At 50.4% G+C, this 126878-nt stretch overlaps 2 protein-coding genes and 1 long non-coding RNA gene across 10 annotated transcripts; 2 read left to right on the top strand and 1 right to left on the bottom strand.

Moving 5' to 3' along the window:
- Nucleotides 1-11367: 11367 nt before the first annotated feature.
- Nucleotides 11368-54495, top strand: ASB2 (ankyrin repeat and SOCS box containing 2). 2 transcript variants are annotated; one of them, XM_025391655.1, is made up of 10 exons: nt 11368-11725; nt 24054-24332; nt 31823-31927; nt 34204-34370; nt 35195-35350; nt 37452-37697; nt 41175-41346; nt 48928-49492; nt 50721-50874; nt 53855-54495. In XM_025391655.1, exons 2-10 carry the CDS (start codon nt 24127-24129, stop codon nt 53989-53991), a joined length of 1908 nt encoding a protein of 635 aa, XP_025247440.1. In that variant the 5' UTR covers nt 11368-11725; nt 24054-24126; the 3' UTR covers nt 53992-54495. The 2 variants fall into 2 exon arrangements, with proteins under 2 accessions (XP_025247440.1, XP_025247441.1); XM_025391656.1 differs by lacking the exons at nt 11368-11725; nt 24054-24332 and having other exon boundaries at nt 31261-31927.
- A 4497-nt stretch (nt 54496-58992) lies between these two features.
- FAM181A (family with sequence similarity 181 member A) lies at nt 58993-70058 on the bottom strand. 7 transcript variants are annotated; one of them, XM_025392393.1, is made up of 3 exons: nt 69958-70058; nt 63269-63590; nt 58993-60385 (listed from the first exon to the last, which is right to left on the bottom strand). In XM_025392393.1, the coding sequence occupies exons 2-3, from the start codon at nt 63329-63331 to the stop codon at nt 59420-59422; spliced, it is 1029 nt and encodes a 342-aa protein (XP_025248178.1). In that variant the 5' UTR covers nt 63332-63590; nt 69958-70058; the 3' UTR covers nt 58993-59419. The 7 variants fall into 7 exon arrangements, with proteins under 7 accessions (XP_025248178.1, XP_025248180.1, XP_025248179.1 ...); XM_025392395.1 differs by lacking the exon at nt 63269-63590; XM_025392394.1 differs by lacking the exons at nt 63269-63590; nt 69958-70058 and adding an exon at nt 61148-61349.
- A 10990-nt stretch (nt 70059-81048) lies between these two features.
- LOC112629447 lies at nt 81049-85521 on the top strand. The gene is made up of 3 exons (XR_003120598.1): nt 81049-81286; nt 82100-82241; nt 84861-85521. It is a non-coding gene; the product is annotated as an uncharacterized LOC112629447 (long non-coding RNA).
- The last annotated feature ends 41357 nt before the right edge of the window (nt 85522-126878 follow it).

Raw genomic sequence — 126878 nt, 5'->3', positions numbered from 1 at the left:
TTTTTTTTTTTTTTTTTTTTTTTTTTTTTTTTTTTGAGACAGGGTCTCGCTCTGTCTCCCAGGCTGGAGTGCAGTGGTGCAATTTCAGCTCACTGCAACTTCCACCTCCTGGGTTCAAGTGATCCTCCCACCTCAGCCTCCTGAGTAGCTGGGACTACAGGTACACGCCACCATGCCTAGCTAATTTTTGTATTTTTTGTAGAGATGGAGTTTCACCAGGTTGCTCAGGCTGGTCTCAAACTCTGTCTGCCTCGGCCTCCCAAAGTGCTGGGATTATAGATGTGAGCCACCAGGCCCAGAGGCTGAATTTTATCCAACAACCAATTATTTTGAAATGATGTGGGACAGGAAGTTGCATCCCAGGATTCACAAACTGTTCCAAAATAATTATCCCATTTTTTATTTCTGTTTTTGAAAATATTTAGGTACACTTGATTTAAATTACAACTGACTTATGATTAGAATTTTTGTTCTCAGAGAAAAAAGACTGGTAGATGCAGCAACTTCCAGTTGCTCATCTGGTGTCAGAGGCACTCAGAGGGTGGAAGGGCCTGTATTCCTACAAGCTCCACAGTGCACTCCCTTCCTCCATTTCTCAGGGATCTGCAGAGGGGAAAGGTTTGCATAGGGTCAGAACTTTCCAGAAGGGTGAAGAGCAGCACACTGGTGGTTAGGCTCAAGTTCTTTCCAATGTGTGAGGTGCCTCACATGCCTGCAGAGTTGTTAGTTTACACGTCTCACATGTGCTCATACGTGCGCACACTGGGGCATCCACACACGCACCTGCACACATATGCACCAAGAAAGAGATGGAGTGCTGTATTTGTAGAAAACAGGAGACTTCAACAGGTACTTAACATTTTTATAAGACTAGTTTGGCTGGGTGCGGTGGCTCACGTCTGTAATCTCAGCACTTTGGGAGGCTAAGGCGGGCAGATCACCTGAGGTCCGGTGTTTGAGACCACCCTGGCCAAGATGGTGAAATCCTGTCTCTACTAAAAATACAAAATTTAGCTGGGTGTGGTGGCAGATGTCTGTAATCCCAGATACTCAGGAGGCTGAGGCAGGAGAATCGCTTGAACCTGGGAGGCAGAGGTTGCACTAAGCCAAGATCGCACCACTGCACTTCAGCCTGGGCAACAGAGCAAGACTGTGTCTCAAAAAAAGACTACTTCATTTGTCCACTGTTGTACTAACTCTTCACTTAAATAGTGTAAACTATGTGTGTGTGGTGTGCTGTCAGCTAAGCACCATCTGTGTGTGTGTATGTGTGTGTGTATGTGTGTGTGTGTGTGTGTGTGTCTGAATGCACCAGCTACAAGCAGGGCTGAGACTTGCCTAGGACTCCCCTTTCCTGCTTGAAGGAGGACCCCAACCTGCACGTGGTCACTATGGCTGTTCTTTCTGTGCTGCTCAAACCACAGCCACATGTTCCCCTGCTGGTGGCCTTCAGAGCTGGTTTACGAGCCCCATTCAGTGAATCATCCCATTATATAACAGTCACAAGGCACTGGAAATCCGCTCAGTTCTCCTGGTGGCAGCTATTCCCGAAATCCAAAGCTACCTCTTTGTCAGCTTGGCCCAGGCCCCGTTCCACTCCCTAAGAGCCACTTCCCACTGCCCCTGCTCTTCAGCCAGGCTTCCTCTCCATGGCACTGTGGATATTTGGGCCCTAATTCTATGGGGTAGGGGGGCAGGCATGGGTTCTGCCTGGTGCATTGCAGGATGTTTAGCAGCATCCCTGACCTCTGCCCACTAGATGCCAAGAGCATCCTCCCCTTTCCCCCAAGTTGTGGCAACCCAAAATGTCTTCAGGAATTGTCCCCAGTTAAGAACCACTGTCTCCAGCTGACCACCATCCCCTCTGTCTCTGTCAGCAAGTTTAAGCTAATAACAACCTCTAACATTTATAAGTCTTTATTCTAAGGGATATATACATATACGAATATGAACATACATATATGGATATATACATATATGAATACTATATATAAATTATATGTAACTTGTATTGTATACTATGCATATATTATATTAATATATACACATATTGTATATATATGAGTGTATACATATACAATACGCATAAACACATATATACACAGAATGTTTGGGGGTATTATGTCATAAAATCTTTGCAAACTTCCTGTGAGCCATGGATATTATTCTCCTCCTCCCTGCAATGTGTATCAGGAAACCAAGGCAGAGAAGTTAAGTAGGCTCTCTAAGGTCACACAGCTAGCAAGCGGTTGCGCTGGCAGATGACTCCAGAGTCTAGGCTCTCAGCCACTGGGTTCTGAAGAGGGATCTGGGGCAGTCACATTACCAGCGAGTCTGTGCTGGGAGTGGCCCTCAGTCTGATCTCCTGTGGCTGGGAACAATGAGGCACAATGACATTGACACCCGAGTTGCCTGGGCTTGAAGCCCCTGGCTGCTTCCTGAGGTTTGTGATCCATTGCAGACCACAGCCTCCTCACCCCTAGGCATTGCTGGGAGTCTCCAGGAGGTAGCAGGCATCTTGAATGTGCCCATGAGGAAGTCCAGGCTGCCATCTGGGCTCAATCTTCTCCAGTGTGGTGAGGTTCCTGCCAATGTGCCCCACAACCTGAATTGAAGGTCTATGGCCTGATGAGATTATCATGGGAGGAAGCTATGGAAAAGCACTCCATGGGTTTCTGGAAGTCATGGCTCCTACAAAGACTTGACAAGCCCCTCTTGTTCTCCAGACTTGCTTCCCCTTTCCTCAGGAAAACGATGTTGGAACGTGAACTGCAAGGAGCTTCCAGATCTGACATTCCTGGCTGTTCTGATCTTTCAGTCCTCTGCAGGATGGAGGCTGCGTGGCTGGAGATCCCACCGTCACTGAGTTCAGGCAAGTCCCACGAGGGCCTCAGCTCCTCATCTGTAACATCAGGATGATAAAGCCTCCCTCACAGGATGGCTGTGCAAGTGCCCAGATCCCAGGAGAGGGCTGGTAAATGGGTGCTCCTTGCCCCATCCCTTCCTACCTGCAGGGAAAAGGAGAAGTGGCCCAGCTGCAGGTCATCAGGACCCTTGAGCCAACCCTGCATCCCAGCCCTGCCTCACACCCAGAATGCTGGCCTTCCTCACCAAGGGTCTGGCTGACACCTCTGCGATGCTCGCCACTGGTCGCTTGGGATTCCCCGGTGATATGGTTTGGCTGTGTCCCCACCCAACTCTCATCTTGAATTGTAGTTCCCATAATCCCCAGGTGTCTTGGGAGGGACAGGGTGGAGATAATTGACTCATGGAGCAGTTTCCTCTGTCCTGTTCTCGTGATAGTGAGTTAGTTCTCACGAGATTTGATTGTTTTATAAAGGGCTTCTTTCTTCACTGGGCACTCATTCTCTCTCCTGCCATCATGTGAAGAGGGTCTTTGCTTCTCCTTCACCTTCCATCATGATTGTAAGATTCCTGAGGTCTCCCCAGCCATGCAGAACTGTGAGTCAATTAAACCTCTTTCCTTTATAAATTACCCAGCCGGGTATTCCTTCACAGAAGCGTGAGAATACACTAGTACACCTGGGGAGCAAGTCCAAGGGTGAAAGGCGAAGCTGAGAGCAGTTACCTTCCAGCTGGAGGCACCCCCCACCCCCCACACAGGTGCCAAATGGGTAACAGCTGCCTGTCTGGAGCAGGTGAATCATTTTGCTCCCTGCGAGCTCAGGCTCCAGAATGGCTGAGCCAGGGACTATGTCCATGAGGCACCCTCCTTCCCATCTGCCAATCACAGTTAGTGCTGGAGGAGACTGGTCTGACCTCAGCTCTGCCCACATGGCCCGGAGCTGTTGCATCCAGCAGGATGTGTAGGGTCCGACCCAGCCACAGAGCATCCCAGGAGGCTAGGCTGCTGCACTCTAGCCTCCTGTGGGAGAGGCCTTTCCCCCCAGCCAAAGGGCAGCAGAGAGCTCCAGCTCATGGAAAACCTGTTCTCAGCAGCTAACTTGGGCCTGTGGGCCACTCAGGGTTTAATTTTGTCCCTGAGTTCCCAAGGGTGATTCAGACAGGATGAGATTGAGCCCTGGAGGGGACCAAGTGACTTGGCTAGACAATAAAGCCAGTGGCCTCCAGGAAAGTGCAACTCAAGTCCTGAAGACGGCAGGTGGGGAGGAAGAGGTATGATTAGTGGGTATCTACTGCTGAGTCCTGGGATCACATTTAATCCCCTAACAACCATGGGAGAGAGTCATCACTCCCCCAGTTTCAGAGGAGGAAGCTGAATCCAGAGAGTTGCAGGGCTGCAGCTGGGGACACACAGCATTCAAGGAACGGACTGGGATCATCTGACTCCAGTGCCCGGGCTGGAAACTGGATGGGGTGGTGCTGACTCGGATCGCACATGGGTGGCGTCTTCAATAAGGAAGACACCATCTGCACGGGGTTCGCCAAGCACACCCCAAGCGGGAAGCCCAGGACCAGGTAGGCACTCCCACCAGGGGCAAGATATTCATGAGAGACAGTCCTGGGCTTCGCAGGCCAGGGCTTCTGCTGTGGAGCGGTCCTTACCAAGGGCTGAAATGGGCAGGGATAGTGACTAAATCAGACAACTTACCAGTCGAGGCTGGCTGGAGATTTGTACGAGCGGCTGGGGTTTACAGCAGAGGCTTGCAAGGAAGGCTGAGGTCATAGCTCTGCCCATTCTTTCTGTCCCACTCTTCTGCCTTGGCTACTCTCGTCTGAAGGAAACCCCCAGCCAGCTGCAAACAGCCCAATGTCCTGCAATGGACTTTGCTCCTCAGATCTGCTGACTTGGGTGACACCCTTATGAAATCCTGCTGGTGCCCCCCTCTACATGCATGTGGGTGTTGGAGAGAAGAGGGCCAGGGTTAGGCCTGGTGGGGCCCGGGCACAGCAGGAGACACAGGAGGGGGAGGCCTCCAATGCCACCCTGAGCCAACTGCAGGCAGCCCTTTGCCGGTCCCTAGGGGACATTGCTGGATAATGGAGCCTCACCCTAGTGGGTGTCTCCCTACATGTAGAGTGCCATAGGCTGGGAGGCTGCCCTGCCCCTTCTCTCCCATCAGAGGCATATGTGTTCTTCCCTTGCTCTGCTCTCGATAAATGGGGAACACTGTCTTCTCTCCCTGGGGCCTGGCTTGGCCCTCTGAACTGGGAGGTAAGCTGGGGGCTGGTTCCTGATTGCTCCAGAGCAAAGGCCCATTTTGAAGAAGAAATAGAGGATGTCTCACTCTTTCCCTGGATCCTCTCCTCCCCTTCCATGGACACTCCTTTCTCCCTCCTAGGACTTGGGGCCTTTGTCTGGCTTTCCCCATGCCTTGCTGTCTGCCTCTGCCCATCCCCCTTCAGAACACTGCCCAGGGTGAGGATCAGACTCTTGTCTGTCCATCTTCATCTTGGTTATTTGAAACCCAAATAAACCAATAGCAAGAGGCAGCCAGGGCTGGGAGCCAGGACGCCAGGACCGCAGGGGTGCTTATTTTAGCGGATGATGTTCCATTGCTGGGTTGGAGTCCGCCCAGGACTTGGCACTGACTCACAGCTCAGCTCCCAGGGGCTCTTGGCTGGCTCTTCCTCCACCACTGTCTCCTTCCCTCCTTCTGGAAGAGGTGTCACTGTCATAGAAACATGTGCTGGTCTTGGTTCCCCCTAGACCCGACTGGGTATGGGGCCCTGCAAATGGCCCCTCCAATACATACACGCACCCCTTTATTCCTGGGCATTCAGGCTGAAATAAACAGAGAGGGATGTCTGGAAGGGAGAGACATAAAGTGTGTGTGTGTGTCTTTGTAGCCACCAGCCAGGCTCGGGCTGGCAGGCAGAACCAAGGCCCTTCCCAATTCTGCCCCAGGGGCCATGGGCTTGAGTGTGAGCACACATGTCCAACAGTTAAGGGAATGAGCATCTCTTATGTGCCAGGCACTGCTATAGGCACCGACACACAGCAGTGAACAGAAGGACCAAGTATTCTAGATGGGACAAACAGGCAACACACATATGGGAGATAAACATAGGATAGGTCAGCAGGGAGGATAATGCCGGGTGAGGGTGTAGAGTAAGGGAGGGCAGGTTCTATTTAGGCTTGGGAGAGTGAAACCCACATTGGTGCCAGGTGTGAGTCCTGGGGCTTTCCTGTGGTGGCCACATTCTTCTTCCCACTCCCTTGCAGGTTGATCAGTTGCATAGTTTCTGCCTCTGCATTTTTATTCCTCTTCTATTCCCTTTTTCCCCCCACAAAAACCCTCCCTGGAGGGCTGTTCCCAGGGTGGCCTGTGAGGCTTGTGCAAAGTTAGGGACCCCAAAAAGGCTCCAGAGATCACTGAGGTCAGGGCTGCTTGAATGCTCACTGTAATTTGTCATCAGGGGCATGCAGATTAAAAATGCAACAAGATGCCACGGATGCCCATCAAAATAGATAATATGAAAAAAGATGGAGGTTGGGTGTGGTGGCTCATGCCTGTAATCCCAGCACTTTGGGAGGCTGAGGTGTGCAGATCACCTGAGGTCAGGAGTTCAAGACCAGCCTGGCCAACATGGTGAAACCCTGTCTCTAATAAAAATACAAAAAAATTAGCCAGATGTGGTGGTGGGCACCTGTAATCCTAGCTACTTGGGAGGCCGAGGCAAGAGAATCGCTTGAACCCGGAAGGCAGAGGTTGCAATGAGCCAAGATCTCACCACTGCACTTCAGCCTGGGCCACAGAGCAGGACTCCATCTAAAAAATCAAAAAAAAGGAATCTACCAATTGTTGGTAAGGATATGGAGTGACCAGAACTCTTATGCATGGCTGATGGGAGTGCAAATTGACACAACTTTGGAAAGCCATGTGACAGTTTCACTCAAGTTGAACGAAGGCCTAAACTCTGACCCAGTGATCCCCATCCTAAGTGTATACCCAAGAGAAAGGAGTATGAATATTTACCAAAAGACATGTACTAGAATATTCATAGCTACACTCTTCATCATCGCCCAAAGCTGGGAACCACACAGATGTCCATCAACGGTAGAATGAATAAACTGTGATATACTCAGCATGGAATACTACATAGCAATTAAAATAACAATCTACAATTCCATGAAACAATATGGGCAGGTCTCGCAATGTGTTGTTAAATGAAAGGAGACACAGTGATTTCATTCACATGAAGTTCAAAGGAACCTGTCCTGCTAGCAGTCAGGAGAGTGGTCACCCCTGGCAGGAGGTGGTGGGTGGTGGGGTAGAGGCTGGGGCTTGTGGGGAAGGGGAGCTCTTGGGGTGCTTGTAATATTCTACTTTTGATTCCGATGTTGGGTGTGTCCAGTCTGTGAAAATGTACTGGGCTGTACATTTGTGAAAGTTGTACTTTTTTGTGGGTATATTGAACTTTAATAAAAAGTTTTTAAAAATTAGTCCTGTTTGGGCCTCGACACAGATGATTTAAATCAGAATCTCAGGCATAGGTAAGTGTAATATGATTCTAATGAGCAGCTAGGGCCAGATCCCAGCACAGTTCCCTTTCCGCTGGGTCACACTGCCTGCCCTCCACAGGCTCCAGTCAGAAGCTTGAACGCTGTCCCCACCTTTGCCAGGAGAGGGTCTCTGCTTTAGCACATCAGCGTCTGATCCCATGGGGCATGGCTCCCGCTGGCGTGGTTTTCAATGTGTGAATTATTCTGCTCCCAAATTGCTGGGTGATGTCAGAGGAGTCACAGAACCTCTTGGGGCCTGAACTAGTAAACGAGGGCTCTGAACATCAGGATAGCCAAGAGTCCCTCCAGTTAGAGGGATCACCATACCCTCGTAAGACAGAATTTCAGCCAAAAGAAGCTTCTGGTCTGATAAACCCAAGAACTGGGAAATGACTTGGGAATATATTCTTTTGTAAAGAGTGAGGTTAAAAAAAAAAAAAAAAAAAAATCAGTTTGAATCTGTTTTTCTTTTTGTAAATGGAAACAAAGACAAGTGGAAAGTCAGAAAAAAAGCTCATGGATAGCACACAAGAGCTGAGGAGCATGCAGCTGAGACCACAGTGAATATTTGGCGACTGTCTGGGTTGACTATTACTACGCATCAAACTACCTCAATCCCCAGTGGCACGAAACAACCGTTTTATCATCGCTTGTGGTTTGTGGGTCAGGAAGTTGTGGGTGGTTTGTCTCCGCCCCACGTGGCATTAGCTGTGGCAGCTTCAGGTGGAGGATCCACCTCCAAGAGGGCATCTTCACCCCTCTGTCTGGTGCCGGATGCTCCAGGGGCCCTGGGTGTTGCTTGCTTGGGCTTCCTCACAACATGGCAGCTACAAAGCATCTCATGACCTAGCCTTGGAAGTCTCAGGACATCATTTCCACTGCATTCTATTGTTAAATCAATCACTAGACCACCCAATATTCAAGGGGAAGGAAGAAATACACTCACCTCTTGGGTGGAGTTTGGTGTGTACGTGTGTGTGTGTGTGTGCATGTGTGTATGCCCATGCACAGGCACGCATGCATGCATACATGTGAAGGGAAGGAATGGATGGCAGCCACCTTGGAGATAAGCTATTATGTTGGTGCACCAACCCAATACCAATGTAAGCTGATGAATATCTTTCTTTCCCCTGGTCTTCAACTCATCCCGGTCTCAGGAAGCTTGCTGCTGCCAGTAAGCGTCCACAAAACTCAAGACAAAGACAGGATTGGCCTGTCTATTGACAGTCACAGAGGGAATTATGAAATAGACTCTAGGAGGACACCCTAGTGAACGATGGTCCATCTTGGTAAGAGCTGGGCCCTACTGCCCAACCAGAAACTCAAATCCAATCAATTACCTAAATAATATTGCCATTTTTTTCCACACTGTAATTGCTGAAAATTTTGAAAACACAGAGGCGACTTATTAACATGAAGCATTTCCTTCTAGATATTTTTCTATGCACACTTGCACAAAAGAGGGAAGCTTTGTCTTTTCCACTTAACATATTGTGACTGTTTCCCTGTATATTTCATTTTAATTTGATAAACACTCTGCTGTTGCCCCACGGATTTTGTTCCAACTTCATCACTTTGGGAAAGCCACATGTACTTTTGGATACAGTTCAGATTTACCAGGGACTTGGAGGGGCAGTAAATGTGGGAAAAGGCTTGGTTGTGGTTGAGTAAGACAATAAACCCTATTCTGCCATTTAAGAGTGGGCATTGGGGTCCTTGATTGTGGTCACTTTTCTGATACCTCGCAGTGGCCTGTGGTTTGGCCCCTTCTGTGGAAAGGCTCAGATGGGAATGTGGCCCAGTGAAGGAGGCGGGGCCTTGGCTCATCCCCTGTGGCATACTTGGTCTCCTTATCTGGACACTGGGGATAACACACCCAGCCTGTCCACCTGACAGCTGCCCTACGTCTCAGATGAGGAAAAGAATGTGAATGGGCTGGGCGAGGTTTTCATCCCTACGTGATGCACCCCGGCAAAGGTCCTTCATGCTTGAATTGACAGCCCTGGCTGAAACCCCACTGCTGAATTATGAGCATGGGAGGAGCCCAGAGGAGAAGAGGACAGAGTGATGCTGGATTCCTTGGTATGGGGACAGGGGAGCAGAAGTCCTCATCCCGAGGACATGTTGTCTGCTGGTCTACAGGATAGTATGTATCCAGGGCACTCTTCTAGCAGCTTCTTCCCAAAGGAACCACTATCAGCAACCTAGACTTTGGGGAATTTTTCCATCCTCCTTGCGGGGTTCCTTGTTCTGCCCCAACATTTGGATCGTAGGAGATACAGCTATGGCTAAAAGCAGTGGTCTTTGTGTCAGACATAACTGGGGCAGATAAACTAAGCCATCACTTACAAATTGTGGCACCATAGACAAACCATCCAACCTCTCTGAGCCTCAGTTTCCTCATCTGTCATATGCAGTGATGCTTGGAAGGTTGTTGTGAGTGCGGCAAGATAATGCCTTCATGTTGCAATCAAACTGTGTCCGGCAAGCCCCCATCGTCTGCTGTCCACCCCCACCCCCAAGTGCATTTTCTGTGCTCTGTGACTCTTATCCACAACTTGGGTCTTGATTTTCTAAAGCTGAGTCCAAGTATAAGACTCGGGATCTGGAGTCTGAGTTTCTCTAGCTCTGTTGACCACAAGAGCTTTGTCTGGACTGAGCGGGTAAGGCAGAGGGCGACCTAGGAAGGGCCTTGTGTGATTATGGCCCACCTTCCAGGGCGGACTGGGGAGGGGCAGGCGGTGGGCAGGAAGCAGAGGAACCTGTGTTTTGCCTCCAGCAAGGAGCCCAGGAAAGCAGCCCGGCCTCGGGGAGCTGTCTCACAGAGGCCACTGGAACGTTCTACCGGGGAGGAAACACCCCCAAAAGTAAAAAAAATCTGACAGCCCCTTCTCTGCCCTTCTCCTGCACTCCCTCCATAGCACATGGGTCTGGAAGGGACTGAACCTGAGCTAACTTTGAGGGGCCACCCAGCCACAGTGGCCTGGGAAGACTGTCCCAGCTGGGGTGATGAGCAACTTGGCAGGTACCAGGGAAGCTGGGGGACTGCCTGGGGACCACTAGTGTCCCTCCTGTCTTTAGCACCAGTCATACCTCCAGAACCTTGACCCAACCCCATGGCACCTTGTATACTGAGATGTATTTCCTTGTGGAATATTCGAAGTGCATGTAAAGGCATCCTGAGGTTTCCTGAGTTTTAATTGGTGAGAAATCATGCTGTGGCTGTCATAAATCCCACATCCTCCAAGGGGAATGGGCCACTGAAATGAAAATGATTCTCCACATAGAGGAACAGACCAAGTCATGTTTCTGGACCCCCAACCCTGAGGCGTGAGATGTGAATACACAGGTGGGAGCGTAGGTGCCTGGCTGAGTCCCATCACATCCCAGATGCTCAGTGCGTATGGCTGTGTGTGTGTTGTCTTTGACATTCGACCTATTCCAGAAATGGGACATTCTTCCCTAGACCAGGAGGAAGGCCTCCCTTCTGCTGTGTATCTCTGCCCAGGGCTTGCCCGCATGCCTCTCTGTTTGTTGGCTCATTTATACCTTGGCCCTTTGTATCCCCAGCCCCACCCCACAGTATCCAGCAGCCAGACACCTGGTATCCCCAAATGCTGCCACAAGTTCAGCACCGAACCTTGATTTCTCCAAAGCCCTTTTACATCAACTCCTTCATCTCCTCTCTCCCCCACTTCCCTCCTCTTTCACTCCATCCTCTTCCTTCCTGCCGTCTTGCCTTCCCTCCTTTGTTGCCTTTTCTTCTCCTCTTCCCCTTTCTTCCTCCTCCCCTGCTCCTCACTCTTTGTCTCCCAACTCTGAGTCTCCTCATCCTCTTTCCCTGCCTCTGTCTCTGACCCACTGCATCTCTCTCCTGTTTGGCTCCCTCCTGGGTAGTTCCAGAAACATACCCATATATGGCCTCCATGTCAAGGATCACAAATGATGACATCACGTGAGGGCCAAAGCTCCAGGATCCTCTCTGAAGTGAGAGTCTGTATTCGATGCACCCAGAGGAACGGAAGGCAGGATCGCAGCTTCCTCGGTGCAACCTCCAAACAGGAAATCTGAGATGCATAACATCTTATAGTTTGGCTTGTCAACGTTGGTCATGCGGTGGCCCCAAAATAAACTCCCTGCTTCAAAGGAGAGCGTTTCAGAACTGCCTGGCAGAGCAGCCAGAAGCTTGGGGCCAGGGCAGAAGGAAAACTCGGGGAGCATGTTCTGAATTCAGACACTCTCAAGAAAATCCTTTGTATTACCCCTGAATTGTACCCTTGTTTCAGAGCCTAACAGGTAATGCATGCTTTCAACTTTCTTATATAGATCTTGCAAAAGATTGTTTGGCTGGCTGGGATTTTCAGCTGCAGTACTTACTGGAAACCTCTTGTAGTCAAACTGCGATGTTGCTTTTCCCTCTCTCTCGTATTTTCTTGAGTTATACAGCATGCTGGTGACTTTCATTTTGGATGCAATGAACAGAGGCTCAGCAATTTGCACGTACTTACCCATTCTTCTGGAGGACTCTCGCTCAGAATATCACTCTGCTGTGCACTTCTAAAAATGGAAATGCAAGAGGAGTTATCAATGATGCTATTGTTGGGTCCGTAGGTCTTGGGCAATATCTGTCAGACGAATGACTTTCAGAAATGCTTTCAGGTCAGGCGCACAGATAGAGGTTTTCATGAGTGGGAGTTAATTTAATGTAAATTAACTCTGTTGCAGAGTGCCTAGGCATGCACGGTATTGTGGGAGACCATAGCAACCAAGGTGCCATGGGCTCTGCTTTCAACTGTTTGGGGTTAGGAGAGGAAATAGAGGAATGTTATTTATGTGAGATCTAACAAAGCTTTGGAATGCAGGGATGCAAGAATACCATGCGTGCGTCTGCATTTAAGGAGGCCATGGCCTTTGAAAGGATAGGTGGGATGCCTCAGGGTGGAACCAGAGACCTCTAGTTGGAGGAGCAGCTTGGGCAAAGGCAGGGATGTCAAGGGACCTGGGGCGATGGTAGAAAGTGAAATGTGGCTCTGGCAAAGGGTCCTGCATGTGAAAAATGGGGGTGAGGCTGGAAGGGGAGGCCAGAGGGAGAGGCAGATGCTTCCAGGCCAAGCAAGAAGTTGGAACACTTCCTGAGAGCTTTTGAGCAGACACATAGCCACACGCATTGAGCATCCGGGATATGACGGGACACAGCCAGGCACCTACACTGCCACCCATGTGTTCACATCTCAGGCCCCAGAATTGGAGGCCCAGAAACATTACTTGGTTTCTGGTGCCTCTAGGCGGAGAATCATTTTCATTTCAGTGGCCCATTTCCCTTGGAGGATGTGAGATTTGACTTCGGTGGCTCTTCGGGAAGCCAGGGGTATGAACTGGACTGAGGAGGCAAGGAGGCTGGTGACTCCGAGGGAGGGCAGGTAAATGAGGAGGGCCTGAAGCAGGGCAGAAGCTGAGCCCCTGCACAGGACGGGAGTGCTCTTCTAAACATAAGCTTGTTTCGTGAGGTGAGGGCTTGAGGGGGCTCCGAGGGGCACAGACAGATCCAGCTGGGGCCAGCACCCCTGCCACAGCCCTGAACTCTGCCTGGGCAGAAGCACCAGGAGGCAGCCAGTGGCAGATGCTGGAGGCACTTCCAAAACAGTTGGACGGGTCCTGACAGCTGATGGCAGGCCCATGTGCTGCACAGTGTCCCCAGAAGAAGCTGGCAGCGGCTCCACTGGGCGCCATGGTAGTTTGCATCATCTGTTCTTGCACAGACAGGCCGGGTCATGAGTGCCTTGTGGTGGTAGGGGTGGGGGACGCTGTATAATCCACCCACCATGACCTTACAGTGACCACACAGGCCATACCAGCAAGCATTCGTTGAACACTAACCCAAGCATGTGTGCAGGTTTCTCTCATTGACCTCTGTCAAGGCTGCCATGAGTTACAGGTGATTGATACTCCCATTTTCAGGTCTGGAAACAGGTTATGAGAGCTTAAATGTCTTGGGTAAAGCTGGGCGGCCGTTAAGTGTTGGAGTCAGGAATCTGACCTCTTGGTCTGCAAGGTCCACATTCAAAGCCACAGTGTCCTGTGGCCTCTCGAGGTGCTGTGGCAGTGGTAAACAGGACCATCGTGCACCCAGGGGAAATGTCTCTGGCACAGTCAAGGCATCATAAGGTGCCCGTATATTGTGGACAGGCTAGATCCAAAGAGTCTTCCCAAAGGAGGCACAAAAATATCTCTGGGTCCGCCCAGTGTCCTTCCATTTCTGCGCTGCAGAGAGTCAGTCTGCCCACAGGAGGCGGCTGTCGCAGGAGTGGCTTGTGTCTGTGGTTCTCTTTCCTTAGCACCATCTTTTGGAATAATTAATGCCCAGGAATATGAATGAAGTTATTAAGAGCTTTGTGGTTGAGAGGAATGTTTTGGGGAGGTGGTGCTGAAATAAAAGTAAATTGATTCCTAAACTGCCTGTTTTAAAGAATGGGACATAGAGGAGTAAAAAAGGAGAGAGGAAAGCAGAGACAAGAGAAGAGAAAGATTTAAATAAAGGCGGAGTCAGGGGAACTCAGAGGAGAGAGGATAAAAAAAGGAAAAAGCACCTCGCCGATTTGGGTGAGATCTAGCTTAAAAGATTTCCAGCCAGCCCTGCAGGTGAAGGAGGGCTATGGAGGATTCCCCTGTCCTGCCCGAGCCTTCCCGCTCTGCTGCCTGGAGTTAGAGCCACAGAACCCCCATGTGTTGTGCCACTAAGGAACCAAGGTGAGGGTTCACCGTCTTTGGGTGCCCAAGGGACAGAACAGGGCTAGGTGGGCTGCACTAGGACTGGGGTGCTGGGGAGGCTCAGAGGTGGACTGACCAGCCCCATCCACCACTGTCACCCCCACCTCCAGTCACTGGCACAGATGACAGAGCCTGGCATTTGTAGAGCCCAGGCAGAATATGGGTCAGGGACCTGGAGTCCTGTGTCCTGAGCTGTGAGTGTCTGAGCCACACAGATGCGGGGAGGGGCCAGCCTCTGGCAGGGCCAGGAGGCAGCAGAAGGGCCCTTCACTCAGGAGGTAGAGAAGAAGGTGACCCGTGGGCCTAGAGACTCAATAGCTCAGGGACCCAAAGAAGTAAACTGGAAGCTTGGCCTTTGTGGGTGCTTTTCTTAGCTGGTGGTGTTGGCACTGCCGCAGGTAGTGGGCATCTGGGCCTGTGCAGAATGGATGCTCATCGTTGCAACAGGGCACTTTCCACATAAAAATGGGAGGTTTCTCCTGAGTTCTTCCTTCTTCCCTCTCTTCTTCTCACCATCATTCTTGCTTTCTTTATGTAGTGGCATCGTCAATGTACATCAATAAGTAAATAAACTACCAAGACTTTTCGTTAGGGTCTTAGACTATTCGGGAGAGATTCACCCAGATTTCGGTCAGCAAGAGGCGCTCCATTTCAGAGGGAGCCTCAGTCTCCTCCTCTATACAATGGGCACAGAGTGTCTGCTGGCGTGGGAGCAGAGCTAGCTTTGGACAGGTTCAAATCCCTGGTTGTCACCTCCTACGGGGTGATGTAGGGGCAGTCAAACCCCCACTCCATGCAGAGGGGAGAAGAGCCCTGTCTTGCGGAGTCAGCTGGGCCTGCAGCCCTGAGCGCACCTCTTGAGTTCCCTCCAGCAGCCCCAGCCCAGCCTTGGAAGCCACAAGGCCCTGACTCGAGAGCCGGGAGCTTGAAATCAGCATCAAAAGGTCTGAGATGACAGAGCCAGTGGTGGTGGTGGCCAGGGGTAAACTGGAAGCTTGGCCTTTGTGGGTGCTTTCCTTAGCTGATGGTGTAGGTCTGAGCAAAGGCTCAAACTCCTAGCAGCTGTGAGGCCCTAGACACCAGGCGCCAGGGCAGCCAGAGGCTTGAGAGCACTGCCCCCACAGCCAAAGGCCCACCCTGGCTATGACTTGGCCACTCATGGGGGTCAAGGGCAAGGTGGCTGGGATTCCATTCCCTCTTCCTTACCAAGGTTAGACCATGTCTTAGCCAGAGCAGAGAGGAAACCTCCACAGGGATGAGGTTTAGGGTCACAGAGGAACTGACTCCTTGCCATGGCCCTTAATATTGTGTCAGAGGGCCTGATGAAGACGGGGCAGGCTGGCGTGGTCTCAACCTCTGTACCACATACATTCCAGGCCTTAGTCTCCTCCTCTGCACCGTGGGAAGACCACTCTTCTCCCTGGTACTGAAAAAGTAAAATGAGGCAGCCTGTGAAAGTGGCTTGGATGGAAGCAGGACAAGGACCCACAGGCACCAGCTCAATTTTTATTGATTAGGTTTTAAAACAACAGGACCCGGGAAGGGGAGAGAACAATGTCCTACACCCCCGAGGCCCCCAGCTGGAAGCATTTCCTTGGGTTTCCTAGGACCACTCTGGATCCTGGGGGGAAAGGCAGATCAGAGAGATCAGTTTCGGCAGAAGGAGAGAACATTGCAAGGAAGGAGGTCGAGTGCCCTGGGTGCCAAGTAACAGCCCGGTTAATTCCCCACTCCTCATGTGTCCCCAGGCTAGCCCAAGCAGCCGAGTTTTAGGATTGCCTCAGGTAAGGGTCATGTGATACTTGGGAGACCCTGAAGCTTTTGGAGTACATTTATAGAGAGTGTGTATATTATATGTATTTTATTATATAATATATGATTATATTAATCATATATTATATGATTATATATTAATAATATATATAATTATATATAAATTATATCACATATATTATAATATATTATATGATTATATGAAATATATATTATATGATTATATATTAATATTATATATACTTATATATTATTAATATTATATATAATTATATGTTATATATTAATATAATTCTATATTATATATTATATTAATATATAATAAATTATTATGTGTATATTATAATATATATAATACATGTAGCGTGTATGTAGTCTTTTTGAATATGAATACACACACACACACATACACACACACAGTCTTCAGTTTGATTCTGGACTTCACTCAAATCTTGAAAAACATCCAGAGGTTGCTATTCATTGTGTGGGATGAAAATTTGGTGTAAAATCAGATGTAGCCTCTAGTCTCTTCCTTGTCACTTTCTCCCTCAGCGTGCCTCAGTTTCCTCGTCTATAGAATAGGAACAAGAATACCCTTGTCATAGATTTATTATGTGGTTCAAACTAAAAACAAAGCTGAGAGAGAAATTCACTGCAAGGGAAGGCGTTGTGGTTCGGATTCTCCCCATGCCTGCTGCAGTTGGATGTAGTGACCTGAGGTTGACACGTGGATCTGAACTGCAGGCTTTGCATAAGAGCTAAACCTAAAAGGTACAAGTGAACCCTAACCAAAATACTCACGCAGCACTTGCTCTGTGCCCAGCACTGTTAAATGAATTAAGTGCTCATGAAATGGCCACTCTTGTCATTTGTCGGCAGTCACCTCGTGCAGAAATTCAAGCTTCCAAAGTCTAGGGCAGCAGACGATGTGAGCAGAGAGGGCAGGGGGACAGGAGGGTTCCTGGAGAGTGGGGAATTTGAAAGGAGTGGGCAGAATCCATCCACCACCCAGGCTGGCTTCGGGGCAGGGCATGGAGCTCCCCTTCCTCCCCAAGCTCCAGCCCCATGATTGACCCTTGGGGCCACTCAGCAGGCTCTGCGCACAGCCTGGGGAGCTGACAGTCACAGTGGCAGCTTTTGACCACAGCTGTCACGTGAAGGCTGGGCTCGGGACTCATTTTCACTTTCACTCTCAGTCTTGTTAAATGGAAGAGAGCTTGTGGGAATCCCAATCCCTTGGATGGAGCCTCCTAGAGAACCGCCAGCTGGGCACGAGTTTCAGGTAGCATTCTCCCAGCAGGAACAGGTTTAGGCTGTCTCACTCACTTTCTGGGGTCATGGCAGAGAATCGCAGCCTCTTGGGACCTGTGGAATAACATGAGCAGATTTCTAGGGGCCACCGGCTGTGTGCCTGCCAGGTGCTCCACATTTATCCTCGTCACCTCAATTCTCCTGACAACACCTCCATAGGCCGGATGCCATTATCATCTTCCTTTTATAGATGAGTAAAGTGAGGCACCGAGTTACCTGCTCCCCATCACACGGCCAGGAGGTGGCAGAGCTAGGGCTGAGTATAGACAGTGGGGCACTGGGGCCGTGCCACCGTCTACCACTGTGCAGTAAACTTCTCCATGACAGCTGTGCTTCCAAGGGTTTGAAACACTGTCATGATCCTATGGTTCATTCACCTGTCTGTCTAGCATTTATTCAATACCTATTGTGTACCTGGCTTTGGGTTAGTTCCTGGGGTTACAACATGAGTGCAACATAGTCCTGCTCCTCAGAAGTTTCTGGACTTTCTAGAGAGACAGGCCCATAGCAGGCAGTCCAAGCAGTAGAATGTGAAGGGGGCCCTTGGAGGCAGCAGAGGACTCTCAGCCATCAGGGAGGCTTCCTGGTAGAGGAGATGCTGGAGGTGTTTCTGGAAGGGCACCTTCAGGGCAGGGTAGGCTGATGAGTAGTTCCATCCACAAACACAGCCAAGGATGCCAAGTGGCTTGTGCAGCCTCACACGCCTGACCCATGCCCCTGGCATGACTCAAGCCTCTGGTGGAGCTTGGTGTGGTGGAGGATGGCTGCCAGCCTCCTTCTTGGCCCTGCCCTCCCAGCTGTGCCTCCTCTAGCCCCAGTTTTCTGCTAAGACATCTGGAGAGTGACCACCTTCCACCCCAGCCCCTCAAACAACCGCATAGACCCACCCCATCCACTGCCAGTTCCTGGGCAGACCCTGGCTGCCTGCAAACCTGGGTTGGTGAAGAGGGGAAGGTACTAGGAAGAAAAGGACCACTTTTCAAATGTGATTTTGATCCTCACTATAGCTCTGCCAGCGTCCGTGCCTCTTTTCCCATTTCACAGATGTGGAGACTAAGGCCCAACTTAGAAGAGCACCGGCTCTGAATGAAGCAGGCACTGCTCTGAGTGGATTTACCCAAGTAATTTACATGGATTAACCTAAGTAACCCTGTCACAGCCACTTTACAGTTGTCACCTGGGGAAAGGTGGGGCTCCTCAAGATCCAATGTTTGAGGTGCTGCAAAGAGGGCAGAAGAGGCACTCTTGAAGGCCCTGGGGGGCCAGGCCTCCCCTGCTCCGCACTGGCCTTGGACTAGCCCCTCCCTCTGCAGGCCCCTGGCTTGGCTGGGCAAGGCCTATTAGACTCCTGCTTTCCTTGGGAAAGGGCTATTTTTGATTCCAGTCGGCCTCCCAGAGTGTCCCTTGAGGCTGCTGGCCTCCCTCCAAGACTTAGGCCCAGAAGGCCGCCCAACCCCCAGGCAGAGGCCTCAGAAATCAAGCTGGGCAGCATCTTCATGACAAGGGGAAACTGAGGTCCAAAGAGAGGCAAGGCATCACCCAAATCATTGCCCTCTCCCAAGAAATAGGTGCTCTGACTATGTCCATTTTACAGATGGAGAAACTACTATTCCGGGGGCTCTCCCGGCTAACAACCAGCAAAGCTGGGTTGTGAACTGAGTCAAGCTGGCTCCACCCACTGCTTCATAACCTCTCCTTCACGCTAGGGCTAAGCAGCACCACCTGTCCCCCAGCAGATGCCGCCATAGCATCCCTGACAGTTGTCACCAGCCTACGATTGCATCACTTCAGGGACGGGGAGTTTCCTGTCCTGAAGCAGCCTGTGCATTGCACACTTACTAACAGCCAGACCCATTGCACACTTACAGCCAGACACACAGCTGAGCCTGTACACATGTGAGCCCTTTTGACTCTACCACCAACCCCATAATAACACTTGCTAATATCTCCACTTTATGCATGAGGCAACTAAAGATGGGTAACTTACCCAAGAACCCTTGAAGGCTGGGGACCTCCGTGGGAAAAGCAAGAGATATATGTGGGTCCACAGTGGGGTGGGAAATTTGCCTCCTCAAAGGCAGAGGCCCTCTCTCTCAAGTAAACTCCATAACAGCTGTGCTTCCAAGGGTTTGAGCACTGTTGTGGTCCTGTCATTCATTCACCTGTCCATCTAGCATTTATTAAATATCTATTGTGTTCCCAGCCTTGAGTTAGGTCCTGGGGTTACAAGTAGGACATAGTCCTGCTCCTCAGAAGTTTCTGGAGTTTCTAGGGAGACAGGCCCATAGCAGGTAGTCCAAGCAGTAGACCTTCTCAAGGTCCTGTCAAGGTTAAGCCCTTCTCCTCCTTCTGCATGTACCTTCCATGCAGCAGGCAAAGAGGCTGGTGTGGTGCCCAGGGCACAGATATAGGCCAGGGGGTGCTGGGCAGCTGGGAGGATAGCTGGCTGCAGCTGGATGAGGGAGGGTCTACTCCAAACCCATGTGTGTAACAGTTGCTTGGGTCAGTGTTCCTAGAATTGCCAGAAGGAGCATTGGATTTGAGGTTGGAAGATCAGGCTTTGAATCCCAGCTTTCTAACTGTCTGTCCTCCTATAAACCCCTCACCTCCCCCTCTAAACTTTACCTGCCTCATCTGTAAAATGGGACAAATAATGTAGGACCATCAAGGTCCTTTTGGAAGGAGAGGGGCTGTAGAGGAATTAGTTCAGTGAAAAAGCTTCCTACTTTCCAGGACTGTGTGAGGGTAATGACATGGATAATTGGCCAATGTAAAGTCTCTGAGTGGTGTCAACCCATGGGAGAGGCTTGGGAAGGGCCTGGTGAGTCTGGAATGAGCTGCGAGATTGGTGATTCTGGGTGACCATTACCTGGCTGCCTTCGCCTCCAGGAAGCCACGTGGTCAGGGCAGGGCCTTCCCTGATGTGGTCAGGGAAGGGCCACTGCAGCTGTGTGCTGTCTATGAGTCTCTGGCCCACACCAGGCTGCAGGGCCAGCAGCTGCCTGGAGATGATGAGGGGTCCTCATAAAAAATCATGTTACCCCTTACAAGCCGCCTACACATCTTAGCTCACATATGCTTCTATAGCATAGCGAAGAAGCTTGTCTCGTTCCCATTTTTATTGATAAAGGAACTGAGGCCCAGAAAAGGGGAAGTGACTTGCCTCAGGTCATACAGCTAGTAAGTTGCAGAACTGAAAGTAGACTTAGGGATCCTGACCTCCAGACTCGAGATCCCTCCACTCTCCCTGGTTTTCTGTTCCCCCTTGGCCAATGCTAAGGTGTTTTCATCGACATGGCCATAGGGGATCCCCAGGGACAGAGAGTTTAAGGTTTAATAGCACAGAGCCAAACCAAACATCTCACTGAGTTGCCGACTCTTCAGAACCGAAAAATCTGCGGAAACCTTCCAGCGCCAAATCCTCCTTTTGCAATGAGAAAACTGAGGCCCAGAGTGGGACAGGGACTTAGCCAAGGTCACAAAGCACTTTGGCATTAGCATGGCAATTATAGCTCAGCCTATGACTCTTAGTGCAGTGCTCTTCCCCCTTGTGCCCTGGCTTTGAGCAGACACCTTTAGATGGTGGCACCAGGATGCCAGGCCAGGTCCTGGGCACCAGCACTTCCTGCTAGTTTAGCACCATGTGCACTGAGCCCCTCCCTTGCACCAGGCGGTGGGGTATGTCAAGCCAAACCAGCTCTAGAGAAGAGGAGTGTGTCATACCTCAGTGGGCAAAGCCCATTCCCCACCCCTCTGAAGGCAGACCTAGGCCAACTCAGACCGGGCAGGGACCCCAGCCACACAGATGCAGCGAAGGGGTGGGAAGACAGACCTGGGTCAGCTGGAGATGGGGCTCCACCCAGCTGCACAGGTACCTCCTGCCAGTACCAGAGTGCCAGAGGACAGGCTCTACTCTACCCTGCCATTTAACAGATGGAAAAAATGAGGGCGCAAGAGAGGAAGAGAGGTGCTCACGGCTGACTTGGGACAGAAACCCAAGTCCCTCAGTTCCCTGTCCTGGGATCCTTTGACAATAAGTAAAACTGCTGCTGCTGTAAATAACAGTACTCCAAGTATCAGGCATAAAATGATTATGAGGTCATGACCCTTTCCCTCCCTTAGTGTGGACCACAGAGTGGCCACCTGACATATTAATCTCATTGAGCAGTGTGGTTCTCAACCCTGGCCACACACTAATATCACCAGAGAAGCCTCTAGCATTGTAGTGCCTAGGTCCCAGCCCTGAGGCTTTGAGTTCATTGATACAGGGCTGAACCAGGGCCTTGATATGTTTTCAAGACTCTCAGCCAGGCCTGAGAGCCATCTGTTAAGACGATTTTAACTGTCTATAAGAGAAAACCCAACTAACATTGGCTAAACCACAAGGATCTTCAGTACCTAACAAGGAGGCTAGGGTGGGCAGAACCCGCATTGGTTCAGCAGTTTTGCAACGTAATGAGGGATCCAGAAAAACTATTACTCATTATGCCAAACTCATTGTATCAACCTGTCATTCACTGTCCCCCTCATGGTCACGAGATGGCTGCTGCCACTCCAGGCATCAAGTCCTCCAAGCACAAAGCAGAGGTTGGGGCAAGGAGTCATTTTGTTCACTACTCTCTCTTTTATTAGAAAGGAAAGTCTTCTGTAGCAGCACCCCAGCAGACTTTCTGTTATAACTCTTCGGATAAAACTAGGCTATATTCCCACCCCTGGACTAATCACTGGCTGAGGTGGAGAGATTGTCCCACCTGGCTTGAAGCAGTCATAACTCATCCATGGGACAGGGCACCCTGTTGCCTAGACAAAGTCAGGTTCTGCTATCAGGGAAGATGGGGGAAATGGCCGCTGGGGAGGACCATCTGCAGGATCTGCCACACCCTATGAAAAGGGAGCTGTTTGGCCAGCCATGCAGTGAACTTTGACCTCCTCACATAAGGTGCTGGCCTTGGAAAGAGGATGCAGGGTCAAGTCCACCCATGAACTACTGACCACAGCTCAGGAGAGGTTCCTCTTCCCAGAAGGATCTGGGTAGGCTTCCCAGAAGAGGGCGCTTTCCCTGGGCCTTGAAGAAGGAGAAGGCACCTCTGAGGACGTTGGGCTCAGGTGCCCAGGTGGGTTCTCTCTGGGGCCGAGGCTGAAGGGCAGCAAGCTCCAGTGGGAAGCTCTTCTCTTTGTGATGGCAGAGGAGCAAGAGCAAACCCCAGTGCACACACTTGTCATGTGTCTCCTTGACGTGTGTCCATCAGCACTCATAGGCCAGGGCAAATCATGCAGACTTGAGGTCCATATCAATAGGGAAGGGTGGGGAAAGATCTGCCTTTAGGGAAAGGGAGTGAATATTTGCTGAACAAATCAAAGTAATGCACTGGTATTCAGGGTATTTTGTAGAGGGCCATGTGATTCAACGTTCAGCCAGGACCAAGAACCGTTGACCCACACAGTGTGAGTCAGCCAGCCAGAACAAAAATCAAGCTTAGTTGATTCCACTTCATTTTCTTAGAGCAGTTGGCACCCGACTGGAGTCCATTACTCTTTGAGGCATTTTTAAGAAAAGAGTCACTGGAATTAACATGGAACATTATTTTAATGACTGATTTTAACTAGATCGTGTGATTTCAAGTAATGGGTCTGTGTCTGATTCATCTCTGGTATTCTCAGGCTGGCCACAGTGAAAAGAAATGGAGAAATGCCAGGATCTATGCTCTTGGTAACTGGTATGCAATCCTGTGTAAGCTCCATGAGGGCAAGGATTTTTGTCTGTTGGAATCATCATTGTATCCTCAGTGCTTAGAAGAGTGCCTGACACAGAGTGGGTGCTCGACGAGTGACCTTTTAGTTAATGTATACATAAATACATGGATAAATAGGTTATCTGGAATGGAAAAATAAACAATGGATGAGTGGATGATTGGCTAGATGAATGTATGGTGGGTGGATGTGATGATGCATGAATAAATGGATGGCTGGGTGGATAAACAGGATAATGGAGGGATGGGAGGACAGTTGGATGGATGGTTGGATGGATAGAAAGATGAATGGATGGATGAATGATGAGTAGTGATGATGAGAGAATGACAGATAAATGGTCAGATGAGTAGAGAGATGGACGGATAGGAGGATAGATGGAGGGCAGTTGAATGGGTGGTTGGATAGTTGAATATATGGATAGAGGGGTGGATGGATGGGAAGGTAGATAATATATAGGTCGGTGGGTAGATGGATGTGTGGGAGGATGAATAAATGGATGGATGGTGAGATGGGCTGGTGGGTAAATGAAGAGATGAGTGGATGGATGGATATATAGATGGATAAGTGGTTGGGTGGGTCATGTGACCAAATGAATGCTTTTTTTTTTTTTTTTTTTTGAGACGGAGTCTTGCTCTGTCCCCAGGCTGGAGTGCAGTGGCCGGATCTCAGCTCACTGCAAGCTCCGCCTCCCGGGTTTATACCATTCTCCTGCCTCAGCCTCCCGAGTAGCTGGGACTACAGGCGCCCGCCACCTCGCCCGGCTAGTTTTTTTGTATTTTTTAGTAGAGATGGGGTTTCACCGTGTTCGCCAGGATGGTCTCGATCTCCTGACCTCGTGATCTGCCTGTCTCGGCCTCCCAAAGTGCTGGGATTACAGGCTTGAGCCACCGCGCCCAGCCCCAAATGAATGAATTTTAAAATGAATGTGTTATTGTCAGTGAAATGCACACCCTTCCCTGTGGGTAAACACAGCTATCCTGCAAAACTGTTCATGACCAGGATGGTTTTGGTTTCCTCACAGGGTTGTCTGATTTGCTGTTCCCTCCTCCCCACTGGGTGTCTGTTCTGGAGGCCAGGGTGAGAGGTGGAGGAGGATGGCCACGCAGATCAGCACTCGGGGCAGCCAGTGTACCATTGGGCAGGAGGAGTACAGCCTGTACAGCAGCCTGAGCGAGGAGGAACTGGTGCAGATGGCCATCGAGCAGAGCCTAGCGGACAAGACAAGGGGTCCAACCGCTGCTGAGGCCACCGTGTCTGCATGTGCCAACCGCCAACCTGCCCATTTCTACCCGTGGACCAGGTGAGCAAGGCGAGGCTGATGAGGGGAGTGGGGCCATCCAGGACATCCACTGACTGCAGATCCCGAATGCTGTTCATCCAAAACCAAGGTATCCTGGTCTCTAGGTTGCCTTTTGCACCTTTCTGATTTACATTTGTTATCTGAACTTACTGAGCTGTGGCTGTGCCAGGTACTGCAGTGGGTGCTATACACACTCTGCCTCCTTTCATCCACTTAAGGACCCTCTCAGCGGGCTCTGGGTTATAGACCCGTTTAGAAGAGGAAACTGAAGCTCAGGGCTGAAAAACAGGCCCAAGATCACACAGCCAGTAGATAATGCTGCAGAGATCGGAGCTGCCTGGCTCCCTATCTTGCAACGCAGCCTCCCTTGAAAAACATGTCTGGTGAGCAAGGGATGTCTGCCCACAGGGCCATCCTGTCTCCTTCTTCTGGCTCCCCCTTCTCAGCACCACCTCATCCTCTCAGTCACAGGACTTTCTAAAGCAGCGCCATCCAAATATGACACCAGCCACAACTGCAATGCACGGATGCCATTTTAAAGGTTCCAATAGTCACAGTTAAAAAGTAAAGAGAAACAGGTGAAATTAATTTTCATTGGTATTTCACATCTGAAATATCACCATTTCCACCAATATATTTGTATTTCCATCAATATAAAATTATGAATGAGATTGTTACCATTTCTTTTTGTCCAACAAGTCTTTGAAATCCAGTGTGTATTTTACACTCACAGCGCATCTTGATTCAGACCCACCACATTTCAAGCCCTCCCCAGCCACATATGGCCAGTGACTACCTTATTAGACGGTGCAGATCTAGAAGACACCTTCTTTGTAGGAGGTGGGAGCTAGAGAGATGATGAAGCAGAGTGGTAACTGACCTTAAAATGCATTTGGAAAAGACCTATATAAGCCATAAAATTGCTTTTGCTCCCCACCACCCCTAGCCAAGGTCAAATGTGTTTGGGCATGAATGGCAGGGCATGGGAATTGCTGTGACAATTGTGTTGATGGGCCACAAATCTCATTGTGTACAGCAGCCAGCTAGCTCCCTGCGTGACCTCAGGCAAGTCACTTAACCTCTCAAAACCTCAGCTTCCTTCTCAAATAACAACAACAATAAACAGACTTTTTCCGATGCGCAGTCACAGTTGACAGGGGATGAAGGTGGGTGATGGTGCATCTCAGCCCTGTCCCCTAAGTGACTTTGCCCTTACCAAGGCTGGACCATCTCTGTCAGGCTGGCTGGGCAGAGGCCCAGAGCTGAGGAGCACCTTTTAAAAGGGAAGGCGGGCAGCTGGAATGAGTACGAAGACTCCAGGTTACTAAGCTCCCCCGAGGGCGTTCCATTCTGAAACCCAATCTGAAAAACAGAAACCTGAAGCCAAGGACTGGGTTCATCTCGGCTGGTGCTCAAAGTGGCCCTGGTTCCTGTTCTGGCTGGTTCAGCCAAAGACAGACCACAAGTTCCTCTTTCTCAGGAGGGGGTCAGATAAAGATAGGGCATCCTCCCTCTGAAGACAGCCTGCTGCATGAAGCCAGCACGTCCCCCCAGGTGTCTGCAGCCTTCTCCCCAGCATAGGAGCCCCCTCAGGAGTCCCAGGGATGCTTGGAAACATTAGAACAAAGTGGGCCCTCGGCCTCCAGACCCTGACTCTGCCTTCATCCGGTGGGTAAGGAAATGGAGGCCCACACTGGGCCATGAACATTTATTTAACTTCCTGCGGAAAAAGCTCTCCTGGAGAACTGAGACCATTTCTCCCAGGTCAAGCAGCCCTCATCTGAGGTCCAGCCCCACAAGCAATATAGCAGAGGAGGGTCAACCTGCATTTTCTTACTCTAGGAGTGACCTGAAACCTCCTAGGTTCGGTTCTGCACCTTCGCTTCTGGAAGGAGGCTGGGCTTGGGTCCTGCTGGGAAGAAAAAGCCCTTAGATAGAATGTTTAATGCAATTCTCCTCCCCCCAAATGCACATTGAGCACCTCCCATGTGCCTGCCACACATTCATTCAGTTAATGTTTACAAAAGCCACCCAAAGTGGATGCTTCTGTGTTCATTTTACAGACGACAAAACATGCCCACAGCAGGGCCAGGCATGGAACCAAAATCTGTCCCGCTCTGAAGTTCAGACACTTCGCCAGGCTCTGCTGATGCTGTGAAGGCCTCTGTTTCCTTCCCCTACCCCATCTTGAGGTGAGGTTTTGACCTCATTACGTCCGTCTCCTACTCACAGAGGCCCAGGGTCCCCAAATTCACACAGCACACACGCACGTGTGCTGTCACACCCAGACACGCAATACAGTGGGTGCAGGACCCGAGACAGTCCTTGTTCACTTTTATCTGTCCAAATAAATCCACAGCAAGTTTAGCAACAGGATGTCATCCTTGTCCCCAGGCAATCCACATGGCAGCTTCTTCTCATCTTTGGGTCTGAGATTAAGCATCACCTCAGCCAGTCCTGCCCTGACCACTGTCCCAGGCCAACTGGTTTTTCACCTCTTACTTGCTCTCACGGTTGTTTCCTTGTGGCCTTGACCTTGACTTACAATTCTTATTTATTTGTCTGCTTCTGCCATTAACCTATGCTTCCAGTGAAGTGCTGTGTCTGACCTGTGGCAGGCACCACATGGCTATCTGTGAACGAGTGAATGGGTGAGTAAAGGAATAGATGAAAAGGCAGCAGAGTGGGAAGAGAAGTAGGTCTAGAGATTCAAATTCTTCCTCTATCACTGGCTGTGCAACCTTAGGTGAGTTGCTAGCCCTATCTGAGCCCCAATGGCCTCATCTCTACAATAGCAACAGCGAAAATGTGCTGTGCTCCCCTTGCAGTATTCCTGCGAAAAGCAAATATGATGAGGCGGGTGTTGGAGCTTCCCACATCTTGCAGCTGGTGTGGACCTCCCTGGCCCTGTCGGAGTGCTCCAGCACCAACCTCATGACGGCCTCTGCTTCACAGACAAGCTTCTCGGGTCTTCCTGGGACGCCCTCCTGAGAGTGTTCCCAACTAGACTGTGACCTCCTTGGGGACAGAGAGCTGAGCTGATATTGTTTATTTATTTGTTTGTTTTTTAATCTCCAGAGCCCAGCTTAGAGCCTGGATCATTGTAGCTACCTAATAAACGTTTTTAAACAAATAAATACCTTTGAAACCAATAAAATGCTCTGGCAATGTAATTGGTCATTATTATATTGTGACCAAAATGGAGTCCACTGAGTCTTTGGGATCTTAGAAATGAAAGTCAGATCAGTACCCCGAAGAAAACAGAAATCTGTTGAAAACCATTTCCCAATTTGCTGCTGTCCCACCTCAATGTAAGGGACAGAATGTGATGAGAATCAAATGAGGATCATTTGCCAAGCTTTGGTCCCCTGAGGGAGCCCAAAGAGACAGACCTAGCTTCCTGTTCCACGGAGAAGTGCGGTCCTCGAACCCATGAAGTGCAGAGCCCAAGGTTCCCATGAATGGACCAGTCAGAATGAGTCCAGGAAGCTGGGTCTTCATAATCTTTAAACTTCCGCATTTTATTTAAGATACATTTCTGAGAAGACAAATGAGGAAAACATGAAGCAGGAACTGGCTGAGGCTGATGTGTGCACAGCTTCAAACAATTCAAATCAAGCCACCCACACTTACTGTGCACTTATGATATGCCAAGTTGTGAATCAGGGCTGGGCCCTGCTCTTCCTAAGATCACAGTCTACTGAGGGTGAAGGCCCAGAACTACCTGATGACACAGCAGGGAGAGCACAGCTTGCTGAGTTACAAAGGGACACTACAAAAGGTCAATTCACTTAGTCAAGGAAGTAGGCTTTGCAGGATGAATAGGAGTTCGTCAAGCAGACTAGAGGAAGCAGGCCTCTTTGAGCCTCAGTTCCCTCATTTGCAAAGGAAGCCAATTACATCTCCTTCACCAAGTGACTGGGGAATTAAATGAGATGCTTGGCGCAATGTGCCTGTTATAACAAGTGCTCAATGAATTGCAGCTATGGATAGGAAGGCAGAGTCACAGCAGCTTGGAATTCATGTTCTCCTCCACATGTGATTCTTCTCTGGTCAGCCCAGAAAGCATGGACTGGCTGGTGGGTGAGGGAGAAACAGAAACCTCATGGGTGGGAGGCCGATTCCAGAGACCGTGCAGGAACCAGGGTGGGGGTTAGTTACAGGCTATGAGCTCTTCTCTCTACCTAAGAGGGCAGGGGACTGGCTCTCCAGGAGTATGAGATCTTGGTCCACAAACACACAATACAATATGGGGTTTTAATCCTTCAAAGACTTTTGTTTGTTTTGTTTTATTTACTTAAATGTATCAAGTGCCTGTGTGCTACTACTCTTGACATCTGGGCTTGATGTGGGTTGCCGTGAGGCTCTGGTGAGAGAACAGAGGGCCTGGCACAGTGGCAGGCATGGGGTGGACTCTCATGGCACAGTGGCGGGCGTGGGGTGGAATCTCGATTTTGTTAGCTTCCTCCTCTATTAAGGTGCTGACTTGCCCCTGCATTCAGCCAGGCCCAGCCCAATCGCTGCCTCCCTGGGGCTGACCTGGGCTTCTTACTAACTCAGACAGAGCAGCCATCCGTTGACTCACCGAGCGACTAGGAGCACTGTCCTCCCAGTCCATTCTCTGCTCTCACTGAGCCTGACTGTGCCTGAATTCATGATAAGCTGGACTCCAGGGTCAGGTGATGGTGACACACTCTCCCCAGAACCTGCCCAGTGACACGCAAAGGACAGAGGCCCTACCTGGGGCTCTTCCAGGGCATGACCTGTACCCACATCCTGCCGAGGCCAGGCTCCTCTTGCCTCTGATGACTCAGCCCAGGAGTTTTGCTCTGTTGGTAATTCCCCTGCTTGGGGCCTGAGGCGAAATGGGGCCTCCAGCCTTGATTGGCAAGCGCACGAAACCCAGCCAGGGGCCCTGGCTCCCCAACCAGCCCTGAGACTCACGGCTCAGTAACTCTGAGCAGTCGCCTTGCCCAGTCGCCAGCTCCAAAGCCAGTGGACGCACCCCAATCTCAGTGCTCCCAGAATGAGCCCTTCTGCCTTGATCTCACCCTGTCCTCCGTGACTCTATGGCTGTGTGTGGCCTTGTCTCCCTCCCTGCTGGCTTCCAAACATCCTCAGGATCCACAGAAAGATACATCTTAAGGAGCTGCATCGCTACACAGAGCTGGGCTCTGGGACCGAGCCAGAGCTGGGAAATCTTTGTTGAAGGCAACTCAGTTTGTCTGTTTCCTCATCTGCAAAATGGGAACAGCACATCCACTGCTTCCATCAATGGTGGCAGGAGGATGGAAATGAGGAGAGGCTCAGCATGCCTTTGTGAACATTTGCCCTGCACAGTTGTCAGAAATTGTCATCATCACCGTCTCCCTCCACGTCCATCAGCCTCAACATCCCGGCCACCACTGCTGCTGCTATTACTATGCAGAGACAGGTCCTCATTTAGGACGGTGCAGTGGGCTTTTCCCCAGTGCTTTATTATCCTGCTAAAAACATTCTAACAATGGCAGGTAATCAGAGGCCGCGCATGCACTAAGCATGAGGGTGGCCGCGACCCAAGGATCCTGGGAGGTGGAAGCCCAGGGCCTCATCAAGACAACAGGGCTGGAGACAACCGAGGTAAGCCTGGCCCCAGGCTGCCTCCACCTGCCTGGCTCTCTCTCCTTCTCAGGACCAGGCACTAATGCAGAGGACACTGAACCCAGCAGCTGTTAGGGCTAAGGAGGGGCCCTGGCTCTGGGATCTGTTGGACACTGAGTCTCTCCACAGCTACAGAAGCAGTGAGGACATCCCCAGTCTGGTCCTGGTCCCACTTCTCCATTTTGCAAATAAGGAAACTGAGGCACAGAGAGGGGATGGGGCTTGTTCAAAGTCGCAGGGCCAGTCAGTGTGGAGGTCGGAGAGCTAGAGAAAGGATGAAAAGGCAGGAAGAGGCCAGGCCTTCAGAGGACAGGGTGTCATCAGGAGCTGGGCAGACAGTGGCAGTCTGAACCTCTGCTCCACTTGCTGCCCCACTGCAGGTGACCCTGCGCAGTTACGTCCCCTCTCACAGCCTCCATGTCTTCATCTGTAAAAGGCACCCCCATCTACGGTCGATGGATGCGGATAAATGAGGGCATGTGCCCCAATGTGGGTCAGTAGAAGGCCAGGAGCAGGGGATGGGAGAAGGAAGGCGGGAGAGAGTGACGGCGGCGAGGATGAGGAAGGCAGCCAGGCCTGCAGCCAGCCCTGAGAGGGTGAAGCAGAGGAGTGAGCGGGTTCCCCTCCTCCCACTACCCTTGCTCCTCTCCACCAGACCCTGGCCTTGCCGGGGCACCCACAGAATCTGTAGGCTCTGGCCCGACCAGAAAGAGTGTGGGTGCTTCTCAGGGTCATAATTACCCCATGCCCTGCAGGCTGTGAGTCACTAGTAGCGGAGTCCCCCCCAGTCCCCCCAGAAGAGTGTGGTGAAAGGCCAGGGCCACTAGGGTGTCGAGAGCGCCAGGCCTGACCTACTGGGGTGGGGTCAGTAGGGGCCACATACCCTGTTTTCACGACAACCTCAGGCCAACTCAGATTTGTGGAGTGGCCATCCCACCTCCTTCCGGCTCTTCCACTCTCACAAGAGCCTGGTGGGGTGGGAAAACTGAGGCCATAGAGGCAAAAGCATGATAAAATGAATAGTTAGCACGTGTGGAACGCCCTCTGTGCCTTACACTCCACTAAGCTCCTCACACAATTCGCTTACTCAGGCCTCACTGGCCATTGAGCACAGGCTCTTTTCATGCTACCTTGCAGATGGGGGGACTAAGGCACAGAGAAGGTCAACCTGTCCCATGTCACACGGCCAAGGAGTGCCAGAGCCTGGATGTGAACCTGTGTCTGCCTGGCTGCAGCCCTGGTTCTGACACCCTTCCTCGTGCATCCTATAGTAACACTACAGAGGTTACTATAGTGTCTGCTCCCACCCCTGGGACAAGATCCCCTAATGAGGGGCCGGCAGGTGGGCGTGGGGGCCACAGGCACAGCTTGGTTTCTCAGCTTTGCTCCCCTATCCTCTGCTTCCCCATGAATCTCTCATCCAGCCCTGCAGGGATCTGCCTGGCCAGCGGTGAGCCTGAGCCCCTTTCATCCGGGGACCTGCCGACCTGCTGTCCGTGGCTCACATCCTCCTGGGTGAAGAATGTCACCTTGCTTCCTATCTGCCTCTCTCGTGGTTGGCTGGGGAGGGGGACAAGGGGGTGGGGCGAGGTTAACCTCATTGTTGTCTTATATGGTCATTTAAATCTCCCAGGGCTTCCTCCAAGGGCCAAAAATAATCCGGAGACACAGCAGCTGTGTCCAGCACACAGAGAGGACCCAGCCATCTGCTTTGGTTCACAGCCCTGTGTCTGTCTGTCAGTCAGTCTCTCCCCAGCTCTCCCTCCATCCTCATTCCTGCCTGAAGCCATGACCCGCTTCTCCTATGCAGAGTACTTTTCCCTCTTTCACTCCTGCTCTGCACCCTCCAGGTCCACTGCACCTCCTGAGAGCTCGCCGGCCCGGGCCCCGATGGGCTTGTTCCAAGGGGTCATGCAGAAATACAGCAGCAGCTTGTTCCAGACCTCCCAGCTGGCGTAAGTGACTCCTGTATGGCCCCAGGACCATCCAAGTTCACTCCCCTAATTGGGATGGCAGGGAGGGTGGGAAGCAGGCCCCCAGCCCCCAGGAGGGCAGAGGGCACTATGGAGGCACCTGCCGTGCAAGCCCCTTCTAGGGGCATTCCCTTGGGGCCCCGCTGCCCCTGCTGAGCTGGGCTTGGTGGCCACAGACTTTGGTCCTCAAGGAACTGCCAGCCAGGCATGCTGGCGATCCTCCCTCAGATGCCCCCAGCACGGGACCTGAGTGCTGGAGGAGCCCCATGGGGCTCTGAAACTGGGGACCCAGGACGAGGGAAATTGGGGAGATGGCCTTAGCACCTCTGAGGCCCAGAAGAGCTTGGAGTTGAACTTGATGAGTTGGCTGCACCCTTCTGTTTGTCCCAGTCTCACTTTCCTCCATGCCATCACTCTGGGTCCATCCAAAATGCCCACACCCACAGCCTTTGTTTTGTTTTGTTGTCCTTGTTTGTGAAGTGCCAGGTGCTAAAATCCAGAACTAATCTAAGCTGCAGGGGTTCTGTTTGCCTGGCACCAAGGGGCAGGGCTAATGGGTTCCTTAGAAAATAATTCTGCCTCCCTCCCCTCTCTGTACCGCTGGAATAGTGACCCCGGAAGCAGCCAAAAGCAAAAGAGGGGCCCATCACTGGAACCGCATTTCCTCACTCAGTTACGTTGTAGAGAAGGGAGGAGGCAATTGGTCAGTATTTTCTTTCTCCTTCCCAGCCTTTTTCAAATCCTGCCGCCCTCCACTTCCTTGGTGTGGTGGGTGTGTGGAGTGGTTGACAATCTGGAAAAGGGAAAGCCAGTGCTGGTCTCAGCTACTGCCACCTCCCACGTGACTGCCTGAGAGTCGCTGGCTCCTCTGAGTCTCCCTTCTCTGTAGGACACGGCAACATGACCTCTACGGTCCCATCCAGCTTATTTCTGATGGCCTGACACCCCCAGCACCCTCCCTGACCCACAGGGCAGAGACTGTGTCTGAGGTCACAGAGAAGCTGTGAATGTGTGGGCTAAGAGCTCCAGGGTCCTTGCATCACAGCTGGAGAGACCTAAGCTGGGCGGCAGGTCCTGAAAGTGTTCTCATGACACTGCACCGCGTCCTGCTCACCAAGGCCACGAGAAAAGCCAGCCCTCCTCCCTTCCACTTCAGCTGGGGTCCCATTGGAGACCCTCCAGGAAAAGGGGGGCACATACCCCCACTGGGCTTTTCCTGATGCTGGCAGGGGCTGCTCTGGCTGCTCCTAAGTGGAACTCGTGAAGGTGGCAGTGACGGTGTTGATGGGGACTTCAGGACTTATCTGGTCAGTTTCCCATCGTCCTTGCTGGGTCTGTTGCTTCACTGGCATCTGTGCTCTGATGCTATTAATAACCAGAGAGCCTGAGAGCAGGAAGAAGTGCTGCTCACGCTGGAGGAAGTGGCTGGGAGGGTGCAGGGGCTGGTGGCAGAGACCCCCAGAGCCCATCCTAGCCCAACATGGCGTGGGGGTCCTGGGAATGAGGCTTGCCTCCAGCCTCACCTTCTCCACCTGGGAAATGGGACTATTGATACAGAACCCTCCCCAAAAGTGGATCAGAGAGCCACAGCCATCGTGGTTCTCATGGACTCTCCAAGGATGGGGCAGGGAGCTCAGTGAATGAATGAAGGAAGGAAGGAAGGAAGCAATGAATGAACAAAGGGACTTTAACAAGCCAAGCAAGGAATGGCTTCACTTTAGCCCTGAAGTCTTTTTGACATTCAAAAGTTTTAAATTGTGAAAGCTTCAAATTTATTAATCCTTCCAGTAATTTTTTTTTCTGCAGCTGGATGTACTGGGAGTGGGAATAAGTGACGGGGCAAGGAGAGGAGTTGGAAGACCCCAGAGAGAGGCTCAGGGTTAAGAGGGGCCCTCGAGGTGGGCATGCCTGGTAAACGTTAGAGCGCTATACTCAGGGAAAGCATTTAATTCTCACAAGTGCCTGGCATGTGGGTGGGTGGGTGATTAGCCACCCCTTAGGAGGCTGGCACTGTGTGCCTGAATCCTCTTGGTAAAAATGGTCTTGGTATGACATTTACTGCAGCCATAGAAAGCCACAGGGATTAAGGGGTCCCCCAATCCTCTTGCAGCCACCGGGCTGCAGGGGGCTGAGTGCTCATCCTAGAACCAGCGGGGATGAGGGCCGAGTGACCCCACTGCCAGCACTCCCTGGGAGAGAGGACCCCTGGTCTGGCCTTGGCCTGACCTTGAGGACTGACCCACTCCTTGCTCTCGCAGGCCTGTGGATCCCTTGATAAAGGCCATCAAGAATGGCGATGAAGAGGCCTTGAAGACCATGATCAAGGAAGGGAAGAATCTCGCAGAGCCCAACAAGGAGGGCTGGCTACCGCTGCACGAGGCCGCGTACTATGGCCAGCTAGGCTGCCTGAAGGTCCTGCAGCGAGGTGAGGGTTGGGCTCTGGATGTGGCAAGAGGTGGGAAAGGGACTGGGGGAAGGACTGCTGCTCCTGGGGCTTCATGTTCTTTGCCCACAACCACCTTGGTGAGAAGGACAGGCAAGGCTGTCACCTTCGTTTGTCAGTTAGTCACAGAGTTAGGAGAGGGGAGATGAGTTGTCTCCACCCCCTGACAGACACCCCCTGCTGCCACCTCTCCAGGCCTCTGAGGACAGGAGAGCCTAATTCCTAGAAAAGGAATGAGGGAGGGCTGACTTTTAGGAGAGCTGCTGCCAACTTGTTCCAGAATGTCCCAGGGGCTGATTTGGTATGAAAAATACTGCAGCTGTGCCTGTACCCGGCCAAGGCTATCCCCCACCTGCTGTGGGGCCCTGGGCCAGCCATGCCTCCTCTCTGAGCCCTGTCTTTGTGCTGAGCCAGGCTTAGAAGGACAACTCCTGCAGGCAGGTGTCACCTCTGCCCTGAAGCAGCACAGACCCCAAACGGTCCCCCACACTCCAAGAAACCACAGCATGTAACAGCGGGTTTCCAGCAATGGCTGGTGTGAGTTCGAGGGAAGGACAGGAGTATTAGAAGAGGGAGGGGCTCAATTAGGGAAGGCTTCTCAGAGGACGTGGCATCTGAGCATGGACTTGTACAACCAGGAAGCTAAAATGGCCCTGTGAAAGGGCCAGATGAATACAGTCTGTAGTTGGTAAATTTCAGAGGATGTCATAGATTGTTCCTGAAATTGGGAGGCAATCTGGAAAGCCTCTGTGTTGCGGGATCGAGTATCTTCTTCCTACATGAATTTCCCGGTGGGCCCTCCCTAGCGTACCCAGGGACCATCGACCAGCGCACCCTGCAGGAGGAAACAGCCGTTTACTTGGCAACGTGCAGGGGCCACCTGGACTGTCTCCTGTCACTTCTCCAGGCAGGAGCAGAGCCGGACATCTCTAACAAATCCCGAGAGACACCGCTCTACAAAGGTGAGGTCCCCACCCCGGAGTGGGCTTTCCTGAGGAAGAATCCAGAAGGTGGGTGGGCAACAGGGAATGTTGCTCCCATAAGTGCATAACCCCCAATGTGGCCCTGCTCAAATTCACAATTTATGTAACTGAATCATTCATTCCTGCATGCATTTTACCAACATTTTCCAACTGCCTCCCATGGGCCAGGATGCTGAGGGACACTGAGGGCTCGGAGCTGAAAAACTATAGTCCAACCTGTGCACCCTCCCAGCCCTGTAGGCACCCACACACAGACAGCAGTGAAGTGCTTGGCAGGGAGTATTGTGGGAGCATGGGGGAGGGGCACCCAGAGGAAGGGTGCCTGAGCTGAACCGCAGAGGAGGAATTACCCGCTGGCCAAGCAGGGAGAACCGCACAGGCAAAGGCATGAAGGAGTGCGAGAGCATGTACCTCTGGGACATTTGTTTAAGAAAAGCAAGGCCTCCTGGCTTACTCAGTACATCATCCATGGACATTTGTTGGCTGCCCTAGCAGTACCAGAGTCAAAATCTAAATAATCACAATAGCATTGATCGAGTGTTTAGTATATGCCAGGCACTGTTCTCTTACGGAACCCTCATGTCCATCTACACATGAGGTAGGCACTGCCAGTGTCCCCTTTCACAGATGAGGACCTAAGGCACCGAGACATGAAATGGGTTGCCCAGGATCACACAGCTAGCAAGGGGTACCCCAGTGGTTTAAACTCAGGGAGGTGGATGTCACACGGCACTCAATCACTTCATTCTAAACATCCTGTCCATGCCTACATGCTGAAGCAATCAGCTGGGGTCTTGCAAAAATGACCAGGCCTTTGTACTTGGAAAAATTACAGATATCCTTGATTTCCCGTGTGTCTGCTATCCAGTGCTTGGAACAGCTTGGGAAGCAGGAACTGTGTAGTAGGTCTTTGGATCCACTGCAGACCCACTGTGGAAGTGTATTGCCTGGAATCCGTGTCTGCCAGGGTGCCATGGCTATCACCTGGAACCTCAGCTGTCCAGAGGGAGCGCCCAGGAAACTGGGCAGCCCACAGCCAGAGCTTGGCCCTGGTCTAGCAAGCACACCTACTATGTGTCAAGCACCATGCTCATGCCTTACACACAGTCTCACTCCCATAGCATCCGCTCGAGAAGGTTTTATTCTCTCCATTTTACAGGTGAGAAAATCAAGGCTTAGAGAGGTAGAAGGCTTGGGCTATGGTCCTGTTTGAAACAGTACACAGGCAGCCCTCCTCCTGCTGTTGCCAGTCTCCCTGACCCATTCCTCACTCCTCCTCCCACTGACACACAGAGAAGCTTCCAGGGCTGGTTAATTTGGACAAGTGCCCAGGTGACTCCAATACCACCTGCAGCTCCTGGTGAGAACTCTAGGGCCAGAGCCAAGGGCACGTTTGGGGTCTAGAGAGAGATGAGGCTTATAAAGGAGGTTAGAGCGGGTCAGGAAAGACTTGCAGAGCTGTACTCACAACCTGCATTTTACCCTGAACTAAATTAGTAGCCTTTGCTGGAGCAGGGGGAATTTCAGTAGGATGATGACACTGTCCACTCCTCATCTAGAAAGAGTCTCCCAGTGTTGGTAATGTGGAAGACTGAAGCAGGTACCATTGGAAGGGGAAATCATAGGAACATCCTGGGACATCCCAGGGGACAGAGACCTTCGGCCTGACTACCTGGGTTTGAATTCCAGTTCTGCCACTTAGTATCTGTGTGACTTTGGGCAAATCACTTACCTTCTCTGTGCCTCACCTTCCTTATCTGTGAAAGGGGATAACATCACTACATCCTTTAAGGGAATTCGGAAGGATTACATTAGTTAATCCTGTAAAATGTGCTTAGAACAGAGAGCCTGGCATAGAACCAGTACTATATATATGAATCAACAAGTATTCTTGCTGATATTAGTATCAGTATTACTTTTAGTCGTCTATCCCAGGTTCAATGCACAGATTGGAACTTAATACACATGCAGTGGAAAGCTGAATGAGCGGATGAGTGAATGGACAGGTGAATGAAAGCAGTCTCTGCTGGCCAGTTCCTGCCAGGCCCTGCTGACCATCCCTGCTTCCCCCTGAGCACAGCCTGTGAGCGCAAGAACGCGGAGGCAGTGAAGATTCTGGTGCAGCACAATGCAGACACCAACCACCGCTGCAACCGCGGCTGGACCGCTCTGCATGAGTCTGTGTCTCGCAATGACCTGGAGGTCATGGAGATCCTGGTGAACGGAGGAGCCAAGGTGGAATCCAAGAATGCCTACGGCATCACCCCCTTGTTCGTGGCTGCCCAGAGTGGGCAGCTGGAGGCCCTAAGGTTCTTAGCCAAGTACGGTGAGTGGCCAAGTGTCCCTAGGTCATAGAGTCCCCAAAGGGCACACGGGAAGGATGTCAGAGGTCAGCTCTAAGGGAAGGCGAGTTAGGGGTCATCTTGTGGGCACACTGACGGAGTGAGTTTCCTTCTAGAGTACTGTGTTGAGAAAGATCCTGAGGCTGTGTCCAGGCTCAGTGGGAAGAGCGTCGGGATCCACTAGTGACATCTGCCATTAGCACAAATATGGGGGTGTGGCCCATGAACCACCTATTTGCCATTTATAATCTAGTCCAACATTTTCATTTTACAAACGAGGAGTCTGAGGCACAGAGAGAGGAAGTGACTCATCTACAGTCCTATAGCAAATTAGTTGTAGAACTAGCTAGACTCTTGGTCTCCTGACACCCCAACCGCTTCTCTTTCCACCACATCACACTTCAGGGCTAGAAGGAACCTCAGGCAACATTTAGATCACCTCCTCCTCCTTTTATGGGTGATGAACTCAAGGACCAGGATGGGAAAATGATTTGTCCAAGGTCACACAGCAAATTAGTGGCAGAGCTGGGACTTGAACCCAGGTCTTTGCCCTCTTTGCCTGTGAAATATCTTAATGGGAGAAGATAACACAATACGGCCTGCATTATGATGGCCCAGTAGCAGAAGACCCCTAGACATGCAGACTTGCTTTTGGTTTCAGAATATTATATCCTCATCTTCCCCAAGAACGCCTTTGATTTCTTTTCTCTCTCCCTGGGAAGTAACCCTCTCTCTCTAGCAACAGAGAAGCCAGAGGTAATCCAGACACGGAGGCTGAACTGTAGTAATCTGTTGAGGACTTGCTAAGTGTGAACACAGACTGGGTCCATGGAGCTTTCCCCATAGCCCCATATGGTAGGTAGTGTGCTCGTCCCATTTTATAGATGAAGAGACTGAGGTTCAGAGAGGTTAACTAATTGGTCACAGTCCGAGCCTGGATGCTGGTCCACTGCTATCTGACTCCAAACTGCACGTGCTTTGTGCTCTACCAGCCACCCTAGCCTGTGAGAGTCAGCAGCATGGGACTCTGCCCAGGTAAGCATCCATGCACTCAGCACATGCCCAAGCAGTGGGGAACATAGAGGCAGGCCCTTCCCTGCAGCCAGGAACAAATCTGGGCTGCCCAGCATAAGAACAAAGGGGCACAGGCAGGGTCCTGGGAGCCCAGGCTGGGAGTCCTGGTGAAGGACAGCACGCTCAGCGGGCAAGGGTGACCTCACTAACTCCAAACATCTGTCCGGGCCTCCCGCCGACACTCTTGAGTCAGGGTCTGTTCACTTTGTGGGCTGAGTCTATTTTCCAACCCAAATATTTGTCTTGTGTGAGCACGCGGCTTTGCTGGTGGGGTCCAGGCTCTCCAGGGCACCTGCCTCTGAGAGCCCGACAGAGGGTGAGGGCGGCTCACTGGCTCTCCCTCAGGCTGGAGGCAGAACGAAGCCCTCTGCCCAGCTCCTTCCATCCCGAGCAACTGGCATTTGCTGAGCAGCTTCCCTGTGGCGGGCACAGAGCTGAGAAATGTGCTTACATTATTCTGTTCATTCCCTGCAGTAATCCCGAGGGGTAGGTACTATTATTCCTGGTCAACAGATGAGAAAACTGAGGCTCCTAAAGCCTTTCTGAGACTGCAGAGCTTGTGAGCCATGAAACAGACGCCTCAAGTGATTCTCATCTGACGCCAAAGCCTGTGCTCTTTCCACTAGACCAGAAACTGATCACACCATCGTCAAAAATAAGAAACTACCAGAAAGCCTGAGATCAGCAACATGCTTAGAGAGATGACCTGTGGTTAGCAGACGCTTTTGATTTTAGCCCCACTGACATCTTCCAGCATCTTAGTTCCATGTCCTTCCAGAACAAGGAAGGACTGCTGAACTCTCTTTGTGCAGAGAAAGCTGTGTGCACATCGGTTCTCTCCCTCACCCACCAGGAGATGAAGCAGGTGTAGAAGATTAAGCTGAAGGCAGATTGTCACCAGACCTGATTACTCCTAGCAGCATGGATTAATGTTTTCTGGGTTTTGTTTGTTTTTGTTTTTGTTTTTGTTTTGGGGACAGGGTCTCACTTTGCTGCCTAGGCTGGAGTGCAGTGGTGTGATCCTGGCTCACTGCAGCCTAGATCAACCTTCCAGGCTCAAGTAATCCTCGCACGTCAGCCTTCCAAGTAGCTGGAACTACAGGCATGCGCCACCATGCCTGGTCAGGGGGTACTCAGTAGGTGTAGAGAACAGAGTCTCATTAGGTTACCCAGGCTAGTCTTGAACTCCCGGGCTCAAGTGATCCTCCCGCCTTGGCCTCCCAAAGTGCTGGGATTACAAGTGTGAGCCACTGCACCTGGTCTAGTATTTTCTTGGGAGGAGACAGAAAGTAATTCTCTTATTCCTTGAAGTGAAAGGCAGAGAATTAGCAGTTAGCAAGCATGCAGGGAATACTTCGCACAAAGAGCACTAATGATAAGAGCTAGAAGTTATTGATAGCAATAACGATCAATATTAATAGATGGCAATATTAGCAATAATAATAGCAATATTAATAGCAAACTGCAATTAGTAACATTTTTGGGATTTTCCTTTATTAGGGGTTCTGTGCTGTCCTAGACCTGTGAGGCCTCTGTCAGGGCAGAACCCAGGCCCTCTTACATGGAGTGAGGGTTAAGAGCATGGCCTCTACCATCAGAACATCCACCATGGCCTCTGCCATCAGACCATCTGGGTTCAAGTTTGGCTCCATCTTTATGAGCTGGGAGGTCTGAGGCAAGTGGTCTAGGTGTTCTGTGCTTCACTGCCCCCGTCTGTAATCTGGAGATAAGAGCAGTACTGACCTCACAGGGTGACTACCCACTGTGAATTCAGATATAGCCTGTGGAAAGCACGATGCTCAGCACGGAGTAGGTGCTCAGAAAATGCCAGCATCATCGTGGCTGCTTGTATCCTCTCAGAGGTCTCTGTTCGGGCTGGCAGGCCCCTGGGTTTTTTTTTTTTCCCCCCCAGATGGAGTTTCACTCTTGTTGCCCAGGCTGGAGTGCAATGGCATAGTCTCGGCTCACTGCAGCCTCCACCTCCCGGGTTCAAGAGATTCTCCTGCCTCAGTCTCCTGAGTAGCTGGGATTATAGGTGCCCACTACCATGCCCAGCTAATTTTTGTATTTTTAATAAAGACAGGGTTTCACCATGTTGGCCAGGCTGGTCTTGAACTCCTGACTTCAGGTGATCTGCCTGCCTCGGTCTCCCAAAGTGCTGGGATTACAGGCATGAACCACTGCGCCTGGCCAGGCCCCTGGGTCTTGATGTTGTTGAAAGAAGCTGGGGGTGGCCCCGGGTAGACTCCTCCTTCCTAAGGGTCATTGTTAAAGATCCGACGAACTACCATGGTTAGCACTGCAGGCCCACCACGCGGTGGCGCTACACTGAGTACAGCAAATTCCTGGTCACTTGGTCACTTGGTGATCTGCTTCTCTTTCCCCAGGTGCTGACATCAACACACAGGCCAGCGACAGCGCATCTGCCCTCTACGAGGCCTGCAAGAACGAGCATGAGGAGGTGGTGGAGTTTCTGCTGTTACAGGGTGCCGACGCCAACAAGACCAACAAGGACGGCTTGCTCCCACTGCACATCGCCTCCAAGAAGGGCAACTACAGGTCAGCCCAGGCTCTGCCAGCACCCAGGCAGCTCTCCGGAGACCCACACTGGGAGTAGTGGATGGGAGGGGTGGGCCTGCCCTGAATGTCCCACCCAAGTAGCTGGAGAGGTCAGAATGGACATCACCTTTCTCATGGAAAAGAGGGAAACCCCTTAGCAAGTTAGCAAGCATGGAGTGAATGCCTATAACAACAGCAGCAGCAATAATAATAGCAAACCCTTATGCAGCACTTACCAGAACTTCACATCAGAAACTTGTTTAATCTGCTTAACAGCTCATGGAGGTGGATATTATTATCTCTGTCGTTTAGATGAGGAAGTAAGACACAGAGAGGTTGAGTGACTTGCCCAAGGTCACACAGCTCATAGGTGGGAAGTACTCATCTGCTCCAAAGGTCACATCTACAGGAATTCTATCCAGGGGGCAGATGTGAGTCTGAACTAATGAATATTTTCGGGAGTACAGGAATGCAAAGATAACCTCCCAGGCAATTAGCAAGCATGCAAGGAAAACCTACAATAACACAAACAGCACCAATGATAAGAACTAGCAGTTATTGAGCAATTACTATGTGCTAGATACTCTGAGCGAGATGAGAGAGGCTTGAGTTCCCAAGGAGCAATCTGGAGAAAGGGGAAGAAGCACAGATATGTGAATTAGTGACATCATGCAAGAGCATGCCGAAGAGCTGCATGGCTGCTGTGGAGAGAGATGAGCCGGGGCTAGAGGCAGAGGCGTGCTAGAGCCAGCTCATGCCAGTTCTCATGAACCTACTGCACACCTCTTCCCAACTCTGTGTTTGTTGACCTCACATTGGTAGCTTAAATTTGGCCATGGAATATTTACAGCATGGAAATTGGCAAATGCTACAAACCAGAGCCCTTTCCCCCTTCTCTGCCCATGCTTGAGCCAGTTTTTAAACATTCCCAGCAACACTGCTACATGGGGAAGCCTGGGCCACAGACGTGGAGCTCCAGCTGCCCTTGAAGGATGGACAGGGCTTGGTCATTTCCAGAGAGTGACTCATCTGCCTGTCATGTGGGCCGCACGCTGTGCTGTGGGTATGCGGGTCAACCCGGATTTTCATTTTACAGGGCAGGAAGCTAAGACCCTGGTAGTCAAGAGACTTGCCCCTTGAAAGCCCTGTCCCCAGGGCTGGGACTTAAACCCCAACACCTGGCCCTTTTTGCTGGACAGTGCTTCCCAAACTTTGTCCATTCACAGATTTTCTTCTTGATTTTAAATATCTATACTCTCATTGTTTACTATTTTTTCCTTTAAATAATGTTTTTACTTACAATGAATTTATTTTGAAGAGGAAACATTTATCACACTAGTATGTTATCCATTTACAATCAATTTTAAAAACATTTCACTTAAAATCCCATCTCATGTACCCTGATGACACCTGGGAGAACACACCCCAGTCTTCCAGACAGTGAGAAGCACAGATTGTGTGTGTTGGGGCGTGTTTGTTGTCTTCACGAAGGCAGAGGGAAATGGGGTGAAAGAGACATTCCAAAGACTGAAATGAAGACTCAAGGCTTCAGAGGTGGCCCTTAAAGCTCCGGCCCCTTCTGTGCAGGCTGCCAGCACCAGACCAACCAAAGATGCCCTTCCCACTCCCCACCCTCAAGGACATACACAGAGGAGACCCGGCCTTTTCTGGACAGCATAGCTGTCCACAAGGCTGACAGATCTGGGTGTGAATCCCTGCTGAGGCCATTGGGAAAGTTGTTCAACTTTGCTGAGCCTCATTTTCCTCATTTATAAAATGGGAAATGGTTACAGCCGGCTCATGGGGTTGTCAGAGGACCAGTAAAATGGATATAATGGACATGCGTGGATATAGAATGGAAATAAAGCACCTAGCAGAGCGCCTGCACCCAGGGTGTGCCCAGGCATTCTATGCTCACCCACTCTTACTTAGGGAGAGTGTATTCCATGATTGTGCAGTTACAGCTCAAGCCAGGCAGTGGGCACGGGCAAGATGGCTCCTTTCTCTTCAGTTCCACAAATCATCGGGCATCTGTCAGAGTTGGGCAAACACAGTTTACCTTGAGCCTGACCCCAGAGAGATCCAGAGTGAACATGCGGGAAATGTGTGCACTTTGGAAATCTCCTGGGCCACTGCCCCCCGATTCTAGCCTGTACATCCATGTCCCTCTGGGCTATTTTTAAAATGCCATGTCAGATCCAGTGAACCAGAATCTCCAGGAGAGAAGGAGCCCCACTGTCTCTTTGAAAAGCTCCCAGAGAAAATCAGATACAGCCTGTCCATAGCTGCAGGGGCCATTGATCTAACTCAGGCCCTGGTTTTACAGAGAAGGAAGCCAAGGCCAGATATGGAAGTGATTTTCGAGATAGCAGCAGGGCTGGGACGTTCATCTGGGCTGCCTTCAAGTGAACCCAGAGGTGTTGGCAGTCTGACTCCAGCTGGAGGAGAAGCTGAATGGGCCCTAGGCGGCCTTGGGGATGATCCAGGAATACTGTATACATGGTTGATGTTCCCCTAAACTCACCTACCCTGGATTCATGCAGATTCCCAGGGTGAATTCCCTGGTTATTCAACCTCCCCTCTCAGGCCCCATTTCCCTCTGTCCCCCAAGGCTCAGAGGGCCTGGGCCACTTTTTAGGGCTACCCAACAAAGGGTTAAAGCCTGGTTCCCAGCAGCCTCTGCCACGGGGCAGGGCCCATGGCCAGCAAGCCCCGAGCTCATCACTCCCTCCCTGGGCATATAGCATTAAAGGCCCTCTGCTCGGGGATTTGATGTGACATTCCATAGGCATTCTGCATTCTGCCACCTGTCAACACACCCTAGCCGTCCCAGGCATAGAAGGCAGCACCAGGAGCCGAGGGCTGTTTGCCACATGGTGTCTTCTCGTCAGCACACTTAACCACAGGGGGTGACATGTGGGTGTGCTGAGAAAGGAGCCCTAAAGTCCCGATGTCCCAGTCACCTCCAAGACACACATTTTCCTGTTGTTCATTTCCAGTTTAGCAAAGCCACTGTATGAAATAAAAGATCAACACCAAAGATAGATTTATTCAGAAACTGTATGAGTTAGCCCAGAGCAGATGGCCCAAGAATAGCTCCCAAAACAGTAGTTTCCAACCTTGGCTGCACTAGGAACCCTGATGCCTGGGCCCCACCTAACAAGATGGTGCTGCCACTGGCCTGGGCTGTGCCTGAGGCTTCAGGGTGTCTAAGAGCTGCCCAGGAGATTTTACTGTGCAGCCTGAGTAGAGAATCAGGATCTCAGAGCCTCTTCTGTGGCCAAGAGAAAACACAGACTTACGTTCTGGGCCTTACTTCTGACTCCCTCGTTTTTAAATATTCCTTCTCTTTTAACTCCAATATATAATACTCTTGCTGTATTTTATCAATCTTTGCAAGCCAGTTGAAATTCTTTCTGGAATAAGGCAAAATAGAGAACACTTAATACATTAAATTAAAAAGCAGTTTATAAAGTACATTGACAAGCAAGTTAATATCCCCATTAGTTAAAAGAGAAACTGAGGCTCACAGCTCAAGACTTCATAGGAAACAAGTCAGAGTGGCACAGTGAAGCTCAGAAGTGTTGGCAACGGAGCCGTCTGTGGGCAACCGGTTCCCATGTCAATCCGCCAGCCAATTTGTTGTTGTTGTTGTTGTTTGTTTGTCTTTGAGACCAAGTCTCTCTCTTCACCCAGGCTGGAGTGCAGTGGCACGATCTTGGCTCACTTCAACCTCTTCCTCCTGGGTTCAAGTGATTCTCCTTCCTCAGCCTCCCAAGTAGCTGGGATTACAGGTGTCCACCACCACACCTGGCTAATTTTTGTATTTTAGTAGAGACGGGGTTTCATCATGTTGTCCAGGCTGGTCTCGAAGCCCTGAGCTCAAGTGATCCACCCGCCTCAGCCTCCCAAAGTGCTGGGATTATAGGCGTGAGCCACCGCACCCGGCCCTCCATCCAAATTTACACTGAACACTGACAAAGGTCACACCACAGTGACCTGGTGACTCAGAATACCTCTGTGTTTAGGGTCGCAGGGGCAGTAGGCTGCAGTCATTATGGTGGTCAAGATACCAAGAGCACTGTGTATTCACTGCCGACTACAGGCCGATGAGATTCATGCGTAAGATCTCATTTTATACTCAAAAGCAGCCTTGGTGAAAGATTATTACATTGTGCTTTGTAACCTGGACCTGGGATTGTAAGCAGTCCTACCTTGCTGGACTGCTATGAGTAAATGAGTAAATGAGATTAAGTTCTTAGCTCTGAGGGTCATGCTAGGATTAAATTAAGTAAACAAATGTGAGCACCCCTTTAAATGGTACCTGGCACATAGTAAGCGCTCAGCAATATTAGCACAACTATGACTTAGGAAGGTAAGGGGTAAAGTGCTCACAGCAACCCATTGGAGCTCAATAAAGGGTAGCTATAGCCATCATCATCATCATCATCATCACTATTATTACAATTAATTACCCCTCTGCTTTAGGTGTGGTTCAGAGAGGTTAAGTGACTTGCCTGTGCTGGCCCAGTGCTGAAAAGCAGAGCTGGTGTGTAACCCATGTACCCCTGACTCTGAGCCTTCTGGTTTCCCCAGTGCCCATGCTGGGCCCCTCTCTAGCTAAGGACAGCTTGCATTGGCTCAAAGCTCTCTGCCCATTCCCCTGCTGTTGGGCTAGATTCAGAAAGGACATCAGAGCCAGGGCCAGGTGGTATGGCAAGGCTGCTGCTTTGAGGAAACTAGAATCCTGGCGTGGGAGCCCGGGCCTGGGGCAAGGATGTCAGGCTTCAGATACTGGTGAGTCCCGGGAACAAGACAGGAGCCCAGTGATTCGGAATGTGGTCCAAGGTCAGAGACAGCTCTGCACCTGCCACGCTGCTGCACTGGGCCTTTCTGGAATGACCCTGAGCTGGATCTGCTCTGGTCTCAGGGCCTAGACAGGCAAAGCTAAGCTGGTAGGTGTGGCCTCTGCATTGGGGAGGGGACAAGGAAGGGGTAGGGAGCCATCCTTCCAGACACCTATGGCTCTGTCAGGCAATGGTCACCTTTGATCCTCTTCATAAGGTGCCGCTTGAGCAACTGTACTCTGAGATCCCAAAACATGCCTGTGGGAGAAGTGGGGAGTCAGACTGTTTGGTGGGGTCACCCCCTTGTCCTCCTGTCCTCTGCCCCACAAAATGGGCTGGGGAGAGGAGTGATGATGTGCAGTGGGGCTACCAACATGGCCGCTCCCATGGTTGGGAGGAGTGGGGCATCGTAGAAGGCGTGACCCTGGGCATCCAGAGACCTGCATTTTGCTCTTGTGCACCACCCACCTTCTGTCCAACCTCACTCTATTCCTCACCCCAAGTCTGGGCTTCAGTTTTACCCTCTGTAAAATGGGAGAGCTGGCCACACTGATCTCCAGAGCCTGTCCGGCATTACACATTTACTTTCTGATTGGCAGAGTCCTGCCACAATAATATGATTCACTGCATTACTGAGACAATGCTCAAGTTCCCACATTTCTGCCACTTTCCCTTGGTTTGTGAATTGCCAGAGACCAGCTGTGACCTGCCAGAGATACCAGCCCCATCTGGCCAGCGGCCCCGGGGCAGCCCCTCTCACTGTTCTTTTCCGTGCTTGGGCACATTACAGCTGTTAGCGGAGCATTTGTTGGCTGTGGCCACCATCCAGGGTGAGGCCCAGGCCTGGCTTTGACCAGCACCTCTGCAGAGCAAAGTCAGGCCTCCTGTGCCTACACAAATAGAAATTAGGAGGCAATTAGCCCCCCTGGGTGTGTGAATTTCCTTTTGAGGTTTTAGAGTCAGATTTTAGCCAAACACAGCATCACTAACAATAATAATAGTTTCCACTGAGATCCCAGCAGGAGGTCACTGGCATCAGATTTCCAGGAAGCCAGCGTGCCAGGAGGCGAGAGGCGTGGGAATGGGCCTGGTGGCACCTGCTTCTCTCCCCTTCACCCCCCCCCCCGCCCCACCCCCTGCAATGGCCACCTCCTTGGAGCCCCACAGGAGGCTGTGAGGTCACCTGTCAGCAGGGATTGGGCGGATTAGGGTCTGGAATCATATTGGTGGCAGGAGCTTGTTCTTGCAGGTGGCAGGGGTCTAGGAGAAGAGAGCCAAGAGAAGGGGTCAAGAATCCTGGGGTTGAGTCCCCAGAGTTGTCTTATGACTCCTGATTAGTCACCTCAGCTCTCTGAGCCACACCTGTTAAAAAGAAGGCCACAGGCCTGCTCCGGCCACTCCCACCCAGGGCTGCAGTGAAAGTAAAATGGGCAGGCAAGTTAACACATTGTGAAGACTGCAAAACCCCATGATATGTTAACTGTCACCCTGACTGCTACACAAGAGGTAGGGGAGTTGTTAAGAGTGTAGCTTTGGGGTCAGACTGCCTGGGTTTAAATCCTGGCTCCATCACTTACTGGCTGTGTATCCTTGGAGGAGTCACATACCTTCTCTGGGCTACTGTCTCCTCACCTCTGAAGTGAGGATATTATAGTACTCACTTCAGAGGGCTACTGGGAGAATTTCATAGATTAATAGAGGGAAAGTGCTGAGATCAGTGCTCGAGTTTTAGGACAGAGAGGAACTGGTGGTTGCAGGGAGCTCAGGCTTCAGCAGTGGCTGACCAAGTTCTCCACATCCAGAAGGTGAGGCAGAGAGACTGGGAGAAGCTAGCGTCAGCCTTCAGGGCAGGAGGCAGTGAGACACACAGGAGAGGAGTGTAAGTAACCTCATGGTCACAGTGGGCTGGTTGGGGCCTGGGGCAGTAGTAGTTGGGGCCAAACACATTTGTCCCCTTTTGTCCTCAGGATCTCATGGCTCCACTGGGGTCCCAGGACAGCAAGATAGGGATGTAGGACAGCTCAGCCCTGGAGTCAGAGGAGGGCACACACCCTGGTTCCCCTCTTCTAACTGTATGGCTGGGCAAGCCCCTTAGTCTCTCAAAGCCCTGAATCTTCTCATCTGCAAAATGGGAATGATGAGCCTTGCTTTAGGAGTTATAGTAAAGATTGAACCCAATAGCACTTGTAAAGCCTTTAGGAGCCTTCTGGCACATAGTGGGCTCTGGGATCTGGCTGTCCCTGTCCATCCTCCCCCAGAGAGGGCAGGGTCTGGTTCCAAACTTCGCCACATTGGATTTGGGGGCCTTCCAGTCAATTCCTCTAGATAACTGAGCTGGCAATGGGCAACAGCACTTAGCCTGAAATATATCAGTGGCAGCTTCTTGAAACCCTGGTGCAGTATGACAGGTTTTTAAGAACTCAGACTTCCGAGGCCAAGGGTTCTGGGTCTGAAGCCCAGCTCTGCCCCTTACTGGCTATGTGACTTTGGGAGGGTGGCTGAAGCTCTCTGAGCCTCCGTTTCCTTATCTGTAAAGCGAGGACGGCAGCCAACCCATCTTCCCCAATGGGGCGAGAATGGTTGACCCGCGGCGCCCCCTGCCGGTGGGACCCGCGCCGCAGCCCGCGGTAAGGGCGAGCAGCCAGGCCTGGCTCCCGAGCGCTCCCTGCTGGCGAGGCCTGTCCCACCACGCCCCTCCCCTCCCCTCACCCGCGCTCGCCCCTCAACCCGGCAGGATCGTGCAGATGCTGCTGCCGGTGACCAGTCGCACGCGCGTACGCCGTAGCGGCGTCAGTCCGCTGCACCTGGCGGCCGAGCGCAACAACGACGCGGTGCTGGAGGCGCTGCTGAGCGCCCGCTTCGACGTGAACGCGCCGCTGGCGCCCGAGCGCGCGCGCCTCTACGAAGACCGGCGCAGCTCCGCGCTGTACTTCGCCGTGGTCAACAACAACGTGTACGCCACCGAGCTGCTGCTGGAACACGGCGCCGACCCCAACCGCGACGTCATCAGCCCCCTGCTCGTGGCCATCCGCCACGGCTGCCTGCGCACCATGCAGCTGCTGCTAGACCACGGCGCGAACATCGACGCCTATATCGCCACGCATCCCACCGCCTTCCCCGCCACCATCATGTTCGCCATGAAGTGCCTGTCGCTGCTCAAGTTCCTCATGGACCTGGGCTGCGACGGCGAGCCCTGCTTCTCGTGCCTCTACGGCAACGGCCCGCACCCGCCGGCGCCGCAGCCCTCCAGCAGGTTCAACGACGCGCCGGTGTCCGACAAGGAGCCCAGCGTGGTGCAGGTGGGCGGCGCGCGCCGCCGGTGGGGAGTGCTGCTTTTGGATGTGACCCGGGGACGCGCGCGCATGGGCGGCGGTGGGGCCGGGTGGTTCGCGCTCCTTGGGAGCAGCGTGGACTAGTGATTAACACCTATGGGGGGAAGTGTGGACAGCTTTGGAGGCAGCAGAGCACAGTGGTTAACCCGCGTCCTGGGTAGTGTGGCTTAGCGGTTAGGGCGCTTTGGAGGGAGCTTTGGAGGGAACTAGAAGTTAGCACACTTTAGAGGCCGCAGAACTTAGTGGTGCATTGGAACAGTGAAATCCTTATTGTGGTCCGCTGAGTTGGGGAATTGAAGGAACCAATAGCGGAGCGGAGAACTCTGCCAAACTAAGAGGCTTGTCACCTCCAGCAAACCTACACATGGAATGCGATGTGAAATAAGCACGATCCGGAAAGGGATGTCAAGAGCAGGCTGGTGTAGGGTCAGGTCAGAGCAGAAACCAGCGACCCAGAGGCAGGACATGTCCATGTTGTTACTTTAAAAGTCAGAATTGGGCCGGGCGCGGTGACTCACGCCTGTAATTCCAATACTTTCGGAGGCCCAGGCGGGCGGATCACGAGGTCAGGAGATCGAGACCATCCTGGCTAACACTGTGAAACCCCGTCTCTACTAAAAATATAAAAAAATTAGCCGGGCGTGTTGGCGGGCGCCTGTAGTCCCAGCTTCTCGGGAGGCTGAGGCAGGAGAATGGCGTGAACCCGGGGACGCGGAGCTTGCGGTGAGCCGAGATCGCGCCACTGCACTCCAGCCTGGGCGACAGAGCGAGACTCCATCTCAAAAAAAAAAAAAAAGGCAAAAAAAAAAAAAAGTCAGAACTTAAAAGGAAGTTAGACACACGCCTCTCCTGGAGATCATTATTTTAATGGTTAATGGGGATCATTCATGAGCTGCCTACTGTGTGCAAAGTTTATGTTCATGTTACCTAATTCTCATGTTAAATCCCCTTGGAATTGGTTTCATGTACCTGTTTTATAGACAGGGAAACTGAGGCTCAGAGGTGATACGACTTGCTCAAGTTGCCCATCTTCCACTTGGGGCAGCAGAAGCCTGTGTTGAGGTGACATGGTTCAGGGGATCCTAGCCTGGGTATGCACAGTGTCTGTGCTTGTACACATCCCCTGTCCTCCCTGGCCGCAGGCTCCTGCTGGTGGAATGAACTCACTTCTTGGTCCCGGCGTGTTCTCTTTCAGTTCTGTGAGTTCGTATCTGCCCCGGAGGTGAGCCGCTGGGCAGGGCCCATCATCGATGTCCTCCTGGACTACGTGGGCAATGTGCAGCTCTGCTCGCGGCTGAAGGAGCACATCGACAGCTTTGAGGACTGGGCCGTCATCAAGGAGAAGGCAGGTAGGAACTTGCTGCTGCTGCCGAGGCTGGCAGATCTCCCTGCCTGACTCAGAGTCCCAGACCTCAGAGAATGCGACTGTTCCTAACCCTGTGACCACCTGCTCCGTGCCAGGCTCTGTAACTCCTTGGATGAAACATGAGGAATCTGCCCCTCACAGAGTTGTGCCACCTGGGCCAAAGTCACAGGTAGTTGGTGGCAGAGCTGGGATTAAAACCCAGGTTTGACCAACCCCAGAGTCTCTCCACTACATCTTTCCATGATGTTTTAAACAGCTACAGCTCCCTGAGGGCTACCGGGACCTTCAGAGTAGGTTGTGAACGATTTGGGGCCACTAAGAGGCATTGTAGTGGGGGAGAGGGGAGGATGGTGGTCTAGGGTGTCAGAGACTAAAGTGCACATGAAGCACCTGGGTGTCCTGTTAAAAATGCAGCTTCTGATTCCACAGGTCTGGGGCGGGGCCGGGGAGTCTGCATTTCAACAGGCTCCCAGGTGACACCAAGGCTGTTGGTACACAGAACACCCTGGTGTGGGAGACAGGCCCCTGAACCCTGGAGCCAGCCTTGCCAGGGCCTTGCTGGGTGAGGCCTCTCCCCACCTGAACAGATGCACCTGGGCAGGATCATTGTCCAGCCCCTTTCAGCTCTACCCGCCTGAACTGTGCCAGGCACAGTGAAGTGGGGTTCGGCCGCTGTCCCTCTGATGTGTGCAGAGTAGATGGGGCTGCCTGGCTAAGTCAGGCTGAGGAAGCCAGAATTCCTCTTAGGCATTGATGGAGCTCACCTGGGCAAACAGGATTTCTGCCACCGGTGACAGAAATGGGTATCTGTGCAGTGGCATTCCAGCTACCCTACGCCTTTCTCTGGCTCTGAGGGTACAGTCCTGCCCTGGCCAAGTGTTTGTCCAAGGAGGCTGACCTGCAGCAGGTCATTGTCATTCCACCACTACTACTCCTGTCCCCAGGTGAGACTGTGCAGCCTCGGGGGCCCACCCCTGTGCCCTAACTCTGACTCACCACGTTCCTCCTTGATCCTCACACCCCTGTGATCCCAAATGGGCTGTAGGATTTTTCATTGGCACAGGTGCCTGGAAGGCACTTGAACTGAAGCCTTTGATAAAGTTTCTGGGGCAGTAACGGGGAGGGAGGCGTCAACTTGCCCATTCACTCAGGGCTTAACTCTAGATGCATGATAAACCTTCAGGGAATTAATGAATAGTTGGTTGCTGTCACCACGATCCTTGGCCACTAGAGGGTGGAGCAGTCTATGCCTAGATATCAGTCCTACCCATTCTGTTACCTTCTCCTGCCTTCCTTAGAGAAGGGTGATCCCTCACAACTAAACCATGCCCCAGGGAAATCCCTGCAGAGACCTTAGTGTGCAGTACACATTTGTTAGCCAGTAAAACAAGTCGTTCTTAAGCAATACCTATTTGGGTTACTTTAAAGCCCACTTTCCACCTGCAAGATGGTCCCCACGCGCTTGTTTGTTTAATGCTACAACATTGACATCCTTATTCTGGGAAGGAACCACCCAGAGCCCATGGATTGGCCAGCCCAGCCTTCATGCTTCCATGTCCTCTGCTCACCAACAGCCTGTGCTGAGTTTCCCAGAGGGGAGGTTATATTCTAAGCTTGTTACCTAAGGGTTTTCCCCATCTATTTTCTGGACTGTTAAAAAAGTGTCCTAACTGGCCTCAATGCCTATAATTAATTATTCCAATTCAGCCATTAAATGAATATATATTCAAGACCTTCTATGTACAAGGTAACCACGTTATTTTTTTATCCAGACCACAGCATTTAAGAGATAGAAATAGGAACTAACCAGACAAGATGCCTGCACAACAGGAATGATGCTTCCCTGCTCTTTGTGGTACTATGTAGTAGAAACATCTGAGCTCAGAAGGCAGTGAACTCAGAGGGCAGCTCGGAGGGCAGTGGAAGTGTCAGAAACAGTGATCGGTGTGTGGATGCTTCGCTAGGCAACGCTGCAGCTGCCTGGCCCTCCGCCTTCGCTGCACATCCCACCTGCCCCTCCAGCCCCCGTCCCCACTTGCTGTTTTCCCTGCTTAGAATGTCCCTGTCTCCTGTCCTTACCTGGAAATTCCTGCCCTCAGCCCTCAGGACCCACTCAAAGGGCACCGTCTCTTGTGGAAGCCTCCCCTGGAGCCTCTGGGCAGGCAGCTCTGCATATCTGGCCCAAGCACAGAGTCAGGTGCAGCAGAGGGGCTCAGCATGTGCCTGGGGAATGAATGAATGAATGAGTGAATGAATGAATGAATGAATGAGTGAATGAATGAATGAGTGAATGAATGACATTCTGTGATTCTACAAGCCCTTTCTTTGTGTCCGACCCTTTGCTGAGGATTGAAATAAATTACTCCATTACTGGGTGCATTCATCCCCTGCTCTTACCTCTACCCACTCCCCAGCTCAGAAAACTTCACTACATGGCTCCTGGGCGAGGCAGCCAGGTGAGATTCTGGGGCCTGAGGGGAGCTGCCAGTCTCTGCCCCCTTACCCTGGCCTCTCAGCACCACCGGGAGCTCCAAGTTGAATTCCACATGTGGGAGCACTTAAGAGGTCAAACCTCTGACCCCATTGCTAAGGCTGTGTTTGGGGGCCCAGCTTGTGTGTGAAGAGGAAGAGGCTCAAGAGGAGGGAGGAACCACCACTAGTCCCAGGAGGGATCCTGGGCAAGGCTCAGAACTTTGCTAAGCCTCGGTTTCCTCACCTGTGAAATGGGTGTGCTAACCATGCTGTCAACTGCTTGAGCTGTGCAGATCAATGAGGGGTGAACAGTGGGAAGGTGCCTTGCTGGGTCTCTTTAGTTGGCAGGGACTGGGGTGACCAGCAGCGGGCACCCCCACTCTTCTCCATCCACATCAGCTGGGCTCCTCCCATAGGCTGGGGTCACAGATGCAATCCCTTTGCTTATTGCAAATGATAAATCAGCCTCTGCCTTTCCCTCCTTTTTTCAGAACCTCCAAGACCTCTGGCTCACCTTTGCCGGCTGCGGGTTCGAAAGGCCATTGGGAAATACCGTATAAAACTCCTAGACACCTTGCCGCTCCCAGGCAGGCTGATTAGATACCTGAAATACGAGAACACCCAGTAACTGGGGCCACAGGGAGAGAGGAGTAGCCCCTCAGACTCTTCTTACTAAGTTTCAGGACGTTTCAGGACGTCGGTGTCCCCAACTCCAAGGGGGACCTGGTGACAGATGAGGCTGCAGGCTGCCTCCCTCTCATCCTGGACAGCTACCAGGATCTCACTGGGTCTCAGGGCCAGAGCTTTGGCCAGAGCAGAGAACAGAATGTGTCAAGGAGGAGAAGAATCATTTGTTTACAGACTGACGAGCAGATCCCAGACCTCCTCTGCCTTCGGGAATGGCAGAAACCTCCATTCCTGGGGCCAGGGCAGAGCTTGAGGTGTTCTGGGGAAGGCGGGCTCAGAGCCGTCCCTGCGCCCCTGCACTCGCTCTGGAAAACTCACCACTTGACTTCAGAGCTTTCTCCCCAAAGACTAAGATGAAGACGTGGCCCAAGGTAGGGGGTAGGGGGAGCCTGGGTCTTGGAGGGCTTTGTTAAGTATTAATACAATAAATGTTACACACGTGACACCTGCCCAGTGAAGTCCCTCTCATCAGACTTCCTGACGCCTGAGGTCCTCAGCCTTGCTTCTGGCAGTAGTGGGAGCGGGGCAGGTGTGGGGATGGGGCACAAGGACCCCTGAATGTGTCACCTTTGTTTGGGCTCCTGGAAGACCCCAGAGGCTGTGTTCTTCACTCCCCAGGCGAGGCCCGATGATGGCCCAGTGGGTTTTCCTCTCCTCGTTCAATCACCATGGAAACAGGCACACCATCACAAACAGTCTCAGGGCCCACATGTCTCCCGACACCTGGGGATGTCTTACACGTTTCCTGGCACTCTGTGTTCACACCCTGCTCGCCCCTGTTTTGCTGGCTGTTGAGAAACTAGGGAAAAACATTAAATACTGCCTACCGTGAGCAGCAGTGCTAGAGTGATGGCCATGGTCAGCCCTTGCAAAGGCACCAAGCCTAAGAGTGCATGGAGCTCTGGCCCTGGCGTGCCTCCCTCTGTCCTCATGTGGCCTTGTGGGATGAGCAGGACAGGAATTGTCATCCTGTTTTCAGGCGGTGCAGGGCAGAGCTAAGGCTTGCCACCATGTGGCACTCTCTGGGGGTCTCTCCAGGCCCCGAGGGCTGAGATGCAGCAGGCCCTATTTCCATGGAAGCTGCAGTGACTCATTGGCGCTCTCTTTACAAGTGTGAGTGAAGCCGCCGAGTCCAGGCTACTCTGCAGCAACACCGGAGCAGGCCACCTGGCCCAGAGCCTGTACCAGGCCAGTCCCAGGATCTAGTAGAGTCTCAAGCAAGGTCAAAGGTAGTTTCTGGCCTTTGGAAATTAAGCAGCTAGAGTGATGGAGGGGAGCACTGGTTCCAGGCTCCGCCTGCCATTGGCTTGCATCTCTGGGGCCTCAGTTTCCTCATCTGTATGGTGAAACATGATGGCCCCTTGCTGGCTCTGACACACTGGGTTTCTTTTCCTTTTTTTTTTTTTTTCGAGGCAGAGTCTCACTTTGCTGCCCAGGCTGTCGTGCAGTGGCATGATCTTGGCTCATTGCAACCTCCGCCTCCTGGGCTTAGGTGATCCTCCCGCCTCAGCCTCCAAAGTAGCTGGGACTATAGGGGCATGCCACCATGCCTGGCTAAAGACACACTGGGCTTCTGTGGAATCAGTAACTCCCAGAGAAAACATCTTCCAAGCAGCACTTTCTGGCCACAGGTCAAAGGGGGCTCAGCCTGGTCTTGCCCACTCCTTCATGATACAAACAAGAAACTGGCCCAGAGAGGGGAAGGGACTTGCCTGGGCACACACAGCAAGTCCCTGGGGTTCCAGCTCAGCGGTTCTTGGCCACAGTCCCATGCGGCCTTGCTGTTCACCAGGCAGAACCTGCAGGGACCCTGAAGAAGCCCCAAAGGAAACCCGCATGCTCCCCCACTGGGGATGCTCAAACCCAAGAGCCCAGGGTAAGTTGCCAAGGCGGGTTCAGCTCCCAGGGGAGAATCCGATGGAAGAACGCCTTTGCTGACCCGGAAGCCAAAGGGAGGGCATTTGCATCTCGGGTGACGGCTGGTCAAACTGACCCCAGGGGTGGCAGGTGGTGATGGATGAGGCATGCAGGGCCAGTGTGCGAGTTGTTTGGTGTGTGTGGACTGAGATGGGTATTGGGCAGACTCTTAACCTACAGCATCTCGTGGACCACATTATGTCCTAGAGAGTCCTAAGGCAGCAGCCACAAATCTCCCAGCCCAGAGACGCAGGCACTGAGCAGGGCAGTGTGCCAGTCTGAGGGAGGCGCCACCCTGGGGGAGATGAGGCTGAAGGGGTGAGTGGGAGGTATAGGGGAGGGGTTTGGCCACTGTTTTCTCTATAGTCGCCATTTGCAGGATGTGGCACCTCCTGGGACGCACCAGTGCTACATTTGGGTTCTTAGAATATTAATGTACAAGCGTCCATGCCACTTAGTCAAACACTGCTCGGGACCCCTCCCTGCAAGCGCCATGCCTCCTCAGGTCCCTGCCCCCACCTCCCCACAACCCAGCAACTAAGAGGTTCATTCCTGGCCTGGGACTGCTCCGGTGGGTTGGTTCCAGTTGGTCAGTGCTCACATTGTGCCATTCGTTATGCATTTTGACCATCACTCCTGTGTGGAGCACTTTACAGCCACCTCCCTCTGCAGAAGCGGGCCGCTCCTGCAGCCGCACCTGCCCAGTCCCAAGAGGTTTGCAGCCTCAGGGACGTCTCACAGCATTGCAGACACAGCCCTGAAAGTCTGGCAGAGATTCCCCTTCGTGAACTTGACCCAGTGGTGGGTGTCGGGGATGACGAAGGGGTGCGGGGGGTGGGTGCCTGGACCGGCTCCGGGTTTTACTTTGAACCAGTGCCGTTCACTTTGTGATTAGGGGAGTATCTGCTGTTGTTACTGCAGCAGCATTTAAAACTGATTTTTTAATACCAAAGCTTTCCTAAATGCATGCTTTCTGCCTACCTCGCTTCCACGTGGAGGCATCATGTTGCCAGGGGTTTCTGTCAGGCCATGTCTTGGTAGAGGTTTTTGCTTCCAAACGTTTGAATGAATGAATCGTCAGGTACCCCCGGGGGCTGTGAGCAGGGACAGGCCAGTCTTCGTCAGAGAGACCTGAGCTTTCTCCCCAAAGACTAAGATATCTTAGTCTAAGACTGGAGCTCAGGTCCTCCTCTAGCGGGTGTGGTTGGCTGTGTGGTCCAGGCACATCATCCCCTGGGCAGCACAGCCCATAAACGGTATTAAAATGTCAGCGTGACAGAACCTACAGACACCACCAGATAACTACAAGAGGTGACTTGTGGTTGGTGGAGCTTTTGAGCATCTGGGTAACACAGTGGGCCAGGCACTCACATTGGCCTCACAACAACCTATACGGCAGGTCTATTATCAATCACATTCTTCAAATGAGGAAATTTCAGTACAGAGAGGTTAAGTAACTTGCCCAAGATTGCACAGCTGATAGACGGCAGGCTAGGATGCAGGCATTTAAACCCCTCCTATGCAGTTTGCAGGGAGCTGAGGCTCATCAACATGGATCCAGAGGGCCTGTGTGATGCCATACAGAGGGCAGAGGAGGGTACCCCACCCCCCAGCCCCTTGCTGCTCTTTAAGACCAGACCAGTCAGAGGCTGAGGGTCCAGGTTGAGGACTGTCCCCATCCCATGGGCCAGATAATGACTCTGAACAGCTCTGCCCAGGCCATTCCTGTTTCTGTGGCTCTGAAGTCTTCAGAGGCCATTGGACAGAAACCACTGGCTGGCTTCCTGGTGAGGGGGCTGCCCCTCCAGGGGACTCCCCATGCCAGGGGAATCCTGGAGTAAAACAAGGCAAGTAGGAGGGGCCCTTGGTGACCACCGATTCTGCAGCCTGTATTAGTGAAGTAGAATCAGAGGCCATATCCAGGCTCCAAAGGAGGGAGCCTGTGACCAGCCAACACTTGCCTGGGGTGCAGAAGAGGTAGATGCACCTGTTTCCTAGTCCTCCATTGTACAGATGAGGAGACTGAGGCACAGAGTGAGGATTAACTTGTCCAACATCACACTACTGATGAGAACACCATAGTCCCCAGCCAGGACTGGCCCGCCGCACCGTTCTTAGTTGTGAAAACTGTGTTCTGATAAAATAAGCAGCTTGGCAGGCCAGCAGGCCCACCCTCTCTCAGCCATGGAGCCACGTCCACAGCAGCAGAGAAAACCTGGGCCTGTGTGCAGGTGGAGGCCTCTCAGGTAGCTTTGCTAGTAGGACACTAACAGCAAAATCCAGGGCCACTTCCTGCTACCGGTACTCCCCTCTGCACTGTCACAGGCAAAAGGCCTCAGCATTCCATTGATGGGGCACCTGGTATGTAACAGGCCCAGGGAGAGACCCATCGGCAGGTAACCCGGAGTCTGAATTAGCTAGAGAGGATCCTTTTGTATGTGCCAGAGAGAACGAGGTTTAGGGGAATTCGCTATTATTTTTTAAATTGATTTATTTTGCCCGTGGACATAGACTCCAAGACCATGATTTGGAGAAACAATGTGGTCAAACCACCTGTTTTGTCCACAAGGGACCAAACTCCTGTTTGGCCTGATTTTCCCTCTGACCAGAGTTGGGCACAATCACCTTGGCACAGAGGCTGCCCTGAGGCTGTGCACAGAGCAGAAGGCACTGCAGAGAGACTCATTCTCCTCTCACTGTCCTGCAGATGGGGCAAGGAGACCCCCAGAGGAAGTGTCCGGCCCCACAGCACAGGGCGGCGCTGGACTGCAGCCCCACCTCCCCTGGTTCCAGCGCCTATTCTCCGGAGCACGTTGGACGCCCTGGGGGGTCCACGCCAGCATGTCTTTCCCTAGTGGCTCCTCTCCTCCCCTCCTCACCTTCCTTCCGTTGAACCAAGCTCTTGGTCCCCAGCGCCCATTCCCAGATATCTCAGAGGTTTCAACCACTCCTGGCCTCACTCAAACCAGCCACCTCTGCCAGCAGCCCTCAGCCTGGGGCTCATTCAGCTTCATGATACCCAAGATATGGAAACTCCAAAAGAAATGTCTTTATTCTTTTAACTTTCTCAATATTTACAAAGAAGAAGAAGAACAACAACTGAGATTGGCTTGCAGAGTGGGTGGCAGGTGAACAGATGTGTCACTCTGGCTTCCGGGGTGTCTGCAAGCAAGGGCAACATCCTAGCACCCATGGTCTGCACAGGGACAGTGGGACAAGCTGCTGGGCCCTGGCCTGCTTGGGGAGGGGCCAACCAGCCCCCCAGCTTCCAAGGCTGCAAGACTGAAGGGTGACTGCTTGAGGAGCCCCGCCCCAATCCTGCCCTCTGCTCCCATACGCACACAAATGGAAGAGGCCACACTGTGGCCCAGCCACCTCCTCACAGGAGAGCACCTCAGGGACCTTGACACTCCTGCAGGCCAGAGGTGGGGGCTGAGGCCCTCTCGGCCCGGCTAGAGGTAGCCAAAGACATTGAAGATGGGTGGGGGCACGGCCGGCTTGGTCGGAATGGGTTTCAGCACCACAGGCCTGCACACCTTCTGCCCCAGGCCGTCCGCATCCTTGCAGAGGTGCGCCAGCTCCCCGGGAAAGGCTGGACTCTTCTTCCACAGGCCCAGGCTGGGGACAGGACTCTGAGGCAGGGCCCCCAGAGGGCCCGGGTAGATGGGCTGTCCATGGTACTGGAAGGGGCAGCAACTCCAGGCATTGACGCGGCCCACCAGGGAGACCCCAGGCATCTTGAGTGGCTCCTTTTCAGCCAGGGCCCTCGGAGACATGGGCACTGGGACAATCTCAGGCCCCAGGGGCTCCAAGCCCTTGCAATTTTTCTTACCCTCGTAGGGAGGTCCCTCCCTGGGGCCCAGTCCCCCCTCCAGCCCCACATGGTAGCTGTGGGTGGGCCTCGGCTCTTCCCAGAAGGAAGCAGGCAGCTGTCTTTTCCTCATGGGCACCTGGCCAGGCTGGGCAGCTTCTGGATGCTGCCCCTGTGGGAGCTGCTCCTTAGCAAGACATTCCTCCCTGTAGGGGTTCCTCAGCGCCTTCTCCTTGCAGCCCCCACCCCCGCCGGGGCTGGAATCAGGGCCCAAATCGAGAAGCAGCCTCCCGGGCCGGTCCTCAGACCCCCTTTTCAGGTAGGGCTCAGCGGCTCTGCCCGGAAGTCCCCGCGGGAGCCGGGAATACTTCTGGGAGAAGCGCTTGAGCTGCTTCTGCAGGTACTTGCGATGGTCCACGGAGCGGCGGCAGGGCGCCGACTTGTCCAGGGCGGCCTTGATGTCGCTGGACGCCAGGTTCACGAAGTTCAGCAGCATCTTCACATCACTGTCGGATGCCATCACCAGGGGGCCACTGCACGAGGCTTTCCATGAAGAGGGTGGGCTCTGCTGGTGGCCGGCAGCTCCAAGGAAGGCCACCAAGCTGACCTGGGGGACAAAACAGGCCATTGGAGTCTCTCCGAGCAACCACACCCAACACTGCCAAAAGACCACAGCACCCAAAGACCACAGCACCAAAAGACACACTGTCTGCAAACGGTGTCCCCACCCCAGCACCCCTCAGCCTTAAACAGAGTCCTGGGTAGAGGGATGTGGGTGCAAGTGGCTGAGCACTTCCTGCACACCTGGGATGCAGCAGGCGCCAGCAGAGCCTCACCCAGCCTGCTTGCGTCTGGTGCCCTCTTCTTGCAGCCAAGGCTCAGAAAGGTCAAGCAACTCGCCCAACGTGACCCAGCTACAGGTGGCATTGCTGGGGCTGGCACACATTCCCAGCCTGCCCCGTCTCCCACACACCACGCTGCCAACTTGCCAGCGAGGTGTTTATTCTCTGAGCTGAGGCAACTGCTCCACTTTAAAGCAAGGCCAAGCCCCCTTCCTCCCTGGTGGTAGCCTCCCCCTCCCACCACTCCCGCCCCCGGCATGAGGAGCGCCAGCCCCCCTCCTCAGTCCCCACGCTCCACCCCCAGCTCTCACGCAGGACCAGGCAGGACCCCTGTCTGGCACTTAATCGAGACCTGCCTTGCAGGCTGATCTCAGGCTGCGGGCAGCAGGGACTCCCCCGAAGAAGCATCTGCAGCAATTTCATGCCTCCTCGGCCGCCACCCACGGCACCTCGCCCCTCCCCCAGGCCCCAGCCTGCTCCACACCCGCCACCCAGTCGGGCCAGAGCCACCGGGCCTCCACACTGACCGAAGGTGCGGCCAGGGCCCAGCCAACGTGGCCCGGCAGGTTCCCCACTGCAGACCTGGGATAGGCCCCGGCGCAGCCGGCTGAGCTCCGTCCGGCTGGAAGCAGTTGTGCAACCCTCGAGTGGGCTGAATGGAGGACAACTCCCCGGAGCTGGGGGGCCCCTCAGGCCAATCAGGAGCGCCTCTCCAGATACAAAGCATCCCAATCAGGCGGCGGCGCCCCGTTCCCACATTCTTTGCCGTCACAAATTGTCACCATGGGGACCATCACAAAAAAGACAGCTCCCAAATGCAATCATTTCCCGGTAAATTTCTACCCTTCAGCCCCACTCTCCTGGGCCTCCACGCTCCTCCTCCCCTTGACCTCGGTTCCCTGCTTTCTCAAGGGGGTAGTGTGTGTGTGTGTGTGTGTGTGTGTGTGTGTGTGTGTGTGTGTTTAAAATGTCCAGGATCGAGAAGGGGCTGGGCCTAGTAGAGACAGGCTTGCAAACCTCCCCCAAAGACTCCAGGCCTACAGCTGCCATGCTCCAGTGAGGACAGACAATCGGACGGGGTAAGCTGGGGCGGGCTGTTTTTCCCGCTGTCCTTGAGTGTTGAGTGGCTCTCTCTCTCTCACTCTCTCTTCTCCTCTCTCTCTGTCTCTCCGTCTCTGTCTCTCTTTCTCTCTCTCTCTCTCTCTCTCCCCTGCCACCCCCACCACCCTCCCTGCCAGGATCCCCAGGGATCAGGGATGGAGGGCCTTCGAGGTTGGGAGGTGCGCTGATGCCTGTCGGAAAAGGTGGCCGAGGAAGGACTCTGTAACGAGGTGCTGGGATATCCATGGGAAGGGAGCTGGAGCTCTCAGGAATCTTGTCTTTATGTTTGCTTCCTCAATTGAGCTGCACAAAGCCTGAATTGCCCATTCAGCACAGCGGGACAAAAGGTTGGCGTTGCACGGTCCCCTTGCATTTGTAGTCAAACAGTTAGGGACTTAAATCGAGTCGTCATGATGGAGAAAGAGGTGGACAAAGCCCATAGAATTGCCATCAGCAAACATTTTCCTGTGTCATATTAGCCAGTTTCCATGGCTCCCCCTGGCCTGTGGACAATGGCACAAGTTTGCACACTTGGCTACTGTCACCGTGCCAACGCCGGCGGGGCTGCAAGCAGGGCCGCTCTGAGCAAGCAAGGGAGCCCAGAGCCGGCGTTGGCCCTGCCCACCAACTGGCCAGAGGGAAGGTGAGGCTGAAGGCGAGGGCGGCTGCCTGGGAAATGCTAATGGTCATGCCTCCGTGCCAGCCCAACTCATGGGCCCCTTTCAAGCCTCATCGTTTTTCTGTCCAGGCTCAGCCTCCTCTTCCCTCCTCCTCTCCTTCCCCTTCCTTTCCTCTTCCCCTTCTACTGCCTTCTCCTCCTGTCTCCCTCATCAGCCAGATGGCTGACGGTCTATGCGCCAACCCACGCCTCTGTACTGCAACCTAAGCTTTGGCACCTTAGGTTGCAGGACTCCTCTCTGGAGTCTCCCTACCCAGACTGGGGGCATTGGCAGGGCAGGGCCAGGGCCTCCATCCAGAAGGGATGGCCCCAACTCCTTCCCACTGGCCAATAGACAGCTGCTGTGGTCTGCCTCCAAGCCATCTCCCCTACCCCCAGCCTGAGGGTCCCTACAGGCAAAATGAAGGGTTTGGAGGAGATGGCCCGTGCTGACAAGCTGTAACTCAATTTAGGCCTTGAAAGCCAGCACTGTATTCTCCATGCTCCTATCCTGCTGCGGGGTCGGGGAAGTGTGGACTGAGACGGAAGCGCCGCTGGACTGACACATCCTAGATTGTCGGCCACTACGTGCCCTGGAGAGTTGCTCCTGCCTGTGGCAACCTTTGCACGGGTGAGAGCCAAGCCATCATCATTTTAAGTGCCAGAGATTCGAGGGCTATGTGTTTCTGCAGTAACTCCCAGCCCACCTGACTGGTACAGGCAGGAAATATCCTTTCTGCTCCAAAACACCTGGCACACGTGGCTGGAGAGAGTGTCCTGAGGGCCTGTGGCCACCAGGGCCAGCTCCCTGCTGCCTACTGCATGAAGCCGGTGTGCACAGCCAAGAGTTCGAACCTCTCTGGCAGCCAGCACCTGACCACATAACAGCCTGCTTTGCTGTGCCCTGCCTTTTTCTCCCCGGGCCTTCTGTGCTTTCTGTAGGCTGCATCATTCCTCTCTCCAGAAGATCTTTTCTCTTCTAAGGGCGTCAAGACATTTTAAAGCCACTCAGCTCAGCTCCCAGAGTCCTCGAGATCCCACGGCACCTGCAGCCCTGCTGGCCCGTTCCGCACTGCCAGATCATGAAGATGTCTCTCTTTTCTTAGCTAGTAGTGAGTCCCCACCAGGCCCGTGGACTCCATGGGAGGTGAGTCGGTGTCTTATGAAAGTCTTTCCAAAGCTCTGAATGTGGGCTGTTCTTCCACCAAACACTTTTTGAGGAAAGAGAGAAGGAAGAAAAGAGGGAAGAGAGAAAGGAAGAGGAGAGAAAAGTGGAAGACAATGGATTCTTTGCGGACACTCAGCATGTGCCAAGAGCCATATTCGAGCCACATGAAGACCTCACGTGACCCTCGGGGCAGCTCCGTGAGGATAGTGTTTCGGTTGCCCTGACAAGTGAAGTGAGGTTGAGTTACTTTCCCAAGGCCTCACAGCTGTTAACCAGCAGAGCTCGAACTTGAAGCCAGGCCTGTCTGCGTCCAAAGGCTGACGTGGATCTGCCTGGCCACATTGCCTCCTGGCGCTCCCATGAGCACCAGACACTGCCTAAACGCTGCTGGCCGAGACCAGATTTTCTCCACGCGTCCTGGGTTCCACTCTTCTAGCCCAACGTTGGACCTTCCTGACTCAGGAATACGGGAGCTGCAGCTTTGGGAAGTGAGGAGCGGGGAGAGGAGGCAGCTATGGCTTGAGGCCAGGCCTCTCGGTGCCTCTGACCCACACAAGGGAAGGCTCTCTGTGTTTTTGTGATTGGCCATATAGGCAGGTGGAAAGACAGCAGTAATCATACGAGTCTGAAGGTTCTCCCAGTGTTCTCTCATTATTGTCCTGTGTCTGGGCAGAGGGGATTATTTTTCCCATTTACAGTTGGTGACACACTCACAGAAGCCTCAAACCTGATTCTTGGGCCCAACTCAGCCAGCCCTGTCCTCTCGGCCATTATTCAAGGCCCAGCTCAAACATCCCCTCCTCCAGGATGCCTCCTGCCAACTCCTAGCATTGTTAATAATGCCCTCTTCACATCCCTGTGTTCCTAGAGTCAAAGATGAAGTCTAACCTCCTTAGCTAAATGCAGAAGACCCTTAGTAATCTGACTCCTACTACAGTCTGGCACAGAGTAGCTTCTTACTAAATGTGTTATGAATTAAATACTTTGCCCATTCCACTGAGCAGGATTTTTCCTGTGGACTGTAAATGGCTGCTTCCTGTTTGTTTGTTTTTAATTTTGTCTGTTTATTGTTTGCCCCACCCAGGTGAGCTCCAGGAGGGAAGGGAGGTCACCCACAGGTTTCTCTCTGTACCTCCTGTGACTCGAATGGACTCAGCACACAGCAGGCCTGAGTGAAGGATGCTTGTGGTTGCTATAGCTTACGTGACAACGAATTGTCTGTGATCCTACAGGACTATGGCACATGAAGCTGGAAGCGCTTCTTCCCGACTGCATCGCCCAGCACCAGAGCCTGGGTTCTGTAAAGCTCTGTTAAAGGCACATGAGCTGTGCTGGCTTCAACTGCCGTGAACTCGGATAAGCTGGGCCGCTGACGGCCCCTTTTCAACCAGTTGTTGCTGCCTTGGTTTTCCGACAATCCACTGTGCTGACCCTGCTGCAGGGACTCCCAGCTTTGCATCAACTCCATTCAACACCTACTGTGTGCGGGGAACAGAGGGTGTGGAGGTGACATTCCCTGCTTTATCTTGATAAGTAAACAGCTGTCTCCCGCCCACTCATCAGTGAAGCAGAGCAACTCCCCAGCAGTATCCTGGGAGCCACTCCTCCAGAACCTCTGGTGTCAACAGACATCATCTGCTTCTAGGATTCAGCCAGCACATGTGTAGACTGGAGCTGCAAGTGAGAAGAGGCACCTGGCAGGGCATGCACAGGCCAAGCCCGAGGGAGCCAAGGAACTCATCTGGGGCAGTGGGTTTTCAAATTGCTTTGAAGCAGAGATGCCCACTTAAAAATATATGGAGATTCAGCCAGGCACAGTGGCTCAGGCCTGTAATCCCAGCACTTTGAGAGGCCAAGGTGGGCCGATCACCTGAGGTCAGGAGCTCGAGACCAGCCTGGCCAACATGGTGAAACCTCATCTCTATTAAAAATACAAAAATTAGTGGCCGGGCGCGGTGGCTCAAGCCTGTAATCCCAGCACTTTGGGAGGCCGAGACGGGCGGATCACGAGGTCAGGAGCTCGAGACCATCCTGGCTAACACGGCGAAACCCCGTCTCTACTAAAAAATACAAAAAACTAGCCGGGCGAGGTGGCGGGCGCCTGTAGTCCCAGCTACTCTGGAGGCTGAGGCAGGAGAATGGCGTGAACCCGGGAGGCGGAGCTTGCAGTGAGCTGAGATCCGGCCACTGCACTCCAGCCTGGGTGACAGAGCGAGACTCCGTCTCAAAAAAAAAAAAAAAAAAAAAAAATTAGCTGGGAGTGGTGGCGGGCACCTGTAATCCCAGCTACTCAGGAGGCTGAGGCAGGAGAATCACTTGAACCCAGGAGGCGGAGGTTGCAGTCAGGTGAGATTGTGCCATTGCACTCCAGCCTGGGGGACAGAGGGAGACTCCATCTCAAAAAAAAAAAAAAAAAAAAAAATGTGGAGATTGAACGTGTAAAACCATGACAGCCATGAGCTATGAGTACAAGTTTATTTTACATGCTCAAATGCATACCTTCTACTTATTTACAAACAATGCATTAGAACAAGGAGTCAGTTCTGATGACATAAAACTTTGAAATCAGGAGATATGGATTATGGTCTCACATCAGCCATACTTTGTTTTAGTTGCAGAACATTTACAAAATCTCAGTTTATAGAGTGAAGCAGTTGAGATATCAATTTTTTTAAAAGTTTACCTTTTAATTCATTTATTTTTTGAGATGGAGTCTCTCTCTGTCACCCAGGCTGTGGTGCAGTGACGCGATCTCGGCTCACTGCAACCTCTGCCTCCCGGGTTCCAGTGATTCTCCTGCCTCAGCCTCCTGAGTAGCTGGCATTGCAGATGCGTGCCTCCACCCCTGGATAATTTTTATATTTTTAGTACAGACGGGGTTTCACCATGTTGGCCAGGCTGGTCTCAAACTCCTGACCTCAGGTGATCCGGCTGCCTCAGCCTCCCAAAGTGCTGGGATTACAGCTGTCAGCCACCACGCCCGACCTAAAAAAGCTTCTCTTATGATCTTAGGATGGTCATCAAATGAGAGGAGTCCCTGGAGAAACTAATACCTGGTCCCCAGAGGAGTTAACCTGACTGCCCAAGTTCTCCAGTCGGCAGCCTAGCGTGTCACTTTGTGGGTTAAAATGCATTTGAATGTATTTGTTTGTTGGTACATGTTTGGTAATGTTTTAAATTGCCAAAAATACATGTTAAAGGAGATTGTACATTTTCACACCTCTACAGAAAATTCAGTTCCAAAAGATGGGCCGACTTCTCATTTTAGAGATAAAGACAGAGGGGCCCAGAGAGCGGCAGTGATTCATCCAAGGCAGAGCCAGGCAGAGCCAGGTAGGAGAAGCGCCCGGGAGGGAGCTCTGCTCTGCCCGCCACCCTGTGCTCTTTCTCACACCTGATCATACGAGTGTAAAGTCCTACTTGATGGAAGTATGTGACATATATTGTCATTTGTTCTTCCCAGTTGCCATGATTACTCTCTTTAATGGGTGAGGAAGTTGAGGCACTAATTGGGCAGGAAACTTGCTGAAGGTCCCATGGGCAGTAAATCACAAAGCTGGGGTGGGACTGATCCTAGGATGCTGCTCCCACAGACAATTGTGAACCAATGCGAGGGCCCCGTCTCCCTCCCAGGGGCCTTGCTAGCCCAGAGCTGCAGACTCTTCCCAGCCACCCCTGCCCTGGAGAGTTAGGCCAGACCGACCACGCCAGCTCGGGGAACATACAAAGGCCACGCGGAGGACAGAGTGGCCCGGCAGCGCCTCTGTGGACGTGCGACGCAGACATCACAAGATGATTTATGTAACTTCTTACATAATGGCAGTATTTCTATCAAAGACCAGCCCGCGGCAGGCTGTCAGCCGTAATCAAAGCGGACGTGCTTCTTGCTTCCTGGGAACAGGAGGCATCAGGTCAAAGCCAACCCCTTTGGCTGCCAGGCCGAGGGCTTCCTGCGCTGGTGAAGTTGCCTGGCGTGGCTGTGCCCTCAGAGGAGGCAGAGACCTTGTAATGCCCCAGAGTAGTCACAGCCCGGCTCAGCCAGCCCCAGCACCCCTGGCTGCAGTCCACCTCCAGTGACAGAGACCACTGTCAGTGCGACCAAGTCCCACATTGGAAGTGGTTTCAACCATATTATTGGACCATGAAAGGGAGACTGGCTTTGGAGATGAGATCTTTGAACTTCGCCCCTACCTGGCTGTGTGATCTTGAGGTAGTCACTCACCTTCTCTGGGCCTCAGTTTCCTGGTTGAATTACATCATCAATTCTTGACCTCTACGCTGCACACATGGATATTGACATGGTGCTATCATGTGATATGGTGCTATATGATAGCGTGCCACAAGTCAGTGCTACTTACATTTGGCAAATGATTTGCTTTTTCCTAATATAAATCAGAGCAGATTCAACATCATAAAATCAGGTGAGCCCACTTGCACTCCCCTGTGCATTCTTGAAAGGAATATGAATGAGTGGGGTTAGAGCTGGTGAGTCTGAGGACTCAAGCTCCAGGAAAAGAGGAGCGCTCAGCCCATCTTCACCATGTGGAGTCTCGAGAGGGGTGGGGTTCAGGCAAAGAGCTCTATGTTGAAGAAGAGTGGTGCAAGCAGACCTCTGTGTCTTGTTCCTGATTTTAGGGGAAAAGCTTTTGGTCTTTCACCGTGGGATATGATGCAGCTGTGGGAATTTTGTAGATCCTCTTTATCAAGTTGAGGATACTTTCTTCTATTCCTAATTTTCTGGGAGTTCTTGTCATGAATGGATGTTAAATTTTGTTAAATGAATTTTTGGATCAATTTATATGATCATGTGTTTTTTTCTTTAGCCTATTTACAATTTTTATTATGCTAAGATATAACATCATAACATTTACTATTTTGCCCTGCTTTTCTGTCTTTTCCTCCCTCCCTTGCTTCCTTCCTTTATTCCTTCCTTCCTTCCTCCCTCCCTTCCTTCCTTCCTTCCTTCCTTTCTCTCTCTCTCTTTCTTTCTTCTTTTTTTGAGACAAGGTCTTGCTTTATCACTGCAGTGCAGTGGCACAATTGTGGCACACTGCAGTGTCTTGACCTCCTGGACTCAAGCAATCCTCCCACCTCAGCATCCCGAGTAGCTGAGACTACAGGTTCATGCCAACACACCCAGCTAATTTAAAAAATTTTTTTGTAGAGAGGAGGTCTCACTATTTTTCCCAGGCTGGTCTCAAACCCCTGAGCTCAAGCTATCCTCCCGTCTCAGCCTCCCACTGTGCTGGGATTACAGGTGTGAGCCACCACACCTGGCTGCATTTCACTTCTGATATCATAATCTATGTCTTCTCTCTTTTGGTCAGTCTTACTAGAAACTTGTTAATTTGATTGATCTGTTTAAAGAACCAGCTCTTTTTTATTTTATTTTTTTCTATTTCTTTTTCTGTTTTCAATGTCATTGACTTCTGCTTTTATCTTTATTATTTCCTTTCTTCTTCTTGCTTTGGGCTTATTTCACTTTTCTTTTTCTGAGGGCATGGCTTTGATCATTGATTGAGATCTTTCTTGTTTTCTAATGTAGGCCTCTTAGTACTATAAAATTTCCTCTCAGCACTGCTTTGGCTGCATCTCACACATTTTGATATGTTGTGCTTGCATTTTTGTTTGGCTCAGTATATTTTCGTTATTTTCTTTGAGATGTCCTCTTTGGCAACAAGAAAGACCTGTGTGGGACTTTCTCAGCAACAAGAAGACCTATGTGAGACTTTTCTGGGGAGTTGATAATGCTCAACAAGTGGGTCCAAAGCATTTAATGAACACCTACTATGTACAGGACATTCTCTGAGATGCTGGGGATAGCAAAATGAATACGAAATCCATGCCAACAGCATTGAAAATAGTTTACTTACCTCTTATTAAATGCTAATAATGTTTCAAAAACTTCCTCTGTATTAACTCCTTCATAATGAGGTGGATATTGCTATTATGCCTACTCTACAAATGAGGACACTGAGGCACAGGTTGACTAAGTGACTTGCCCAAGACCCCACAGCCAAAAGGGGTGAAGCTGGAGTGCAACCCAAGCCAATTACTGTGATTAATTTTATGATTAATCATCATGATCAGTAAGCTGTGAGCCTGCTATTCCTCATCCTTGAAGTGGAGCTAAGAGCAGTTCCCTGGCAGGGTTGATAATGAGGATTAAGATATCAGCCATGAAAACTCAACAAACACATCACCTGGTTCATAATTGGTGCCCTTCCCTTGCCTTCACCTCTCCCCTGGGCTGGATATAATGGCTGCCCAGGTGAAGCCATAAGGAAGGGCTAGTGGGACAAAAGTGACATGATAGTGGCGTCTGTGCCCTGCGGGGCATCCCCAATGGACCACCGCCCCACATTCACACCCCTGCTCTGTACGCTCCCCCACCCCCACACGTCCATCACCTTGACTGTGTCCTCCAGCACTGGTAGGCCTCGTCACTCACCCAGGCACCAACTAGGAATGAAAAGTCTGTTTGATCTCAACCGTCATCTCGGGTTTGATTGGTGATGACTGGCAGGTGCATTGTGGAGAGATTCCGAGGGCTCAGCAGATAGAACACTCTGATCAACTAGCGATGTCTTCCCTGAGGGAAGATGGAGATGAAGCCGGCTGTGTGCCAAGTGTCCCTGGATCCAGTTCAGAATCACAGGATGGAAAGCCAGGGATGTCAATACTTGGCATTCTGGTGATCCAACCCTGCAATTTTAATCAAGGGATTGGAGCCCCTTGAGAAAAGCAGTGACTTATTCAAGCACATATTCCTGTGGCCAAGATTCAAGTTTCCCACCTCCCAGGCCAGAATTCATCAGGTCCTTTCAACAGACATTTGTTACTAAGTTTCAACTCCAGGCTGGGCACTGACTTAGCCATAATAGATATCTTACACATCTCATAGTATTTATTCTCACAACAGCCTTCTGTGATAGATCCTAATGTCATTCCCATCTGGCAGATTTGGAAACTGGGGCTCACGTAGACTAAAGAACTTAACAGCTAGTGAGAGTTAGAGCCAAGATTCGAATGCTTACCTCCTGACTCTGAACCTGGGATCTTTCTAACATGCTACTTTGTTTCATGGATGAGAGGCAGCAGTGATGGCAACAGCCATAGCTTGAGTCAAGGCACTGAGGCGGAGAGTTTTAGGCATTTTGGAGAGCACACACAGTGAGAAGCTCAGTGCAGTGGGGAGGAGAGGTCACTGCAGGGAGTGAGGTGAGATAAGGTTAAGTAGAAAGGTTGAATCCCCCATGTATCTTTGCATGCAGCAGGCACATAACACATGCTTAATGACTGACTGACTGAATGCATGAATGAATGAATGAATGAATGAATGAATGAATGAATGAATGAATGAACAAACCAGAACACAGACTAAAATGGTTGGTTGGCTCCTGAGCCATTTTAGGAGCTCCAATAGCCAGTCGTAAAACAACCTGTAAACAGCAAGTGCATCGTCAGTGCCTGACTCCCACCCCTCCAGCCACACTGTCCCTCAGGTATGTGGCACAAACAGCACACCCTCATCGTCAGAGAGGATCCCTTGCCTCCTGGGATGAGGCTTTCCAAGGGAAAAGTGATGGGGGCAGGGGTCTAACTCACATTGAATACTGCAGTGCCCCATGAGTTAGATATTTGCCATCTCATTGAATCTTCACTAAACAAATCAATGAGTCAATAAAACCTGAGATGGGCATTGTTCTTCCCATTTGACAGATTCAGAAACGAGGATCAGGGAGATAGAACTCTCCCCTAGTCACTGAGATAGGTGGCAGAGGAGCTGGGTTTGAGCTCAGCCAGTGTCTACAGTGCCCTTAGGGGAAGGTGGGGTCGGGGGTGGGCATTGTGTTTTCTTGCCTTACAAATTCCCAGCCCCCACCCCAGCCACCTGGAGCACCTGTCCTACTTGAGTAATAGAGACTCTTAATTGGCATTTATCATTTAGTTCCTGGCCTCTGATCACAACTCTGTCTGTAGCCCAAATCTAGCCCGTAACAAACTTTTCCAAAATTCTCTGAATACGCCGTCATCTCTCAGGAAAGGGGCATTTGCATCATCAGCAAAAGGGCCATTTTCACCTGCCTCAGCATTGCTTTCCTGCGCTCCCTGACTCAGTCCTTTTGGGGCGTGCTGGGACTATGAAGAGTTACTGCTGTGAACGCTGTGGCCCCCTTACCTCCACCCTAGCACCAAGGTGAGCTCTCCTAGACCAACGTTAGCTCCCTGGATGGCATTCCAATGCCTGGCACATGGCAAACCCCTTGGAGCATGTTGGTCACCCACAGAGATCATTCACACACCTTAGGAGTCAGACAATTGCATTTTGTTCCTGCCTCGCTCATCTGGGCAGTGATTTCATCTGTGTGGGCCTCACACTTCTCATCTGATAAACTTGGTGGAAACGGTGCCCAGCTCCTGGACTGGGGTCCCTTCCAGCAGGCTAAAGGATGAGTAGGGGTTGTTTTAGCTCTGCTGGTCTGGGGTGGAGGGGAGACTGGGAGGAAGAGCATGAGGCAGAATTGTGTCTAGAGGCAGGGACCCCAAGGCAATTCACACTGACTTCCTAGAACTGAATCAAAAGGAAAACACCATCTTTCCACACCCAAGTAATAAGGATTAGAGGCTGCTTCCTTTGCAAACCCTACCCCTTTTCCCACTGTGTTGCAGATGCAGTTGGAAACCATCATTCTCAGCAAACTATCGCAAGAACAGAAAACCAAACAAACACTGCATGTTCTCACTCATAGGTGGGAATTGAACAATGACATCACTTGGACACAGGAAGGGGAACATCACACACTGGGGCCTGTTGTGGAGTGGGGGGAGGGGGGAGGGATAGGGTTAGGAGATATACCTAATGTAAATGATCAGTTAATGGGTGCAGCACACCAACGTGGCACATGTATACATGTGTAACAAACCTGCACGTTGTGCACATGTACCCTAGAACATAAAGTATAATAAAAATAAATAAATAAAAACATAAGAAAAAAATGTAAAGTACCTCTGATCAGTCACCTCCTGCCACAATCAGACTGGTCGTGGGCCAAGGCTTCATTTACATAGGGTGTAACTCTACACAACCAATGGGAAACCTCTAGAGGGTACTTAGACCCTAGAAGATTTGCAACCAGTGCTCTTGAGCCACTTGTTCAAGCCTGCTCCCACTCTGTGGAGAGTACTTTCATTTCAGTAAATCATTGCTTCATTCTTTCGTTGCTTTGTTTGTGCATTTTGTCCAATTCTTAGTTCAAAATGCTAAGAACCTGGATGACTTGTAGTCAAGACCCTCCACTGGTAACAAGCATGTAGATAAAGGAGAAGATGGGGAAGACTTGGGCTGGAGGGCTGCAGTCCACTCCCAGGGTGAGAACTCTTGTTGATGTTTCAACAGACCTCAGCCAGTCCTTCCCAGGGCAAGAAGCATGGCAGTGGATGTGAGTTCAGGTGGGTTCAGCGGAGCTTAGAGTTGGGTCTGTAGCCACATCCCCAGGGTGAGGGTCCCCGGACAAGCCCTGAACAGGGCCAAGTCAAACAAGAGCCTCTTCTGTCCCCCTTCCCTGTTCCATTGCCACTTATTTCTCTAACCTTATCCACTGGTCATCCTTCGCCAGTCACATCCTTTTTCTTGCTGTTCCTCAGGCACCAGGCTCACTCCCACCCAAGGACCTTTGCACTTGCTATTCCCTCTTCCTGGAATTATTTTCCCTTAGCTCAGTGGTTGCACACATAGGCTTGCCACCTGTTTGTGTAAATAAAGTTTTATTGGAACACAGCCGGGCCACCCATTGACATATCGTCTATGGTGCTTTTGCCCTACGACAGTGGAGTTGAGGGTTGTGACTGACCCCAGAGTACACACAAAACCTCAAGTATTTATAGTCTGGTCCTTTATGGAAGAATGTTGCCAGCTCCTGCCTTGGATACTTGCATGGCTCACCCTCCCCCTCTTTTCTCTTTACTCAACTGACTCACTAGTGCGGGCTTCCCACTCTCCATCCTCACCTCTTTCTCTGCTTTCTTCCTCTCCCCGGCGCTGGGCACATGAGATCTCTGGGTATTGACTGCACTTCATTGCCTGTCTGCCCACCACAGCACAGGTCCTACAGGGTCAGGGAATTGGGTTCTTGCTTCTTGCTGTATCCCTATGCCTAGAACAGGGCCTCACACACAGACCTGCACAGGAAATACACTGCCAGTGAATGAGAACTTCCTATACTCCTGGGCACTGGCCCAGCCCATGCCTCTGGGCCCCTGTCTCAGTTTCTCTTGTCATGGAGCCAGGGTCTTGGCAGGTCCCTTGCCAGGTCTCTCCCCGAGGAGGTTGAGTCCTATCGTGAATGGTCACAGTCCCCAGAAACACCCAACCTGGGTTCAGGAGAGCCCTGTACCAATCCGTTTTCTGAGGCTCTCATTATATTAAAAAAATAAAATGTTTGAGGTGATGCATATCGCAACTACCTAATCTGATCATTACACATCATATACATGTATCCAAATAACACATGTTCTCCCAAAATATGTACAACTAATATATATCAATAAGAAAATTTTAAAGACATGCTAAACCAGGGGCGCAGAAATGATGGTATTTTCAGTGTTGACATGGAACAGAATAAACACTTTTAATGCACAAATTCACTGTTACATTTCACTGTTACAGCTCATGAGATAGTTACCGAGTGTATTTTCAATATTAATTAAATTTTGTTAACAATATTAAAGTTTACTGGAATATTAAGACAATTAATTTTAAAATAATTAAAATCTATGTTAATTTCAATATTAATTAACAGTGACCAGAGAGACACAAAGTAGGAGCTGGAGAGTCACTGTCTTTCTTTTTCTCAATCCTGTCACATGGTGATCTCATTTGAAAGGAATATATGGAGCATGATCTCCCCAAAAAAGTCTAAAAGCTCCATGCTGGGATCCCGGCTTCTGACTCCCGCACAGAGCTCCCTGGCACAGTGCAGGAGAGCATTCTGCTCAGGACCTCTGACCTCGCCTGAATCTCCCCTTCCCACGTAGCCCTGCCCTGGGGCCTGTGACCCTCCCATTGAACACTGGCCCATCCTGAGCTGATGCTCTGAGACTTTTAAGCCCCAGTAAGAGCTTTGATAACATTCATTTCACAGAGGCACACAGGGCCTCAATCTCACACACAGAGTCCTCCAACAGGCTATCGGGTCCTTCTTGGTAACCCCGCTGTACCGAGGAGGAAGCTGAGGCACAGAGAGACCCGCTCAAGTTCATGCAGCTAGACGTTGGCAGACCTGAGATCAGAATCCACCCCCATCTGAGCTCAGGGAGCTCCTTGACACTTCCCATCTGTCTCTTCCTAGGGGCCAACCCTACACAGATGTGCCAGCCCACGGAGCAGCTGGGAGTGTTATTTATGAACCTCCTAGGCTTGGCTGAATCACCCCTCAAGGGCCCCGTCACCTCAGGCAGTGCATCTGAAGTGCAGATGTTCCAGGTAAACTGAGGCAGTGGAGAAGAGATGGGTTCTGGGGTCAGCAGGACCTGCTTTACAGCCATGGCCCCACTGCTCTCGGTTGTGTGCCCCTGTCACTATTGCTGTAGCAACCTCCCTGAACTCGGTGGCACTCATGGGTCAGGAATTCAGAAAGGGCAGTGGGAGCCACTTACCTGCATCTGCAATGTCTGCGGCTGGAAAGACTCAAAGACTGGGGGTGACTTGACAGCCGGGACCAGAGCCATCTCAAAGTCCTCCTCACTCATGTCTGGGCCTTGATGCTGGCTGTTGGCTGTGGCCTGAGCTGGACTGTTGCAGGCACAGCTCCAACAGCCTCTCCCTGTGGCGTCCTGGCTTCCTCACAGCATGGCGGCTGGGTTCCAAATGTAAACATCTCAAGACACAGGAAGTGGAGCCTGCTAGTTTCTTATGACTGGGGCCTAGAAACCAAAACCAGCACCACATCACTTCCATAGTATTCTCTTAGTCAAGCAGTCACAGAGCCCAGATTCACAAGGAAGGGATGTAGACCCCACCTCTCAATGGGAAGAGGGTCAAAGAACTTTGGGGCTATGTTTTTTTCTTTTGTTTTTTTTTTAAATTCTTTTTCTTTGTTTCTTTTAAAAATGTTTTTGGAGGGGCCATGTTTTAAGACTGCCACATTCTGTGACCCTGGGCAAGTGGCTTGATCTCTTGAGGTCACAGTTTCCTTGTCTGTAAAATGGGGATAGTGGTGTCCACCTCAGAGGGCTGTTGTATACGGTGAACTGAACTCTCAGTTAATAGCAAAGTCAGGCCTTGCACCTGGGTCCTCAGGCCCCACGGCCAGTGCTCCTGATACCACCTGCCCTTCAAGTTGGGGCACACTTATTGCTTCTTCCAGGCCTGGGGCAGCTGGGAGGACAGTTTGCCTACGAAGCCCAGTTAGGATGTGGGCAAGCTTTTCCACACATTCATTCAAAACTATGCCTTGAGCACCTACTATGTGCCAGCACTTTCTGGGCTTACAGCTTTGATCAAAGCAAGATCTCTGCCTGGGGAAGTTAGTTGTACATTCGAACCCTTTATTTGGAGGGTGATGAAGCCCCTGCACAGAGCAGCCTCTGGGCCCTTGGTTCTGACAGCAGCAGCTCTGCCTCATCTCAGTCCATTCCCTGCTCCTAGCTGACCCTGGTCCTGTCCAGCTAGGCAAGACTGTGGGACAGTATCCTTGCAGCTCCAAGTCTGGTCCTCTCCCTTCCTGTCTATGTTTTCTCTCTCTCTCTCTCTCTCTCTCTCTATATATATATATATATAAAATATATATATAAATATAATATACATATAAATATAATATATATATATAATAAGATAGTAATATTTGCTAATACTCATTGAGTGCCTACTATGTGACAGCCATTATTCTAAGCATGCGGTGTATTAATCAGGGTTCTCCAGAGAAATAGAACCAACAGTTCACACACACAAAAGGAGGTTTATTAGAATATATATATAGAATACATATAGAATTTGTATATAGAGAGAATATATAGAGAGAATATATAGAGAGAGACTATATAGAGAGATAATATATACAGAATATATATGTATAATCTATTCATCCATCCATCCATCCATCCATCCAATCCCCGTTTCTATCTACTTACCTACCTATCAGGTTTCTGTTGTTTTCATGGCTTATTTCCCACCAACCACTTTATAAGATGAATATCCTAGGAACTCCAGAGGCCTTGGGAGGACACAGAAGAGATCTATCTGTTCCCAGGGTATTTCGACGTTGCTCAGACCCCATGGGACCTTAACACAGGGCCGGGCTTCTGAACCAGCTTCCTTTGGTCACCAATTCTTTGTGGCAATAATAGATGTGATGTGTGTATGCTAGGAGGTGAAGGTACTTATCACGTCTTTTTTGTTGATTGTTTAAGTTATAACTCTAATTATAAATGGTTGAGCCGTGCCCATGTGGCCATGAATTATGACAGCCCCAAGCCCTCCCTGTTAGCCCAGCTCTGCCCAGTGAACCTGCTCCAACACCGGGGAGCCATGCTAACTCAAGCCCAGCAACTGGAGTCTGTCTTGGCCACACCCAGCATGAAACCTGCTTGGAAGTCTCCCTCCCCTCAAGTAGCCTCTGGCAGTAGAAAGCGGTGTGTGCTGGAAATCTCCCAGCTGGGCGTAATTCCCAAGTCTATGCCCTGACCTTTACTTTGCCTCTGAGCCTCATCTGTCAATGAGGATAATAGCATCCTCTTTGCAGGACTCTCATGAGAGCTGAATATCCAGGTGCTCACTCACACTCGGCTCTGGGCAAATCTTCAATAAATGCCCCTCTTTCCCCTCTGAGAAGCACACAGCCGCACCTTTGCTTAAGCTGTTTCCTCTACCTGGAATGCCTTCTCTCCTTTCACTCCCTCATTCACTGTCAGAATCAAACTCGTATGTCAAGGCCACGTTTAATATGAGCCCTATTTCCAAGGCTGTTCAAAAAAAAAAAGAAAGAAAAAGAAATAAAGAAGCAAAATGTTCTTTTAAGCAACTGTCTCACTGAAGACCAAAATGTGAGATGAGTTGGAGGGATCAGCTGTGGTTGTGACTTGGGTGGGCTGGGGCAGCAGGCCCCCTCTTAAACCCCTGAAGCCCAACTGCAGAAAGATCCAGGCCCTGCAGAATATCTTAAAAATAGGGACTGGGCCTGGCTTATTTCTGGGGCTCTGGCAGTGCAACTGGCTCGGAGTAGGGGCTCAGAAGTGCTTTGGGAATTAACTGAATTAAACTGAGTCATGTAGAGTTGGGAGGCAGACCCTACCAGATAAGCAGACATACTTTTTTCCCTGATCCCAGCCTCATCCCCAAAACTGGTGTGCACCCAGAGCTTCCCACACCTCCTGGCCAGCAGGGACCTAGAGGAGGCTGCAGGTGGCAGCCCTCAGAGAGACCCTGGCACAGTTCTCTCAGCATCCCACAGGCCTGGCCTTGGAGTCCCTGGTGCAACTGAGCTCATAGACACCAGATGAGACCAGAGAGGCCCCCTGGAGAAACACGCAAGGATTGCTTTTGGTGGCCCTGTCACTTCCAAGGTGAGACACAAAGGAACACCTTTTCAGTGGGAGGGTATTTATGGAACCAGGTAAGGTAGTAATATTTGCTAATACTCATTGAGTACCTACTATGTGCCAGCCACTATTCTAAGCATGTGGTGTGTTAATCAGAGTTCTCTAGAGAAACAGAGCCAACAGTGCACACACACACACGAGGAGATTTATTAGAAGGGATTGGCTCACATGATTGTGAAGCTGGAGAAGTCCCACAGTGCACCATCCTCAAGCTGGAGACCCAGTAAAGCCCACTGTGGAGATTCCAGTTCAGATCTGAAGGTCTGAGAGTCAGAAGCATTGAGGGCAGAAGATCGATGTCCCAGCTCAAGTAGTCACAGGCAGAGAGCAAACTCACTCTCCCTCCATCTTTCTGTTCTATGCAGGCCCTGAATAGAATGGATGATGCCCACCCACACTGGGAAGGGCCATCTGTCATACAACATGTGAGTAGATACCATTAGCAGCCCATCTTAAGATGAGGAAGCTAAGGCACAGAATGACGAAGTGACTTGTTGAAGATCACAGCTAGTAAATGGCAGAGCCAGATACAAACCCCAGCAGCCCACCTACAGGGCTACTGCCTCCATCTATCCGCATGTGACTTTAATTCCATGCAGAATGGACCTGTATCATCGGGCTGTTTGGTGTATTTATTCACCAAGCCCCCACCCCTCTATCTCCTTCAAGAAGAGTTAGGCTAAAGAGTCCTCTGCTCCCCGACCTCTGTGTGGGCTGCTGGGTTCGACAGAACCTGGAGGATAGGCTGACGGGGCAGAGGCTGGAACAGAGGAAGGGAGGGTGGGCTGGGCTTCAGGAACAGAGGAAGGGAGGGTGGGGGGGGCTTCGGGAAAAGGGGAAGGGGGGGGGGGGGGGGGCTTCATCCTGCTGGATGGTGGGGAAGGGACGCTGTGAGGATGAGAGATGGGCTTAACAAGGCGGGATCAGGCACCAGAGGCCTCACAACTTGTTCATGTCAGTGCCAGGATTTTAGCCCAGGTTGTTGAGCCTCAGCCTCTGGGCATGACTATTGCACTACAGTGGCAGGGGAGGGACAAGAAGGATGGGTTCCTGTGCCCATTAGGAAACAGACTTTATAGGGTCAGATATGGGGGCACAAAGGAGAAGAAAAGTTCAGGGAGACTTGCAGGCTTGGGCAAGCAGGAAGGTGGTGGAGTCACACCCTAAGAGGGGACACCTGGGAGGAGGGGCCCTGCCATGCCCTTCAGGGTGACGGTGACCGTCAGATGAGATAGGAACACTGGGAGGTCTGTGCTGTCATAACAATGACATCACAGTTGAAGAGCACTTACAGGTTTTTCCTCATCTCCGTTTCCATGTCAAAATTTACCAGTCCTGTGTCCCGTTTCCTCTTGACCATTGCTAATCTGATAAAAAGCCTTCCCTACGGAGGTGGCATTGGAAAAAGGCTGGGTTCCCATGTAACCTTCCCCTCTGTTTTTGCCAGCGGCCTTCCTGAGGCAAATCCTCAGTCACTGTTGCACGGGGGAAGAGGGAAGGGCAGGGTCAGCCTGGGGAGGATGTGGTGGGATGGGTGTTCAGGGGCTGAGCGTGCCGCACCTGTACCAGCCTTCTCGGAAGCCACCTCATGTGCCAGACCAGATGGGTCACACCCCGTCTCCACTGAGAGTAAGCTTCTTGTCTCCAGAGGCAATCAAGCAAGAATAAGACTGCCAGCTGGGGAGAAGATCGTAATGCAGATTTAAGCATCGGTGTGTGCACTGGGGAAGTCGCCTGAGGTGACTTGTAACCTTCAAGGTCCAGAGTCAAAGATGCTGGGATGCTGTGGGTTGTTGAGAATTGGAAACTCCTGGGAGTGCCCACAGGAAGGAGGGTCCATTCGAGGCATCTCCCTGTCTTTCATCTCTAGTTTGTCCACAAGGCCTCACCTCTGGCATGGCAGCCCCTCAGACAGACCAGTCCTTTTTCCATCCAGTACATCTCCATCTCTGGACACCTCATTTCCAGGTGAGGAAGCCAGATCCTCGGAATGTGAGGGCTGCGCAGGACCTCAGAGCTCAGCCAACCAACCTTTGATTTTCAGAGGAGCACCCCAAATGGACAAACAGACAATGGCCTGCCTGTGTAGGAAAAGAGAACCCTGGCCCCCAATCTCTACAGCAAGCAGCACAGGAAGCCAAATCAAACCTCTGTGGCAATGTGCCCAGAATGGTCAGGGCTCGGTCAATCCTGGTCAGCTTCCCTATTGTTGACTACTGCTTCCAACTCAACACCAATGAGAGAAAGCCAAATATGCTCCTAATGAAATCACAGGATGTCCGGCTTCCAGCTAGCCACCTCCCGCTTCGCCACGCCAACAACCTCTAATCAGGGCACACCTGAGGCCTCTCCCTTTCCATTATGGTGCTTCCCCTCATCCTGCCTGCCTGGGAGTCTCTGTCAAATGCAAGTGACAGAGGCCAATTCCCTTGCCATACCAAGCACGCAATGAATGGCCTCTGTTTGATCTCCTTTGGGTGGTCCCAATTTATTTCCACAACACAGAGACCCAGAAAGGGATGGTGGGTTGTTTAAGGTCACATTCCAGGTCTAGGATAGAACTTAGCTCATTCATTATTGCTTCATTAGAGCTTTACTTCTCTGACTCTCTCTATTATTCTAGGTAGAACTGACCACGTTCTCCCTCTTGCCTCTCAGTATCCTTCACATTCTATCTCAGCACCTTCCACACATGCGGTGATTTTAAAGTATGTCCAAAGCTCAGTGATACTCATATCTTTAAAAAGTGGAGTGTAATACTCCTCCCCTTAGTGTAGTCTGGATTCAGTGACTCCTAGTGGACAGATTAATATGAAGTGACCATCTGTGACTTTAGAGATGAGGTCATAAGAGGCTCAGCAGCTTCCTCCTTGCTCTCTCTTGGATCAGCTCTAGGGGAAGCCAGTTGCCATGTTGTGGGGATGCTCAAGCAGCCCCGAGGAGAGGCCCATGTAATGAGGAGCTGAGAGGACTTGAACCAAAAGCCAGTAGAGAATTGAGGTCTCCTGTCAGTAGCCATGTAAGCGAGCTATTCTGGAAGCACATCCTCCATTCCCAGTCAACATCTTAAGTTCAACTCATGAGGGACCTTGAGCCTAGCTCAGCCACTCCCAGACTCCTGACCCACAGATACTGTGTGAGGTAATCCACACTTGTTGTTTCAAGCTGCTAAGCAATCTGTTGCAATAGATAATTAATGCAACACATTTCTGTGATTTTTTGGCCTACATGTCTGAGACACATAATATCTAATTAGCAGCTCTTGAGAATGAGGCACCAGTAGCTCAGGGCTCAGTAAAGTTTGATGGACAGACAGATGGATGAATGGATGGGTAGATGAGGGTGCACAAAGTAAGCGAGGAGGCGCCCTTGCTTACTTTGGCTTTAGGGTTGGATGGATGGGTAAATGGATGGATGGATGGATGGATGGATGGATGGATGGATGGATGGATAGATGGGGAGATGGGTGGGTAGATGGATGGATGGGGTGGATGACTGGATGGACAGGTTGGATGGATAAGTAGATAAGTGGCAATTGAATGGATGGGTGGATGGATGGAGGCATGGGGAGATGGGTGGGCGGATAGATGGATGTGTGGATGGATGGATGGATGGATGGTTGGACAGATGGATAAATGGATGGATGTTCAAGAATTTCCAGGCTGCTCAGAGGCAGCAAGCTTAGTGTGGGCAGTTGCAAAGTTTATTTAACAAGTCTGATATTTTAGTTCAATGTGTTTTCAGACAATGGTGCCCTTTCTTGTGCTCCTTAGTGGCCCAGAAGACAGTTTTGATGGCTAATTGAGTGGTGGTCACAATTTCTTCTGTAAAGACCGTGCTTTTTGTCTGTGAGGTTGCTCTAGGCCTGACTGTCCTGTCAACTGTCTCTTTGGTTTCTATCTTATCTACCTGCCAAGACGATACTCTCTCCTGTGAATCTCTTTTCTTCATCAGACACCTTGAATCACAGATAGTTGGAGATGAAAAGGACCTTAGAAACCATGAGAAACACCATGGGTGAGGAGAGTGGGGACCTCTGGAGCCATAAACCTAGCTTCAGGTCCCGTTCTACCACTCACCAGCTGGGTGACCAAGGGTAAGTCATGTAACTTCTCTGACCCCCAGCCTCTTCCTCTGTGTGTGGCACCTGCCTGCCATCACATGTGGAGTGCTCAGCCCAGAGCTGGCCTGTGCTACGGAGCTAAGCACAGGAACAACCCATCAATGTCACTGTCATCCCAAAGCCAAAGTCCTGCCATGTCATTGGGAGAGGCTAAAGTAACACGTGCAGAATGTTTATCCCAGCACTCCCATTTGTGAGAGCCATTCATCTCATCCAACCCTCTTAGTTTGTTGTTTTTAGACAGTGTCTTGCTCTGTCACCCAGGTTGGAGTGCTGTAGTATGATCATGGCTCACTGTAACCTCGAACTCATGGGCTCAGGCAATTCTCTCACCTCAGTCTCCTAAGTAGCTGGGATTACAGGTGCGCCCCACCATCCTGGCTAATTCTAATTTTTTTTTTTTTTTTTTGGAGATGGAGTCTCACTCTGTTGCCCAAGCTGGAGTGCAGTGGCATGATCTTGGCTCACTGCACCCTCCGCCTCCTGGGTTCAAGTGATTCTTATGCCTCAGCCTCCTAAGTACTTGGGACTACAGGCATGCGCCACCATACCCAGCTACCCAGCTACTTTTTATTTTTTATTTTTTTTTATTTTTTAGTAGAGATGGGGTTTCACCATAATGGCCAGGCTGGTCTCAAACACCTGACCTCGTGATCCACCCACCTTGGCCTCCCAAAGTGCTGGGATTACGTAAACATGTTTTTTTTTTTTTTTCTTTTGGTAGAGACAGGATCTGAATATGTTGCCCAGGCTGATCTCAACCTCCTGGCCTCAAGTGATCCTTCTGCCTTGGCCTCAAAAGCTTTGGGACTACAGGGGTGAACCAGGCAGACCACTTCATTAACCAGATGAGGAAACCAAGGCTGACAGGTGGAGTGGTTTGCCCAAAGCAAGCTGGTGAATTAGTGGCATGGTCAGGACACAAATCCTGACTCCAAGACCAGTGCTCCAAGACCAGTGCTCCTCCCCTCTCTTCTGAACCCATTTTCTGCACCCTTGGCTAAGACGAAAATGCAAGATTCACCTCTGAACACTCCGCTTTGGCCTCAAATGGCCACAAGAGGGAGCCCTTGGAATTGCTCGGGGCCTCCGTGCTTTCGATGTAAGGAGCCTTTCCATCCGTTCTTGAAGGCGCCTAGGCCGGTAGCCCCTGCCCTGCCCCTTCCCTCCCTGTGGCAGCACCTCTGAGGCATTCCAAACCCCAGTTCCTTTTCCTTCTCCACCTCCACCCTCCTCCTGGATCCCAGGATTGTCTTTCTCCTTTTGCTGAGTAGAACTGGGATCCTCAGAACCCCATGGTGGTTTTGCCAGGCAGGTGGTGCACATTTGAGGCACCCTGGCTTACTTTGGGTTCAGGGTTGCAGTGACATTGTCCAGTTGTCCCGTAGCATCTACTGACACTCCCATCCAGCTATTCCACAAACTTCTGCTCAGCCACACTGGGTGGGAGAGGCCAGGCCAAGGGAGGTGGAGGAGGTGGGAGAGGAGTTTACCTACTGTATAGCTAGAAGATGACAGAGTTACAGCACACAATGACAGGACATGGCTCAGAGTGGTAGTTGGACACAAGCAGAAGGGCTGATAGTAGGGGCCTTGGGGACAGCTCTGGAGGCTGATTTGAGCCCTAAAGGATGCAAAATAGTTGGCCAGGCAAATAAGGCCCACAAGTTCCTAAGAAACTGAGAGGAGGACCCTTGCTTCTGGGTCAGGGGTGCTACCTGGGAAGACACCCCTTCTCTGGGCATCTGTAAATATGAATAATAACACCTGTTCCGCCTTCGTCATCGGAGGAAAGAATGTCTGAGTGCATAGAAATGGAAGCAGGTTGGAAATTAAATACCATGCCCATTTCGGGGATGTATTTTAGCACCAGTGTTTTTCTCTTTCCCAGGGTGTTCTCCAGTAAGCGTTCATTCTGTGTCCCCCAGCACCCACTTTCCTTGTCCTGACCTTCCTGCGGATGCATTTTTGAGACCACTCAGGTTCCTGGGTCACTGATGAGCGTCCCTGTAGGCCTCCCACTGTCTTCCACTTGGTGGCTGACTCCAGCCCTCTTCCCTAGCTTGGCTTTTTCCATGAGTCATTTTAAAGTCTTTGTATAAGGCCTATTAGGATAAAAACAGGAAGGCAGGCAAGCCAGCAAGCCCTGGAGGCCATCCCTGGGCTCTTAGGAGATTAAAGTCTGCAAACACAATCCCAGGTGTCTGTGGGCCATCTGCCCCCACATCCCCCTTGTGCTGACCAGAAGGACCTCGGAATCTGGGATGAATGGACGCTGTTTGAATGTTGGAAATGCCCCGTTGTCCCTTTCTCTAGATCTTTTTAGGCAACACAAATGGCAAGCTCTTTCCAAGTGTCATTCTCCAAATAGATTCCTTCTAGTCTAGGGTTCGGGGGAGGGAGTGGAATAAGAGGTGAGCCCCTCCTGATGCTCCAGCAGCCCCCTCTGTGGGCCCAGCAGGCCACTCTTAACACCTCCAAAACCTGTGGTTCTTGCAGGACATACACTTTGTTTCCTACTCTCCTGGTCTCACTGTGCATAACTGAGTTTGTAATTCTCCAGTTCTCCCAAATGCATATCCTCCCTTGCAGACAGCATTTTTCAGAGAACAGGAGGGAGCTGCTTCCTTAAGTGTTGCCTGGGATCACATTCAAACTGGAGACGTTGCCAGAAGCAAATCCACCTCGGTGGGGATCCTGGTTGACCCGGGAGACCCTCTGCTCCTGAGGGAACTGCTGAGGGGCTTGGGCTGTGACTCCAGGACCAAGGGTTTTGGGAGGGACTTTCCTTCCCTGGAAAAGGAAAAGGAAGTGGAGCTACCAGCTGCTGTTCTGGGAGGCTAGAGGCTCATCTCTCTACCATGCACCCTTTCCAAAGCTCTGTTCTCTAAGGGCTTCTCGAAATACCCACTTTAATCAGAGTTAAGCTGGATTTGAAGGTTGAGATGATTAGATGTGTCAAAAAACTTTTAAAGTCTAATAACACCCAGTGCTGTCAAGAATGTGGAAAAAAAGAGACATGCGTGCATTGTTGATGTGAGTGTCAATTGGTATCCATTTTTTGAAGGGAGTTTGCTAGTATCATTAGAATATGAAATAGAAACTCTCGGACTCCACATTTCCACTTCTAAGAGTCAGTTCTAGAGAAATATGTGCACATGGACACAAAGAGTCGGGCAGGAAGATGGTTGCAGAAATGTTGTTCGTAACTGCAAAAAAATAAAATAAAATAAAAAGCCACCAAATCAAAAAACCAAACACCTAGCGTTTGTCCCCAGTTTTACCAAGATATAATTGACAAGCCTCGGGTTTAGACACTGTGGAGGAACTGCGGTACTGTATGCTTTGCAGTCACTAAAAAGAGTGACATAAACCTATAGTTGCTGACTTAGAAGGACCTCAAGATGGATCTTTTCATGAAAAAAAAGAAATACAATTATATGTACTGTGTTACCCCATTTATGTTAAAAACAAAAAGAAGAAAGTTAAAATAAAGTCAAAGGGAATGCTTGGGAAGGTTTGGGATGAACACACCCCATGTTGAGAATAGCAGTGATCTATGAAAGGTTGTAGGCTGGGAAACAATTGAAAAGGGTTTCATTTTTTAGTTTGTAAACATATCTGTTGTTTGAAATGTTTCTTAATGAGCACATATTTATGTGTATTGTTTTCTCCCCAATATGTATATTGGATTTTGCTCCAGGGCACGCACCTCAGAACAGTCCTGCTCAGAACCTCTGAAGTTAGTTGACTTCATTCAGCGAACATTTTCCGTGTGAGCCTCTGCCCTGCGCAGCTCTGCGTTGGGTGCTGAGGACATCAGGGCCATTGTCCCCAGTCCCAGGGAGTGCAGTCGCCTGCAAGGAGAGGCAGATGGACAGATGAGGACTGCGCAGTGTGGCAGAAGCTGTGAGGGGTGTCCTCGTAAGGACGGCAAGGGCAGAAGACAGGTGAGGCCAATTCCTCTGGATGAAGTCAGGGGAGGCTTCTTGGAGGAAGTGACACTAACTGAGTCTTAAAGATGATGGGGGTGTGGATGGGGTATAGATTGGGTGTGGATGAACCAGTGGAAGAAGAAGAGATTTGAAGAGGAGGGTTCCAGGAGGGGAGACGTGCATTTGGGGGAACACAAGGTGAGCGATGGGTGGGATTGGGGAGGACGAGAAGAGTTAGGGGCAAGGGCTGAGCTTGGCTTCTCATCTCTCAAGTCCTGATTTTTGCTCTGGGGTGCAGGGAGCCAGCCAGTGGCCAGCAGAGGGCACTTCTGCCTCTTCCAACTGCAGAGTCTGGAGCCCCCGGGAGGAGCTGGTCAATGGTTTCATGTTGACAGGGGTGGGGAAGCTGGGCTCTCAGGACCTCAGGGAGGATGTGCCCCAGGGGCGAGTGAGACCCAGACACAGATGATTACCATGCGGCATGAGGAGGCGGGGCGAAGGACTTTAGCCAGTCCACACGTGCAGAGAGGTCATCTGCTTTCAGAGATGGTGAAGAGAGGGGCTTCAATCAGAATGTGAGTACGTGGTGGCACAGGAGGCTTGTGGCCACGGTGAAAGCAAAGGCTGGAGTTGAAGATGGCATTCCAAGAGGGTGTTCCTAGGGCTGCAGCAGCATCAGCCCAGGGGTCTGGCATGTGGCCTCTCCCGCCAGTCCCCTCCACCGCCCACCCTCATTCTCTCTCCCTGAGCTCTTTTCCCTGCTCCTCCAAAGCAGTGTCCCTTTCCCAGTCCTGAGCACTCCTGGGCCCTCCACCTGCTCCCCAGCAAACCCACCTGGAGCAGCTGCTCAGTGCCGGGTCTTCTTCTGGAGGCGGGGACATGGCAGGACCCCAGGAAGGCCCCAGATCGTTCCACTGGGAGGGAGACACGGACACTAACTAAAGAAACCAGAGCTTCCAGCAGCGATGGGCCCCATGCAAAGGATTCAACAGTGCCACGGACAGGTCAGAGAGGCCCCTGGGGGCACTTTAGATGAGACCTGAACGTCAAACTGGAGTGTGGCATGAGGGTGAGACCCTTACAGGTAGAACTCCTTGGACAAAGGTGAGCATGAGGCTTTCAAGAGAGGGAGAAATCAAAGGTAACCCCTTGATTTTGATCCGAGCCACTGGGTAAACAGGAGGGCTGTTTTCTAAGGGAAGGGGACTGTGGGAGAAGCCAGCTTTGGGGAGCGAATCCAAAGTTTCATTCTGGTCACCAGAAATCAGAGGTGCTGATTAGCAGTGCACGTGCAGTGTCACGTAGGCAGTTAGAAATCTGAGTGCGGGCCAGGCGCTGCGGCTCACACCTGTCATCCCAGCACTTTGGGAGGCCAAGGTGGGAGGATTGCTCGAGCTCAGGAGTTTGAGACCAGCCTGGGCAAAACTCTGTCTCTACAAAATATACAAAAATTAGCTGGGCGTGATGGTGCGTGCCTATGATCCCAGCTACTTGGGAGGCTGAGGTGGGAGGATTGCTTGAACCCAGGAGGCAGAGGTTGCAGTGAGCCAAGATCGCACCACTGCACTCCAGCTTGGGCGGCAGAGCAAAACTCCATCTCAAATAAATAAATAAACAGAAAAGAAAAAGAAATTTGAGTTTGGATCCTCAGAGAGAGGTCAGGTGTGGGAGTCCGCAGTGGGGAGGCATCTAAGGCCAGGATGAGAGTCTAGCTGAATCCAAGCTCACACCAGTCATCGCTCAACAGCTAGTAAGTCTAGTAAGTTGAGAGGCAAGGTGTTGGGGTAAGGAAAGCAACTTCATTCGGAGAGCCAGCAAACCGAGAAGATGGTGGACTAGTGTCCTAAAGAACCTCCTTAAGTTAGTAGGAGCTTCAGGCTCCCTTTAATGTCAAGGGAAGAGGGAAGAGGAGAGGGCTGAGGTCAAGAAGCGACTGACGACCACAGCCATGTGGGTGTGAGCAAGGGTCTGAGGAGGTTGTGAAACATCTTTGTTCTTGGTCTGTTGACTTCGGTTCAGATGAAGTAGGTCAGGCCACAGTGTTCCTATAAATCTTAATGAAATACTGTTCCTCATGTGTACAAGTCCTTATCTCCTCAGGAGATAGTTTTGAGAAAAGGGCTATTATCATTCTTAAAGTTAAACTGCAAGTAATTAGCTAGCCTACATGCAAAGCTAAGCAGAAGCTTTTTTTTTTTTTTTTTTTTTTTTTGAGACAGAGTCTGGCTCTGTCGCCCAGGCTGGAGTGCAGTGGCAGGATCTCCACTCACTGCAAGCTCCACCTCCTGGGTTCACGCCATTCTCCTGCCTCAGCTTCCCAAGTAGGTGGGACTACAGGCGCCCGCCACCACACCTGGCTAATTTTTTTGTATTTTTTTTAGTAGAGATGGGGTTTCACCATGTTAGCCAGGATGGTCTCAATCTCTTGACCTCGTGATCTGCCTGCCTCGGCCTCCCCAAGTGCTGGGATTACAGGCAGGAGCCACCGTGCCTGGCCAGCAGAAGCTTTTAACCTAAAGCAGGGGTGTCCAATCTTTTGGCTTCCCTGAGCCACATTGGAAGAAGAAGAATTGTCTTGGGCCACACATAAAATACACGAACACAAATGATAGCTGATGGTCTTTAAAAAGATCACCAAAAAAATCTAATAATGTTTTAAGAAAGTGTATGAATTTGTGTTGGGCTGCGTTCAAAGCTTCCTAGGCCGCATGGGGCCCACGGGCCATGGGTTTCATTAGTTTTACCTGAAAGGTTTTACTATGAGGGCAGAGGCAAAATGGAGTCAGTTAGGTGAAGCCTCCCTCCACTGTTAGAAGATTGCCCCAGGGATGAGGGACAAGAAGGGGCTGGGCCTCATTCCTGCTGCAGAGAACATTTGGATGCGTTTGGATGGAGGAAGTGAAGGAGAACAAGGAGTGAAACCAGGAGTGATCCCTGTGTTCAGCAATCAAGTGGAGAAGCAGCCTCAGGAGCAGTGCGGGATCAAGCTTGGCTGCTGCTGCTGTGGGGTCAGGTGCAGCCACGGCCTGGGATCCGGCATCATGGAGGTCCTAGGTGCCCTTGACTTGAACTGTCCTTGTCTCCTGGAGCATCAGGGTCTGGTCCCATCTGCCACCCCTCCTGCCTGTGAGTGCATCCATCACATCCTGAAGGTGGTCTCGCCTCCTTGAGGGGCTCTTCACAAGTGAAGGACGCCACGAGGAAGGTGGCCCAGGGCCACGTGGAGGGTGGGGTTTGGTTGAAGCTGGGAACCAGTGCAGGGTTGCCGCAGGAATCTGGCGAGACGGGGCACAGCCTGGAAGTGAGGCAGCAGAAGGAGATGGTGTTAGGGGAGTGGGTGGCGGCTCCTTCATTATGGCAGACAGATTCCTGAGCAAGGTGACCTTTGGGCCTCAGGCCTAGTATGGGGCTGGTCTGCAGCTGGGGGCAGGTGGCCCACCCTGGGAAGAGAAGAAAGACAGTGCTTCTGCCGCCTCCAGCCTCACCTCCCTCCACCACCCCCACTCCCAGCCCATATGCCAGTTTTCTGAAGTTGTCCGGAGAGCAGGGACAGACATACATGGCCAGAGAGTTCACTTTAGGTCCCGGGAGTCCCCATGCTGTCCTTTATTTTTCCACCTTCGTAAGTGTCCTGCCCTCCACCTACAGCTGCACCCCTACTTCTTTTCTGGCAAACTCCTACTCATCCTTCAAGACCCAGGCTAAGTACTGCTCACTCCAGAAAACACTCTAGACCACCCGCTGCCCCATCCAAGATTGATGAACCCCTCGGGGCTCCCACAGCGCCAAGGCCGTCCCTCTGGGTTTTCACCATTCTGTAGTAGTCCCCTCCTCCCTCTCCCTCCCCAGAAGCTGGGGATGCCTCTTCCTACAGTGGCCCTAAGATCACAATCCCTGCCCTGATGTCATCACCACCCTCGGACCCCCTTGAGAAGCAAGTTAAGCAAACAGCAAGTTAAGCTGACCCAGCTTCACCTTGGGACCGCAATGTGTTTGTACATATTTCAGGCAGACAGAGGTTGGTGCCATTTCGGGAGAGGAGCTTGGCAATCAGAGACAGCAGGCACCCAAATTCTCGTGGACTCAGGGTGGAGAGCCTTTCCCTAGCAAACGCTCAGGTGTGGGGCAGGTCAGTACCGCAGCGGCGGCTAAAGAATGCCTTTTCATGACTGTGCATGTTAGGACAATCTTCCTGACTTCTTAGGACAATCTTCCTGACGCATTGTTTTCCACATGGGGGACTGTGGTGCAGAGATGGAGGCCTGGTCCAGGGTCACCCAGCCAGCAGGGCGGAGTCCTTCCTCCTGGGTACTTTGCGGGACTTGGGCTTGGCTCAAAGCTCAGAGGTCAGCTCACTGTGGCCCACGCGGAAGGCCACACCATGGTTCTGGCCTCCGTAAGTGCTCAGTTGATGCCAGCCAGTAGTTTATTAACAGTAGCTCAAGGCCGGGCGCGGTGGCTCAAGCCTGTAATCCCAGCACTTTGGGAGGCCGAGACGGGCGGATCACGAGGTCAGGAGATCGAGACCATCCCAACATGGGCTAACATGGTGAAACCCCATCTCCACTAAAAAATACAAAAAACTAGCTGGGCGAGGTGGCGGGCGCCTGTAGTCCCAGCTACTCGGGAGGCTGAGGCAGGAGAATGGCGTGAACCCGGGAGGCGGAGCTTGCAGTGAGCTGAGATCTGGCCACTGCACTCCAGCCTGGGCGACAGAGCGAGACTCCGTCTCAAAAAAAAAAAAAAAAAAAAAAAAAAAAACCAAAAAAAAAACAGTAGGTCAAACTGAGCACCTACTGTGTGCCCTGGTACCTAATGTGGCGGGAGTGGAAGGTAGGCAGTGGAGTGTCAGCTAGTCACTCCTGATGTCAGCTGGTCCAGTCCCACCTAACATCCTGTTGGGGTGCGCCTGGGGAAGCTGCTTCTCCTGCCAGAGGAGCAGACAGGGATGGGGGGCTAGTCCCAGGGAGTGAGGATGGCGATGGCTTTTCATGCTCAAGCCTGCAGAGGATTTTGAGTTCAAGGACAGGCAAAGGTATGACTCATCCTTGGAAGAGACTTCGTCAGTCTCTTCCACACCCTGGGCAGAGAAGCGAGGCCCAGCCCAGTGAGGGGGGATTGAATTGGTGTGCTCTGAGATGGGGCAAGAAGCGGTCCCGGGTGGAAGAGGATCCATTGGAGATTGAAGGAAATGCCTGTGGGGGACACAGCCCCCAGGGGCCCTCAGATGGGAGAGGAGCTGAGGCAGGCACGAAGGCCCCACCCTCTTTCCTTGTGAACCCTGCTTCTGCACAAGGCCTGGCCTGGACATTGGCCTTTTCTTGTGGCCCCGTTATGGTCTGTAAGGAACCCAGCATTCAGCTGCCAGTCTACGCTCCTCGCCTCCACCACTTCCAAAGAGCCAGGCCTCCTGTTCTCAAAAGGCTGAGCCTCAGAGCCAGAGCCTGTCTCACATGTGGACTGAACGGGCCACACAGCAGCTCAGCCTCTGTCTCCAGCAGATGCAGGAAACTGAGAGCCCATGGGCAGCTGCCTCCCCTGCGGAGGACGAAGGCACCTCTTCTACAACAGCATCCGAGGAGGAGCTCCCGCCTGGAGGACAGTGCCCGGGGCAGCCCCGAGGTGAAGGCGCAGGACAGCCTGTCCTCTGGCTCTGCCCCCTGTCACTCCTCAGCCTCCTGAACGGGGGCCACATCCCAGAGGCCCTGCTGGGGCCGCAGGACATGTCCATCATGTGTGATGAGTCATAGCAACTATTTTCAGCTTCTTGATCAAGGACATTTGGGTCTTTCTGGGTTGCGTCTGACTTAGTGAGAAGCCCTGGCCTCTCTGACCCCAGCAGTGTGACTTGTCCATGAGCTGAGATGCCTGAGAGGCGGCCCGCGCTGGTTCCTTTCTGGGCGATCATTCATGGTCATGGGTTACACACAAGTCTCGGATCCCAAAACCTGGGCTTCCTCTTGCCTCTGGGGCCTCCATCTGCCCCCATGGCCAGGGAGAGTTACAACATGCATTAACCCCAGCTGCATTCTGTCAAGATGCAAAAGAATGTATAGTAAAAAGAGTCTCACTCCCTCCCCGGCCCCAGCCTCCAGGGACCCTCCTGGAAGCAGCCACTGTTTCCAGTTCCTGGTGTCTCCTTCCAAAGATGGGTAGCTCCAAGCAGTGATATAGACATTCCCTGACGCTTCCCATCTTAAGGACGCTTGTTTGTACACAAATGGGAGCACACGCCGTCGTCTGATCACAGCTCCACCCTTGCTTTTCCCCCTTCATTTGTTTTAGCCATCAGCCCACATTAGGCTGTGAATGAGCTTGTCACTTTTACCAGCTGCATGGGGAGTTGGGGTGGGGAGGGATAGCATTAGGAGATATACCTAACGTAAATGACGACTGAATGGGTGCAGCACACCAACATGGCACATGTACACATATGTAACAAACCCGCACGTTGTGCACATGTACCCTAGAACTTAAAGTATAATAAAAAAGAAAAAGAAAAAAAAGATAGACTCTTAAGTGGTATCTCCTACTGTCATCTCCTGCTCCTGAAGTCAGTATTGTGGTTCCAGAGCAGCTGTGCCAAGCCATAGCCTTAAGCACACCCTGTGAATTTCTATTTATTAGGAGATGTGTCTCATCTTATCTCATTCATTGTATGAATAAGTGCTAGCACTTAAAACACCAAAGTCTGTGAATGATGTATTCCTTTTCTGAATGAATGATAGCAGATGTAAAGTTATTGCTCTCATAATACCAAACTAGGTTAGGAATATTGTTGTTTGAATGTAACAAACAGTTTCAAACTGTCTTAAGTAAAAGAGAGAAGTCAGTGGCCCTTGTAAGCTGAGAAGGCAGGGTCAGCTGCAGGTACAGCTGGCTCCAGGGTTCATACAATGTCATCGGAATCAGGTTGCTCTCTAATTCTTCCACACGCCCTCCCTCAGCAGGCTTGTGTCCCAGGGTTCACTCATAGCGGGATGGGGAACCAGTTTTGTGCCTGCTTGGTTTCAGGGTGTACATGTAGGTGGCAAAAATAATCTCTTTCCCAGAAGTCTAAGTGAAAATCTTACCTTGTCTCTGTATGAGTTAGGCAAGGCTAAGTTGCAATGACAAAGAGACCTCAAATTCTGTTGTAGCAGCTCAGACTATAACACTGCATTTCACTGTCATGTAATATCTGTGGTGGGCCTTCCTGGTCATTTCTCCATGTGGTTGCTCAAGGACCTGACTCATTCCATCTTGTGGTTCACCGTCCCCTAGGGCAGGAGTCTGCAGACTTTTCCTGGAAAGGGCCAGAGAGTCAACATTTTAGGCTTTGAGGGTCTCTGTCACATAGTCTTTCTCTCTCTCTCTTTCTTTCTTTTTCTTTCTTTCTTTCTTTCTTTCTTTCTTTCTTTCTTTCTTTCTTTCTNTCTTTCTTTTTCTTTCTTTCTTTCTTTCTTTCTTTCTTTCTTTCTTTCTTTCTTTCTCTTTCTTTCTTTTTTTCTTTCTTTCTTCTTTCTTTTTCTTTCTCTCTTTCTCTCTTTCTTTCTTTCTTTTCTTCCTTTCTCTTTTTTCTTTCTTTTTTCTCCCTTCCTTCCTTCCTTTGTTTGTTTGTTTGTTTGTTTGTTTCTTTCTTTCTCTTTCTTTCTTTCCCTCCCTCCCTCCCTGCCTTCCTTCCTTTTTTCTATCTTCCTCTCTTTCTCTTTCTCTCTTTCCTTCCTTCTTCTTTCACAATACTTTAAAAGTGTAAAAACCATTCTTGGCCAGGTATGGTGGCTCACACTGTAATCCCAGCACTTTGGAAGGCCAAGGTGGGTGGATCACTCGAGGTTAGGAGTTCGAGACCAGCCTGGCCAACATGGTGAAACTCTGTCTCTACTAAAAATACAAAAATTAGCTGGACATGGTGGTGGGCACCTGTAATCCCAGCTACTTGGGAGGCTGAGGCAGGAGAATTGCTTGAACCCAGGGGAGGAGGTTGCAGTGAGCCAAGATCTCGCCACTTCACTCCAGCTTGGGCAAAAGAGTGAAACTATATTTCAAAAAACAAACAAACAAACGAAACAACCAAACAAAACGAAATAACCATTCTTAACTTGTGGGTTGGACAAAAACAGGACCACAGACCACGCTCGTCCTGCAGGCCTCAGTTTGCTGCTCCTGCCCCAGGCCATGGCACACGCATCCAGCCTGTGGAAGGGAAAAGAAAAACAGACAGGTGACTTGCTGCCCCTCCACCTCCTACGGGATTAAGTTGGCCCCAGTCACATGGCCATGCTGAGCTTGGCCATCTGCTCAGGAAGAAGAGGAAGTGGCTTTTGGGGAGCAGCTGGCTGTCCTGCACAGTCTCATTGGCGCTGGTCAGGTAGCATGTAACCCATCAGTGGCTGCATCAGTTTTTGCGGCATAACAAGCTGAATTCGTTTCCTAGGTCCGCCATAACCAGGTATGACAAATTTATTCTTTCCCAGTTTTGGAAGCCAGAAGACCAAAATCAAGGTGTGAGCAGGGCCAAGCTCTCTCTGGAGGCTCTAGAGGAAAATGTGTCCTTGCTTCTCTCCTAGCCTCTGAAGGTTGCTAGCAATTCTCTGCCTTCCTTGGCTTAGAGCTGCAGTGACTCCACTCTCTGCCTGCATCGAGGCATAGTCTGTGTCTTTCTATCCAAATCTCTTTCCTTTCTCTTGTAAAGAATGTAAGGCCCACCCAAATCCTTTATGACCTCACCTTAACTTCACTGCATTTATTTTCAAGTAAAGTCACATTCACAGTACTGGCCTTAGGGCTTCAGCTTATCTTTCTGGGGCACACAAGTCAGCCCCTACACAAGTCTCACTCCAGTATGAGCACCACTGGGCTAGGTGCCAAGAACAGAGAGGCGGTGATTGTAACCCCAAGAGGAGAAGAACAGATACTTGGTTTATAATATGATAGCGGAAGCAGATAAGCACCAAAGGAGAACGCAGGCCGGGGGCGGAGCAGCTGGGAGGCGGAGCAGCTGGGGGGCGGAGCAGCTGGGAGGCGGAGCAGCTGGGGGGCGGAGCAGCTGGGAGGTGGGCCTCGGTGGCAGCGGGCATGTTCTCCACCCAGGGCCATGAGGGAAGGACAGGAGAGGAGGGAGCCTGGATGAGGAGGGGAGGGAGAAGGGAGGAGAGTGGGAGAATTCAGTATGTAGGGAGCAATGAAAACAGAGTTCAGAAAAGGTTAAGAGGACAAAGCAAGCGGAAAATGATAGGGACAGCACGATAGAAACAAAGCACAAAATGACGCTGAGTGTTTTCTCTGGATTCATAATTGTGTGTAAAGGTGCCTACAATGGGCTCCAAGGGCCGCCATAGGCTGAGAGCCGTGGCTTCCTCGGGCTCAGGGGAATAAAGTGGGTGGACAAAGGGGCTTCTAACTGTCTTGTAGAATTCTAATTTTTTAAAGAGAATAGACGTATATGCTATTTGTCTCATTTCTTTAATTTGCACATAGCAAAATGACGACCAGCAAAGACACCAAAATAGCAGCGGCAAATTCTGGGAGGTGGGAATCGGTGACAGTGGTTGGTTCCCTTTACTTTCCTGATCATTTGACTTCCTTAAAATGTGCACGTATCCTGTTTAATAACAAAGAGGAGAGTGGTTTTTCCTTAAAAAAATGTCTAGAAGCGAAAATGCCACATCCGAGTGCATATTAATGTCTCATATTAACAGTGGTTAATTCAGAGCAGTGGAGATATGGGGTGTTGTCGTTTTCCTTTTAGGATTTTTCTGTATTTGTCAAATTTTCCAAAATGAAAAGGAGGCAAAGGATGGGTTGGAGCCCAGAGGACCCCAGCATCTGGGGGAGGGCGGAGCCCAGAGCAGCTCTGCCGTCTTTGCTTTTCTGGTCTAGATGGTGCCACTGTCCAGTGGGTTTTTGGTAAAAAGGAAGGGAAGGGAGAGAAGGGGATGACTGAGGAGAAAGAAGGGGATAAGAGAGCGTTTCCTTGAAAGTGATGAGAGAAACAGGAGAGAGAGAAAGGGGCGCCTCCCCGAGGTGAGCTCCAGGTCTCCTGTCTCCCAGCCTGGGAGGGGAAAGGACTGGTTTCTGGGTCTTGCTGATGGGAAGGGAAGGGCTGGTCTCCGGGACTTTGCTGAGCACTGGCCATCTCTTGCCCCAGGATACAGCCCTGCACATCTTTTTCCTGCTCAAGAGTTTCAGAAAGAAGAAGAAAACGTCCATTTGCGCCCATATGTTTACCTCACTCCGGGGAATTCTCTGGGATGGAGAAAGAGGCATTTGTTTGCAGTGAAACACAGAAGAAGAAGAAAAGCCCTGTTGGCTGGAAAGTGTCCAAGCCACAGTGAAGGGCTCCCTCCCCGCGGCCGCCCCCCCTTATTAACACAGAGGTAATGACATTAGGCGGCCTGATTAAGTCAGCGGCCCTGGGCCTGCCACCCCTTCTCCCGGAGTTACAGCCTCATTTTTCAATTATGCTTTCATTTCAGCATCTTTGAAAAACGCCTGGCGAGCACGAGAGTCCAGGAGGAGAACTGGGCTCATTTCAGCCCATCTTTTTTCTTTCTCCAGGAAGTGGGGGAAGCACATTTCCAAGCCGGAGGTGTGCAGGATCCCTCCCCAAATCCTCAAACTCAGACTTGAACAAGAATTTCCTGTGTTGAATTGTCATCAGTTGTCCCTACTCATGCCATCGAAGACTTTCAGAGCCAAGCAGGCTCCCCAGAGATTTAATCCAACCTCTTCACCAACAGATGGGAAACAGGTCCAGAAGAGCCCCAACTTGCCTGGAGCCCAGCCAGGCCTGACTCGGAGCCTTTAGATTTCTAAACCTGAATCAAAAGGAGCCAGCTCCTCAAATGGGCATTGGTGCCTCTGTGCAGCTGTTCAGTCATCATAATAAGTAGACGGGTCTTTGCCTCCCGTGCAGATTGGCGGTCTGTTGTGGCCTCCTGGGTACCTGCCTGCAGTTCCCAGAGCAGCCACCAGGTGGCCCAGGCGCTGCCGACTCTGGCTTCATAATCCCAACAGCCCGGCTCCACTTGGGGCTGCAACACAATGGAGAGAACTCAGAGTCGGCTCCGCACCTGCCGCCCCTGCTCCCCATTGTAAATGTAGTGCGTGCAATAGTGAACATTCAGGTCTTCACATTTCAGGGGTGCGGGCGCAGAAACGCAGGGGTACTGGGAGGAGAGGCTTGGATGTGTCTTTTCAGATGCCACATTTCCTAACTGTGCTGCCTCTAGCAAGAGCCCCATCTCTGAGCCTCCCTGATCTGTGAACAGGTGTATCCATAGCCACCTGCCCTGCCGCAGAGTTCTGCCGTGATGGATGTGAAGCCCTGTGGGAATGGCGACCCAAAAGTTCCCAAATGCCAGAAAGCCAGATCCCAACTCCCCTGGAAATTTTTTTTTTTTTTTGAGACAGGGTCTTACACTGTTGCTCAGGCTGAAGTACAGTAGTGCAATGCAATCGTGGCTCACTGCAGCCTTGACCTCTGGGGTTCAAGGCATCCTCCCACCTCAGCCTCCCGAGTAGCTGGGACCACAGGCACACCCGGCTGGTTTTAACATTTTTTGTAGAGACGGGATCTCCCTATGTTGTCCAGTCTTGTCTTGAACTCCTAGATTCAAGCACTCCTTCTGTCCTGGACTCCCAAGGTGCTGAGATTACAGGGGTGAGCCACCGTGCCCAGCCCCCTGTGAGCTTGTTAACAAGCACAGCCCTGGGCCCATCCCTGCAGAGTCAGAGAAGTGAGTGGGTCCCTGAGCGGGCCTCTCCCTCCCTCTGCCATCCCAAGGGGAGAAGCCATGGGAAGCCCTTGGCCCTAGCCCAGTGTGATCCCCACCCCACCACAGCTGCCTCCACCAAAAGAGCAGAAGGAACCTCACCAGGACACCTCACACACCGGGGCTAACAGCCCAGCAGGAGGCCGACATGCAATCAGTTACAACCCTGCCTGGAAAGTGGTGGCAGAACAGTGGGGCATGGCACCCCCTGAGGGCTGCAATCCACCGTGCGGTTCCCAGCAAAGCAGGTGTGCCTGGGCACTGCTCAAAGACTGATGTCCATGATTCACTCTACAAATCAAAGTGGAGGTCAGGTTATTCCTATACATACATCAGTCTCACTTATACAACAGGCTTCCTAGAATGTTCTAGGTGAGGAGTTAGAGCAACCATACCAAAAACCGGGCCCAGCCCATGGACGTGTGTCCTCTTGTGACTGCCTTGGGACAATGGAAAAGGTTGAGATTCTTGGAGTTTCAGGTATTACAATTGCCCGGGGCGTTTTGGGAATGCTTTTTGGAGAAGGGGGCATTTGAACTGGGTGTTTCGGGGTAAAGAGCAGGTGAAGGAGAGGAGAGGGGGCTCCAGGAAATGTGAGCAGAGTGTGGAAAGGACAGAGCCTGCAGAAGCTTGATAAGAATGACACACGTTTGGATACAGCTGGAGAGAAGGGAGCAGCGATGGGCGACAGGGTGGGAGAGTTCAGCAGGGCCTGGCCCTGGACCTGAACAAGCCTCTTAAGCCACGCAGAGGTTTGGATTTCACATAGAAACCCACGAGGGTCTTTGAAGGCTTTCCAACTCCACAAGGGCAGAGACTGGGGACACAGAGGCCAGACAGTGACCATTGCTATCCCCTGGGTAAAGCTCAGGGGCCGGGGCAGAGGAAGAGGGAGTAGAAGTGGAAGGCAATGCCTGGTGACTATGGTATTCAGGATTCAGGATCTGTGGGACACAGGTTCACATCAGGAGTAGATGGGCCATAGGTCGTATGGCAACCAGGCTGGCTGGAAGGGCTGGGGTACCAGGAGGAATGGGGGAGAGGGAAGCCTGCAAGACAGCAAAGGTGTCAGGGCGTGAGAGGCTCTGACGGCTTGTGCAGGGGTGACTGGAGCTTCCAGACGGCCCTTAGAAGAGGAATCTGGAGCAACAGGAAGGAGAATGGACTGGCAAGAGGAGCCGGAGAAATGTTAGGATGTTTTGGGGAAAGTTTTCTCAGCAAGGGCTTGCAGAAAGGATGGAAGAGGAGGGGTGCAGATGTGGACAGGCGGCCAGGAGTGTGGGTGAAAAGTGGCCCCAGTGTGAGTGAGACCACAGGCAGCTCATGGAAACATCCAGTGTCATAGTGGGGTCCTCAGCAGAGCTGGTGAAGAGAAGGTGGGACCAACTCAATGTGTGATTGTGGATAAGTCCCTGCTCTTTTCTCAGCCCTAGTTTTCTTATTTATGTCGTAAAAACAGTCCAGATGAGGAGGCCTCCAAAGGCCCTTCCACTATGGACTTTCTGAAGTTGACTAACTGGGGAGTATCCCCATTCCTGAAGGAAAACGCCAGCTAACAAGGACCTGGGACATCTCTACTGCATGTAGGTCACGTCTGGACATGCCCTTGACACTGTCAGCAGCATCTCTTTTATGTGGATTCCAACTAGGGCTGCTACGTACAGTTGCACAGGCTACATACTGCGTTATTTGAGGCACAGCCAGCTCTTTAGACTAGATGGAGCCTTGCAGAGCAGCCTCTGTGCTGAGAACATCCTCCCTGCTCCACGACAGTATCTGGAGTGCCTACTTCCTGGAACCTGGGCCCTCTCCCCGGAATGTGACTGGGGAGAACAGGAGGACCTGAGTTCTAGGCTGGCCTGTGGTGTTACATGGCCAGCCCCTCCGCTCACTGGGCCTCTGTCTCTTTCTCCATAAAGCGGCCAGGATGAGCCATTCTGAGGCCTTGTCCACCTTCTGAGTTCTTATTGCCAGAATCACTCGTCTCTGGAAATTGCAGCAGCACCGAGAGGGCCATGTGGCCTCTCTGGGCTCCTCCCAGATCCACCCCGGGAGCTGAGAATTTTCCCTGTGCCTCTGTGCTGCAGAGCAGAGATGCTGCTGGGCTCATCCAATCCCCATCCCCCCCGAAGCCCCAGGGGCCTCATTCCTACAGGAGCTGATTCTCTCCACCGTGGTGGAGATCCAGGGCTTCGTGACTGCCTTAGCCGCCAGACCAACATTAAGTGTCCAGGGTGGGTCGGCTGCACACCACAGCACCTGACAGCTGGGTGGTTCCTGCTCAAACCATCATTCTCTCCTTTAAATCCCATGAGTAGAAAGTCTGGATTTGTCACTAAGGAAAGCCAACAGGACATTCTTCATCAAGGAGGCCCTCCAGCCCGTGGACAGGGTTGGTGGGATTCATTGTTTTGAAGGGACCCAGCCCTGTCACAGAGCACTAATTAACATAACCAGTAGCATGTCCACACGTGACAGTCCATGAAGCCCTTCTCACTAATGAAGTCACTCAACAAACACTGAGGGCATACTCTGGGCTAGCTCACTGTGGTCATGGACATGAACCAGCTCCAGGTACTGCTCAAAGTTGCTCACTGCCCCTCTGGCTCATAGCTGATTTGATTCTCACAATCACCCTGTGAAGCAGGTATTATTATCACCCACATTTTGCAGACCAGGAAACTGAGGACAAGATTTAGGTCCTTTGCCTAAGGATCTAAGGCCAAGCTGAGCCCTGAACACAGGCAACAGACCACAGCGCCCAGGGTTTTCGTTCTCCCTCATGTGCTGTGACCTGGGGCCAGCACCTTCCCTTTCTCAGTCTGTAAGTTCTGGTCGGAGGGCTAGAATGGTGACCTAGCCTCTGCCGTGCACAGATCCTGTGAGCCCAGACCTGCTGCAGATGTGGCAAACCCAAGAGTTAGCTTCAGAAATCAAATGGGCAGATCCAGAGCTCTAAATCAGAAGAGGTGCCACCCAACAAGTGGACAAGTGGGCAAGTAGACGTCAGGGCCAAGTTCGAAATACACACAACTCACCCTTGTAAGCTGTAAACACGCCGCACCGCGAGGTCCCGCTGTCCATCATCGGGTGTGTGAGTTGATGTCTGCTTTCCTGGAGCCAAGTTTTGGCTGTAGCAGACATTTCATTTCTCCCCACACAGGGTTCCACATGGTAAATCAGGTGCTAAGGGGATGGGGGAGAGGTGGGGACAGCTGCCAAAGGCTCGACCTGGCCACGTGGGTGGGATTGGGGCACATGAGTCCACTGATTGTGGAGAACCAGTGGCTTTCTCAAATCGGCCTGGAGCTCAGGACACCCTGTCCACCTGGTCAGCTGCCTTTCCCTGGGGGCCTGAGTGCACAGTACTGTGGTTAGGTGCACAGAAGCAGCACACCAGGATCCCAGCTCCGTGCTCCCGGGCGGTTTCCATTTTCCCCCTAGACCCACCCCGACCCTCCACGCTGTTCTCTGGTCTCTGTGGACGCCATTCAAGTACTCCTTGACCCCTGGCTCCCGGTGAGTTCCCACAACGGTAGATGTAGGCACAAGTTCAGAGGGTACCTTGAGACTGAGGTTGGGTATTTATTCCCCTAGACCTTTTCCTACCAATGACTGCAGCTTCTGACAGCCTACCCTCTCCTGCAGCCTCTCTCCAGTTTTGGTAACCCCTCTCTCTCCTTGCCCTTCAGGATGTCACCAGCCCTGTGACACTGCACCTTCCCTTGTTGGCTTCCCTTCACTGACTCACACCTCTGTAAATATTCCCGTTTTAAACTCATGACCTCTTTCATGTATGCCATGGGATTTCTCCCAGGAGGCTGACTGATGCAGCTGTTTACTGTACATCAGTTTCAAGATGCACAGTTATTTTAAGTCTCACTAAGAAAGAATTAACAGACCAGATGCAGTGGCTCACACCTGTAATCCCAGCACTTGGGGAGGCCGATGCGGAAGGATCGCTTGAGCCCAGGGGTTTGAGACCAGCCTGGGCAATGAAGTGAGACCCCCATCTCTACAAAAAAAAAAAAAAAAATCAAAAAATTAGCCAGACATGGTGGCATGAGCCTGCGGTCCCAGCTACACAGGAGGCTGAGGCAGGAGGATCAGAAGATCACTTGAGCCCAGGAGGTCGAGGCTGCCATGAGCCGTGTTCACGACACCACTGCACTCCAGCCTGAGTGACACAGCAAGATCCTGGAAAGAAAAGAAAGACAGGAAGAAAGGAAGGGAGAGAGGGAGGGACTGAGGGAGGGAGGGAAGCAGGGAGGAAGGGAGGGAGAATAAACCACTGCCTTAAGTGATGACACAAACTAGACCTGTAAACCATGACACAGGGCTTCCTATCACTTTGCATTTTTATTTTATATTTAGCAAAAGAGCTGTTTTTAGACTTGCTTCAATTTAGGATTTTGAGGGTTTTTAAAAATCCTCTATCACTTTTGTGCATACACAAAGAGGGAGATACCAGCTGATAAATCAGCTCAGGTGCTCCCAAAACTCCATACTCGAGAGTCTTCTCTTCTACGCTCTTTAGCTTCCATGGCATCAGTGTCCACATTTGCCCACATGGAACTGGCTCTGGGCCATCACGAGCATGGGTGGTGCACCATTTCTTAAAGGGCTGCCACACTTTTGTCTCTGGGATTTTCTTTCCAAAGCCACTGCCCACATTCTGCAAATTTTAATATGCATATATGGCAATGACAACTTTGTTATGACTGTCACCTGTCCACATCAACCGTACGATGTAGCTCCAGTTTAGAGGCCATAAAATGTGTGTGTTAGAATCAAGGAAATATGGGTGTTAATTATGCTGACCTTAGGCACGTCAATTTGCCTCTCTGAGTCTTAATGTTTTCATTTGTAAAAAGATACATTTACCCAACCTGATATATAGATTCAATGCAATCCCAGTAGAAATCTCAGTAAGTTATTTTCTGGATATCAACAAACTGGATCTAAAGTTTATAGGGAAAGACCCAGAATAGTCAACACAATATTGAAGAAGAACAAAGTCAGAGGACTGACACTACCCGACAAGACTTACTATAAAGCTACAATTTTCAAGACAGCGTAGTGTTAGTTGAAAGAATAGACAGATCAGTGGAATGAATACAGAGCCCAGTAGTAGACCCATGTAAATATAGTCAACTGATCTTTGACAAAGGAGCAAAGGCAATTCAATGAAGAAAGAAGTATCTTTTCAACAAATGGTGCTGAAACAACTGGACATCCACATGCAAAAGAAATTTAATCTAGACACTGACTTCCCACCTTTCATAAAAATTAACTCTGACTTTACACCTCTCATAAAAAGTTACTCAAAATGGGCTGGGTGCAGTGGTTCATGCCTGTAACCCCAGCACTTTGGGAGGCCAAGGCGGGCAGATCATCAGGAGTTCAAGACCAGCCTGGCCAACGTGGTGAAATCCCATCTCTATAAAAATAAAAAAAATTTTTTAAAAATTAGCTGGGTGTGGTGGCACACACCTGTGGTCCCAGCTGCTCAGGAGGCTGAGGCAGGAGAATCGTTTGAACCTGGGAGGCAGAGGTTGCAGTGAGCCGAGATCGTACCACTGTGCTCTAGCCTGGGCAACAAAGCGAGACTCTGTCTCAAAAAAAAAAAAAAAAAAAAAAAAAGAGTAACTCAAAATGGAGTGTGCAAGTAATGTAAAACACAAAACAATGAAACTTCTAGACAATAACATAGGGGACATTGGGTTTGATGATGAGTTTTTAGATACAATACCAAAAGCATAATTCATCAAAAGAAAAAAATGATAAGTTGAACTTCATTAAAATTTTTCTATTTGCAAAAAACAGTATTAAGAGAATGAAAAGACAAGCTACAGATTGGGAGAAAACATTTGTAAAACACATATCAGATAAAGGACTTATATGCAAAATATACAAAGACCTCTTAAAAGTCAACAATAAGAAAACAACTCAATTAAAAGATGGGCAAAAGATCTGAACAGACACCTCACCAAAGAAGATGCACCAATTGCAAATAAGCGTATGTCATCAGGAAACTGAAAATTAAAACAACAAGGAAATGACACTACTATTAGAATGGCCAAAATCTGGAACATTGACATAACCAAATGCTGGCAAGAAAATAGAGCAACAGAAGCTCTCATTCATTTCTGCTGGAAATGCAAAATGGTACAGTCACGGAAGACAGTTTCGTTCGTTGTCTCTCTCACAAAACTAAACATTGTCTTTGTTTATGTTTAGCTGAAACACATGATCCAGCAATTGTATTCCTAGGTATTTACCCAAATATGGTAAAAATATGTCCATGCAAAACCCTGCACATAAATATTTATAACAGTTTTATACATAATTTCCCAAAACTAGAGGCAATCAAGATAGCCTTCAAAAGGTGAATGAATAAACTGTGGTACATCCGTACAATGGAATATTATTCAGCAATAAAAAATATGAGCTATCAAGCCAAGAAAAGACATGGAGGGATCTTAAATGCATATTACATGGTGCATAAGCCAGTCTGAAAAGGCTACATACTGTGTGATTCCAACTATATGACAAAACTATAAAGATATTGTCAAGGCTAGTGGTTGCCAGGAGTTTGGGGGTGACAGAAGGGAGGAAGGATGATTCGTGGAATGCAGGATTTTCAGGGCAATGAAACTATTCTGTACGTCACTGTGATGCAGATACATGACATTAAGCATTCATCAAAGCCCCCAGCATCTGTTTCCTGACATAAACTATGGATTTTAGTTAATAATAATGCATCAAGATGATTTCATCGATCTTAACAAATGGACCCGACTAATGCAAGATGTTAATAATAGGGAAAACTGAGAGTGGGAGGAAGGGGGCCTATAGGAACTCTATCTACTGTCTCCTCAATTTTCTGTAAGTCTAAAACTTTTCTGAAAAATAGAAGTCTGTCTTTAAAAAATGAAAAATAAATAAAAATAAATAAAGCACGCGCATATATCTGTCTACCTCCTGGGCCTTCTGGAAGGCTACGTGAGATAATATGTGACAAGCACCTGGTGCAGGACCTGGCTCATAAAAGGTGATCAACAAATGCCCGCTGCTGTGGGTGTTGCAGTGGTTATTGGAGCTGTTGTGGTTATGATTGTGGTAGTTGTTAAAATTGTGTCAGGTTGCTATGGTCTGTGATTGTTTAGGGAGCTATAGCTGTGGTTGTTGGAGTTAATGTGGTTACTGGGTTTGTTGTGATAATCACTGGTGGTGTGATCACTGCTGCGGTTGTAGAGTTGGGGTTGTATTTGCAGCTATGGGGATGAGTTGGCTGTTGTGGGTTTTGTTACAGTTGCTGGATTGTGTTTCTCGTGGTAGTGGCAGTGCTTGACCTGTGTTGGTGGAATCATTGTGGAAGTTGGCATGGTGGTGGCTTGAGCTTCAACAGCCTGCAGGGGGCTGAGTCCGGAGTTTCTTTCCCAGGTAAAGGCCTTGGTTAAACACTTTGGGGTTCGCAGAGTCTTCATAGAAGCTGAATTTCAAAGAGCTTCAGTTCTGTAAGATGATAAGATTTTGGGCAAAAATTAAGTGAGACAAAGACAGATGTGAATGGAAGAAGCAGGAAATGAGGGAATGTGTCAGGAGTGAGGGTGGCTCCAGTGAGCCCTGGCCTGTGAGCCACCTCCACTGATCACTTGGCATTCGTGGAAGTGGCACTCCAGAGTGTGACTCACCATTCGTAGAATTCTCTAGAAATGGATTCTTTTTTTTATAAGAAAGAACATATGTATTTTTAAATTAAGTGGAGAGAAGAACCAGCCATCCGTGCCTCTAGAATGAGTTGGCCTCTGAAGAATCATTATCGCCTTCAGGGAACGGCGCTGGAGTTCTTTGCGACACATTTGCCGGAGAATCACTTGAACCTGGGAGGCGGAAGTTGCGGTGAGCCAAGATCGCACCATTGCACTCCAGCCTAGGCAACAAGAGCAAAACTCTGTTCAAAAAAAAAAAAAAAAGAGAGACATTTTCTTTCTTTCATATTTGTCTATGCCTAGGGATTTTCATTGCATGGTTATGATTTTATACAATTGGGTACCTGCTATTCACTTAATTTTATATTCTAAGTGTACTTTCATGTAGGTACTTTTTTTTATAATCATCATTTTCATAATAATTTAATGGTTAAAACCAGGAGTTGGCAAATCATGGCTTTTTGGGCAATAAATAAAACTTCATAAATAAAGCTTTCTTGGAACATACCTACACTCATTCACTTACACATTGCCTATGACTGTTTCTTGCCACAACAGCAGATTAAGTACATATTGCACATAGGTAATATGGTTCAATAAGCTGAACATATTTACTATCTGGCCCTTTTCAGAAAACATTTGCCAACCTCTGTTTTAAATATGTTTTTGCCAAATAGCTTTTCAAAAGCATTGTATTGGGCAGGGTGTGATGGCTGGTGCCTGTACTCCCAGCACTTCGGGAGGCCAAGGCGGGAGGATCACTTGAAACCAGGAGTTCAAAATCAGCCCGGGCAACATAGCAAGGCCACGTCTCTACAAAAAAAAAAAAAAAGAATTGCATCAATTTACATTACTATCAATATTATGAAAGGGTATCAATTGTTCTGCATCCAGGCCAGCATTCGGTGTTTGTTTTAATCTTTGCACATCAGTTTTAAAATGAGAAAAATAGTATTTTTTTTTCAATTTGAATTTCTTGGATTATTGGTGAGTAATTTTTTTCCATTTATTATTTACTTCTTGAATGACTTCTTTTCTGAATTTTCTGTTCATATTCCTTACTCATTAATTATGGAGAGATTGCTTTGTATTTTTTTTATTGTTTTGTCTAGCAATTGATGTAAGTTCTTCGTACAATTAAGATATTAATCCATTTCTATCATATTTGCCATAAATTCCAGAAAAGTCTTGCCATATGTATGAATACAGTGACTTTGGGCAGATCCCTCAACCTCACTTTCCTTCCGTTTACTCAACTGCAGGACAGAAGTAGAGTTATCTTTCATGATATTATGCTGAAAATTTGATGAAAGCTTTTCATCAAATCTTTTACTAAACAAATGGAAGTTTTAACTATGATGATCATTATCATTATTATTACCTGTGAAAACAAGCTGGCAGAAACAAAAGCATCAAATGCATTCTGCCCAACTTTTGGATGATATATGGCAGTGACTTTCAAACCATGTTCTATGTATCTTAGTGTCACAGTAAGGATTCTTTCAGTTAGAAGTGAGAGAGAGCCCAGCTCAAACAGGCTTAAGCAAAGTAAGCACAACTTTTGGCTCAGGTCACTGTAAAGTTCAGGATTTGGGATACGGCCAGATCCAGGGGTCCTGGCAATGTCACCAGGACTGCCTGCCTTCTCTCCATCTCTTGAGTCAGCCATGCTCAGTTTTGGCTGTGCTCTCAGGATGCTGCAGATCTGGCTGCAGTGGCTTGAAACTTTGTCCCTCCCAAAACTCACATAGAAGTTTGATCTCCAATGTGACAAAATTGAGAAGTGGGGCCTTTTAGAGGTGATTGGGTCCTGAGGTCTCTGCCCTGATGAATGGATTAACCTATTCATGGATTAATGGATTATTGGATTATTGAGGGAGTGGAACTGGCAGCTCTATAAAGAAATGAGGAGAGGCCTGAGCTAGCATGTGCAGCCCCCTCATCATGTGATGCCGTGCCCCACCTTGGGACTCTGCAAAGATTCCCCCACCCACCCACCAGCAAGAAAGCCCTCACCAGATGTGGCCCCTCCACCTGGAACTCCTCAGCCTCCATAATTGTAAGAAATAAATTCCTTGATATGGTTTGGCTGTGTCCCCACCCAGATCTCATCTTGAATTGTAGCTCCCACAATTCCCATGTGTTGTGGGAGGGACCTAGCAGGAGGTAATTGAATCATGGGGTGGGTCTTTCCCACATTATTCTCGGGATGGTGAATAAGTCTCACAAGATCTGATGGTTTTATAAATGGGAGTTCCCCTGCACAAACTCTCCCTTTGCTGGCAGCCATGTAAGATGTCCCTTTGCTCTTCTTCATCTTCCACTATGATTGTGAGGCCTCCCCAGCCATGTGGAACTGTGAGTGCATTAAACCTCTTTCCTTTATAAATTACCCAGTCTTGGGTATGTCTTTATCAGCAGTGTGAAAATGGACTAATACATTCCTTTTTAAAAATAAATTACCCAGTTTCAAGTATTCTGTTACAAGGTACAAAAAACAAAGACACTGGCTTAAGCCCAATCAGTCCGGCAAGCTTCTGCTTCAGTGCATCCAGGACAGTTTCCAAGGCCAGACTCTGGACCATCCTGTGTCCCAGGCCCTTCCTGAATCAATCATTATGGCCAGGATGTGGCACTGGCAGACTGGTTGGGCCTGGTGGATGAAGTCCCCATCTGAGAATGGGTGAGGGTGAGTCCCCGGAGGAAAATCGGGCACTGTCTCCAGACAAAGGGGCCATGAGCCAGGCAGTCAGGAAACCGACATCTCTGCAGGTGCCTCAGGGACTACACTGAGAGCCAGGGGGCTGAGGGGTCAGGAGACCTTTCTTTCCTTCCCCACATCACATTCAGCTGTTTTATATATTGGTCCTCTGGGTAAGAATTGTTTAAGAAACAGCTTCTGCTGCTAAGTGAGTCTGCACATGCTTGATGTGGACTAAGGGGAAGTGTCCAGAGAGAAAGCCATGAATGAGAGACAGGAACCTATATTTTGCACAGAATCATGGCAAGGAGACTCTGAGAGGGTAGGCATCACATTCCTAGAAAGTGAATTTATTGGTCCTGGGATTACAGCAGGAAGCAAGGCTGACACCGTTTGGGTCTGTGTCCCCACTCAAATCTCATGTCAAATTGTAATTCCTAATGTTGGAGGTGGGGCCTGGTGGGAGGTGATTGGATCATGGGGGCAGATTTCCCCCTTTGGTGCTGTTTTCATGATAGAGTTCTTGAGAGACCTGGTTGTTTAAAAATGTGTAGGACCTCCCCTCTCTCTTCCTCCGGCTCCCAGCCATGTTTCCTGAGGCCTCCTCAGAAACCAAGCAGATGCCAACATCATGCTTCCTGTACAGCCTGCAGAACCATGAGTCAATTAAACCTCTTTTCTTTATAAATTACACAGTCTCAGGTATTTCTTCACAGCAATGTGAAAACAGACTAATCCAAAGAAAAAGACCCATCTTCAAGGCACTTACATTCTAATTATCCAGACAGCAGAATGTAAGTCAGTAAATATTATATTGTGTTGTATTAGAATCAAATAGTGTCACAGGCTCTGAAGGAACATAAGGCACTGTGATCAAGAGGGATGAGGCTGGGGGGCCCTTTACCTAGGAGGGCCAGGGAGGGCCTCTCTAAGGAAGTGACATTTGAGCTGGGATCCTCAAGAAGGAACCCTGGAGAAGGAGCATCCTGCCAGAGGCCCCAGAGGAAACCCTGCTGGGTATACCTGAGGGACAGAACAGTCAATGGGTTGGAGCATGGTAAGTAAAGGTGTGAGCAGCTGAAGACACAGAAGGGCCAGGGCCAGGAGATGGAGGATGTTGCAAGCTTTGGCAAAGGAGATGGAAGTCCTGGTCCGATACACAGAGTATGGCAGAGAGAAGAGAGAACAAGTGTGTTCTGCAGGGCCAGCGCAAGGTGTGGCTCTTGATGCAGCAAGGAAAGCTACAGGAAAAGAGTTCCAATTCCAGCTCACTCAGAAAGAAGCCGTTTCTAGCAGTCCCTGGTGCTTCCAACCACAGAATGGGCAGCCTGGAGGAGGTGAGCTCTCTGTCCACAGAGGTATGCAAACAGGGTAAAATGGCAGGACATGCTAGAGTCCCAGGAGTTAGTGATTCAGTGAAATCAGTGGGGGAAAAAAAAAAAACCAAACTCGATAATAATCCTTAACAAAGTTTACAGTGGCAAAAGACCCACTTAAAACATTTTAGCAGCAGCCTGCTGCGATCAGAGCAATCTCTGGAAATGATTTATTTACATATAAAAATGAGACATTTCCCAACAGCCTCGCGACAGCCCCTGGGGTGAGGCTCTCATTGGACGGCGCCTCCCCTGGGGCCAGGAGGCTCTGCCCCTCCTCGGCTCCTGCCTCGGCTGGGGGCTGATTGCCTCTCCCAAGGGAGGCGGAGGCACGCGCCCTGCCAGCATTCCAGAGAGTTGCTTCTCCAAAATAAACCTTGCATAAGCATTTAAATGTGCGGCTGGGCATGAAGTACAGTCAACATTTTTATTCCAAGAATGCAAATGAGCCCCTGAGGGGCCTGGAAGAGGCAAAAATGCCCTGGCCCAGAAGTACATTTTTGAAAGGCTTGAGTTGGGCACAGCTAGTTTCACTTTCTCAAACCAGTCTTGGGGAAACTGAGGCCCAGATGTCGACTCAAGGTCACAGGGAGTGGAAAGGGCAGAGCGGCTAGAGGCTTTCTGCTGGAATTTCCCCCAATCAGAGCTTTATTTGTTTGCATTGAGCAAGTTCCCAGATGCAGCCAAGTAGTGGACGGACAGGTAACTGGATCATTTCACGGAAGGGGACCTCTCGGCAAGCGTCTGCTGAGTCTGCGCTGGGCACCAGTGATTCCTCAGGCTTGGGAATCTGGACTTTGAAGGGCAAGAAGAAGCCTGCCCTTATCTTGAGGGTACTTCCAGCCCCCATCCCAGGCAGCATTAGGGCCCCTCCCTCCTCTGGGCTCCATCCACAGCACCTGAGGTTCTTGTCACCTCAAGCCTTGTCCACTCCAAGGGTCTAGCATATATCAGGTGCCCAAAACCTGTTGCCACAACCTGAGCCGAGTGGCCTTCCCATAGAGGACCTTCCTCACCACAGAAAGAGGGACAAGCAACTAGATGGGATATGTCCTGTGCAGGGGCCACAGAAGCCCTGGGGGCTGTCCTGGGCTTTCCCTGAGACTTTGGACCTCAAGTACGGGCCAGACCCTGGGAATAGATGTTTCTAAGTCTCCCAGAGATACTCAGAAGTTTCAGGGGCCATGAGAGGGAGCTCTGGGCTTTAAGATCTCAGAGGCCGGCCGTGCGCGATGGCTCAAGCCTGTAATCCCAGCACTTTGGGAGGCCGAGATGGGCGGATCACGAGGTCAGAAGATCAAGACCATCCTGGCTAACACGGTGAAACCCCGTCTCTACTAAAAATACAAAATATTAGCCGGGCATGGTGGCGGGCGCCTGTAGTCCCAGCTACTCGGGAGGCTGAGGGAGGAGAATGGCATGAACCCGGGAGTCGGAGCTTGCAGTGAGCTGAGATCCAGCCACTGCACTCCAGCCTGGGCAACAGAGCGAGACTCCGTCTCAAAAAAAAAAAAAAAAAAAAAGATCTCAGAGGCCTCCTTCAGTGTAGATACCCTACATTTGTCCTGGCCTGGGGGCGGGGGGGCTAGCAGGGCGGACTCATCTGGAGTCGAGCACCCACCCTGACCAGGTGCTGCTCGACTCTCCTGCTAACCCAGGCGGCTCAGGGGCTTGCTCTCAGCATCCCATAAGCAGAAGGGTCCTGGTCTATTGGCCCCTGCAGCGTCATGCAGGCTCCTGGGGGTGGGTGGAGGACCCAGGCCAGGCATGAGTACAAATGAGGTCCCCTAGGCAAGGCTGGTCCCACCAGGGAAGCCCTCCTGTTCAAAGACAGATCTTGAGTTTAGTTTAATTCTTCAGAGAAAAGACTGTTTCCCATTCTTAGGAAGGATCACGCCTCCCCTCACTCACTACCCGCACATCCATATTGTGCTGCAAAGTGGTTAACCGTTTCCCATCACGCCTCATGCCCAAACGCATTTTCAAAATTGCACTAGCTTCTAGGATCCTCATTCTTTACTGCTGGGGAGAGAAGGGCACCTCTAGACGGAATTCTGTTCATCTCTGATCATTTTCTGATAGAATTGGAGCGGAGGGGGCTGGTCCATGTGTCCCCCTCACAGCTCCAAGAGTAGAGGTTCCTGTTTTTCTCTAGGGACCCAGCACTGTGTCAGGCTCCCAGCAGCAACTCCTGGACCCCCAGGGTCCTGTCCACCTCCCTCATAGGTATTGATTAGCTGATGGACACCAATTAGGCAGGGGTGTTCAGCTGGCCCGGCTCCACCAACCCATGTGCCTGTTTCCCTGCTAGAATGAAGTGCCTGGTTTCTCATCCCCGGAGAATTACAACTCACTTTAAACAAGAAGGCGGATGACTTCGTGCCTGCCTCCCCCAAGCCTAGCAGCTTAGCACCATCTGAATTCCAATTAGCATCATCAAGCTTTCTTAGGGAGGAAAAAGCTTCCCCTGACACCCACCTCCTTCCAGCTGCAAGAAGTTTGCTCAAGGCTAAGACACATCTGCAGAGTCATGAGTCCATCCGCTGACTATGCCTTTATCACCACCTACTCGGAGCCCCAGTTCCCGACAACAGTCATAGTTACTGCTGATGGCCTGTGATCTGTATGCCAGGCACCTCATCTCGGCCCTCACAGTGCCTAGGAAGTGGGCACTTACGTTGCCCCACCAAAGATGAGGAGACTCAGGCTCTGTGACCAGTGCAAGGCCACCTGCCCTTGCCCATCCACCTGGAGATGAGGCTTACCCAGGACTCTGATTTCAAAGCCTGGGATCTGAAAGGTGCACAATATCTCCACATCTGCAAAAGGGACAGAGCTCGGGGCATTAAAGATGATCTTTGGAGAGCAGCTGGTCAAGTGCCACACAGAAGCTCAACAAAGGTCCACTCCAATAAAGAATTGGAGGTACAGCTGGAGGAGCTGAATCACACAGAGAACCTCCCTCCAGAATTGGCTTAGAGACCTGTAGGGAGGCAACGACATGCAAGCTGGAGTTCAAGCCTTAAGAGGCACAAATGGCCTGCCCTAGGAACTGGAAGAAGGGTGGGTCTTGCCAGCAGGGAACCTGGGAATGCTGCATGAGGGAATGTCAACAAGCAACAAATGGTCTGGTTTGCCTGTGTGCAAGGGAAAGCCCAACACTGAAGCACTGGATTTGGATCTTGCGATGAGGTGATGCTGGGAGGAATGACATGACTGGATCCTGCCATGGGGTGACATGAGGGCTTGATGTCACTAGATCCTGGATCCTGCCATATGGTATCTGCTGCCTAATTCAGTCCTATTCCTTGGCCTGAGCCCTTAGCTTCCACCCTTGGATCATCTGGACATTCTCAGGTCGTGTGACCTTCAACCTGCGGGTCCACAGCAATTTTAAAACAACTCACTGTTTCATTACACAAAGTTGAACCAGAATGAGCTGGTGCCATTATAGGAGGAGGCATTGGCAGACTTTGAGGGATGGGGAAGGTTTCAGTGGAGACAGCTCCCACCTAAAAGCCTAAAGAGGAAAGGAAGCATTCTGGGCTGTAGTTCTGCCTTCCACCTGAATGTCCCTGAGATAGACTGGGCCCAAGTCTGTGTACCTGCTGTGCCAGCCATTGTCATCTATGGACGTTCCTGCTTCTTTCCCAGAAAGTACCAATGTCCTTCAGGGGCCAGGCCTTGGCTCTGTGGGCCTGAGGACACCCAGGTTCCTGCCTTTCCCCTGGGGGCCTTAGTTTCTTCTCTCCTTTCTGTCTCCTCACACTCTCTGCCTGTGACTGAGCCTCTTGAGGGCAAGGATATGTTTTGTCCAGCAGGCAGGCCCAGGCCCTGGCACTTGTCCCAGCACTGAGCAAAACAGCCTAGTAGGCATTTGTGTTACTGATAGAGGGTCTTGACTGCAAGTTGACCAGGTTCTTGGCGTTTTGAACAAAGAATCGGACAAAAGGCACAGAAAAGCAAGAAAAGAATAAGCAACAAAAGCAGAAATGTATTGAAAATGAAAGTGCACTCCACAATGAGGGAAGGGGCCAAGCAGAGGCTCAAGAGACCCATATACAGAATCTTCTTGGGTCCACATACCCCCTAGAGGTCTCCCACTGGCCACTTGGTGTTCACCTCAGGTAAATGCAATGGTGGCCCACAATCAGTGAAGTTACGCAGGTCATACTCCCATGCAAACGCCTGATTGGTTGCGGAAAGCCACCAATCAGAGGCTAAAGTGAAGTTACAAAGTTGCACTTCTATGCAAATGAAGACTTGGCCTGCAATCTGTCTGTCTGCAACTAATCAGAGGCTGAAGTGAAGTTACAAAGTTACACTCCTTTGCAAACGTTGCTTTTTGCAACCAATCAGAGGTACTTTCAATTTTCCATCTGCCACACAGAAAAGGTGGGGGTTTGCAAAGGGAGTAGCCTCTGGTCCTTTTGTTACTTAGGAGTGGAAAGTTAGGGTTTTCCTTTCAATTTAGTTCTAGGAAGTCAGTGCGAAATGACCTTGGATTCCCTGTCTCCAGACCCTATTCTCCTGCCTCATTTGTAGGTTAGAACATGATAGAACAGAGTGGTACCCCATGGTTACTCCCCCTTTCTCCATCACTACCCACAAGGCTGCCATGTGAACTGAATCCAAGCCAACGGGCTTGGACTCCACCTCTGGGTCTAAAGCTGGAGGAAGTCACACTGCAGTTTCGAGTCTCAGTTTCCTCATATAAAATATGGATAATTAAGCCCTCCAGGGCTTCTGGAGGTGATGGGTGAGATTATGTAGGAGCCCTTTTGAAAAATTAAGCAACTCTCTAATTCTTTCTCTTTACATAGAACATATTTTTAAAATGAGTTTTAAAATATTAGAATCCTTTGCTCTTTTTTTTTTTTTTTTTTTTTGCCTGTCAAAAGTTTCATTTTGCCAAACCCTTTAGAAAATGAACTTGTTGAAAAACAAAAATTACTTTTATAGAGATGGGGTCTCGTTATGTCGCCCAGGCTGGTCTGGAACTCCTGGCCTCAAGCAGTTCTCCCACTTCAGCCTCCCAAAGTGCTGGGATTACAGGCATGAGCCATCATGCTTGGCCTTGAAGCATGAACTCTTGAATTAGCTTTCGAATTTGTAGAAACCTTTGTGAGTCACCAAGAGCCTTTGTATTGTCATCTCCATGGACTGTCCCAATAGGATAGTGGTTCACATTACCCAGCAAGTACACATGAGAAGGCTAAGTGACCTCCCCAAGGTCACATGGCAGAAGATGGCTTGAACCGGATCTCCCTATCTCCATTGTTGGGTGAGCTCTGTGCCCCGCTGAGCTCTGAGCAGAGTCCCAGCTACTCCCTCAGATCACTAAAGGCTCCTACCCTCTACCCCCACCATAAACAATTCAACTTTACCAAGTCCCCAATCCTGCCCTCGGGAAGAAAAGTCTCAGTGGATGCTCACTGTCTTGGGGCAGGGACTGGCAGCTGTGGCTGGTCTCTGAAGCTCAGGCCACCCCAGGCTCTGCACCTCACTGGCCAGGGAGGGCAGCCCTGCTGTCCGCTACAAGCCCCCTGGGAGTGAGGGGCGGGACCAACTCACTCACTCAACCCACCTGAATTAAGCATCATCTGCTAGTGTTGGGTCCCCGCCCCTGGGCCACTATCGCTTACAACAGCTCTGCTTCCCTGACCAAATTCAGACTGACACAAGCTTCAAATGTCACCATGGAGTGCTCTTGCTTGGCCAGACATCTGCCAAAAGCTGCCCTCGCCCAGTCTCAGTCAAAAGGCAATGACAGGCCACCAGGAGTTGCTGGCAGATCAGCGAGCTCTTCACTCACAGAGCCAATCATAGCGACAGGTGGATAAATTTTCATCTATCAGCTGTTTCAGTGACCCTTGATCATGAGAGAGAGAGAGAGCCCTTTTGCTAGAAAGACCTCATCACTTGCCCAGCAGAAGCAGGTGCTGCATCCTAAAACACAACCGCCTGCTATTTACAAAGCAACGAGGGAGTGAAAAGGCTTTTCTAGTGTCAACTGAAAAATCACAAAGTTATCAATTTAGAAAGGAACCTTCCTTCCTTCCTTCCCTTCCTTCCTTCCTTCCTTCCTTCCTTCCTTCCTTCCTTCCTTCCTTCCTTCCTCCCTCCCTCTCTCTCTCTCTCTTTCTTTCTTCTTCCTGTCTTTCATCTTTCTTTTTGAGAGGGGTCTTACTCTGTCACACAGGCTGGAGTGCAATGGCACAAACATAGGTCACTGCAACCTTGATTTCTTGGGCTCAAGTGATCCTCCTGCCTCAGCCTTCCTTGTAGCTGGGACCACAGGCATGCAACACCATGCCTGGCTAATTTTTTGATTTTTTGTAGAGACAAGGTCTCGCTTTGTTGCCCAAGCTGATCTCAAACTCCTGGGCTCAAGTGATCCTCCCACCTCAGCCTCCTAAACTGCTGGGATTACAGGTATTAGCCACTGCACCTGGCCAGGGAGTTTACTTCCTATAAAGGGTTATATCCTGCAGGCTGGTCATCTTGGAGACTGGGAATCCAGTAGCGCCCCAAAGGTAGGCATTTCAAAGGAGAAAAGGATGAGACAGGGATTTATGCTGAATGTGTTGTCCAAATATACATATTCAACAGGTTATAGGAGGAGCTATGAATATTCACAAAGGGGCTTCTGATGCATGTGTACTGAACAAGCATGCATATTACATGCATCTTAGGTTTACTTTGGGATGAACGCAACATTTAAATGCATTGAAATTAGGCACTGTGTGTTAAAAGATAAAGCAGGGACACGAAGGACTTGGTGCACAGCCTCTGTAAACTTACCAGAATGAGTCCGTGGTTGGTCCATTTGTCTCTTATCAGGACAAATCAGTCTCTTGTCTAATCAAAGCTGCAGTTCTGTCTGGTGGAACTGGGTGCTCAGTCAGTGTCTGCTGTTTGGTGAGCTGCAGTTACTTCCATATTGCTTATTTCAAGCCAGTGCTTGTTTAGCTGCTGAAGATAAAAACGGGGAATTCTTGTGACAATTGGAATATAGTTTATTCTGTGACCGTAGGGGTTCATGACTTAACCCTCACCTGTTATGGGCTTAGGTCTGGTTTATAATTTGTTATCTTATTGCCACAACGAGTCCATTCTGTCCGTCTTTTGGTCTCTATGTTAACATTCATGCTGGTCAGTTGTTGTGTCTAAGCCACAAAAGGGATGGGGGGAACGAGGCATGTCAGGACTAGGAACCCAGTTTTTAGGGTTTCTCTGAGGTCCTTTTGAGGTAGAAGGTGGGACTCAACTCAGGAGGCAGGACTCGACTATGGAGGTGGGACTTGGACACTGGACCAAATTGAGGACTAGCTAAAACAGGGATGGGTCAGAAGCAGCTTTCCATACGCCTTGCCCACTCACGTGCCATGTCAGTTTACCATTGCCATTTTAACATGCAGAAGTTACTGCTCCTTTCCATGACAACAACCTGATGACCCAGAAGTTATCCTATTTCTAGAAATTTTTGCATAATCTGGCCCCTAATTTGTATATAATTGAAAGCACATATAAATATGACTGGGGAACTGCCTCTTAGCTGCTATTCTGGGTACACTGCCCAGGGGGTGGCCCTGCTGTGCAAGGAGCAATACCTCTGCTGTTGCTGTGCACTGCCTCTTCAATAAAAGTTGTTGTCTAACACCCACTGGCTCCCCCTGAATTCTTTCCTAGGTGAAGCCAAGAACCCTTCTGCACTAAGCCCCAGTTTTAGGGCTTGCTAGTGCTGCATCACTTTTGGTCAAGAGCGTGTCCATTCAGTTGGTTGCCAGGCTTAGGATTTTCAGTTCTCACCAGGAATGTGCGTGGCAAGCTGGTGCCTCTGGGAACCAGCCACAGATGACATGTAGGTTCCGGGGGTGGGTGTGTGTGAGCAGTGAGCTCCCATCAGATCCTAAGCACACATTACCACTTACCCCAAGCAGTGGTTCTGGAAGAACATTCCCAAGAACCAAGGCATTGTGTAAGTCTCCCAGATGAACAAGTGTGAGTGCTTAAGTTTCAGCAGTTACCTTGCAGGGCTGGAAAGCAAGGTAAGTGCAGTGAATTCAACACAAAGTCCACAGTGGATCCTCAGACTCTGAAAGCACCCATTCTTGCCCTTGACCCCCCTTCTACCACCGCAGAGGACACTTCCTTCCACCTGATGGAGGGCAGGTTACCTCCTGCGCCCAAGACCCAAGCATTGTATTCTCTCTCCTGCCACTATCCAGTCATGGGCTAAGCTTGGTACACATATTAGCTCACTTTTTATAACAGTGCCAAGAGGCAAATATTACTATCCCTAATTTCTATAAAAGAAACTGAGTCCCAGATAAGCTGAATGATACGCCTGACTTCATAGAGGGAGTAGGTAGGTGGTGAAGTTGGGGATGAGACTCTACTTTCCATATTAGAGCAGTGGTTTTCAAGCTTTAGCAAATGGTAGCTTATGCTTAGGATTCAGATTCCTGGGTCCTTCCCTCAGTGCTTTGATTCGGTGGGTCTGGCTGGGGCTTGGGAACAATGAATGTGTTGCAGCCTGTCCACAGCCCACATCTAGGAAGGAGTATATCAAATGTTCCTCTCCTCGAGGAAGTTATTTCTCCATGTGTTCACCTTCTCCACACAGTCTGCCTGCGGGAACCTCCCTCTGCACATTACTGTGACATTCTGACTGAGGCCTGTTTTGTTGAACTTAGCTAATGTCAGGGTTCAAATCCCAACTCCTCCACATACTAGCTCTGTGACGTTGGGTAAGATACCAACCTGTCCTTGTCCTGATTTTCTCATCTGTAAAATTGGGTAAATAATAGGTGCTGTCTCAAAATTGTCATGAACGTGAAATTGGTTCATCTATGTAAAATATTTGTAACAATACCTGACATATAATAAGCTCTCAATAAACATTAGCTGCCATTATTATTACAGCTATTCTTGTGGTTATCATTACTGTTGAGCTATTTCAAGTGTATGTGTCTCATCTGCACAATAAGATTCTAATCTCCCAAAGAGCACAGAGCTTAGCACAGGACAGCATATGCAGTAGATTCTCAGCAAATATCCACTGAGTGTCTAAATTAATTTTTAAATTTATAAGCAATCAAATCCCACAATTAGCATATGAGGGAATTAATAATACTATAATACCATAAGTAATGAATAATATTATAATACTATAAGTACCAATGTTATCGATCACTTGTGGAGCACCTAATATATGTGAGGATTAGGGTTAAACACTTTACATGAATTATTCCATTTAATTATCACAACAATTACTCATGAGTTGAGTATTACTCACCATAAGAAAATTGAGGCACAAAGAAGTTAAGCAATTTGTCCATATCCTTGAACTGCTAAGTAGTAGAGCTGGTATTTTATCCCAGGTTTTTCAAATGCAAGAGCTTATACTCTTAACCACACACTGTGTGTCAGTTTTCCCTTATTAGACTGGAAGCTTCTCCAGGGGAGTGACTGAGTCTCGTTTATGTTTCCTTTGTCCCAGACAGAGGACTTTACATAAAGTAGGCTCTCGAAGAAATGTTTACTGGGTATGTTTGCCTGAATGAATGGATGGATGCATGGCTGGATGGATGATGGATAGATGGATGGAAGGGTTCAGGAGTGAATGAGTGGATGGGTGGAAGGATGGGAAGAGAGATGCATGGATGGATGCATGGATAGATGGATGAATGGACAGATGGATGGATGGATTGATGGATGGATGAGTAGATAAAGAGATGGATGGATGGTGAGTAGTTTGAAGGGTGAAGACATGATAGGGGGAATATGTCTTTTTTTTTCTTTTTTTTGAGATAGAGTCTTACTCTGTCATCAGGCTGGAGTGCTGTGGCATGATCTTGGCTCACTGCAACTCTGCCTCCCAGGTTCAACGGATTCTCCTGCCTCAGCCTCCTGAGTAGCTGGGATTACAGGTGCAGACCACCACACCCAGGTAATTTTTGTATTTTTAGTACAGATTGGGTTTCACCATATTGGCCAAGATGGTCTTGATCTCCTGACCTCGTGATCCTCCCTCCTTGGCCTCCCAAAGTGCTGGGATTACAAGCAAGAGCCACTACGCCTGGCTGTGAATGTGTCTTTGGCAGAGCAAGTGGGTAAATGAAAGAGTGTTCAGAAGGAAGGGCGAGTGGGTGGACAGGAGAATGAGTAAGTGGATGAAAAGTGAAAGAATACCCTCCTCAAGTTATTCTGCAGAGTAACACTCAAAGAATCCTGAGACAGGGAAATGTTGGAAACAGATGTACCAACATTTGGAGATAAAGGAAGCTGAAAAATGGCAGTGTTGTTCCTGGAAGGGAGATGGAGGCGGGAAAGACACATCTGGGTTACAGGAAAAGGCATCCTCTCATTCAGCATCTTCTAGTCTGAAAGAGCCCAGGGCTCCACAGTGGAGGCACTAATTGGATTTCATTAAAGTGAAATAGATTTCCTAGCTTTGGAAGAGCTAGTTCATTAATACATACTCTACTCGTGGAAGGCATGGGGAGGGGAAGCTCCACCTAAGATAGGAGCTAAGAAACCCACAGTCTGATGCAACACTCAGGTTCTGAGCGCCTGCTCTGTGCCAGTGCCTGGGCAGAGTGTCAGGTATGCAGTAATACATACCCAACACTCTATCTCCAGGAACTTACAGGGTTGGGGAGAGGGTGACAGACATGCAACAAGGCAGGGCACTGAACAAGGGTAAGAAACACAGATTATCCACCGCAGGTCCTTAGTAGTTCTAGGGGTGGGGTAGAAGTAAGTAGTAGAGAAGGGTGAAGTTGGCACCGCTGGTGTAAGGTTCATAGGGCCATTTTTCACAGAAGGAAGGTTGCTTGCCCAAAGTGGTAATTGTGCAAAACCAAGGCAGGAGAAAAGCGAGAGGGCCGAGGTTCACCCAATTGTTCAAAAACATTTGCTGAACACCTATGTGCCAGGCATTTTCTAAGTATGGGACAGTCATTACAGGAGATTGACAAGTTCCCGGAGCCAAGAAGAGTGATGAGGCTGGAGTTTTTAATTGGTGAGTTTTGAACATAGAAGAGGTTTTTAATGCAGGACTGGATGAGGTCACCTGAGGAGAGTGTAGGAAGAATGGCTCCTTTTAGTTCATTCTCCCTCCTAGAGCAAGAATTCCTTCCACAGCATCACTGGCAGGTGGCCACTCAGCCACCTTGCATGTTCCAATGACAGGAAGCTCACTACCAGGCAAAGCAACTTGCCTATCTTTAGAAGTTCTAGTTGTTAGTAAGTTCTTTTCTACGTGGGCCCAAACCTCCCTCCTGGTTGTATTCCTTTGTGATAGTCCTGTCTCATTTCGTCAGCTCCCTCTTTGCCATGACCAGCTAGAACCAGCAGAGGTGGTTCAACACAGGCCCCTTGACTTTTTAAAAACGAATGGGGCCCTAGGTCTCTTTTGAGGGTACCCTGCATTCCCCAGTGTCATTTTACATCTCGGTAATGACAAAGTCTTATTTTAATTTCTGAGTTATGGTCTTAGAGACAAGAAGAAAAGAAGAGACACTTAAACATAGAAGAGGAGACTTTCCTTCTTGTCCTTTTGTGAAACGCTTCTGGTTCCTTCAGCCACTCTTAGTTGACTGATGATCTACTCCAGCTTGCTTTGTCTCTGGGCTGGAGCCCCACCCTGGCAACCAGCTCTCCATGCCAGGGGCCACAGATGGCCACCCGTACTGTGCTGCTTAGCCCCCGTCTGGTTGCCCCTCATCTTACACAACCTCTTTGTGCAACATTTGACCAACTGAACCTTCTCTCCATGAATGGATGAGCTTTGGCCTTCCCAGTTGCTTTTGCTGCTCCTAGTCTTCCCTCAGTTTCATGTTGTCCAGGTTCTGGGTAAGTAACCTTCTCCTGCCAGAGATGACACTGTGGACATCATACTAGGTTGGCTGGTTACTCTCCTGCCCCCTCTTCCCACCCAGTTTTACCCACAGTCGCAAATAAATCAGGCTCCTCATGAGTTCTCTAGAATTTTGCTGTGCAGTAAAGGGTTGGCTCAACAGACCTGGGTAGTCCACACCCTATGCATTCCAAGGAGATGTCTGTCCCCGGACCAGCTCCTAGGAGATAACCTCTAAGCCTTTAGAATATCTTGCCTGATCATAGTGTCTTTGGACCTGTGATGGTTAATACTGAGTGTCACTTTGATTGGATCGAAGGATGCAAAGTATTGATCCTGGGTGTGTCTGTGAGGGTGTTGCCAAAGGAGATTAACGTTTGAATCGGTGGGCTGGGAAAGGCAGACCCACCCTTAATCTGAGTGGGCACCATCTAATCAGCTGCCAGCTTGACTAGAATATAAAGCGGGCAGAAAAACGTGAAAAGACTAAACCAGCCTCGCCTCCCAGCCTACGTCTTTCTCCCATGCTGGATGCTTCCTGCCCTCGAACATCAGACTCCAAGCCCTTCAGTTTTGGAACTCAGACTGGCTCTTCTTCTTGTTCCTCAGCCTATAGATGGCCTATTGTGGACCTTGTAATCATGTGAGTTAATGCTTAATAAGCTCCTGTTTATATATATATATATATTCCATTAGTTCCATCCCTCTAGAGAACTCTAATACAGGGCCTGTGCCAGATAGTCTATGCTAATAATGAGATTGATGGTGCAGGCTTGTGGCCACACAGTGTCTGTTTGACCTCTGAAGGGGCTGGGGACTAAGTAATGTCAGCCATGTAGGTGCTCAGCTATCAGGGGAACCCACCCCCAATGGTTAACGTGGGTTCTTTTCTATTCCTTAAGCATCTTGGCTGCTTTGAGAAATAAAGGGAAAGAGTACAAAAGAGAGAAATTTTAAAGCTGGGTGTCCGGGGGAGACATCACATGTCGGCAGGTTCTGTGATGCTCCCTGAGCCGTAAAACCAGCAAGTTTTTATTAGCGATTTTCAAAAGGGGAGGGAGTGCAGGAATAGGGTGTGGGTCACAAAGATCACGTGCTTCACAAGGTAATAAAATATCACAAAGCAAATGGAGGCAGGGTGAGATCACAGGACCACAAGATGGGGCGAAATTAAAATTGCTAAAGAAGTTTAGGGCATGCATTGTCATTGATAACATCTTATCAGGAGACAGGGTTTGAGAGCAGACAATCTGTCTGACCAAAATTTATTAGGCAGGAATTTCCTCATCCTAATAAACCTGAGAGCGTTACAGGAGACTGGGGCTTATTTCATCCCTTTGACTTCAACTGTGAAAGGCAGCCGCCTCAAGGGAGCCATCTATAGACCTACCCTCAGGGCTCATTCTCTTTCTCAGGGATGTTCTTTGCTTAGAAAAAGAATTCAGCGATATTTCTCCTATTTGCCTTTGAAAGAAGAGAAATATGGCTCTGTTCCATCTGGCTCACCAGCAGTCAGACTCCAAGTCTTAGCTCCCTTGTTCCCTGAACATTGCTGTTATCCTGTTCTTTTTTCAAGGTGCCCAGATTTCATATTGTTCAAACACACATGCTCTACAATTTGTGCAGTTGACACAATCATCACAGGGTCCTAAGGCGGCATTCATCCTTCTCAGCTTAGGAAGATGATGGGATTAAGAGATTAAAGTAAAGACAGGCACAGGAAATCACAAGAGTATTGATTGGGGAAGTGATAAGTGTCCATGAAATCTTCACAATTTATGTTCAGAGATTACAGTAAAGACAGGTGTAAGGAATTATAAAAGTATTGATTTGGGGAACTAATAAATGTCCATGAAATCTTCACAATTTATCTTCTTGTGCTGTGGCTTCAGCCGGTCCCTCCATTCAGGGTCCCTGACTTCCCACAACAGTCAGCCGTGCCTACACGACCAGCCCTCAGTAAAAACTCAGGATACAGAGGCTCAAGAGCTTCTGTAGTTGGTAGCTCTCCATGTGTGGTGTCACATTGTTGCTAGATGAATTAAGCATTGTTTGAAAAACTCCCCTGGAGGAGGGCAACTGGAAGCTTATCCCTGCTCTCTCCTGGCCTCCACCCTATGCAACCTATCCCTTTTCTGACTTTAATCTATGTCCTTCCACTGTTATAAAGCATAACCATGAATATAGCAACTTTTCTCAGTTGTGCGAGTCCTTCTAGCAAATCCTCAAACCTGAGGGTGGTCTTGGGGACCCTTGAACACATCTACTATTACAACATCCATCCTGTTTTGTTACAGGTCCGTATCCCTGCCCCACACCCTCAGACCTTGAGCTAGGGCCCCAGGTATTTGGATCTTTGTCCCAGTTTCCTACCATCCACACTGCTCCCTGGTACCTTGAGCTGGATACAACTGCCCAGGTTTTAGCTTATGATAGATTTTTCCTCAACTGCCTTCCAATTTTTTCTTGACAAACTATAAACCTGAGTTTCTTAGGCTAACATTGTACATGAAGGGCAGGCACACTCAAGCTTGACAGTCCCACTCAGACTACTGCGGGTTGCTCTCTGCGATAACATCATTGTTTATAGTTTTTAGGGACCACTCCTTAGACTCTGGAAATGAAAATTCATAATGAGCTAAGTTGGACAAGCTCAGCAGTCTTAGAATGTCATATCACCATTCCTACTAAATACCACTCCGCTCTGCTCCATGCTGGTCAACTCTCCTCCCTTCACCTGATGGTCTGATCCTTGGTAAAGGCCCCTGGAGCCCTGAGTGGAGTTCCTGCTTGCATCCCAGGGTATGGTGGGCCAGAGGGGATGATGGCCATATAAGCACTGGGGTCCCCTGAGAGAAAGACCCAGACCCTTCTCTGCAGGATGGAAGTAGTGCATCCTGCAGAGATGCACTCTGGCATTTTTTTTTTTTTTAAAGGGAAAACAGCCAAATCTGAGAGCAAAGAAAATCCTATTTGGTGATTTCATAGCTGGGTCTGAGCCTGGCCTGACCCCACACACAGACGAGCTGGAAAGAACAACTGTCCTCATGACCCATGGCTGTGATGAAGCCATCTCCTCCTTATTTCACTCCCTCCCCTCTTTCTCCTGCACCCCTCACCTCTGTAGAAGGAGATAGACCAAGAAGGTTTTGCCTGCCCCTAGTTAATGGAGGCCTGGGGATATGAGAGGGAAAGTTCAGATCCTCTTCTTAAATTTAATTTTTCTGTTTAGGCAACTGACTCGGCTTCTAGAAGCAAGACTGCAATCTAAATAATATTTGTTTGGTGCTTCTTGGTTTATGAAACACTTTTCTAGGCATTATCCCACTTGATCTTCATGATAATCCTGGAGACTTGGCAGGGCAGGAATTAACCCCCTCCCGACTCTTCCAGATGGGAAACAAGATCAGAGAGATTACGTGGCAGAGGGAACAGAGTCAGACTAGAATCTGGGTGTCCTCACAGGTCCCAAGGTGGACGTTGTCACCCAGATGTCAGCTCCAGGAGGTAGGAGAGCTGGACAGGAGGCCTGGCCGTGCCCACTGGAGGCAGCTCTGGACTTGCTGCCAGGCAGCAGCAGCTCTTCCTGCTCCATCTGCCAGGACTTGTTCCCCATCTCCAAGTCAGGCTGCTACTCATCTGTCTCATCCATCAGTTCTGCTATAACAAGACGCCTGAGACTGGGTCCTTTATAAAAAACAGAAGTTAATTGTCTTCCAGTTGTGGAGGCTGGGAAGTCCAAGATCAAGGCGCCAGCAGGTTTGGGGTCTGGCGAGGGCTGCTTTGCGCTTCCAGATGGTGCCTTGTGTCTGCATCCTCTGGAGGGGAGGAACACTGTGTTCTCACATGGTGGAGAGAATGGAAGGAGTGAAAGGGGGGCAAACTCCCTCTGTCAAGCCCTTTTATAAGGGCACCTAATCACATTTATGAGGCTGGAGCCTCATGACTCAATCATCTCCCAAAGGTCACAGCTCTCCATACTGTTACACTGGGAACTGAGTTTCTAACACATGAATTTGGGGACACACATCATCCTTCAGATCCCCACTCAAATGTCACCTTTGAGACATAGACTCCAGAATTCTTATAGGCCAGTTAGATTATATGATTCCCTGGGCTGTCACAGCTTCTAGGATATTCACTCTGCGTTTGCCATTTACCTTCCTCACTGGATTCTAAGCTCCTTGGGATCGGAATCTCCATCTTTCATTTCTGTAGTTCCAGCCCCTAGCATAAGGCCTGTTCCAGAGGACACTCTCTCTGTAACATTTATTGGCACAGTCCATCAATTAATCAGATCAAGTCACCACTCCATGTATTTATGGTCCACAAAGCAGATTTGCACTTTCTTTTCATTTACTTATGCATTTATTTTTAATTACCTAAGGAGGACATAATGTATTTTTGCTGTAAGCAATTCAAACACTATAAATCGATCAAAGGAACTCCTTTCCCACACCCTCCACCATCACCCTATGCTGAGGCTCCCACTTTGTTCCTGGCCTTCCGCTGGAGGACACCCCTTTGTCAGTTTGGGGTGTCTCCTTCCAGACCTCTTGCTATGCATTGCCATGCATGTATAACTACATGTGGAAATAGAAGGCTTTGTGTTTTGTGTGTATCTCTTCACATAAATGATATCCCATTGCACATCTTATTCTGCAGCTTGCTTTTTATCACAAAATAATGTTTCTTGGACTTTTCTCCCTGTCAGTCTCAGAGAGATCCCTAGGACTTTGAGTTGCTGAGCTATTGTTTTTTTATCTAGACATTTCTTGATGGGCACTGAGGCTTTTCTTGATCTTCCCTGACAAACAACCTTTCAGTGCTGTGTACTAGTCATTCAATTTCCTTTCTCAGGTGGCACCTTCTGACCCTTGTTGATTTTTGTCTCCCCACAGTCAATGACACAGCAGAGCCTGGGCACTGGCCATGCTGGTGGTCTGAGAGTGGTCAGAGTCTTCAAGACCTTGAGACCAGAGTCACGATTACCATTCATACAGCACCCAGCAAGTACTCACTGAGCCCCCCGTAACAGAGAACCATCACCTCCCAAGGCAGGGCTGCTTCGTGGTAAGGGTTGGCATCAGACACTCCCGGTTTGGGGGCTTTCTGGATATGGGATCCGAACTTCAGATTCCTCTTCTATAGAGTGGGAACAGCAGACTTCCCTCCCAGGGCAGCTGTGAGGATTAAGTGAGATCATATGTTCTCTGTCCCTGGCTCGGTGCCAGTTCTTGCCAGAGCCTCACAGCCATTAA

The sequence above is a fragment of the Theropithecus gelada genome, chromosome 7b (assembly GCF_003255815.1).
Source record: "Theropithecus gelada isolate Dixy chromosome 7b, Tgel_1.0, whole genome shotgun sequence".
Classification (NCBI taxonomy): Eukaryota; Metazoa; Chordata; class Mammalia; order Primates; family Cercopithecidae; genus Theropithecus; species Theropithecus gelada.
Note: the sequence above shows the minus strand (reverse complement) of the source record. Positions and strands in the feature narration are given on the sequence as shown.

Excerpts from the sequence above, each read along its gene's own strand:
- ASB2 (XM_025391656.1), top strand. The coding sequence starts at position 31,380 with ATGAATCTCTCATCCAGCCCTGCAGGGATCTGCCTGGCCAGCGGTGAG. Across the intron at positions 34,371-35,194 it reads CCTGAAGGTCCTGCAGCGAG|CGTACCCAGGGACCATCGAC; the intron begins GTGAGGGTTGGG and ends GGCCCTCCCTAG. Across the intron at positions 50,875-53,854 it reads CGTCATCAAGGAGAAGGCAG|AACCTCCAAGACCTCTGGCT; the intron begins GTAGGAACTTGC and ends TCCTTTTTTCAG.
- FAM181A (XM_025392393.1), bottom strand. The coding sequence starts at position 63,331 with ATGATGCAGCCTACAGAAAGCACAGAAGGCCCGGGGAGAAAAAGGCAG. Across the intron at positions 60,386-63,268 it reads GGCAGGGCACAGCAAAGCAG|GTCAGCTTGGTGGCCTTCCT; the intron begins GCTGTTATGTGG and ends TTTGTCCCCCAG.